The sequence below is a fragment of the Oncorhynchus mykiss genome, chromosome 15 (assembly GCF_057628025.1).
Source record: "Oncorhynchus mykiss isolate SJ-2025 chromosome 15, ASM5762802v1, whole genome shotgun sequence".
Lineage (NCBI taxonomy): Eukaryota > Metazoa > Chordata > Actinopteri > Salmoniformes > Salmonidae > Oncorhynchus > Oncorhynchus mykiss.
Genome location: NC_143036.1, coordinates 51566504 through 51710682, shown reverse-complemented (window position 1 = coordinate 51710682; position 144179 = coordinate 51566504). Strand labels below are relative to the sequence as shown.

At 44.3% G+C, this 144179-nt stretch overlaps 7 protein-coding genes and 2 long non-coding RNA genes across 9 annotated transcripts; 8 read left to right on the top strand and 1 right to left on the bottom strand.

The window, feature by feature from the left end:
* The first annotated feature begins 8204 nt into the window (after positions 1–8204).
* Positions 8205–10392, top strand: LOC149978095 (uncharacterized). Its single transcript, XM_090200276.1, has one exon. The coding sequence runs from the start codon at positions 9256–9258 to the stop codon at positions 10045–10047; it is 792 nt and encodes a 263-aa protein (XP_090056402.1). The 5' UTR covers positions 8205–9255; the 3' UTR covers positions 10048–10392.
* A 15969-nt stretch (positions 10393–26361) lies between these two features.
* On the top strand, positions 26362–28164 carry LOC149978094 (uncharacterized). Its single transcript, XM_090200275.1, has one exon. The coding sequence runs from the start codon at positions 27493–27495 to the stop codon at positions 28099–28101; it is 609 nt and encodes a 202-aa protein (XP_090056401.1). The 5' UTR covers positions 26362–27492; the 3' UTR covers positions 28102–28164.
* Positions 28165–38013: 9849 nt separating this feature from the next.
* LOC149978093 (uncharacterized) lies at positions 38014–43292 on the bottom strand. The gene has a single exon (XM_090199030.1). It carries the CDS (start codon positions 43290–43292, stop codon positions 39249–39251), a length of 4044 nt encoding a protein of 1347 aa, XP_090055156.1. The 3' UTR covers positions 38014–39248.
* Positions 43293–46412: 3120 nt separating this feature from the next.
* Positions 46413–48343, top strand: LOC149978092 (uncharacterized). The gene is made up of 3 exons (XR_016486732.1): positions 46413–46785; positions 47771–47842; positions 48047–48343. It is a non-coding gene; the product is annotated as an uncharacterized LOC149978092 (long non-coding RNA).
* A 367-nt stretch (positions 48344–48710) lies between these two features.
* Positions 48711–100808, top strand: LOC118938921 (uncharacterized). Its single transcript, XM_090199029.1, has 4 exons — positions 48711–49196; positions 97849–98709; positions 98855–98880; positions 100755–100808. Exons 1-4 carry the CDS (start codon positions 48761–48763, stop codon positions 100806–100808), a joined length of 1377 nt encoding a protein of 458 aa, XP_090055155.1. The 5' UTR covers positions 48711–48760.
* Positions 62057–63779, top strand: LOC149978091 (uncharacterized). The gene is made up of 3 exons (XR_016486733.1): positions 62057–62399; positions 63385–63456; positions 63661–63779. It is a non-coding gene; the product is annotated as an uncharacterized LOC149978091 (long non-coding RNA).
* LOC149978090 (uncharacterized) lies at positions 81857–83433 on the top strand. The gene is made up of 3 exons (XM_090200274.1): positions 81857–82335; positions 82612–83142; positions 83264–83433. The coding sequence occupies exons 1-3, from the start codon at positions 81900–81902 to the stop codon at positions 83431–83433; spliced, it is 1137 nt and encodes a 378-aa protein (XP_090056400.1). The 5' UTR covers positions 81857–81899.
* On the top strand, positions 89762–92275 carry LOC118938808 (uncharacterized). The gene is made up of 8 exons (XM_090200272.1): positions 89762–89887; positions 90092–90210; positions 90343–90388; positions 90520–90617; positions 90764–91245; positions 91414–91571; positions 91766–91922; positions 92044–92275. The coding sequence occupies exons 1-8, from the start codon at positions 89762–89764 to the stop codon at positions 92211–92213; spliced, it is 1356 nt and encodes a 451-aa protein (XP_090056398.1). The 3' UTR covers positions 92214–92275.
* Positions 100809–125175: 24367 nt separating the features above from the next.
* LOC118938804 (uncharacterized) lies at positions 125176–134129 on the top strand. Its single transcript, XM_090199028.1, has 6 exons — positions 125176–125246; positions 125389–125870; positions 125979–126731; positions 127656–127662; positions 132833–133314; positions 133423–134129. Exons 1-6 carry the CDS (start codon positions 125176–125178, stop codon positions 134127–134129), a joined length of 2502 nt encoding a protein of 833 aa, XP_090055154.1.
* Positions 134130–144179: the final 10050 nt, after the last annotated feature.

Here is a 144179-nt window from a genome sequence, read left to right as displayed (position 1 = left end):
TGCCACTGAGTTTCTTTAACTGATGGAACAACTGATTTTCAAATTCTCCCCCTTGGTCATGGTGGATGCGGGACGGGAACCCAAACTTCAGGGCAAAGTCATTGAAGATGAGATTTGCAGCAGTTTTACCTGACTTTGATGTGGTGGCGTAGGCTTGAGTGAAACGTGTAAAATGATCAACAATCACGAGGATGTACTCATATCCCCCTTTGCATCTGTCGAGATGAAGGAAGTCTATACATACCAGTTCAAATGGCTGTGTTGTCACAATGTTTGTCAGAGGAGCTCTTGTTTCATGGGCTGGCTTTTTCTGCTTGACACAGCTACAAGTTTTAGTCACATAGTGCTCGATGTCAGATTGCATATATGGCCAGAAGAAGCGGTCACGTACTAGTGATACAGTGCGGTCAGTACCTTGGTGTCCCATGTTATTGTGCAACTCTTCCATCACTTTACCTTTGTACTGCTCTGGTAGAACTAACTGCTTGCGGGCTGTAGTGATTCTGTACAGAATGCCATCACTGTCTATTGTCAATTTGTCTCATTCTCTGAATAGGCATTTTGTCTTGGGACTGAATTTCTTTTGCTCTTTAACTGGCGGTTTGGAACCAGACAGTTTGAAATTGAGCACAGGACGAATGACCGGATCAGATTCTTGTGCTTCTCTTATCCCATCTTTTGGGATCGAGCTGGTTGTTGCAGTGGTTGTCTCACCTTCAGCTGATACTGACATAGATGCAGCTGAAAGTGACCAAGGTACAACAGCCTCTTTCTGTACCTCAACTGCTTGTATCGTGGCGGCAATGGTGTCTGGTGGAAGCTCCTCAGAACATTCTCTCATCAGTGACTCTACATCCAGTGGTATCCTTGACAAAGCATCTGCATCACCGTTCTCTCTGCCTGGCCTGTACTTTATTGTAAAGTGGAAATCAGCCAAGTCTGCAACCCACCTGGAAGTGGTTGCGTTCAGTTTTGCAGTAGACAGAATGTAGCAGAGCGGGTTATTACCGCTGTATACAGTGAAGGTTGGAGCATAGTACAAATAATCATGGAACTTATCAGTAATTGCCCATTTTAGAGCTAGAAATTCTAGCTTGCTCGAGTGGTAGTGATAGTTCTTCTCCGCTGCTGTCAAGGTTCGAGAGCCATAAGCAATGACCCTAAGCTTCCCATCTTGCTTTTGATAAAGAACTGCTCCCAAGCCTTGGTGTGACGCATCAGTGTGTACAACAAATGGCTGAGTGAAATCAGGGAAATCTAAAACTGGTGGGTGAAGCAAACAATCAGCTGTTCCAGTGCCTGTTGATGCTGGTCAGTCCACAGGATTGGCTTGTTTGAGGGCACCACATGGCTTACTTTCTTTGTTTTTGTTTTCCGTGGGTGGTCAGGTATTTTCTCTGAATCTGCTTTCAGGAGGTCATACAGGCAGCTGGCACTCCTAGAAAAGTATTTGATGTACTGTCTGTAGTAAGTGAGTAAACCAAGCATCTTTCTGAGCTGGCCTACAGTCTCTGGTCTGATTTCTTTCAATGCTCTTACTGCTTCAAAATCGGCTGGGTCAAGTCGGCTGCCCTCTGCAGACACTATTCTGCCCAAATAACGGACCTGGGGTTTAAAGAGATCACACTTACTTTGTTTGAGTTTAATGCCATACTCTCTGAGACGCTGCAAAACTTTTCGCACATCATTCACATGGCTGTCGAATGTTTTACTGAAAACTAGCGTGTCGTCCAGATAAGGAATGCAGATGTTATCCCGGAGCCCTTCCAAACACTCCTCCATACACCGCTGAAAAGCTGCAGGAGCGTTCATGAGGCCAAATGGCATACGTATCCACTCACAGAGTCCCCAAGGTGTCACAAATGCTGTCAGTGGTCTGCTTTCTTCAGAGATGAATGCCTGGTGATACGCTTTTCCCTGATCTAAGAGGGAGAACCATGAATTACCACCTAAACTGTCCATGATGTCTTGGGCTGGCGGTCGGGATGTGTCTTTCTGTTCAGATCTCTGTAATCTATACACAACCGGAGGGTCCCGTCCTTCTTACGAACGCACACGACAAGTGAAGAATATGAAGAGTTTGACTTCCTAACCCAGCCCTGGACTATGAGGTCATAAATGTAACCCTTCATCTCCTGATACAGTGGCCTGGGCACTGACATGTATGTGCGCTTTACTGGTTCAGAGTCCTTTAGAGAAATAGTCATTTTCAATCGTTCAATGCAGCCAATGTCATTGTCTGATCTGGAGAAGGAGTGACACTCTTCTCTAAGCATTTGCCTAACAACCTCTCTCTGCTCTTCGGTTAGGTGAGTTAAACCTACTGGTGGATCCCACTGTTCAGTAGCAGTACATGGGGTTCGAACGCTGGTGTGATTCACTGTGGCTGGGGTGACAGTTTTTTCAAAGACTTGGGCAGGTAACACAGTCATAATGGTTTGTACTGTACCGATTATTGTGCGTCCTAGCAGGGCAATGTCGTGGTCAGTGGGGTTAGAGACATCAAGCAGGATAACTGGAAAAACACCTTTCCTGACTCTGACTAGTGTGTCAAAGAACTCAAGGTCATCTGGCCACTGCGGGTTCAGATCTGTCTGGAAAAGCATTGTCATGTCATCTTTGAAAGGCTGGGAAGCTACACGGCACTCAATCTGAATGCTACTGTGTTTTGGTACAGCAACCTTCTCTTTCTTGGTTTTCACTGCGTATTCATCTGTCTGTTCTGCGCTAACAGCCTGTATAAAAGCTCTCACCTTGTTTCTTTTGAGGCTTGGGAAAGCTGTTTTTACTGTACTGTATCGTTTAGTCTTTTCGGTCATTGTCAGGATGTGCTCGATAACATTGAAACCTATGATGGGATGAGATAGGTGACATCATTACCAGCACCGGGATGATCAGTTCCTTTGTTTGGTCAGTTTCAGAGGCTAGCCGAAAAGTTGTTTCAATCCATCCCAGGTACGGCATTTCAGTCCCATTTGCTGCAGTCAACCTTAGATCATCAGGTGAGTCCAAGATTTCTGAAACATCTCTCAGCCTTGCGTTTGGGAGAGATTCCTCTTTCCATCGTTCATCAATGACCGATACCTGAGATCCTGTGTCCCATAGAGCTTGGAGGTGGTGGCGATTCAGTTGACACTCAATAAGGCACTGTCGGCCGACTAGCGAAGTAACCTTACGGGGGTGGCAACCTTGAGCTAGGGATAGTAAGGAGTGGGCATTTTCCTCTGTGCAGGAAAAACTTTCACTGGTAGAGTCAATTTTCAGGTGAGTGCATTTTTCCTTATGTTTAGTCCAATGTTGGTTTTGACATACTTTGGAACAGTACAGTGTCTCTTTACATGATGAACATTGTTTCAGGTTCTCAAATGAATCTTCTCTGGCACAATTTGCACATTTCTGGGACTTTTTGGTAGCTACGGTTAACACTCGTCCCTCAGCGGTAACCCGTTTCCATTTAAAGAGGCCTCCCTTGATGGTCTTGCTCCCCGGATTTTACATCCAGCTTGAAAATTTTCTCCACTCCCATGTTCTCCACTCCCACATCTCCACTCCACTCCCACACATGCTCTGGACTAGAGCAGGGTCATACTTAAGCCCTGATTCTGACTCCTGGGATGCAAACAGTACTTTTTGCCTCAAATCTAAAACACGCATCAGGAAGCTTTGAGGGGTCTCCTTGCTATGCTGTGCTTCTGAAGCTAGCTGTTTATAAAGCTCTGTTGCACTCTTCTCTTGGAAGTGGGAACGCAGGATACATCTAAGTGTGGGAAGAGTTAGCTGGGGTTTACCTTCCAAGTAGCTGCCTAGCTGTGAGCCTGGAGAAATAGCCCTGACTACTGCGTCTACTATTTCTACCTCAGGATAGCCTCTGTTAAGTCCATTTTCAATCTGATGGGCAAGGCTGGAAAAAATCTGTTTTTCTTTCTGGCCCGGTTCACCTATCTGACCAGAAATTTTAAACTCTTTGCGCCAGTATGAGCTGGGCTGTGCATTTGGTGAGAGCGGCACGCTCCCCTGAAGATTAGCATGGGGTTGGGGCTGACGCAGAGAATCACTGGCTTTGGCTGCAGTAATCTGCTCAGTTCCCACCCCTTGTTGTGGGGTTACAGTTCTCAGTTCCTCTATCCTGTGATGTGTTCCGGCTGGTTCAATATCATGGTCAATTTGCCCTGTTTTGTTATCTATGCCACTGATCATCTCTGTCATTTTGTCTTTAAGTAGCAACAATTCCGACATGCCGCCATCTTCTAACTCTGCAACTTCCTCTCTTTCAAAGAACATCATAATGTGAGTCATCAATGATATGCGGGATTTGTTTTGAACATCTCTTCTCTGTTCGCCTGATATTTCAAGGAAATCACATATCTCTAGTAATTTGTCTTTAGTCAGGGTGTGCAATTCTCCTACTACCTCTTCCTGTAGTTCTTCCAAGGCGCTTGTCATGTTGACAGAACAGGAGGAACTTTTACTGTGCAGGAGTTGACTTTGAATTAGATGGTCCTTACTGTCTCTGATGGTCGATCAATGGCCTCAGTTGACACGTACTTAACCACTAACTTCCAGCTTCCCTCGAACAGCAACACTTTCCTCACTGCAGCCTGCCTGAGTTGTTATGTGGAGATTTAGCTGGCTCGGAATTCAGCCACCAGGATGTGGAAACTGGACATCTGAGCAGCAATCTCAGCGGAGCCTCCAAAAATGTTACGTGTTGTTTTCTCAATTCAACTTTTAGTTCAATCATTTCACAAAAGTAACACATTCCAAAACAACAGAAAATCCATTATACAAATAACACAGCAAAATATCTTATTAACAACGCACATGTTCATTCACAATCTAAATAAAATGGCAGCTACTCTCAGTACGATGCTATTCTCTGCTACAACCGAGCAGGGCTAATATTACTCTCTGCAAACTTAACTCTAACTTCCTCAAGATGTTACTAAGACACACCTTAAACACTCTTGACATGTTAGCGAGTTATAACATTTAAACATTTTTAAACAATTTTATCATCAATAAAGTACCTGAAAACAGGGGAGAAATAATCACGATAGTGATACGATGTTGTTTTCTCAATTCAATTTTTAGTTCAATGAGAAAAGACCGCGAGTTCCCCAGGAATATGGGTGGAGACCAGAGCAATCGATCTCAGGCTCATAGATTAAGAGCATTTCGTAGATCACATATTAACAATTTTAGGCGCCACAAAATAAAGTAATCAATATAACGTTTACACATTACTCACAATTCGTACCCATTGTACGCTTGACGGATTTTTAACTTTAACACAATTATATGAATGTTATCAATCTCTATCAACTAATACTGAATGCATCTTTTTAAACTTAGATGTTTTAAGATCCTCACATACTATGAACTTATTAATACCTTTTAATGTATAACAGGCTATGGATATTTCCTTTAACCTGTCACACAAGGACACTGCTGCTCATTCATATTCCACTGATCAAGACTTTTGTTTTTATCAACCCACCAACCAATCAGATGTCATATTTACCCGTTGTAGTAACATTGTCACACTACAGATGTAGGAGGAGGTAGGCCATGAAGGAGGAGACGAAAGACAGCTGGGATCCAGAAACAACGCCAACCTCATACTTCATCAGTAGACCTCCCAGGAATATCCCCACCGCACCCACAGGCAGATTCAATACACCAGGAGAAGTTATAATCACATCTAGTGTTACCAGTGTGCTGGAGTTTCATTTCCACTCATGTTCAACAAACCTACAGGGAATGGGAGAGAACCAAAAAGTTGTATTTAATGTAATTCAACATCAATGCTGACAGGAGGGAACATTTCAGTTGGAGCATGTCCAGGTTTCTATGGCTGTGTTTAGACAGCCCAATTCAGATATTTTTTTGAGTAATTCAGGGATGCAAACTGGTGAGGGCCCAAAAAGGTGAAACATTCTAAAGTATCCACAATAGGGGGAAGGCAGGTTTTAACTAATTAAACAACAAAGACTATGATCTACATTATCAGTGTGTTATCAGTGTGTCTCTGTGTGTAAAATAAAACCTGGTTAATGTGAATGTAAGTCTTGACGCCTCATTTTCACCCAATTCTCTCATTCTGAAAATGAACCACAACGTTACTGTAGAGGGAAACATTAGTTCATAGATGGTAAGTTCGTTAACATTTCACACAGATTGCCAGGGTCCAGTAAGCAACTACGTTAACAATATAACTTGAGGAACGGCAAGAAGTCGTATACCAGTTAATACTATAGCGAGTTGGTTCGTTTACCAACGTTAGCTTATACGATGTTGTAACGTTCCTGTTAGCTAGTTGTCTGACTTCATTACCCAGCTAATTCTCACACCATAAACTCAATTATTTGATCAGCTAAGTTGGATAATGTTGTTCAACATTTCTCTGGCTAGCTAACGCGGAGAATTCGATCCAACTAGCAAGATACTTGGTGCTGAAATACTTGGATATTTCAGCACCATGGACAACAGCGAAATCGGTAAAGCGAAATCTGTCATTCAGCACCACATGACAGTAGACAGCGGCCATCTCATGTGAAGTTGGCACTGGGGAAATCCCATCTAATGAGAAACGAGGCCTAGGAGGCAAAAAGACTGAAGGAAAAGACTCCCACAGGAATTCTATGCTAAACTGTTCTGCCACATTCATTTAAAATGTTACATCTTTCGATTTGTAAATAATAGGGAATCCATTTGCAAATAATTTAAACTGATTTATCAAACTACACTGTACAGCTTTAGTGTGTCTGTGCATCATACGTACAACTGTAAGCAATTCCGTTCTCAAATGTCTGTTTAATGTGAGAAACAAAATGAAAAACAACTGTTAGACTATTACAATGCGGACTGTCATGCATTTGTATATTACCAACAAGACAACGAAGTGATGGTCTTTACGCGCCATGGAGACATAACGGAGACTTCCCCCACACCAAAAGTTCCCCCGCTGAGCGATATTATTTACTACACTATTATGCATATAATCCAAGTCATACGTTTAGTGTCATTCCTACTCTTATTTTTAACCAATTAGCGTTGCAAGTGTACCTTATCTCAATTCAGAGCTCGGAAATATTGGAATAACGTGCTTGAGGACTGACACAACAGGATAACCCAACAACCACATTTTCAATTGACAATCATTGCTTTAAATAGTTACGGTTAATAGATTTGTATAGGCATATATAAACAATTAATTTCACTTGTAAACCAAGGTTGGATAAGTAGGTCTAAGCAACATGCAGCTGGATACTCCCGTCATGAATCGACACAGGTTCCAATCCTCATATATACACATTATGACTAAATAAAGAGCTTAATCTTTCAAGACATAAAGACATAGAAGCATACCCATTTATAAAAGGTTCTACACATTCCATTTCTCCATAGCAATAGAATGTAAACATTCTATTTCGTGCCAAACATTGCCTACAACTCAACTCTAAGTGCAGCATATTGGACGACTCCACAGTAATTGATCATTCGCGACTTTAACGTATCCCTGTTATCTCTAGAGCATCCCGTATATCTATAGCGCTGCGTTTCTACACCATTTTACCATGGATATAATTTGGTGCATTCCGGAGTTCACTTATGGTCCCACAAAGGTAATCTTTGGAGATATTCATTTTAGCATACTGTAAAAGCCTGTGCACAATGTGCATAACAAAGCATCATTATTGTCATTCTCTTCAAAGCAATTCTGCAGAAGCAGCCTTTATTTCCAGACTCTGCAGGCCTGCTGGGAGGAAACATATTACAATAAACAGGTAAGATTCATCCCCCAAAAAACATAAACAACAGAAAGAGAGTTGTATTTCAAGACAGTTTAGAGAAGATGGTCATAAGAGTTCTTAATAACACTCGCAAATTGTGATGCATGAACACTTGTGAAATGTTGTGAGAGGCCCTTCAGAATGCACATGATATGGTCTCACACCTTACCTCATCTTGCAGAAGAAGCTCATGGTCCACTATCTGCTGCTCCAGAGTCAAGGCCAGGTGCCACACCATGTCACCACGGAGCACATGAGCGGCTGGCTGGTGTCTCAGGGCAAAAAATCCCTTAGGGAGAGGTGAGTACCACGTCATCACTCACCTTCACTGCCATTCCCTGCCACCAGCAGCACTCCAAGAGGTGTGGGTAAAATAAACAACAGAAAAATCGGACGCCAGGAAAGTTGAATTGCTCTGTGTTTTATTTGAAGGGTGTGGAAGGAAACCCTGGAGGAGGGGAATGACCTCGCTCGGCTGGTAAGACAATGAGAGTTAGACACATATTACAAGTCAGTGAGCTCTTTACTAGCATTTCAACAACTAGTTAGTACAGCAGAATAGATATGTTGTGAAATTTCACTAATCGGACTTCCTGTTTCCTACGGCAGACCTGGGAAGTCAACACTTGCCTAAAAATGATAGACATAGAGCACGAGGCTGTCTGCAAGCTCCGCCGCTCCTTGCACTCCACCTCGCCAGCTGACATGTGAGTTCCATGTACTGCCCTGCATATGACTTGATCCATTTATCTACACATCTGTAACTATGCAGAAACAGACTAAGACAGTGTTCTCTGTGAGCACATTGCGCATCGTTTAGCTTTGTCTTCTCCTTTTTGTTGATTTCAGCGACCCTAAGGTCCACAGCATTGTGGAAAGAGCTGTAAGGAGCATTATGGGCGAGCTGTCCAATGAGCCCCGTAGCAACCTGCTCAGCCCATCCCAGGTGGTTGTGGAGGTGGTGCCCAGGCTCCTCCTGGCCCTGTGGCTTCAGCCAAAGGAAGGCCATTCAGGGCACCCAATCCTAATAAGCGGGATGGCCGTGGGCATGGTGGCGGCCGTAGTGGAGAAGCTCTCCAGCATGTTAAAGGCCCCTTATCCTCAAATCCCTTTCTCCCGCACTGCGGCTTTTGAATCTGTCTGGTCAATCCTCGGGAGAATCAGTCAGTCCTTCTCCACGGATGACCTCCAGAGCCCATTTTATGTCAGATCTGTCTGTGCCTTTGTGGCTGACGAGGTACAGAGCTGCTTCCAGCCCCCTGCAGCCACCTTACCAGTCCTCCCTGTCGTCGCCACGGCCATCTCCACCACACCTCCAGACATCCTAGCAGGTGAGTAGCAATGATAGAGAGCACTCTGACAGATGCCTGTTGTGATGACATCTCGGTGACTTGTAGTAGTAGAGCTCATCAGGATTGTTGTTGTCACTCCTAACACAGAGGCAGACCCGGCTTCTTCCGACATGGAGGTTGTGAATATCAACGCTAACACAGAGGCAGACCAGGATTCAGCCCACCTGGAGGTTGTGGACATCACCGCTAACATAGAGGCAGACCAGGCGTCTTCCCACTTGGAGGTTGTGGACATCACCTCTAGCATAGAGGCAGACCAGGCGTCTTCCCACCTGGAGGTTGTGGACATCACCACTAACATAGAGGCAGACTCTGCTTCTTCCCACCTTGAGGTTGTGGACATCACCCATAACACACAGGCAGACTCTGCTTCTTCCCACCTTGAGGTTGTGGACATCACCCATAACACACAGGCAGACACGGCATCTTCCAACCTGGTGGTTGTGGACATAACACGTAAGACAGAGGCAGACCCGGACAGTTCCCATCTGGAAGTTGCGGACATCGGCCCTAAAACAGAGGCAGACAGAGCTTGTTCCCACTTGAAGGTTGTGGAAATCACCCCTAACACAGAGGCAGACCCAGCTAATTCACACCTGGAAGTTGCGGACATCGGCCCAAAGACACAGCAAGATCCAGCTTCTTCCCACCTTGAGGTTGTGAACATCACCCTTAACAGAGAGGCAGATCCGGCATCTTTCCACCTGAATGTTGTGAACATCACCCGTAACAAAGAGGCAGATCCGGCTTCTTTCCACCTAAATGTTGTGGACATCACCCCTAATAGGGAGGCAGAGCCCATCTCTTCCCTCTTGGAGGTTGTGGATGTCACACCTGAAGAAAGGACTCTCAAGATGGCCGTCTTCGCCACTCTGCCAACTGACATCCAAGCAGGTGAGTAACACTGACAGGTGCCGTTTGTCATGACATCTTAGTAGAACCTTTCAACTGGCCAGTGTTTAGAACCTACGGTTTGCATTTGTTTACATTCTGTCCCTCTTTTCTCCCTTTCCAGAGGATGTTGCTGTGGTCATCCCAGATGTCACCCCACACGTCACCAAGGATGTGACACTGGATGTTCCATGCAGAGCTGCATGCAAAGGGAAAGTCCGGCGATTTTTTTTCAGGCTTTGGAGGGCAGTGTGCTGCTGCGCCTGTCACAAGGAAGAGGAGGAACAATATTAGTTATTCATCAGACCTTCAAAAATGGGATTGAACCATAGACCATTAAATTATTCACATTATAATAATTGGATTCAATTCTGCTTTTCCTGTTTACTACTTAATTTCAGAACATTTCTATAAACTTTCACTTTGCAAGTGTGGAGTAGGTTGTGTAAATAAGTGGGAAACATCCCAATTTTAATGCTTTTAATCATTTACTTACTACATGTAAAATAAAAAGTAGTATTTGACAACAACAAAAAACGGAGGGAGCTCAACCAACGTTGAGTTGAGGTGCAACCAAAACCTTTAATCATCATAGAAAAAGCGCAACTCTTGTGCACTACAAAAAATGCATTGTTTCATTCAACAAGGTTAAAAGATGAACATTTTGACCTAATCTATGACAATATGCAAGTTGTGTTTGCCCAGGAAAAGGGTGACCCAGACTCACCCTGGTTCTTGAGGGTTGCAGACAGTGAAAAGATATCATTAAGTAAATGGGACTTTTCAAATCTTGAATAAAAATCTTTAATGAACATGAATTTAAATACAACTGACTTGAAGATCAGAGCAGGCTGTTTGACTGGCTAGCCCTGAAAGCCCTCTGCCCCTACCACTGTGTGGTTCATCTCAGCCAAGAGGTTGTGTGGGTTGTCTTTCTCTCTGTGGGTGTGAATCACTATGACCTCTCCCTCAGCCTGCCAGTTGGCCTGATCAGAAGGCTTGTCATCTCTTTACTTGCTCACATGAGCAGGAAGAATGGCATCTGGGGTAACCTCCTCCTCTCCCACCTCTCCCTACTGTCTGTGTTCGACTGAGGTCACTCGTTCTCTCTCCCTGGGTGTCGGATAGTTCCTCCTCCACTGTGTCTTTGTGAGCTTGAAGGGAGTTATCCTGTTCTGGCTACCTCTTTAGGGGTGTGCACCTTAAATCTTTTTCGGTTTGTTGGGGGGTTCAGTTGTTTTGGGGAGAGTCTGAAATTCGATCTCTAGCAATGAGTGTGGGGGCTGTCCTGTGGGGGTGTCCCAATCACTCCTAAACTGTAATGACTGCGATGATGAAAAAGTAGGAGGAGCCACCGATACATGTGATGAGGGCAAGGAAGATCACTCTGCAACGACAGGATAGGACACATCACAACACTGCTGCTCATTCATATTCAAACCCACTATAGACTATGCATGGACTCATTGGCGCGCTCCCCCCCACACACACACAATGAACTTACCTGTACATATCAGAATCATACATTCAACGGCCACCTCTTTCACAACATTTCTTGATCCCCCACCTCAAACATGTTGAGTCAATACCAGATGCTGGAAAGGTGCTGGAATGCAGGTGCAGAAGGGCCTAGTATGTAATGATGTGATACCATGCGTACCCCATATCCTGTGTTTGTGTTGATGTTTTTGTATTGAACCTTTATTTAAACAGGGAGTCACATTGAGATTAAACATCTATTTTACAAGAGTGTCATATTGTCATATTGAACTACCAGAGAGACCCTTCTCTACATAGGAATTGTGTACAAAAATTTCCATACATCAAAAATAATACTTTGCCAATCAGATAAGGCCCACGTTAATGGTTGAAAGTAACTTATGTCAGTGCGAATGAGTAACACTGAGTGTATAAAACATTAAGAACACCTGCTCTTTCCATGACGACCAGGTGAATCCAGATGAAAGCTATAATCCCTTATAGACATCACTAGTTAAATCAGTGTAGATAGAGATAGTTTAAAAAATAAATATTGTAAGGCTTGAGACAATTGAGACATGGATTGTGTATGCGTGCCATTCAGAGGGTGAATAAGAAAGATAAAATATTTACGTGCCTTTCAACAGGGCATGGTAGTAGGTGCCAGGGGCACCAATTTGTGTCAAGAACTGACTGCAAAGCTGCTGATTTTTTATGCTCAACAGTTTCCAGTCTGTATTAAGAATGTGCACCACTCAAAAGACACAGCCAACTTGACACAACTGTGGGAAGCATTGGAGTCAACATGGGCCAGCATCCCTGTGAATGTTTTGTACACTCAGGACATTATTAATAATACGGTGTTCGTTCCGTATCCTGTAAAGCTGCAGCAGACTGCGAGGCAGGGGGTGGTGTAGGTGATGCCGTTGTCTGAGCACACAGGGTCCCACTCCCAAGCCAAGCAGGGGCAGTCTCGTTAAATTCCAGGGATCCTGGAGGACAGAGAAAATGGCTGGCAATAATGTTTAAATGATTGTTGCTGAACTATCATTGACATAGGCACAGTGACAAAACAGCCAGGAATCCTGGCTCAGTAACAACCATACTGTATATTCCCACAAGAGGCACAGTGACAATGGTAGGCACAATCCCATGTGTGTTTTGGTCTAACTCTAACTCAACCTGTTCAGTAGACCTCCCAGGAATATCTCCACCGCACCCACAGGCAGGTTCAATACACCAGGAGAAGTTATAATCACATCTAGTGTTACCAGTGTGCTGGAGTTTCATTTCCACTCATGTTCAACAAACCTACAGGGAATGGGAGATAACCAAAAAGTTGTATTTAATGTAATTCAACATCAATGCTGACAGGAGGGAACATTTCAGTTGGAGCATGTCCAGGTTTCTATGGCTGTGTTTAGACAGCCCAATTCAGATATTTTTTGGAGTAATTCAGGGATGCAAACTGGTGAGGGCCCAAAAAGGTGAAACATTCTAAAGTATCCACAATAGGGGGAAGGCAGGTTTTAACTAATTAAACAACAAAGACTATGATCTACATTATCAGTGTGTTATCAGTGTGTCTCTGTGTGTAAAATAAAACCTGGTTAATGTGAATGTAAGTCTTGACGCCTCATTTTCACCCAATTCTCTCATTCTGAAAATGAACCACAACGTTACTGTAGAGGGAAACATTAGTTCATAGATGGTAAGTTCGTTAACATTTCACACAGATTGCCAGGGTCCAGTAAGCAACTACGTTAACAATATAACTTGAGGAACGGCAAGAAGTCGTATACCAGTTAATACTATAGCGAGTTGGTTCGTTTACTAACGTTAGCTTATACGATGTTGTAACGTTCCTGTTAGCTAGTTGTCTGACTTCATTACCCAGCTAATTCTCACACCATAAACTCAATTATTTGATCAGCTAAGTTGGATAATGTTGTTCAACATTTCTCTGGCTAGCTAACGCGGAGAATTCGATCCAACTAGCAAGATACTTGGTGCTGAAATACTTGGATATTTCAGCACCATGGACAACAGCGAAATCGGTAAAGCGAAATCTGTCATTCAGCACCACATGACAGTAGACAGCGGCCATCTCATGTGAAGTTGGCACTGGGGAAATCCCATCTAATGAGAAACGAGGCCTAGGAGGCAAAAAGACTGAAGGAAAAGACTCCCACAGGAATTCTATGCTAAACTGTTCTGCCACATTCATTTAAAATGTTACATCTTTCGATTTGTAAATAATAGGGAATCCATTTGCAAATAATTTAAACTGATTTATCAAACTACACTGTACAGCTTTAGTGTGTCTGTGCATCATACGTACAACTGTAAGCAATTCCGTTCTCAAATGTCTGTTTAATGTGAGAAACAAAATGAAAAACAACTGTTAGACTATTACAATGCGGACTGTCATGCATTTGTATATTACCAACAAGACAACGAAGTGATGGTCTTTACGCGCCATGGAGACATAACGGAGACTTCCCCCACACCAAAAGTTCCCCCGCTGAGCGATATTATTTACTACACTATTATGCATATAATCCAAGTCATACGTTTAGTGTCATTCCTACTCTTATTTTTAACCAATTAGCGTTGCAAGTGTACCTTATCTCAATTCAGAGCTCGGAAATATTGGAATAACGTGCTTGAGGACTGACACAACAGGATAACCCAACAACCACATTTTCAATTGACAATCATTGCTTTAAATAGTTACGGTTAATAGATTTGTATAGGCATATATAAACAATTAATTTCACTTGTAAACCAAGGTTGGATAAGTAGGTCTAAGCAACATGCAGCTGGATACTCCCGTCATGAATCGACACAGGTTCCAATCCTCATATATACACATTATGACTAAATAAAGAGCTTAATCTTTCAAGACATAAAGACATAGAAGCATACCCATTTATAAAAGGTTCTACACATTCCATTTCTCCATAGCAATAGAATGTAAACATTCTATTTCGTGCCAAACATTGCCTACAACTCAACTCTAAGTGCAGCATATTGGACGACTCCACAGTAATTGATCATTCGCGACTTTAACGTATCCCTGTTATCTCTAGAGCATCCCGTATATCTATAGCGCTGCGTTTCTACCCCATTTTACCATGGATATGATTTGGTGCATTCCGGAGTTCACTTATGGTCCCACAAAGGTAATCTTTGGAGATATTCATTTTAGCATACTGTAAAAGCCTGTGCACAATGTGCATAACAAAGCATCATTATTGTCATTCTCTTCAAAGCAATTCTGCAGAAGCAGCCTTTATTTCCAGACTCTGCAGGCCTGCTGGGAGGAAACATATTACAATAAACAGGTAAGATTCATCCCCCAAAAAACATAAACAACAGAAAGAGAGTTGTATTTCAAGACAGTTTAGAGAAGATGGTCATAAGAGTTCTTAATAACACTCGCAAATTGTGATGCATGAACACTTGTGAAATGTTGTGAGAGGCCCTTCAGAATGCACATGATATGGTATTTCATGGCACTGTCTCACACCTTACCTCATCTTGCAGAAGAAGCTCATGGTCCACTATCTGCTGCTCCAGAGTCAAGGCCAGGTGCCACACCATGTCACCACAGAGCACATGAGCGGCTGGCTGGTGTCTCAGGGCAAAAAATCCCTTAGGGAGAGGTGAGTACCACGTCATCACTCACCTTCACTGCCATTCCCTGCCACCAGCAGCACTCCAAGAGGTGTGGGTAAAATAAACAACAGAAAAATCGGAAGCCAGGAAAGTTGAATTGCTCTGTGTTTTATTTGAAGGGTGTGGAAGGAAACCCTGGAGGAGGGGAATGACCTCGCTCGGCTGGTAAGACAATGAGAGTTAGACACATATTACAAGTCAGTGAGCTCTTTACTAGTATTTCAACAACTAGTTAGTACAGCAGAATAGATATGTTGTGAAATTTCACTAATCGGACTTCCTGTTTCCTACGGCAGACCTGGGAAGTCAACACTTGCCTAAAAATGATAGACATAGAGCACGAGGCTGTCTGCAAGCTCCGCCGCTCCTTGCACTCCACCTCGCCAGCTGACATGTGAGTTCCATGTACTGCCCTGCATATGACTTGATCCATTTATCTACACATCTGTAACTATGCAGAAACAGACTAAGACAGTGTTCTCTGTGAGCACATTGCGCATCGTTTAGCTTTGTCTTCTCCTTTTTGTTGATTTCAGCGACCCTAAGGTCCACAGCATTGTGGAAAGAGCAGTAAGGAGCATTATGGGCGAGCTGTCCAATGAGCCCCGTAGCAACCTGCTCAGCCCATCCCAGGTGGTTGTGGAGGTGGTTCCCAGGCTCCTCCTGGCCCTGTGGCTTCAGCCAAAGGAAGGCCATTCAGGGCACCCAATCCTAATAAGCGGGATGGCCGTGGGCATGGTGGCGGCCGTAGTGGAGAAGCTCTCCAACATGTTAAAGGCCCCTTCTCCTCAAATCCCTTTCTCCCGCGCTGCGGCTTTTGAATCTGTCTGGTCAATCCTCGGGAGAATCAGTCAGTCCTTCTCCACGGATGACCTCCAGAGCCCATTTTATGTGAGATCTGTCTGTGCCTTTGTGGCTGACGAGGTACAGAGCTGCTTCCAGCCCCCTGCAGCCACCTTACCAGTCCTCCCTGTCGTCGCCGCGGCCATCTCCACCACACCTCCAGACATCCTAGCAGGTGAGTAGCAATGATAGAGAGCACTCTGACAGATACCTGTTGTGATGACATCTCGGTGACTTGTAGTAGTAGAGCTCATCAGGATTGTTGTTGCCACTCCTAACAGAGGCAGACCCGGCTTCTTCCCACATGGAGGTTGTGGACATCACCGCTAACACAGAGGCAGACCCGGCTTCTTCCCACCTGGAGGTTGTGGACATCACCATTAACACAGATGCAGACTCGGCGTCTTCCCACCTTGAGGTTGTGGACATCACCTCTAGCATAGAGGCAGACCCGGCTTCTTCCCACCTGGAGGTTGTGGACATCACCCATAACACACAGGCAGACACGGCATATTCCAACCTGGAGGTTGTGGACATAACATGTAAGACAGATGCAGACCCGGCCTGTTCCCACCTGGAAGTTGCGGACATCGGCCCTAAAACAGAGGCAGACAGAGCTTGTTCCAAATTGGAGGTTGTGGAAATCCCCCCTAATTCACACCTGGAGGTTCAGGACATCACCCCTAAGACACAGCAAGATCCGGCTTCTTCCCACCTTGAGGTTGCGAACATCACCCGTAACAAAGAGGCAGATCCGGCTTCTTTCCACCTAAATGTTGTGGACATCACCCCTAATAGAGAGGCAGAGCCCATCTCTTCCCTCTTGGAGGTTGTGGATGTCACACCTGAAGAAAGGACTCTCAAGATGGCCGTCTTCGCCACTCTGCCAACTGACATCCAAGCAGGTGAGTAACACTGACAGGTGCCGTTTGTCATGACATCTTAGTAGAACCTTTCAACTGGCCAGTGTTTAGAACCTACGGTTTGCATTTGTTTACATTTTGTCCCTCTTTTCTCCCTTTCCAGAGGATGTTGCTGTGGTCATCCCAGATGTCACCCCACACGTCACCAAGGATGTGACACTGGATGTTCCATGCAGAGCTGCATGCAAAGGGAAAGTCCGCCGATTTTTTTTCAGGCTTTGGAGGGCAGTGTGCTGCTGCGCCTGCCACAAGGAAGAGGAGGAACAATATTAGTTATTCATCAGACCTTCAGAAATGGGATTGAACCATAGACCATTAAATTATTTGCATTATAATAATTGGATTCAATTCTGCTTTTCCTGTTTACTACTTAATTTCAGAACATTTCTATGAACTTTCACTTTGCAAGTGTGGAGTAGGTTGTGTAAATAAGTGGGAAACATCCCAATTTTAATGCTTTTAATAATTTACTTACTACATGTAAACAAAACAAAAAAAGTAGTGTTTGACAACAACAAAAAAACGGAGGGAGCTCAACCAACGTTGAGTTGAGGTGCAACCAAAACCTTTAATCATCATAGAAAAAGCGCAACTCTTGTGCACTACAAAAAATGCATTGTTTTATTCAAGCAAGGTTAAAAGATGAACATTTTGGCCTAGTCTATGACGATATGCAAGTTGTGTTTGCCCAGGAAAAGGGTGGCCCAGACTCACCCTGGTTCTTGAGGGTTGCAGACAGTGAAACTAAATCATTAAGTAAATGGGACTTTTCAAATCTTGAATAAAAATCTTTAATGAACATGAATTTAAATACAACTGACTTGAGGATCAGAGCAGGCTGTTTGACTGGCTAGCCCTGAAAGCCTTCTGCCTCTAACTCTGTGTGGTTCATCTCAGCCAAGAGGTTGTGTGGGTTGTCTTTCTCTCTGTGGGTGTGAATCACTATGACCTCTCCCTTGGCCTGCCTGTTGGCCTGATCAGAAGGCTTGTCATCTCTTTCCTTGCTCACATGAGAAGGAGGAATGGCATCTGGGGTAACCTCCTCCTCTCCCTACTGTCTGTGTTCGACTGAGGTCACTCGTTCTCTCGCCCTGGGTGTTGGATAATTCCTCCTCCACTGTGTTGGATAATTCCTCCTCCACTGTGTCTTTGTGAGCTTGAAGGGAGTTATCCTGTTCTGGCTACCTCTTTAGGGGTGTGTACCTTGAATCTCTTTCGGTTTGTTGGGGGGTTCAGTTGTTTTGGGGAGAGTCTGAAGTTCGATCTCTAGCAATGAGTGTGGGGGCTGTCCTGTGGGGGTGTCCCCCTCCCTTTTCAACCCTCACAGTAGTTCGTTCGTTAGCTAGTTAACATTTCACACAGATTGCCAGGGTCCAGTAAGCAACTACGTTAACAATATAACTTGAGGAACGGCAAGAAGTCGAATACCAGTTAATACTATAGCGAGCTGGTTCGTTTCCTAACGTTAGCTTATCCGATGTAACGTTCATGCTAGCTAGCCAGCCGGCTGACTTCATTATCCAGCTAATTTTCACACCATAACACAATTAGTTGATCAGCTAAGTTGGATAATGTTGCTCAACATTTCTCTGGCTAGCTAAAGCAGAGAATTCGATCCAGCTAGCAAGATACAATGCTAACAATTATTGTTCTACCACACTTGCTCCCTCACCTCAAGCTTTCCAAAAAGGCCATTGTTTTTCGGTTACAGGTCATGAAGTACGCTTCAACACCCTCTCACCCCAGTCTCCGTGGTCAGGCAGCCATCTCATGTGAAGTTGGCACTGGGAAAATCCCATGTGATGAGAAACGAGGCCGAGGCTGCAAAAGGACTGATGGAGAAGACTCCCACAGGAATTCTGTGCTAAACTGTTCTGCCACATTCAATTCAAATGTTACATCTTTTGATGTGTAAATAATAGGGAATACATCTGCAAACAATTTAAACTGATTTATCAAACTACACCGTACAGCTTTAGTGTGTGTGCAGCATAGGTACAACTGTAGGCAATTACGTTCTCAAATGTCTGTTACAAATCCCTTCGGCCCTGCAGTCTAGGGGGGTGGAAACGAGACCCGTAACATATCTCATGCACATTATAACAGTGAGAACTAATAACCACAGACAAATTAAATCAACCGCCAAACACTATTGGTTTATTTGTAAACACACGGTAAAGGGGGGTGGGAAAAGGGGCTGAGCTGGACCCAAGGAAAGAAACAAATATCCAAAAACACCCCGAAACTAGACTAGCCTGCTTCAATACAACTACCTAACCAATGAAATACAGCGGATGGTCCACCCAGTTATAACTAGGGTATTTAGACAAAGTATTCCTACGTGTAATGTAGGCCAATGGGCGACTTGTCTTGGTACCCCCTTTTCCCACCATCAAACTAACAGTCAAACGCCATTACAGAACAATACTCATAGGATAACGGACACAGTGACATGTAGTTGCAAAAACAAACGGCAGCTCTCTGCATACAAAGAGAGAGAGACCTGGGGGAAAACAACAGAATGGGGTTTTAAACCAAGGGAAAGGGGATGTGATTGGGTAATGGAAACAGGAGGTGTGTCTTCAGATTGATGACTGATTGGCGGCACCTGTGAATTTTTATTTTTATTTTTTTTATTTCACCTTTATTTAACCAGGTAGGCAAGTTGAGAACAAGTTCTCATTTACAACTGCGACCTGGCCAAGATAAAGTATAGCAGTGTGAATAGACAACACAGAGTTACACATGGAGTAAACAATTATCAAGTCAATAACACAGTAGAAATAAAAAGAGTCTATATACATTGTGTGCAAAAGGCATGAGGTAGGCGAATAATTACAATTTTGCAGATTAAGACTGGAGTGATAAATGATCAGATGGTCATGTACAGGTAGAGATACTGGTGTGCAAAAGAGCAGAAAAGTAAATAAATATAAACAGTATGGGGATGAGGTAGGTAAAATTGGGTGGGCTATTTACCGATAGACTATGTACAGCTGCAGCGATCGGTTAACTGCTCAGATAGCAGATGTTTGAAGTTGGTGAGGGAGATAAAAGTCTCCAACTTCAGAGATTTTTGCAATTCGTTCAAGTCACAGGCAGCAGAGAACTGGAACGAAAGGCGGCCAAATGAGGTGTTGGCTTTAGGGATGATCAGTGAGATACACCTGCTGGAGCGCGTGCTGCGGGTGGGTGTTGCCATCGTGACCAGTGAACTGAGATAAGGTGGAGCTTTACCTAGCATGGACTTGTAGATGACCTGGAGCCAGTGGGTCTGGCGACTAGAGCATACAGGTCGCAGTGGTGGGTGGTATAAGGTGCTTTAGTAACAAAACGGATGGCACTGTGATAAACTGCATCCAGTTTGCTGAGTAGAGTATTGGAAGCTATTTTGTAGATGACATTGAATAGGGTCGAAGGAAAGAAAATACACACGCAGAGGATACACACAGGATACCTGTATCCGTAATAGTCTGTTTAATGTGAGAAACAAAATGAAAAGCAACTGTTAGACTATTACAATGCGGACTGTCATGCATTTTTATATTACCAACAAGACAACGAAGTGATGGTCTTTACGCGACATGGAGACATAACAGAGACTTCCCCCACACCAAGAGTTCCCACGCTGAGCGATATTGTTTACTACACTATTATGGATACAATCCAAGACATACGTTTATTGGCATTCATACTCTTATTTTTAACCGATTAGCTTTGCAAAAGTGTACCTTATGTGTCCCGGTGACTTGTAGTTGTAGATCTCATCAGGATTGTTGTTGTCACCCCTAACACAGAGGCAGACCCGGCTTCTTCCCACATGGAAGTTGTGAATATCACAGCTAACACAGAGGCAGACCAGGCTTCTTCTTACCTGGAGGTTGTGGACATCACCGCTAACACAGATGCAGACTCGGCTTCTTCCATCTTGGAGATTGTTGACATCACCACTAACACAGAGGCAGACACGTCTTCGTCCCACCTGGAGGTAGTGGACATCACCTCTAACACACAGGCAGACATGGCATCTTCCCACCTGGTGGTTGTGGACATAACACGTAAGACAGAGGCAGACCCGACCTGTTCCCACCTGGAAGTTGCGGACATCGGCCCTAAAACAGAGGCAGACAGAGCTTGTTCCCACTTGAAGGTTGTGGAAATCACCTCTAAGACAGAGGCAGACCCGGCTAATTCCCACCTGGAGGTTCAGGACATCACCCCGAAGACACAAGATCCAGCTTCTTCCCACTTTGAGGCTGTGAACATCACCCTTAACAGAGAAGCAGATCCGGCTTCTTTCCACCTAAATGTTGTGGACATCACCCCGAATAGAGAGGCAGAGCCCATCTCTTCCCTCTTAGAGGTTGTCGATGTCACACCTGAAGAAAGGACTCTCAAGATGGCCGTCTTCGCCACTCTGCCAACTGACATCCAAGCAGGTGAGTAACACTGACAGGTGCCGTTTGTCATGACATCTTAGTAGAACCTTTCAACTGGCCAGTGTTTAGAACCTACGGTTTGCATTTGTTTACATTCTGTCCCTCTTTTCTCCCTTTCCAGAGGGTGTTGCTGTGGTCATCCCAAATGTCACCCCACACGTCACCAAGGATGTGACACTGGATGTTCCATGCAGAGCTGCATGCAAAGGGAAAGTCCGGTTTTTCAGGCTTTGGAGGGCAGTGTGCTGCTGCGCCTGCCACAAGGAAGAGGAGAAACAATATTAGTTATTCATCAGACCTTCAGAAATGGGATTGAACCATAGACCATTAAATTATTCACATTATAATAATTGGATTCAATTCTGCTTTTCCTGTTTGCTACATAATTTCAGAACATTTCTATAAACTTTCACTTTGCAAGTGTGGAGTAGGTTGTGTAAATAAGTGGGAAACATCCCAATTTTAATGCTTTTAATCATTTACTTACTACATGTAAACAAAAAAGTAGTATTTGACAACAACAAAAAACGGAGGGAGCTCAACCAACGTTGAGTTGAGGTGCAACCAAAACCTTTAATCATCATAGAAAAGGAAAAAGCGCAACTCTTGCGCACTATAAAAAATGCATTGTTTTATTCAAGCAAGTTTAAAAGATGAACATTTTGACCTAATCTATGATGATATGCATGTTGAGTTTTCCCAGGAAAAGGGTGACCCAGACTCACCCTGGTTCTTGAGGGTTGCAGACAGTGAAAATATATCATTAAGTAAATGGGCTTGTCATCTCTTTCCTTGCTCACATGAGCAGGAGGAATGGCATCTGGGGTAACCTCCTCCTCTCCCACCTCTCCCTACTGTCTGTGTTCGACTGAGGTCACTCGTTCTCTCTCCCTGGGTGTTGGATAATTCCTCCTCCACTGTGTCGGATAGTTCCTCCTCCACTGTGTCTTTGTGAGCTTGAAGGGAGTTATCCTGTTCTGGTTACCTCTTTAGGGGTGTGCACCTTAAATCTCTTTCGGTTTGTTGGGGGGTTCAGTTGTTTTGGGGAGAGTCTGAAGTTCGATCTCTAGCAATGAGTGTGGGGGCTGTCCTGTGGGGGTGTCCCCCTCCCTCCTAAACTGTAATGACTGCGATGATGAAAAAGTAGGAGGTGCCACCGAGACATGTGATGAGGGCAAGGAAGATCACTCTGCAAGGACAGGATAGGACACATCACAACACTGCTGCTCATTCATATTCAAACCAACTATAGACTATGCATGCACTCATTGGCGCGCTCCCCCCCACACACACACAATGAACTTACCTGTACATATCAGAATCATACATTCAACGGCCACCTCTTCCACAACATTTCTTGATCCCCCACCTCAAACATGTTGAGTCAATACCAGATGCTGGAAAGGTGCTGGAATGCAGGTGCAGAAGGGCCTAGTATGTAATGATGTGATACCATGCGTACCCCATATCCTGTGTTTGTGTTGATGTTTTTGTATTGAACCTTTATTTAAACAGGGAGTCACATTGAGATTAAACATCTATTTTACAAGAGTATCATATTGTCATATTGAACTACCAGAGAGACCCTTCTCTACATAGGAATTGTGTACAAAAATTTCCATACATCAAAAATAATACTTTGCCAATCAGATAAGGCCCCAACAAGGCCCACGTTAATGGTTGAAAGTAACTTATGTCAGTGCGAATGAGTAACACTGAGTGTATAAAACATTAAGAACACCTGCTCTTTCCATGACGACCAGGTGAATCCAGATGAAAGCTATAATCCCTTAGAGACGTCACTAGTTAAATCAGTGTAGATAGAGATAGTTTAAAAAATAAATACTGTAAGGCTTGAGACAATTGAGACATGGATTGTGTATGTGTGCCATTCAGAGGGTGAATAAGAAAGATAAAATATTTACGTGCCTTTCAACAGGGCATGGTAGTAGGTGCCAGGGGCACCAATTTGTGTCAAGAACTGACTGCAAAGCTGCTGATTTTTTATGCTCAACAGTTTCCAGTCTGTATTAAGAATGTGCACCACTCAAAAGACACAGCCAACTTGACACAACTGTGGGAAGCATTGGAGTCAACATGGGCCAGCATCCCTGTGAATGTTTTGTACACTCAGGACATTATTAATAATACGGTGTTCGTTCCGTATCCTGTAAAGCTGCAGCAGACTGCGAGGCAGGGGAAGGTGTTGGTGATGCCGTTGTCTGAGCACACAGGGTCCCACTCCCAAGCCAAGCAGGGGCAGTCTCGTTAAATTCCAGGGATCCTGGAGGACAGAGAAAATGGCTGGCAATAATGTTTAAATGATTGTTGCTGAACTATCATTGACATAGGCACAGTGACAAAACAGCCAGGAATCCTGGCTCAGTAACAACCATACTGTATATTCCCACAAGAGGCACAGTGACAATGGTAGGCACAATCCCATGTGTGTTTTGGTCTAACTCTAACTCAACCTCTTCAGTAGACCTCCCAGGAATATCTCCACCGCACCCACAGGCAGGTTCAATACACCAGGAGAAGTTATAATCACATCTAGTGTTACCAGTGTGCTGGAGTTTCATTTCCACTCATGTTCAACAAACCTACAGGGAATGGGAGAGAACCAAAAAGTTGTATTTAATGTAATTCAACATCAATGCTGACAGGAGGGAACATTTCAGTTGGAGCATGTCCAGGTTTCTATGGCTGTGTTTAGACAGCCCAATTCAGATCTTTTTTTGAGTAATTCAGGGATGCAAACTGGTGAGGGCCCAAAAAGGTGAAACATTCTAAAGTATCCACAATAGGGGGAAGGCAGGTTTTAACTAATTAAACAACAAAGACTATGATCTACATTATCAGTCTCTGTGTGTAAAATAAAACCTGGTTAATGTGAATGTAAGTCTTGACGCCTCATTTTCACCCAATTCTCTCATTCTGAAAATGAACCACAACGTTACTGTAGAGGGAAAACATTAGTTCATAGATGGTAAGTTCGTTAACATTTCACACAGATTGCCAGGGTCCAGTAAGCAACTACGTTAACAATATAACTTGAGGAACGGCAAGAAGTCGTATACCAGTTAATACTATAGCGAGTTGGTTCGTTTACTAACGTTAGCTTATACGATGTTGTAACGTTCCTGTTAGCTAGTTGTCTGACTTCATTACCCAGCTAATTCTCACACCATAAACTCAATTATTTGATCAGCTAAGTTGGATAATGTTGTTCAACATTTCTCTGGCTAGCTAACGCGGAGAATTCGATCCAACTAGCAAGATACTTGGTGCTGAAATTCTTGGATATTTCAGCACCATGGACAACAGCGAAATCGGTAAAGCGAAATCTGTCATTCAGCACCACATGACAGTAGACAGCGGCCATCTCATGTGAAGTTGGCACTGGGGAAATCCCATCTAATGAGAAACGAGGCCTAGGAGGCAAAAAGACTGAAGGAAAAGACTCCCACAGGAATTCTATGCTAAACTGTTCTGCCACATTCATTTAAAATGTTACATCTTTCGATTTGTAAATAATAGGGAATCCATTTGCAAATAATTTAAACTGATTTATCAAACTACACTGTACAGCTTTAGTGTGTCTGTGCATCATACGTACAACTGTAAGCAATTCCGTTCTCAAATGTCTGTTTAATGTGAGAAACAAAATGAAAAACAACTGTTAGACTATTACAATGCGGACTGTCATGCATTTGTATATTACCAACAAGACAACGAAGTGATGGTCTTTACGCGCCATGGAGACATAACGGAGACTTCCCCCACACCAAAAGTTCCCCCGCTGAGCGATATTATTTACTACACTATTATGCATATAATCCAAGTCATACGTTTAGTGTCATTCCTACTCTTATTTTTAACCAATTAGCGTTGCAAGTGTACCTTATCTCAATTCAGAGCTCGGAAATATTGGAATAACGTGCTTGAGGACTGACACAACAGGATAAGACAACAACCACATTTTCAATTGACAATCATTGCTTTAAATATATATGGTTAATAGATTTGTATAGGCATATATAAACAATTAATTTCACTTGTAAACCAAGGTTGGATAAGTAGGTCTAAGCAACATGCAGCTGGATACTCCCGTCATGAATCGACACAGGTTCCAATCCTCATATATACACATTATGACTAAATAAAGAGATTAATCTTTCAAGACATAAAGACATAGAAGCATACCCATTTATAAAAGGTTCTACACATTCCATTTCTCCATAGCAATAGAATGTAAACATTCTATTTCGTGCCAAACATTGCCTACAACTCAACTCTAAGTGCAGCATATTGGACGACTCCACAGTAATTGATCATTCGCGACTTTAACGTATCCCTGTTATCTCTAGAGCATCCCGTATATCTATAGCGCTGCGTTTCTACCCCATTTTACCATGGATATGATTTGGTGCATTCCGGAGTTCACTTATGGTCCCACAAAGGTAATCTTTGGAGATATTCATTTTAGCATACTGTAAAAGCCTGTGCACAATGTGCATAACAAAGCATCATTATTGTCATTCTCTTCAAAGCAATTCTGCAGAAGCAGCCTTTATTTCCAGACTCTGCAGGCCTGCTGGGAGGAAACATATTACAATAAACAGGTAAGATTCATCCCCCAAAAAACATAAACAACAGAAAGAGAGTTGTATTTCAAGACAGTTTAGAGAAGATGGTCATAAGAGTTCTTAATAACACTCGCAAATTGTGATGCATGAACAGTTGTGAAATGTTGTGAGAGGCCCTTCAGAATGCACATGATATGGTCTCACACCTTACCTCATCTTGCAGAAGAAGCTCATGGTCCACTATCTGCTGCTCCAGAGTCAAGGCCAGGTGCCACACCATGTCACCACGGAGCACATGAGCGGCTGGCTGGTGTCTCAGGGCAAAAAATCCCTTAGGGAGAGGTGAGTACCACGTCATCACTCACCTTCACTGCCATTCCCTGCCACCAGCAGCACTCCAAGAGGTGTGGGTAAAATAAACAACAGAAAAATCGGAAGCCAGGAAAGTTGAATTGCTCTGTGTTTTATTTGAAGGGTGTGGAAGGAAACCCTGGAGGAGGGGAATGACCTCGCTCGGCTGGTAAGACAATGAGAGTTAGACACATATTACAAGTCAGTGAGCTCTTTACTAGTATTTCAACAACTAGTTAGTACAGCAGAATAGATATGTTGTGAAATTTCACTAATCGGACTTCCTGTTTCCTACGGCAGACCTGGGAAGTCAACACTTGCCTAAAAATGATAGACATAGAGCACGAGGCTGTCTGCAAGCTCCGCCGCTCCTTGCACTCCACCTCGCCAGCTGACATGTGAGTTCCATGTACTGCCCTGCATATGACTTGATCCATTTATCTACACATCTGTAACTATGCAGAAACAGACTAAGACAGTGTTCTCTGTGAGCACATTGCGCATCGTTTAGCTTTGTCTTCTCCTTTTTGTTGATTTCAGCGACCCTAAGGTCCACAGCATTGTGGAAAGAGCAGTAAGGAGCATTATGGGCGAGCTGTCCAATGAGCCCCGTAGCAACCTGCTCAGCCCATCCCAGGTGGTTGTGGAGGTGGTGCCCAGGCTCCTCCTGGCCCTGTGGCTTCAGCCAAAGGAAGGCCATTCAGGGCACCCAATCCTAATAAGCGGGATGGCCGTGGGCATGGTGGCGGCCGTAGTGGAGAAGCTCTCCAGCATGTTAAAGGCCCCTTCTCCTCAAATCCCTTTCTCCCGCGCTGCGGCTTTTGAATCTGTCTGGTCAATCCTCGGGAGAATCAGTCAGTCCTTCTCCACGGATGACCTCCAGAGCCCATTTTATGTGAGATCTGTCTGTGCCTTTGTGGCTGACGAGGTACAGAGCTGCTTCCAGCCCCCTGCAGCCACCTTACCAGTCCTCCCTGTCGTCGCCGCGGCCATCTCCACCACACCTCCAGACATCCTAGCAGGTGAGTAGCAATGATAGAGAGCACTCTGACAGATACCTGTTGTGATGACATCTCGGTGACTTGTAGTAGTAGAGCTCATCAGGATTGTTGTTGCCACTCCTAACAGAGGCAGACCCGGCTTCTTCCCACATGGAGGTTGTGGACATCACCGCTAACACAGAGGCAGACCCGGCTTCTTCCCACCTGGAGGTTGTGGACATCACCATTAACACAGATGCAGACTCGGCGTCTTCCCACCTTGAGGTTGTGGACATCACCTCTAGCATAGAGGCAGACCCGGCTTCTTCCCACCTGGAGGTTGTGGACATCACCCATAACACACAGGCAGACACGGCATATTCCAACCTGGAGGTTGTGGACATAACATGTAAGACAGATGCAGACCCGGCCTGTTCCCACCTGGAAGTTGCGGACATCGGCCCTAAAACAGAGGCAGACAGAGCTTGTTCCAAATTGGAGGTTGTGGAAATCCCCCCTAATTCACACCTGGAGGTTCAGGACATCACCCCTAAGACACAGCAAGATCCGGCTTCTTCCCACCTTGAGGTTGCGAACATCACCCGTAACAAAGAGGCAGATCCGGCTTCTTTCCACCTAAATGTTGTGGACATCACCCCTAATAGAGAGGCAGAGCCCATCTCTTCCCTCTTGGAGGTTGTGGATGTCACACCTGAAGAAAGGACTCTCAAGATGGCCGTCTTCGCCACTCTGCCAACTGACATCCAAGCAGGTGAGTAACACTGACAGGTGCCGTTTGTCATGACATCTTAGTAGAACCTTTCAACTGGCCAGTGTTTAGAACCTACGGTTTGCATTTGTTTACATTTTGTCCCTCTTTTCTCCCTTTCCAGAGGATGTTGCTGTGGTCATCCCAGATGTCACCCCACACGTCACCAAGGATGTGACACTGGATGTTCCATGCAGAGCTGCATGCAAAGGGAAAGTCCGCCGATTTTTTTTCAGGCTTTGGAGGGCAGTGTGCTGCTGCGCCTGCCACAAGGAAGAGGAACAATATTAGTTATTCATCAGACCTTCAGAAATGGGATTGAACCATAGACCATTAAATGATTTGCATTATAATAATTGGATTCAATTCTGCTTTTCCTGTTTACTACTTAATTTCAGAACATTTCTATGAACTTTCACTTTGCAAGTGTGGAGTAGGTTGTGTAAATAAGTGGGAAACATCCCAATTTTAATGCTTTTAATAATTTACTTACTACATGTAAACAAAACAAAAAAAGTAGTGTTTGACAACAACAAAAAACGGAGGGAGCTCAACCAACGTTGAGTTGAGGTGCAACCAAAACCTTTAATCATCATAGAAAAAGCGCAACTCTTGTGCACTACAAAAAATGCATTGTTTTATTCAAGCAAGGTTAAAAGATGAACATTTTGGCCTAGTCTATGACGATATGCAAGTTGTGTTTGCCCAGGAAAAGGGTGACCCAGACTCACCCTGGTTCTTGAGGGTTGCAGACAGTGAAACTAAATCATTAAGTAAATGGGACTTTTCAAATCTTGAATAAAAATCTTTAATGAACATGAATTTAAATACAACTGACTTGAGGATCAGAGCAGGCTGTTTGACTGGCTAGCCCTGAAAGCCTTCTGCCTCTAACTCTGTGTGGTTCATCTCAGCCAAGAGGTTGTGTGGGTTGTCTTTCTCTCTGTGGGTGTGAATCACTATGACCTCTCCCTTGGCCTGCCTGTTGGCCTGATCAGAAGGCTTGTCATCTCTTTCCTTGCTCACATGAGCAGGAGGAATGGCATCTGGGGTAACCTCCTCCTCTCCCTGCTGTCTGTGTTCGACTGAGGTCACTCGTTCTCTCTCCCTGGGTGTTGGATAATTCCTCCTCCACTGTGTTGGATAATTCCTCCTCCACTGTGTCTTTGTGAGCTTGAAGGGAGTTATCCTGTTCTGGCTACCTCTTTAGGGGTGTGTACCTTGAATCTCTTTCGGTTTGTTGGGGGGTTCAGTTGTTTTGGGGAGAGTCTGAAGTTCGATCTCTAGCAATGAGTGTGGGGGCTGTCCTGTGGGGGTGTCCCCCTCCCTTTTCAACCCTCACAGTAGTTCGTTCGTTAGGTAGTTAACATTTCACACAGATTGCCAGGGTCCAGTAAGCAACTACGTTAACAATATAACTTGAGGAACGGCAAGAAGTCGTATACCAGTTAATACTATAGCGAGTTGGTTCGTTTACTAACGTTAGCTTATCCGATGTTGTAACGTTCCTGTTAGCTAGTTGTCTGACTTCATTACCCAGCTAACTCTCACACCATAAACTCAATTATTTGATCAGCTAAGTTGGATAGTGTTGCTCAACATTTCTCTGGCTAGCTAACGCGGAGAATTCGATCCAGCTAGCAAGTAACTTGGTAATGAAATACTTGGATATTTCAGCACCATGGACAACAGCGAAATCGTGAAAGCGAGATCTGTCATTCAGCACCACATGACAGTAGACAGCGGCCATCTCATGTGAAGTTGGCACTGGGGAAATCCCATCTAATGAGAAACGAGGCCTAGGAGGCAAAAAGACTGAAGGAAAAGATACCCACAGGAATTCTATGCTAAACTGTTCTGCCACATTCATTTCAAATGTTACATCTTTCGATTTGTAAATAATAGGGAATACATTTGCAAATAATTTAAATTGATTTATCAAACTACACTGTACAGCTTTAGTGTGTCTGTGCATCACAGATACAACTGTAAGCAATTACGTTCTCAAATGTCTGTTTAATGTGAGAAACAAAATGAAAAACAAATGTTAGACTATTACAATACGGACTGTCATGCATTTTTATATTACCAACAAGACAACGAAGTGATGGTCTATACGCGCCATGGAGACATTTATAGTATGCAAATGGAGGTAAGCAACATCAGCTTCATCATAAGAGCTGTTTATGATGTGCTACCATCACCAAAAAATCTACATCATTGGTATGGCGAGGACTCGACCTACCCCCTCTGCCCAGCTCTAGCGACTCTCAGGCATATAATGACAGGTTGCAACACCAGCCTCTCACAAGGCCGCTACACCTGGAGGCACAATCAGGCCCTCAAGAGCCTGGCTGCAGCACTCGAGAGCAAGAGGAGTGCAACCAATTCATTACCTCCAAAAACAAGCAATCTCGTCAAAACAACAACATTCATCCGGGAGGGACAGAAAAGGCCCAAGTATCCTCCTACAAAGCCAGAAACTGGACACCTAGCCATGGCCCGGGACTGGAAGATGCTTGTCGATATTGGCCAGCAACTAATTTTTCCACCTGAGATTGCTTCTACCAACCTTAGGCCAGACATGGTACTCTGGTCCCCTTCGCGAAAGGCTGTGTACATCATAGAGCTCACAGTCCTGTGGGAAAACTCTGTTGAAGAGGCCTACGAGCTTAAGACACTGCGTTACACAGAGTTGGCAGCAGACGCAACTCAGCGTGGCTGGAATGCAAAAGTCTGGCCAGTTGAAGTGGGATGCAGAGGATTCGTGGCTTCTTCCACCATCAGGTTGCTGAAAGAACTTGGAATCCATGGACAGGCTCTGCGGCAGACCGTCAGAGCAGTTTCTCAAGCAGCTGAAAGAGGCAGCCAGTGGATCTGGATTAAACGGAAGGACCCTTGCTGGGCTATAACTTCATGACCCCCCACCCCCACCTGAGAACCCAATTCAGATCCCTCCAACTTGAGGAGGGCATATGAGGTATGCGGTCAGCTGTAGGACTGGCTCAGGGAAGAGGACGCCCCTGCCTTGCATAGTCCCGTGGGACATCTTAATTGGGCATGGGACACAAGCTAAGGCTTGATCACCCTTTAGCTGGCCACCTTTGATGAGAGTGTTTAGTGATTAAAGGCCGAAACACCCACTGATTCGAAGGCACACTACTGAGGATGTGTCCCAAAATTGACATCTTAACCCAGTCTAAGAAATAAACCTCCCATGCCACTCTGTCAACATCACGGCAAATCTCATGCGAGTGCATTCCATCTATTGGCACAATGGACAGTTTTTAACATCTCGTCCCGTGTTTTATGATTCTTCCCAGCCAGCAAAATTTCCCACGATGAGCGATACTTTTTTACTAAACTATTATGCATATAATCCAAGTCATACGTTTAGTGTCATTCCTACTCTTATTTTAACCAATTAGCGTTGCAAGTGTACCTTATCTCAATTCAGAGCTCGGAAATATTGGAATAACGTGCTTAAGAGGACTGAAACAACAGGATAACACAACAACCACATTTTCAATTGACAATCATTGCTTTAAATAGTTACGGTTAATAGATTTGTATAGGCATTGGTAAACAATTAATTTCACTTGTAAACCAAGGTTGGATAAGTAGGTCTAAGCAACATGCAGCTGGATACTCCCGTCATGAATCGACACAGGTTCCAATCCTCATATATACACATTATGACAAAATAAAGAGCTTAATCTTCATGACATAAAGACATAGAAGCATACCCATTTATAAAGGTTCTACACATTCCATTTCTCCATAGCAATAGAATGTAAACATTCTATTTCGTGCCAAACATTGCCTACAACTCAATTCTAAGTGCAGCATATTGGACGACTCCACAGTAATTGATCATTCGCGACTTTAACTTATCCCTGTTATCTCCAGAGCATCTCGTATATCTATAGCGCTGCGTTTCTACCCCATCTTACCATGGATAGGGTTTGGTGCATTCCGGAGTTCAATTATGGTCCCACAAAGGTAATCTTTGGAGATATTCATTTTAGCATACTGTAAATACCTGTGCACAATGTGCATAACAAAGCATCATTATTGTCATTCTCTTCAAAGGAATTCTGCAGAAGCAGCCTTTATTTCCAGACTCTGCAGGCCTGCTGGGAGGAAACATATTACAATAAACAGGTAAGATTCATCAAAAAATAGTTGTATTTCAAGACAGTTTAGAGAAGATGGTCATAAGAGTTCTTAATAACACTCGCAAATTGTGATGCATGAACAGTTGTGAAATGTTGTGAGAGGCCCTTCAGAATGCACATGATATGGTATTTCGTGGCACTGTCTCACACCTTACCTCATCTTGCAGAAGAAGCTCATGGTCCACTATCTGCTGCTCCAGAGTCAAGGCCAGGTCCCGCACCATGTCACCACGGAGCACATGAGCGGCTGGCTGGTGTCTCAGGGCAAAAAATCCCTTAGGGAGAGGTGAGTACCACGTCATCACTCACCTTCACTGCCATTCCCTGCCACCAGCAGCACTCCAAGAGGTGTGGGTAAAATAAACAACAGAAAAATCGGAAGCCAGGAGAGTTGAATTGCTCTGTGTTTTATTTGAAGGGTGTGGAAGGAAACCCTGGAGGAGGGGAATGACCTCGCTCGGCTGGTAAGACAATGAGAGTTAGACACATACTACAAGTCAGTGAGCTCTTTACTAGCCTTTCAACAACTAGTTAGTACAGCAGAATCGATATGTTGTGAAACTTCACTAATCGGACTTCCTGTTTCCTACGGCAGACCTGGGAAGTCAACACTTGCCTAAAAATGATAGACATAGAGCACGAGGCTGTCTGCAAGCTTCGCCGCTCCTTGCACCCCACCTCGCCAGCTGACATGTGAGTTCCATGTACTGCCCTGCATATGACTTGATCCATTTATCTACACATCTGTAACTATGCAGAAACAGACTAAGACAGTGTTCTCTGTGAGCACATTGCGCATCGTTTAGCTTTGTCTTCTCCTTTTTGTTGATTTCAGCGACCCCAAGGTCCACAGCATTGTGGAAAGAGCTGTAAGGAGCATTATGGGCGAGCTGTCCAATGAGCCCCGTAGCAACCTGCTCAGCCCATCCCAGGTGGTTGTGGAGGTGGTGCCCAGGCTCCTCCTGGCCCTGTGGCTTCAGCCAAAGGAAGGCAAATCAGGGCACCCAATCCTAATAAGCGGGATGGCCGTGGGCATGGTGGCGGCCGTAGTGGAGAAGCTCTCCAGCATGTTAAAGGCCCCTTCTCCTCAAATCCCTTTCTCCCGCGCTGCGGCTTTTGAATCTGTGTGGTCAATCCTCAGGAGAATCAGTCAGTCCTTCTCCACGGATGACCTCCAGAGCCCATTTTATGTGAGATCTGTCTGTGCCTTTGTGGCTGACGAGGTACAGAGCTGCTTCCAGCCCCCTGCTGCCACCTTACTAGTCCTCCCTGTCGTCGCCGCGGCCATCTCCACCGCACCTCCAGACATCCTAGCAGGTGAGTAGCAATGATAGAGAGCACTCTGACAGATGCCTGTTGTGATGACATCTCGGTGACTTGTAGTAGTAGAGCTCATCAGGATTGTTGTTGTCACTCCTAACACAGAGGCAGACCAGGCGTCTTCCCACCTGGAGGTTGTGGACATCACCGCTAACATAGAGGCAGACCAGGCGTCTTCCCACTTGGAGGTTGTGGACATCACCGCTAACATAGAGGCAGACCAGGCGTCTTCCCACCTGGAGGTTGTGGACATCACCGCTAGCATAGAGGCAGACCAGGCGTCTTCCCACTTGGAGGTTGTGGACATCACCGCTAACATAGAGGCAAACTCTGCTTCTTCCCACCTTAAGGTTGTGGACATCACCCATAACACACAGGCAGACACGGCATCTTCCCACCTTGAGGTTGTGGACATCACCCATAACACACAGGCAGACTCTACTTCTTCCCACCTTGAGGTTGTGGACATCACCCATAACACACAGGCAGACACGGCATCTTCCCACCTGGAGGTTGTGGACATAACACGTAAGGCAGAGGCAGACCAGGCTTCTTCCCACCTGGAGGTTGTGGACATCACCGCTAACACAGATGCAGACTCGGCTTCTTCCCACTTGGAGATTGTTGACATCACCGCTAACACAGATGCAGACCAGATTTCTATCCTCCTGGAGGTTGTGGACATCACCACTAACATAGAGGCAGACCAGGCGTCTTCCCACCTGGAGGTTGTGGACATCACCGCTAACATAGAGGCAGACCAGGCGTCTTCCCACTTGGAGGTTGTGGACATCACCGCTAACATAGAGGCAGACCAGGCGTCTTCCCACTTGGAGGTTGTGAACATCACCGCTAGCATAGAGGCAGACCAGGCGTCTTCCCACCTGGAGGTTGTGGACATCACCGCTAACATAGAGACAGACTCTGCTTCTTCCCATCTTGAGGTAGTGGACATCACCCATAACACACAGGCAGACACGGCATCTTCCAACCTGGAGGTTGTGGACATAACACGTAAGGCAGAGGCAGACCCGGCCTGTTCCTATCTGGAAGTTGCGGACATCGGCCCTAAAACAGAGGCAGACAGAGCTTGTTCCCACTTGGAGGTTGTGGAAATCACCCCTAAGACAGAGGCAGACCCAGCTAATTCACACCTGGAGGTTCAGGACATCACCCCTAAGACACAGCAAGATCCAGCTTCTTCCCACCTTGAGGTTGTGAACATCACCCGTAACAAAGAGGCAGATCCGGCTTCTTTCCACCTAAATGTTGTGGACATCACCCCTAATAGAGAGGCAGAGCCCATCTCTTCCCTCTTGGAGGTTGTGGATGTCACACCTGAAGAAAGGACTCTCAAGATGGCCGTCTTCGCCACTCTGCCAACTGACATCCAAGCAGGTGAGTAACACTGACAGGTGCCGTTTGTCATGACATCTTAGTAGAACCTTTCAACTGGCCAGTGTTTAGAACCTACGGTTTGCATTTGTTTACATTCTGTCCCTCTTTTCTCCCTTTCCAGAGGGTGTTGCTGTGGTCATCCCAGATGTCACCCCACACGTCACCAAGGATGTGACACTGGATGTTCCATGCAGAGCTGCATGCAAAGGGAAAGTCCGGCGATTTTTTTTCAGGCTTTGGAGGGCAGTGTGCTGCTGCGCCTGCCACAAGGAAGAGGAGGAACAATATTAGTTATTCATCAGACCTTCAAAAATGGGATTGAACCATAGACCATTAAATTATTCACATTATAATAATTGGATTCAATTCTGCGTTTCCTGTTTACTACCTAATTTCAGAACATTTCTATAAACTTTCACTTTGCAAGTGTGGAGTAGGTTGTGTAAATAAGTGGGAAACATCCCAATTTTAATGCTTTTAATAATTTACTTACTACATGTAAAATAAAAAGTAGTATTTGACAACAACAAAAAACGGAGGGAGCTCAACCAACGTTGAGTTGAGGTGCAACCAAAACCTTTAATCATCATAGAAAAGGAAAAAGCGCAACTCTTGCGTACTATAAAAAATGCATTTTTAATTCAAGCAAGGTTAAAAGATCAACATTTTTACCTAATCTATGACGATATGCAAGTTGTGTTTGCCCAGTAAAAGGGTGACCCAGACTCACCCTGGTTCTTGAGGTTTGCAGACAGTGAAAAGATATCATTAAGTAAATGGGACTTTTCAAATCTTGAATAAAAATCTTTAATGAACATGAATTTAAATACAACTGACTTGAAGATCAGAGCAGGCTGTTTGACTGGCTAGCCCTGAAAGCCCTCTGCCTCTAACTCTGTGTGGTTCATCTCAGCCAAGAGGTTGTGTGGGTTGTCTTTCTCTCTGTGGGTGTGAATCACTATGACCTCTCCCTCAGCCTGCCAGTTGGCCTGATCAGAAGGCTTGTCATCTCTTTCCTTGCTCACATGAGCAGGAAGAATGGCATCTGGGGTAACCTCCTCCTCTCCCACCTCTCCCTACTGTCTGTGTTCGACTGAGGTCACTCGTTCTCTCTCCCTGGGTGTCGGATAGTTCCTCCTCCACTGTGTCTTTGTGAGCTTGAAGGGAGTTATCCTGTTCTGGCTACCTCTTTAGGGGTGTGCACCTTAAATCTTTTTCGGTTTGTTGGGGGGTTCAGTTGTTTTGGGGAGAGTCTGAAATTCGATCTCTAGCAATGAGTGTGGGGGCTGTCCTGTGGGGGTGTCCCAATCACTCCTAAACTGTAATGACTGCGATGATGAAAAAGTAGGAGGAGCCACCGATACATGTGATGAGGGCAAGGAAGATCACTCTGCAACGACAGGATAGGACACATCACAACACTGCTGCTCATTCATATTCAAACCCACTATAGACTATGCATGGACTCATTGGCGCGCTCCCCCCCACACACACACAATGAACTTACCTGTACATATCAGAATCATACATTCAACAGCCACCTCTTCCACAACATTTCTTGATCCCCCACCTCAAACATGTTGAGTAAATACCAGATGCTGGAAAGGTGCTGGAATGCAGGTGCAGAAGGGCCTAGTATGTAATGATGTGATACCATGCGTACCCCATATCCTGTGTTTGTGTTGATGTTTTTGTATTGAACCTTTATTTAAACAGGGAGTCACATTGAGATTAAACATTTATTTTACAAGAGTGTCATATTGAACTACCAGAGAGACCCTTCTCTACATAGGAATTGTGTACAAAAATGTCCATACATCAAAAATAATACTTTGCCAATCAGATAAGGCCCCAACAAGGCCCACGTTAATGGTTGAAAGTAACTTATGTCAGTGCGAATGAGTAACACTGAGTGTATAAAACATTAAGAACACCTGCTCTTTCCATGACGACCAGGTGAATCCAGATGAAAGCTATAATCCCTTATAGCATTGTAGTCAACATGGGCCAGCATCCCTGTGAATGTTTTGTACACTCAGGACATTATTAATAATACGGTGTTCGTTCTGTATCCTGTAAAGCTGCAGCAGACTGTGAGGCAGGGGGAGGTGTAGGTGATGCCGTTGTCTGAGCACACAGGGTCCCACTCCCAAGCCAAGCAGGGGCAGTCTCGTTAAATTCCAGGAATCCTGGAGGACAGAGAAAATGACTGGCAATAATGTTTAAATGATTGTTGCTGAACTATCATTGACATAGTCACAGTGACAAAACAGCCAGGAATCCTGGCTCAGTAACAACCATACTGTATATTCCCACAAGAGGGAGCCAAGGCACAATCCCATGTGTGTTTTGGTCTAACTCTAACTCAACCTCTTCAGTAGACCTCCCAGGAATATCCCCACCACAGGCAGGTTCAACACACCAGGAGAAGTTGTAGCGGTATTTATTAGAGAGGGGTAAAGAAAGCTTTTGTTTGGGCGCCAGGCAGGTATTAACCATGCCGAAAGGAAAAGAGTAGAATAGAGAGAACCACTACCAGACCCACACACATCAGCAGAAGAGACTGCCTAGAGTGTAGCCTGTTTACCAGATAGCCAGTGGAGAGAAAAGAGAATACACACCATATAAAACCCACATCACAGCACAGGGGTAACCCAAACAAGAATACCTCATACAATAATACTAATACTAATAATGGCAGAGCAATTCAACAGCAACTTCATACAAGAACGAACCCAGTCATCAACATAGGATTTGCAATAATCTGTATTATTTTCTAGTAGATGAGTGCAGAGGGTATGAATGTGGGGGGTGTTCATCGACACAACAAAGGCCTTAAAAATGTCCAGTCTTCTCAGCCACATGTCATTAGTACATCTCAATACAGTTCACATAACAATACACAATTGGCAAGCAACCTCCCTTTTAACTAAAATGTCCAAATACTTCAGGCAGGGCAATAATAGTCCAGCTCTAATGCACTTCAATGGGAAGTGCATTGGAAAAATAGAGAGTCTGTTTCAGGGTAAAGCACTGCGACGATAGAGGGAAGAGAAAAAGAGAAAGAGAACAAGAGAGGTCTTAGCTGTGGTCTTCAGGCGTGCAGGTGTACTGTCTGACTGTCCGATGGTTTGTATGTTAAAGCTTCGCAACAATGTTGCTACTAATCCATGCGATCCATAACGGGCGTGGTCCCAAACGAAAACAACCACGACCTAGAGCGATTACACCGATGATTGAGTTAAATACTCTATAAACTACACACGCTGAAAACAAACAAAACTTCTGCAGCACAGCACACACAATCAAACTGTCGCGCCACCAAAGAGCCCCTCCCCAAAGAGCTGAACGAGCTCTCTTTATGTTCTTCTTCCTTACTGCTCATGCGCTCTTAAAGTGGCAGTGCACGGTGAAGGCTCTGTGCAGATTTCGCCACACTCCTCCCCCCATGAAAAAACAATGCCTGTAGAAACAGAGAGGATGCAGGCTTTGACAGGTTCATGTTCCTGCTACACAAAACCAGGGAAGTCCTCCTCATCAGAGTCCTCCACGAAGAGGTCCTGCAGGTGTTGCTTTTGCCTGCGATCCAGCTCTTCTGCCGTAGGGTAGCAGGGCTTTAGGTCAACAACATGCACTGTCCTGACATCTTCCCCAGTGTCCTCCAAACAGACCAAGTAGTTCACTGGTCCCAACTGCTGCACTACACGGTATGGACCTTTCCATCTCGAAGCTAGCTTGGCAGTGAACTTCTTAGATGCCTTTGACAGATGATGTGAACGTACCCAGACACGAGACTGGGGTGGAAAACACACGTCTCGTCTATGTTTGTCATAGTTTCTCAGCTGTCGTTGTTTGGCTTTGGTTTTGCTGGCCTCCACTCTGGCTAGCAAGGTGTGGTGGTGTTGTACGGCATCAAACGCTGGGCAGTCAGGTGAAACATTCGAACTTTGCAAGACCCTGTCCATCGGTCCTTTTAGTGGTCTTCCCAGGTGGAGTTCGGCGGGAGTGACCCCAGAAGTCTCCTGCACGGCAGAGTTCAGTGCAAAGCGAAATTCTGGAAGATGCTGATCCCACCTTGTGTGCTGATCCCCCACGAATGAAGCAATCATCCCCTTCAGGGTTCGGTTTACCCTCTCGGTCAGGTTGGTCTGAGGATGGTAGGCTGTGGTCAACTTGGCAATTACACCCCAGTAGGTACAGAGCTCTTTGTATATTCCTGATATGAACTGCGGACCTCGGTCAGAGAGGATTTGGTCCGGAATTCAGAATCTGGTAAAAACCTCCCTTCGCAGAATTAGAGCAATGGCTGATGCAGTGGCTTTGCGGAGGGGAAACAACTCCACCCAGTGTGTGTAATAGTCCACTACCACCAATAGAAATTCATTCCGTGTCCCCTGGCTGGGAGGAAAAGGTCCCATGAGGTCAATTCCCAACATTTCATTTGGATGGTTCACCACGGTCTGCTGCATTTTCCCGGCAGGTCTGCCAATGTCTGGTTTGTATTTCTGGCAGACTTCACACTGCTGTACAAACTTCCGGGTATCAACCCACATGCCTGGCCAGTAAACCACATCTTGTAGTCTTCGATAAGTTTTAAAAACTCCAAGATGGCCACTCATGGGATTGGCATGATAAGCTTGGATTATCTGGTCACACAATGTAGAGGGAATGAAGACGCGATAATGGGTGCTGTGTATTCCATCCCCTCTTGGAGTTTTCCGATACACTTTATCCTGAATTATGCTATACTTATCATTGAAGCGACTCTTGGAGTCTTCTTCAGACAGACTCTTGTGGATCGCCATGATGGCAGCATCCTTCTGCTGTGCTCTCCATACACTCTCATCATCCAGAGGAAAGGAATCATCCAGACATTTAGCGGTAGTATAGGTACTGCACAAGGGAGGACAAACATTGGCAGTCTCTGTAATCCGAGAAAGGGCATCTGGTACAACATTCAGTTTTCCTTTGCGATACTCAATGATGAAGTCAAACTTCTGCAGTCTGATAGACCAGCGAATAAGACGGCTGTTGGTCTTGCCTGATGCCAGAACCCACTGCAGAGCAGCGTGGTCTGTGACAACGGTGAAGATCTTTGCCTCCAAGTAGTAGCTCCATTTCTCCAAAGCCCAGACCACAGCGAGGCATTCCCTTTCAGTCGTTGAATAATTCCTCTCGGCTGAATTAAGGGTGCGACTTGCATAGGCAAGAACTTCTTCTGTTCCAAGTCCTGTTTGTTGAGCCAAGACTGCTCCAAGTCCTGTTTGACTTGCATCCGTGTACACAATGAAATGAGCATTCAGGTTAGGATGTCCAAGCACTGGAGGAGTAATTAGACTGTTTTTGAGTGCTTCAAATGCACCTTGGCATGCAGGGGTCCATTGGAATTTCACACCTTTCTTCTTAAGGTGATTGAGGGGTTCGGCTACCTTTGAAAAGTCAGGCACAAACCTGTGGTACCATCCAGCCATACCCAGAAACCGCTGAACAGCCTTGAGGGATGTGGGAATTGGGAATTCCTGTACGGCTGCAACTTTGGCTGGATCTGCATGGATACCTTCAGCATTAACCACATGACCAAGGAACTTGAGTTCTGGCAGACAGAAACGACACTTCTTCAAGTTCAAGGTCAAACCTGCAGCCTTTAGTCTGTCGAAGACGGACTGAATGTCTTGCAGATGTTCCGCGACAGAGGAGGAGTAGATTATGATGTCATCCAGATACACAAGACAATTTCTACCCCTCAGATCTCCCAGGACAGTCTCCATCAACCTTTGGAAGGTTGCTGGAGCATTCTTCAAACCAAAAGGCATGACTTTGAAGGAGTACAAACCAGCAGGGGTGACAAAGGCAGTCTTGTCCTGACTAGCGGGATCCATTGACACCTGCCAATAGCCACTGTTCAGATCCAGATTACTAAAGATGGATGCTCCTGCCAGAGATTCCAGTATGTCATTTATGTTTGGTAGAGGGTAGGCATCACTTTCTGTTATGGCATTCGGCTTCCTGTAGTCCACACAGAATCGATATCCACCATCTTTCTTAGGAATCAGGACAACCGGAGAAGCCCATCCGGAAAAAGAAGGTTCCACAATTCCATTCTCCAACATGCTTTTGAGCTGTTCATTGAGAATGGCCAGTTTGGCGGGGGACAGCCTGTAGGGACGCTGCTTAATAGGGACCTCATGCCGGGTATAGATTTTGTGTTTGAAGACGGTTGTACGGCCGAGTGTAAGAGTACAGACCTCACTGTTCACGTCCAACATCTGGGATAGCTGCCACCTTTCATCATCCGACAGACATGCCTGTTGCACCGCTTGTTTGATGTAGAAATCAGCATCAGGTTTGCTTTTGCTCTCTGATAGAAGGGGGGGTACGGCGGTAATCAGGGTGATAGTTGGGTTCTCAGACTTCACTGATGGAACATGTTTTTGTCTTTGTCTCTTTATATTTTCTCTGTCTCTGACTTGACCTTGTCCGGACTCTGCATAATGTAGCAGGCTCCAACCTGAAATCAGTGCATTACCAGGTTGAAATGGATGAGGCTGAGAATAGTCAGAGTGCAGCCGATAGGAGGGTTCGGACATCGAGATGGTCAGTCCACTGAAGAACAGGAAGTCTAGGCCAAGGACTACAGCAAATGCAAGGCTTGAATCTGCAAGAATTGCCACAGGAAGGTTAATAGTCTCACCATGCAGTTGTATTATTATACTAATCCAGCCCAAGGGAGTGGTAGGTTCTCCATTGGCCAAGTACAATGGTCCCTCCTCCCATGTTCGTAGCTCCTCATGAGGTAATGCCATGTTCTGCCACAGGGCCTCTTGCATCAGGGTGTAAGATGCCCCTGTGTCGATTATGGCCTTCCCTCTCCAGTTCCTAACAGTCAGAGGAACCAATAGTTGTTGCGGAATAGGAATAAGACCGCTAGCTGTGCTGTCTAAAGGCTTCATGGTGGGCATTAAGGCTGACCCAATTGTATGCAAGCCACCACGCCTGTCTAGACTTTCAGTCTTCGGTCCTTTCCGACCTTTTCCTGAATCCTGACGCTGGACATAGAGCGGGCAAGAATCTGGAGGATGTTGGACTTTACACCTCCAACACATAACTGGACTTTTGTCCTGGATCTTGGGTACAAATATCTGAGACGGTTTAGCCCCAGGAGAGTTATTGGTATACTGGGATGAGGGAACCGGGTTTTTAGTTTGGAGGTGGCGCTTCCAGTCCTTCTCAAACTGAGTCCCAAGCCGCACCAGATCATCCACATTTTGCACACGTTCTCGAAGTTGACTAGCAAGGCGGGGAACCATGTTCTTAAGAAGGAGTTTGACCATCTCCTGCTCAGTAATGTCAGCCTTCCATCTTCTACATAGAACTCGATAGGAGAAGGCAAAGTCCCGTATTGGCTCTGCTTCACCCTGGACTCTGTTACGAACACGTTCCGCCAGTTCATCCCCATAGTCCTCTGAGAGGAAGGCTAAGAGGAATATTTTTTGAAACTCCTCCCAGGTTGACACATGTTTACGGGCTATCTCCCACCAGTCTCTTGCTGTACCATGGAGAACACTGCGGAGGGTGGCAAGAACCTCCAAGTCAGTAAGGGGCCGGATAGAAAGAAAATTACACTTAGATAAGAAAAACAGTGGATCAACATCATCTTCTGGGCTGCCAAAAGTGGGGAAAAGTAGTTTGATAGGGAGGGAGCGCTCTAGAGGAGGCATGACAGTGGCAGCGGGAGTTCTGTTGTTTAACAGTATCTTCAGAGGGGTTTTTGTAGTACTACCTGTTCCTATTACCTTACTGGCCAAGCCAGTGGCAGAGGTAAAACCTGAGGGCGGTGCAGAAGATTTGTCCAGAAGGGAAAAGCACTGCATTACCTCCTGGTGCAGCCCTTCCAGTTGAAGGTCTGTGGCCTTCTGTGCTTTTTCCATCTCATTAACAGTGTCCTTTTGAGTCTGTTCAATCAAAAATCGTAGTTCCCCTGTGAGAGAGTTCTTCATGTCCTCCATAACTTCCTTCAGATAAGAACACACTCCCTTCACAACAGAGGCTGACTCCTCTGCTCTCCGTTTTTGTTCGTCCTCAAGAAAGAGTATGACTTGATGATGGTTAGTTTCCATTTGTGTTTTGAACCGGTGCAGTTTTCCTTGAATATCCTGCTTCAGAGAATCTTGTAAATATTTCTGTCTCTGAACAATTTGTTGTTGGTTTTCCTCCATTTGACAGGGAAGGTAATCCAACCTCCGCTGCACATCTGTCTGATGAGCCTCCACACATTCACTGAGTTTGCGAATGGCATTCTCCTGCATTGTCAAACTATGATTGGTGTGTGTCCATTGATGTTCCAGTTGTCCAGTGATCACAGAGACACCTCTCCCAGTCTCTCTGGACAGGGTAACCGGAAGGGTTTGAGGGGAGGGTAATGGTGGAGATGTTATAGGTGAGCCAGAAACCTGGGGATTAGAGTCAGTGCTATCGCACTCCATTAGTTCATTAAGTCCTTCCACAATGAAAGAATCCCAAACATGATTACCATCAGGTGTGTCCACATTGACACAGTATGGGGTTCCAACAAAAGACATGATTCAACCTTGTGTGGATGGTGTCATGGGTGTTTCTCTTCAAGTCCCTGTTTGGGCGCCAATTCTGTAGCGGTATTTATTAGAGAGGGGTAAAGAAAGCTTTTGTTTGGGCGCCAGGCAGGTATTAACCATGCCGAAAGGAAAAGAGTAGAATAGAGAGAACCACTACCAGACCCACACACATCAGCAGAAGAGACTGCCTAGAGTGTAGCCTGTTTACCAGATAGCCAGTGGAGAGAAAAGAGAATACACACCATATAAAACCCACATCACAGCACAGGGGTAACCCAAACAAGAATACCTCATACAATAATACTAATACTAATAATGGCAGAGCAATTCAACAGCAACTTCATACAAGAACGAACCCAGTCATCAACATAGGATTTGCAATAATCTGTATTATTTTCTAGTAGATGAGTGCAGAGGGTATGAATGTGGGGGGTGTTCATCGACACAACAAAGGCCTTAAAAATGTCCAGTCTTCTCAGCCACATGTCATTAGTACATCTCAATACAGTTCACATAACAATACACAATTGGCAAGCAACCTCCCTTTTAACTAAAATGTCCAAATACTTCAGGCAGGGCAATAATAGTCCAGCTCTAATGCACTTCAATGGGAAGTGCATTGGAAAAATAGAGAGTCTGTTTCAGGGTAAAGCACTGCGACGATAGAGGGAAGAGAAAAAGAGAAAGAGAACAAGAGAGGTCTTAGCTGTGGTCTTCAGGCGTGCAGGTGTACTGTCTGACTGTCCGATGGTTTGTATGTTAAAGCTTCGCAACAATGTTGCTACTAATCCATGCGATCCATAACGGGCGTGGTCCCAAACGAAAACAACCACGACCTAGAGCGATTACACCGATGATTAAGTTAAATACTCTATAAACTACACACGCTGAAAACAAACAAAACTTCTGCAGCACAGCACACACAATCAAACTGTCGCGCCACCAAAGAGCCCCTCCCCAAAGAGCTGAACGAGCTCTCTTTATGTTCTTCTTCCTTACTGCTCATGCGCTCTTAAAGTGGCAGTGCACGGTGAAGGCTCTGTGCAGATTTCGCCACAAAGTTATAATCACATCTAGTGTTACCAGTGTGCTGGAGTTTCATTTCCACTCATGTTCAACAAACCTACAGGGAATGGGAGAGAACCAAAAAGTTGTATTTAATGTAATTCAACATCAATGCTGACAGGAGGGAACATTTCAGTTGGAGCATGTCCAGGTTTCTATGGCTGTGTTTAGACAGCCCAATTCAGATCTTTTTTTGAGTAATTCAGGGATGCAAACTGGTGAGGGCCCAAAAAGGTGAAACATTCTAAAGTATCCACAATAGGGGGAAGGCAGGTTTTAACTAATTAAACAACAAAGACTATGATCTACATTATCAGTCTCTGTGTGTAAAATAAAACCTGGTTAATGTGAATGTAAGTCTTGACGCCTCATTTTCACCCAATTCTCTCATTCTGAAAATGAACCACAACGTTACTGTAGAGGGAAAGCATTAGTTCATAGATAGTTAGTTCGTTAACATTTCACACAGATTGCCAGGGTCCAGTAAGCAACTACGTTAACAATATAACTTGAGGAACGGCAAGAAGTCGTATACCAGTTAATACTATAGCGAGTTGGTTCGTTTACTAACGTTAGCTTATCCGATGTTGTAACGTTCCTGTTAGCTAGTTGTCTGACTTCATTACCCAGCTAATTCTCACACCATAAACTCAAATATTTGATCAGCTAAATTAGATAGTGTTGCTCAACATTTCTCTGGCTAGCTAACGCGGAGAATTCTATCCAACTAGCAAGATACTTGGTGCTGAAATACTTGGATACTTCAGCACCATGGACAACAGCAAAATCGGCAAAGCGAGATCTGTCATTCAGCACCACATGACAGTAGACAGCGGCCATCTCATGTGAAGTTGGCACTGGGGAAATCCCATCTAATGAGAAACGAGGCCTAGGAGGCAAAAAGACTGAAGGAAAAGACTCCCACAGAAATTCTATGCTAAACTGTTTCTGCCACATTCATTTCAAATGTTACATCTTTCGATTTGTAAATAATAGGGAATACATTTGCAGATAAGTTAAACTGATTTATCAAACTACACTGTACAGCTTTAGTGTGTGTGCAGCATACGTACAACTGTAAGCAATTCCGTTCTCAAATGTCTGTTTAATGTGAGAAACAAAATGAAAAACAACTGTTAGACTATTACAATGCGGACTGTCATGCATTTTTATATTAGCAACAAGACAACGAAGTGATGGTCTATACGCGCCATGGAGACATTTATAGTATACTTCCCCCGCCCAGCAAAAGCTCCCACGCTGAGCGATACTTTTTTACTAAACTATTATGCATATAATCCAAGTCATACGGTTAGTGTCATTGATACTCTTATTTTTAACCAATTAGCATTGCAAGTGTACCTTGTCTCAATTCAGAGCTCGGTAATATTGGAATAACGTGCTAATAGCCTCTTAAAGATCAGGGTGCATTTTTTCAACTTTTTGATAAAAAGCGTGCAAAATGTCAACGTCCTGCTACTCATGCCAGGAATATAGCATATGCATATGATTAGTATGTGTGGATAGAAAACACTCTGAAGTTTATAAAACTGGTTAAATCATGTCTGTGACTATAACAGAACTTGTGTTGCAGGCAAAACCCCAAGGAAAAACTGTTCAGAAAAAGAAAAACAATCCCTCCGCCAGTTCCCTATATTGTCTACGTCAAGGGAAAATAGAGAGCGCCCAGTTTACAGTTCCTACAGCTTCCACACGATGTCGCCAGTGTTGGGAATTGGGTTGAAGTTAATCCTTGGTGAAATGAAGAATAGGCACTTCCTGTCAGTGGGTACACGCTGGATAGTTATGAAAGAGAGAAAATCGTCCATGCTTTGTTGACTTGCAGCTATTGAATACAGATCGCCCCATCATCAATTTGATCGATTATTAACGTTTACAAATACCTAACGTTGGATTACAAAAGTAGTTTGAAGTATTTTGGCAAAGTTTATAGGCAACTTTTACATTTTACATTTTACATTTTTTGTAATGACGTTGCGTTTTGGAAAGCTGTTTTTTTCTGGATCAGACAGGCTTTATAAATGGACATTTTGGGTATACATGGACGGATTTAATCGAAAAAAAGAACAAATTGTGATATTTATGGGACATATTGGAGTGCCAACAAAGAAGCTCGTCAAAGGTAATGCATGTTTTATATTTTATTTCTGCATTTTATGTAGCGCCGGCTATGCTGATTCTTTTGTTTACACCTCCTTCAGGTATTTTTTTTTTTGGGGGGGGGGAGGCATGCTATCAGATAATAGCTTCTCATGCTTTCCCCGAAAATCATTTTTAAAATCTGACATGTTGGCTAGATTCACAACGAGTGTAGCTTTAATTGAGTACCCTGCATGTGTGATTTAATGAAAGTTTGAGTTTTATCGAGTACTATTAGCATTTGGCGCTACGCATTTCCCCAGGCTATTGGTTAGGTGAGACGCTAGTGTCTCAGTGGCTGTAGAGTTGCAAGTGTACCTTATCTCAATTCAGAGCTCAGAAATATTGGAATAACGTGCTTAAGAGGACTGACACAACAGGATAACACAACAACCACATTTTCAATTGACAATCATTGCTTTAAATAGTTACGGTTAATAGATTTGTATAGGCATTGGTAAACAATTAATTTAACTTGTAAACCAAGGTTGGATTAGTAGGTCTAAGCAACATGTAGCTGGATACCCGCGTAATGAATCGAAACAGGTTCCAATCCTCATATATACACATTATGACAAAATAAAGAGCTTAATCTTCACGACATAAAGACATAGAAGCATACCCATTGATAAAGGCTCTACACATTCCATTTCTCCATAGCAATAGAATGTAAACATTCTATTTCGTGCCAAACATTGCCTACAACTCAATTCTCAGTGCAGCATATTGGACGACTCCACAGTAATTGATCATTCGCGACATTAACTTATCCCTGTTATCTCTAGAGCATCTCCAATATCTATAGCGCTGCGTTTCTACCCCATCTTACCATGGATATGGTTTGGTGCATTCCGGAGTTCACTTATGGTCCCACAAAGGTAATCTTTGGAGATATTAATTTTAGCATACTGTAAATACCTGTGCACAATGTGCATAACAAAGCATCATTATTGTCATTCTCTTCAAAGGAATTCTGTAGAAGCAGCCTTTATTTCCAGACTCTGCAGGCCTGCTGGGAGGAAACATATTACAATAAACAGGTAAGATTCACCCCCCTAAAAAACATAAACAACAGAAAGAGAGTTGTATTTCAAGACAGTTTAGAGAACATGGTCATAAGAGTTCTTAATAACACTCGCAAATTGTGATTGCATGAACAGTTGTGAAATGTTGTGAGAAGCCCTTCAGAATGCACATGATATGGTATTTCGTGGCACTGTCTCACTCCTTACCTCATCTTGCAGAAGAAGCTCATGGTCCACTATCTGCTGCTCCAGAGTCAAGGCCAGGTCCCGCACCATGTCACCTCGGAGCACATGAGCGACTGGCTGGTGTCTCAGGGCAAAAAATCCCTTAGGGAGAGGTGAGTACCACGTCATCACTCACCTTCACTGCCATTCCCTGCCACCAGCAGCACTCCAAGAGGTGTGGGTAAAATAAACAACAGAAAAATCAGAAGCCAGGAAAGTTGAATTGCTGTGTGTTTTATTTGAAGGGTGTGGAAGGAAACCCTGGAGGAGGGGAATGACCTCGCTCGGCTGGTAAGACAATGAGAGTTAGACACATACTACAAGTCAGTGAGCTCTTTACTAGCCTTTCAACAACTAGTTAGTACAGCAGAATCGATATGTTGTGAAATTTCACTAATCGGACTTCCTGTTTCCTACGGCAGACCTGGGAAGTCAACACTTGCCTAAAAATGATAGACATAGAGCACGAGGCTGTCTGCAAGCTTCGCCGCTCCTTGCACCCCACCTCGCCAGCTGACATGTGAGTTCCATGTACTGCCCTGCATATGACTTGATCCATTTATCTACACATCTGTAACTATGCAGAAACAGACTAAGACAGTGTTCTCTGTGAGCACATTGCGCATCGTTTAGCTTTGTCTTCTCCTTTTTGTTGATTTCAGCGACCCCAAGGTCCACAGCATTGTGGAAAGAGCTGTAAGGAGCATTATGGGCGAGCTGTCCAATGAGCCCCGTAGCAACCTGCTCAGCCCATCCCAGGTGGTTGTGGAGGTGGTGCCCAGGCTCCTCCTGGCCCTGTGGCTTCAGCCAAAGGAAGGCAAATCAGGGCACCCAATCCTAATAAGCGGGATGGCCGTGGGCATGGTGGCGGCCGTAGTGGAGAAGCTCTCCAGCATGTTAAAGGCCCCTTCTCCTCAAATCCCTTTCTCCCGCGCTGCGGCTTTTGAATCTGTGTGGTCAATCCTCAGGAGAATCAGTCAGTCCTTCTCCACGGATGACCTCCAGAGCCCATTTTATGTGAGATCTGTCTGTGCCTTTGTGGCTGACGAGGTACAGAGCTGCTTCCAGCCCCCTGCTGCCACCTTACTAGTCCTCCCTGTCGTCGCCGCGGCCATCTCCACCGCACCTCCAGACATCCTAGCAGGTGAGTAGCAATGATAGAGAGCACTCTGACAGATGCCTGTTGTGATGACATCTCGGTGACTTGTAGTAGTAGAGCTCATCAGGATTGTTGTTGTCACTCCTAACACAGAGGCAGACCAGGCGTCTTCCCACCTGGAGGTTGTGGACATCACCGCTAACATAGAGGCAGACCAGGCGTCTTCCCACTTGGAGGTTGTGGACATCACCGCTAACATAGAGGCAGACCAGGCGTCTTCCCACCTGGAGGTTGTGGACATCACCGCTAGCATAGAGGCAGACCAGGCGTCTTCCCACTTGGAGGTTGTGGACATCACCGCTAACATAGAGGCAAACTCTGCTTCTTCCCACCTTAAGGTTGTGGACATCACCCATAACACACAGGCAGACACGGCATCTTCCCACCTTGAGGTTGTGGACATCACCCATAACACACAGGCAGACTCTACTTCTTCCCACCTTGAGGTTGTGGACATCACCCATAACACACAGGCAGACACGGCATCTTCCCACCTGGAGGTTGTGGACATAACACGTAAGGCAGAGGCAGACCAGGCTTCTTCCCACCTGGAGGTTGTGGACATCACCGCTAACACAGATGCAGACTCGGCTTCTTCCCACTTGGAGATTGTTGACATCACCGCTAACACAGATGCAGACCAGATTTCTATCCTCCTGGAGGTTGTGGACATCACCACTAACATAGAGGCAGACCAGGCGTCTTCCCACCTGGAGGTTGTGGACATCACCGCTAACATAGAGGCAGACCAGGCGTCTTCCCACTTGGAGGTTGTGGACATCACCGCTAACATAGAGGCAGACCAGGCGTCTTCCCACTTGGAGGTTGTGAACATCACCGCTAGCATAGAGGCAGACCAGGCGTCTTCCCACCTGGAGGTTGTGGACATCACCGCTAACATAGAGACAGACTCTGCTTCTTCCCATCTTGAGGTAGTGGACATCACCCATAACACACAGGCAGACACGGCATCTTCCAACCTGGAGGTTGTGGACATAACACGTAAGGCAGAGGCAGACCCGGCCTGTTCCTATCTGGAAGTTGCGGACATCGGCCCTAAAACAGAGGCAGACAGAGCTTGTTCCCACTTGGAGGTTGTGGAAATCACCCCTAAGACAGAGGCAGACCCAGCTAATTCACACCTGGAGGTTCAGGACATCACCCCTAAGACACAGCAAGATCCAGCTTCTTCCCACCTTGAGGTTGTGAACATCACCCGTAACAAAGAGGCAGATCCGGCTTCTTTCCACCTAAATGTTGTGGACATCACCCCTAATAGAGAGGCAGAGCCCATCTCTTCCCTCTTGGAGGTTGTGGATGTCACACCTGAAGAAAGGACTCTCAAGATGGCCGTCTTCGCCACTCTGCCAACTGACATCCAAGCAGGTGAGTAACACTGACAGGTGCCGTTTGTCATGACATCTTAGTAGAACCTTTCAACTGGCCAGTGTTTAGAACCTACGGTTTGCATTTGTTTACATTCTGTCCCTCTTTTCTCCCTTTCCAGAGGGTGTTGCTGTGGTCATCCCAGATGTCACCCCACACGTCACCAAGGATGTGACACTGGATGTTCCATGCAGAGCTGCATGCAAAGGGAAAGTCCGGCGATTTTTTTTCAGGCTTTGGAGGGCAGTGTGCTGCTGCGCCTGCCACAAGGAAGAGGAGGAACAATATTAGTTATTCATCAGACCTTCAAAAATGGGATTGAACCATAGACCATTAAATTATTCACATTATAATAATTGGATTCAATTCTGCGTTTCCTGTTTACTACCTAATTTCAGAACATTTCTATAAACTTTCACTTTGCAAGTGTGGAGTAGGTTGTGTAAATAAGTGGGAAACATCCCAATTTTAATGCTTTTAATAATTTACTTACTACATGTAAAATAAAAAGTAGTATTTGACAACAACAAAAAACGGAGGGAGCTCAACCAACGTTGAGTTGAGGTGCAACCAAAACCTTTAATCATCATAGAAAAGGAAAAAGCGCAACTCTTGCGTACTATAAAAAATGCATTTTTAATTCAAGCAAGGTTAAAAGATCAACATTTTTACCTAATCTATGACGATATGCAAGTTGTGTTTGCCCAGTAAAAGGGTGACCCAGACTCACCCTGGTTCTTGAGGTTTGCAGACAGTGAAAAGATATCATTAAGTAAATGGGACTTTTCAAATCTTGAATAAAAATCTTTAATGAACATGAATTTAAATACAACTGACTTGAAGATCAGAGCAGGCTGTTTGACTGGCTAGCCCTGAAAGCCCTCTGCCTCTAACTCTGTGTGGTTCATCTCAGCCAAGAGGTTGTGTGGGTTGTCTTTCTCTCTGTGGGTGTGAATCACTATGACCTCTCCCTCAGCCTGCCAGTTGGCCTGATCAGAAGGCTTGTCATCTCTTTCCTTGCTCACATGAGCAGGAAGAATGGCATCTGGGGTAACCTCCTCCTCTCCCACCTCTCCCTACTGTCTGTGTTCGACTGAGGTCACTCGTTCTCTCTCCCTGGGTGTCGGATAGTTCCTCCTCCACTGTGTCTTTGTGAGCTTGAAGGGAGTTATCCTGTTCTGGCTACCTCTTTAGGGGTGTGCACCTTAAATCTTTTTCGGTTTGTTGGGGGGTTCAGTTGTTTTGGGGAGAGTCTGAAATTCGATCTCTAGCAATGAGTGTGGGGGCTGTCCTGTGGGGGTGTCCCAATCACTCCTAAACTGTAATGACTGCGATGATGAAAAAGTAGGAGGAGCCACCGATACATGTGATGAGGGCAAGGAAGATCACTCTGCAACGACAGGATAGGACACATCACAACACTGCTGCTCATTCATATTCAAACCCACTATAGACTATGCATGGACTCATTGGCGCGCTCCCCCCCACACACACACAATGAACTTACCTGTACATATCAGAATCATACATTCAACAGCCACCTCTTCCACAACATTTCTTGATCCCCCACCTCAAACATGTTGAGTAAATACCAGATGCTGGAAAGGTGCTGGAATGCAGGTGCAGAAGGGCCTAGTATGTAATGATGTGATACCATGCGTACCCCATATCCTGTGTTTGTGTTGATGTTTTTGTATTGAACCTTTATTTAAACAGGGAGTCACATTGAGATTAAACATTTATTTTACAAGAGTGTCATATTGAACTACCAGAGAGACCCTTCTCTACATAGGAATTGTGTACAAAAATGTCCATACATCAAAAATAATACTTTGCCAATCAGATAAGGCCCCAACAAGGCCCACGTTAATGGTTGAAAGTAACTTATGTCAGTGCGAATGAGTAACACTGAGTGTATAAAACATTAAGAACACCTGCTCTTTCCATGACGACCAGGTGAATCCAGATGAAAGCTATAATCCCTTATAGCATTGTAGTCAACATGGGCCAGCATCCCTGTGAATGTTTTGTACACTCAGGACATTATTAATAATACGGTGTTCGTTCTGTATCCTGTAAAGCTGCAGCAGACTGTGAGGCAGGGGGAGGTGTAGGTGATGCCGTTGTCTGAGCACACAGGGTCCCACTCCCAAGCCAAGCAGGGGCAGTCTCGTTAAATTCCAGGAATCCTGGAGGACAGAGAAAATGACTGGCAATAATGTTTAAATGATTGTTGCTGAACTATCATTGACATAGTCACAGTGACAAAACAGCCAGGAATCCTGGCTCAGTAACAACCATACTGTATATTCCCACAAGAGGGAGCCAAGGCACAATCCCATGTGTGTTTTGGTCTAACTCTAACTCAACCTCTTCAGTAGACCTCCCAGGAATATCCCCACCACAGGCAGGTTCAACACACCAGGAGAAGTTGTAGCGGTATTTATTAGAGAGGGGTAAAGAAAGCTTTTGTTTGGGCGCCAGGCAGGTATTAACCATGCCGAAAGGAAAAGAGTAGAATAGAGAGAACCACTACCAGACCCACACACATCAGCAGAAGAGACTGCCTAGAGTGTAGCCTGTTTACCAGATAGCCAGTGGAGAGAAAAGAGAATACACACCATATAAAACCCACATCACAGCACAGGGGTAACCCAAACAAGAATACCTCATACAATAATACTAATACTAATAATGGCAGAGCAATTCAACAGCAACTTCATACAAGAACGAACCCAGTCATCAACATAGGATTTGCAATAATCTGTATTATTTTCTAGTAGATGAGTGCAGAGGGTATGAATGTGGGGGGTGTTCATCGACACAACAAAGGCCTTAAAAATGTCCAGTCTTCTCAGCCACATGTCATTAGTACATCTCAATACAGTTCACATAACAATACACAATTGGCAAGCAACCTCCCTTTTAACTAAAATGTCCAAATACTTCAGGCAGGGCAATAATAGTCCAGCTCTAATGCACTTCAATGGGAAGTGCATTGGAAAAATAGAGAGTCTGTTTCAGGGTAAAGCACTGCGACGATAGAGGGAAGAGAAAAAGAGAAAGAGAACAAGAGAGGTCTTAGCTGTGGTCTTCAGGCGTGCAGGTGTACTGTCTGACTGTCCGATGGTTTGTATGTTAAAGCTTCGCAACAATGTTGCTACTAATCCATGCGATCCATAACGGGCGTGGTCCCAAACGAAAACAACCACGACCTAGAGCGATTACACCGATGATTGAGTTAAATACTCTATAAACTACACACGCTGAAAACAAACAAAACTTCTGCAGCACAGCACACACAATCAAACTGTCGCGCCACCAAAGAGCCCCTCCCCAAAGAGCTGAACGAGCTCTCTTTATGTTCTTCTTCCTTACTGCTCATGCGCTCTTAAAGTGGCAGTGCACGGTGAAGGCTCTGTGCAGATTTCGCCACACTCCTCCCCCCATGAAAAAACAATGCCTGTAGAAACAGAGAGGATGCAGGCTTTGACAGGTTCATGTTCCTGCTACACAAAACCAGGGAAGTCCTCCTCATCAGAGTCCTCCACGAAGAGGTCCTGCAGGTGTTGCTTTTGCCTGCGATCCAGCTCTTCTGCCGTAGGGTAGCAGGGCTTTAGGTCAACAACATGCACTGTCCTGACATCTTCCCCAGTGTCCTCCAAACAGACCAAGTAGTTCACTGGTCCCAACTGCTGCACTACACGGTATGGACCTTTCCATCTCGAAGCTAGCTTGGCAGTGAACTTCTTAGATGCCTTTGACAGATGATGTGAACGTACCCAGACACGAGACTGGGGTGGAAAACACACGTCTCGTCTATGTTTGTCATAGTTTCTCAGCTGTCGTTGTTTGGCTTTGGTTTTGCTGGCCTCCACTCTGGCTAGCAAGGTGTGGTGGTGTTGTACGGCATCAAACGCTGGGCAGTCAGGTGAAACATTCGAACTTTGCAAGACCCTGTCCATCGGTCCTTTTAGTGGTCTTCCCAGGTGGAGTTCGGCGGGAGTGACCCCAGAAGTCTCCTGCACGGCAGAGTTCAGTGCAAAGCGAAATTCTGGAAGATGCTGATCCCACCTTGTGTGCTGATCCCCCACGAATGAAGCAATCATCCCCTTCAGGGTTCGGTTTACCCTCTCGGTCAGGTTGGTCTGAGGATGGTAGGCTGTGGTCAACTTGGCAATTACACCCCAGTAGGTACAGAGCTCTTTGTATATTCCTGATATGAACTGCGGACCTCGGTCAGAGAGGATTTGGTCCGGAATTCAGAATCTGGTAAAAACCTCCCTTCGCAGAATTAGAGCAATGGCTGATGCAGTGGCTTTGCGGAGGGGAAACAACTCCACCCAGTGTGTGTAATAGTCCACTACCACCAATAGAAATTCATTCCGTGTCCCCTGGCTGGGAGGAAAAGGTCCCATGAGGTCAATTCCCAACATTTCATTTGGATGGTTCACCACGGTCTGCTGCATTTTCCCGGCAGGTCTGCCAATGTCTGGTTTGTATTTCTGGCAGACTTCACACTGCTGTACAAACTTCCGGGTATCAACCCACATGCCTGGCCAGTAAACCACATCTTGTAGTCTTCGATAAGTTTTAAAAACTCCAAGATGGCCACTCATGGGATTGGCATGATAAGCTTGGATTATCTGGTCACACAATGTAGAGGGAATGAAGACGCGATAATGGGTGCTGTGTATTTCATCCCCTCTTGGAGTTTTCCGATACACTTTATCCTGAATTATGCTATACTTATCATTGAAGCGACTCTTGGAGTCTTCTTCAGACAGACTCTTGTGGATCGCCATGATGGCAGCATCCTTCTGCTGTGCTCTCCATACACTCTCATCATCCAGAGGAAAGGAATCATCCAGACATTTAGCGGTAGTATAGGTACTGCACAAGGGAGGACAAACATTGGCAGTCTCTGTAATCCGAGAAAGGGCATCTGGTACAACATTCAGTTTTCCTTTGCGATACTCAATGATGAAGTCAAACTTCTGCAGTCTGATAGACCAGCGAATAAGACGGCTGTTGGTCTTGCCTGATGCCAGAACCCACTGCAGAGCAGCGTGGTCTGTGACAACGGTGAAGATCTTTGCCTCCAAGTAGTAGCTCCATTTCTCCAAAGCCCAGACCACAGCGAGGCATTCCCTTTCAGTCGTTGAATAATTCCTCTCGGCTGAATTAAGGGTGCGACTTGCATAGGCAAGAACTTCTTCTGTTCCAAGTCCTGTTTGTTGAGCCAAGACTGCTCCAAGTCCTGTTTGACTTGCATCCGTGTACACAATGAAATGAGCATTCAGGTTAGGATGTCCAAGCACTGGAGGAGTAATTAGACTGTTTTTGAGTGCTTCAAATGCACCTTGGCATGCAGGGGTCCATTGGAATTTCACACCTTTCTTCTTAAGGTGATTGAGGGGTTCGGCTACCTTTGAAAAGTCAGGCACAAACCTGTGGTACCATCCAGCCATACCCAGAAACCGCTGAACAGCCTTGAGGGATGTGGGAATTGGGAATTCCTGTACGGCTGCAACTTTGGCTGGATCTGCATGGATACCTTCAGCATTAACCACATGACCAAGGAACTTGAGTTCTGGCAGACAGAAACGACACTTCTTCAAGTTCAAGGTCAAACCTGCAGCCTTTAGTCTGTCGAAGACGGACTGAATGTCTTGCAGATGTTCCGCGACAGAGGAGGAGTAGATTATGATGTCATCCAGATACACAAGACAATTTCTACCCCTCAGATCTCCCAGGACAGTCTCCATCAACCTTTGGAAGGTTGCTGGAGCATTCTTCAAACCAAAAGGCATGACTTTGAAGGAGTACAAACCAGCAGGGGTGACAAAGGCAGTCTTGTCCTGACTAGCGGGATCCATTGACACCTGCCAATAGCCACTGTTCAGATCCAGATTACTAAAGATGGATGCTCCTGCCAGAGATTCCAGTATGTCATTTATGTTTGGTAGAGGGTAGGCATCACTTTCTGTTATGGCATTCGGCTTCCTGTAGTCCACACAGAATCGATATCCACCATCTTTCTTAGGAATCAGGACAACCGGAGAAGCCCATCCGGAAAAAGAAGGTTCCACAATTCCATTCTCCAACATGCTTTTGAGCTGTTCATTGAGAATGGCCAGTTTGGCGGGGGACAGCCTGTAGGGACGCTGCTTAATAGGGACCTCATGCCGGGTATAGATTTTGTGTTTGAAGACGGTTGTACGGCCGAGTGTAAGAGTACAGACCTCACTGTTCACGTCCAACATCTGGGATAGCTGCCACCTTTCATCATCCGACAGACATGCCTGTTGCACCGCTTGTTTGATGTAGAAATCAGCATCAGGTTTGCTTTTGCTCTCTGATAGAAGGGGGGGTACGGCGGTAATCAGGGTGATAGTTGGGTTCTCAGACTTCACTGATGGAACATGTTTTTGTCTTTGTCTCTTTATATTTTCTCTGTCTCTGACTTGACCTTGTCCGGACTCTGCATAATGTAGCAGGCTCCAACCTGAAATCAGTGCATTACCAGGTTGAAATGGATGAGGCTGAGAATAGTCAGAGTGCAGCCGATAGGAGGGTTCGGACATCGAGATGGTCAGTCCACTGAAGAACAGGAAGTCTAGGCCAAGGACTACAGCAAATGCAAGGCTTGAATCTGCAAGAATTGCCACAGGAAGGTTAATAGTCTCACCATGCAGTTGTATTATTATACTAATCCAGCCCAAGGGAGTGGTAGGTTCTCCATTGGCCAAGTACAATGGTCCCTCCTCCCATGTTCGTAGCTCCTCATGAGGTAATGCCATGTTCTGCCACAGGGCCTCTTGCATCAGGGTGTAAGATGCCCCTGTGTCGATTATGGCCTTCCCTCTCCAGTTCCTAACAGTCAGAGGAACCAATAGTTGTTGCGGAATAGGAATAAGACCGCTAGCTGTGCTGTCTAAAGGCTTCATGGTGGGCATTAAGGCTGACCCAATTGTATGCAAGCCACCACGCCTGTCTAGACTTTCAGTCTTCGGTCCTTTCCGACCTTTTCCTGAATCCTGACGCTGGACATAGAGCGGGCAAGAATCTGGAGGATGTTGGACTTTACACCTCCAACACATAACTGGACTTTTGTCCTGGATCTTGGGTACAAATATCTGAGACGGTTTAGCCCCAGGAGAGTTATTGGTATACTGGGATGAGGGAACCGGGTTTTTAGTTTGGAGGTGGCGCTTCCAGTCCTTCTCAAACTGAGTCCCAAGCCGCACCAGATCATCCACATTTTGCACACGTTCTCGAAGTTGACTAGCAAGGCGGGGAACCATGTTCTTAAGAAGGAGTTTGACCATCTCCTGCTCAGTAATGTCAGCCTTCCATCTTCTACATAGAACTCGATAGGAGAAGGCAAAGTCCCGTATTGGCTCTGCTTCACCCTGGACTCTGTTACGAACACGTTCCGCCAGTTCATCCCCATAGTCCTCTGAGAGGAAGGCTAAGAGGAATATTTTTTGAAACTCCTCCCAGGTTGACACATGTTTACGGGCTATCTCCCACCAGTCTCTTGCTGTACCATGGAGAACACTGCGGAGGGTGGCAAGAACCTCCAAGTCAGTAAGGGGCCGGATAGAAAGAAAATCATTACACTTAGATAAGAAAAACAGTGGATCAACATCATCTTCTGGGCTGCCAAAAGTGGGGAAAAGTAGTTTGATAGGGAGGGAGCGCTCTAGAGGAGGCATGACAGTGGCAGCGGGAGTTCTGTTGTTTAACAGTATCTTCAGAGGGGTTTTTGTAGTACTACCTGTTCCTATTACCTTACTGGCCAAGCCAGTGGCAGAGGTAAAACCTGAGGGCGGTGCAGAAGATTTGTCCAGAAGGGAAAAGCACTGCATTACCTCCTGGTGCAGCCCTTCCAGTTGAAGGTCTGTGGCCTTCTGTGCTTTTTCCATCTCATTAACAGTGTCCTTTTGAGTCTGTTCAATCAAAAATCGTAGTTCCCCTGTGAGAGAGTTCTTCATGTCCTCCATAACTTCCTTCAGATAAGAACACACTCCCTTCACAACAGAGGCTGACTCCTCTGCTCTCCGTTTTTGTTCGTCCTCAAGAAAGAGTATGACTTGATGATGGTTAGTTTCCATTTGTGTTTTGAACCGGTGCAGTTTTCCTTGAATATCCTGCTTCAGAGAATCTTGTAAATATTTCTGTCTCTGAACAATTTGTTGTTGGTTTTCCTCCATTTGACAGGGAAGGTAATCCAACCTCCGCTGCACATCTGTCTGATGAGCCTCCACACATTCACTGAGTTTGCGAATGGCATTCTCCTGCATTGTCAAACTATGATTGGTGTGTGTCCATTGATGTTCCAGTTGTCCAGTGATCACAGAGACACCTCTCCCAGTCTCTCTGGACAGGGTAACCGGAAGGGTTTGAGGGGAGGGTAATGGTGGAGATGTTATAGGTGAGCCAGAAACCTGGGGATTAGAGTCAGTGCTATCGCACTCCATTAGTTCATTAAGTCCTTCCACAATGAAAGAATCCCAAACATGATTACCATCAGGTGTGTCCACATTGACACAGTATGGGGTTCCAACAAAAGACATGATTCAACCTTGTGTGGATGGTGTCATGGGTGTTTCTCTTCAAGTCCCTGTTTGGGCGCCAATTCTGTAGCGGTATTTATTAGAGAGGGGTAAAGAAAGCTTTTGTTTGGGCGCCAGGCAGGTATTAACCATGCCGAAAGGAAAAGAGTAGAATAGAGAGAACCACTACCAGACCCACACACATCAGCAGAAGAGACTGCCTAGAGTGTAGCCTGTTTACCAGATAGCCAGTGGAGAGAAAAGAGAATACACACCATATAAAACCCACATCACAGCACAGGGGTAACCCAAACAAGAATACCTCATACAATAATACTAATACTAATAATGGCAGAGCAATTCAACAGCAACTTCATACAAGAACGAACCCAGTCATCAACATAGGATTTGCAATAATCTGTATTATTTTCTAGTAGATGAGTGCAGAGGGTATGAATGTGGGGGGTGTTCATCGACACAACAAAGGCCTTAAAAATGTCCAGTCTTCTCAGCCACATGTCATTAGTACATCTCAATACAGTTCACATAACAATACACAATTGGCAAGCAACCTCCCTTTTAACTAAAATGTCCAAATACTTCAGGCAGGGCAATAATAGTCCAGCTCTAATGCACTTCAATGGGAAGTGCATTGGAAAAATAGAGAGTCTGTTTCAGGGTAAAGCACTGCGACGATAGAGGGAAGAGAAAAAGAGAAAGAGAACAAGAGAGGTCTTAGCTGTGGTCTTCAGGCGTGCAGGTGTACTGTCTGACTGTCCGATGGTTTGTATGTTAAAGCTTCGCAACAATGTTGCTACTAATCCATGCGATCCATAACGGGCGTGGTCCCAAACGAAAACAACCACGACCTAGAGCGATTACACCGATGATTGAGTTAAATACTCTATAAACTACACACGCTGAAAACAAACAAAACTTCTGCAGCACAGCACACACAATCAAACTGTCGCGCCACCAAAGAGCCCCTCCCCAAAGAGCTGAACGAGCTCTCTTTATGTTCTTCTTCCTTACTGCTCATGCGCTCTTAAAGTGGCAGTGCACGGTGAAGGCTCTGTGCAGATTTCGCCACAAAGTTATAATCACATCTAGTGTTACCAGTGTGCTGGAGTTTCATTTCCACTCATGTTCAACAAACCTACAGGGAATGGGAGAGAACCAAAAAGTTGTATTTAATGTAATTCAACATCAATGCTGACAGGAGGGAACATTTCAGTTGGAGCATGTCCAGGTTTCTATGGCTGTGTTTAGACAGCCCAATTCAGATCTTTTTTTGAGTAATTCAGGGATGCAAACTGGTGAGGGCCCAAAAAGGTGAAACATTCTAAAGTATCCACAATAGGGGGAAGGCAGGTTTTAACTAATTAAACAACAAAGACTATGATCTACATTATCAGTCTCTGTGTGTAAAATAAAACCTGGTTAATGTGAATGTAAGTCTTGACGCCTCATTTTCACCCAATTCTCTCATTCTGAAAATGAACCACAACGTTACTGTAGAGGGAAAGCATTAGTTCATAGATAGTTAGTTCGTTAACATTTCACACAGATTGCCAGGGTCCAGTAAGCAACTACGTTAACAATATAACTTGAGGAACGGCAAGAAGTCGTATACCAGTTAATACTATAGCGAGTTGGTTCGTTTACTAACGTTAGCTTATCCGATGTTGTAACGTTCCTGTTAGCTAGTTGTCTGACTTCATTACCCAGCTAATTCTCACACCATAAACTCAAATATTTGATCAGCTAAATTAGATAGTGTTGCTCAACATTTCTCTGGCTAGCTAACGCGGAGAATTCTATCCAACTAGCAAGATACTTGGTGCTGAAATACTTGGATACTTCAGCACCATGGACAACAGCAAAATCGGCAAAGCGAGATCTGTCATTCAGCACCACATGACAGTAGACAGCGGCCATCTCATGTGAAGTTGGCACTGGGGAAATCCCATCTAATGAGAAACGAGGCCTAGGAGGCAAAAAGACTGAAGGAAAAGACTCCCACAGAAATTCTATGCTAAACTGTTTCTGCCACATTCATTTCAAATGTTACATCTTTCGATTTGTAAATAATAGGGAATACATTTGCAGATAAGTTAAACTGATTTATCAAACTACACTGTACAGCTTTAGTGTGTGTGCAGCATACGTACAACTGTAAGCAATTCCGTTCTCAAATGTCTGTTTAATGTGAGAAACAAAATGAAAAACAACTGTTAGACTATTACAATGCGGACTGTCATGCATTTTTATATTAGCAACAAGACAACGAAGTGATGGTCTATACGCGCCATGGAGACATTTATAGTATACTTCCCCCGCCCAGCAAAAGCTCCCACGCTGAGCGATACTTTTTTACTAAACTATTATGCATATAATCCAAGTCATACGGTTAGTGTCATTGATACTCTTATTTTTAACCAATTAGCATTGCAAGTGTACCTTGTCTCAATTCAGAGCTCGGTAATATTGGAATAACGTGCTAATAGCCTCTTAAAGATCAGGGTGCATTTTTTCAACTTTTTGATAAAAAGCGTGCAAAATGTCAACGTCCTGCTACTCATGCCAGGAATATAGCATATGCATATGATTAGTATGTGTGGATAGAAAACACTCTGAAGTTTATAAAACTGGTTAAATCATGTCTGTGACTATAACAGAACTTGTGTTGCAGGCAAAACCCCAAGGAAAAACTGTTCAGAAAAAGAAAAACAATCCCTCCGCCAGTTCCCTATATTGTCTACGTCAAGGGAAAATAGAGAGCGCCCAGTTTACAGTTCCTACAGCTTCCACACGATGTCGCCAGTGTTGGGAATTGGGTTGAAGTTAATCCTTGGTGAAATGAAGAATAGGCACTTCCTGTCAGTGGGTACACGCTGGATAGTTATGAAAGAGAGAAAATCGTCCATGCTTTGTTGACTTGCAGCTATTGAATACAGATCGCCCCATCATCAATTTGATCGATTATTAACGTTTACAAATACCTAACGTTGGATTACAAAAGTAGTTTGAAGTATTTTGGCAAAGTTTATAGGCAACTTTTACATTTTACATTTTACATTTTTTGTAATGACGTTGCGTTTTGGAAAGCTGTTTTTTTCTGGATCAGACAGGCTTTATAAATGGACATTTTGGGTATACATGGACGGATTTAATCGAAAAAAAGAACAAATTGTGATATTTATGGGACATATTGGAGTGCCAACAAAGAAGCTCGTCAAAGGTAATGCATGTTTTATATTTTATTTCTGCATTTTATGTAGCGCCGGCTATGCTGATTCTTTTGTTTACACCTCCTTCAGGTATTTTTTTTTTTGGGGGGGGGGAGGCATGCTATCAGATAATAGCTTCTCATGCTTTCCCCGAAAATCATTTTTAAAATCTGACATGTTGGCTAGATTCACAACGAGTGTAGCTTTAATTGAGTACCCTGCATGTGTGATTTAATGAAAGTTTGAGTTTTATCGAGTACTATTAGCATTTGGCGCTACGCATTTCCCCAGGCTATTGGTTAGGTGAGACGCTAGTGTCTCAGTGGCTGTAGAGTTGCAAGTGTACCTTATCTCAATTCAGAGCTCAGAAATATTGGAATAACGTGCTTAAGAGGACTGACACAACAGGATAACACAACAACCACATTTTCAATTGACAATCATTGCTTTAAATAGTTACGGTTAATAGATTTGTATAGGCATTGGTAAACAATTAATTTAACTTGTAAACCAAGGTTGGATTAGTAGGTCTAAGCAACATGTAGCTGGATACCCGCGTAATGAATCGAAACAGGTTCCAATCCTCATATATACACATTATGACAAAATAAAGAGCTTAATCTTCACGACATAAAGACATAGAAGCATACCCATTGATAAAGGCTCTACACATTCCATTTCTCCATAGCAATAGAATGTAAACATTCTATTTCGTGCCAAACATTGCCTACAACTCAATTCTCAGTGCAGCATATTGGACGACTCCACAGTAATTGATCATTCGCGACATTAACTTATCCCTGTTATCTCTAGAGCATCTCCAATATCTATAGCGCTGCGTTTCTACCCCATCTTACCATGGATATGGTTTGGTGCATTCCGGAGTTCACTTATGGTCCCACAAAGGTAATCTTTGGAGATATTAATTTTAGCATACTGTAAATACCTGTGCACAATGTGCATAACAAAGCATCATTATTGTCATTCTCTTCAAAGGAATTCTGTAGAAGCAGCCTTTATTTCCAGACTCTGCAGGCCTGCTGGGAGGAAACATATTACAATAAACAGGTAAGATTCACCCCCCTAAAAAACATAAACAACAGAAAGAGAGTTGTATTTCAAGACAGTTTAGAGAACATGGTCATAAGAGTTCTTAATAACACTCGCAAATTGTGATTGCATGAACAGTTGTGAAATGTTGTGAGAAGCCCTTCAGAATGCACATGATATGGTATTTCGTGGCACTGTCTCACTCCTTACCTCATCTTGCAGAAGAAGCTCATGGTCCACTATCTGCTGCTCCAGAGTCAAGGCCAGGTCCCGCACCATGTCACCTCGGAGCACATGAGCGACTGGCTGGTGTCTCAGGGCAAAAAATCCCTTAGGGAGAGGTGAGTACCACGTCATCACTCACCTTCACTGCCATTCCCTGCCACCAGCAGCACTCCAAGAGGTGTGGGTAAAATAAACAACAGAAAAATCAGAAGCCAGGAAAGTTGAATTGCTGTGTGTTTTATTTGAAGGGTGTGGAAGGAAACCCTGGAGGAGGGGAATGACCTCGCTCGGCTGGTAAGACAATGAGAGTTAGACACATACTACAAGTCAGTGAGCTCTTTACTAGCCTTTCAACAACTAGTTAGTACAGCAGAATCGATATGTTGTGAAATTTCACTAATCGGACTTCCTGTTTCCTACGGCAGACCTGGGAAGTCAACACTTGCCTAAAAATGATAGACATAGAGCACGAGGCTGTCTGCAAGCTCCGCCGCTCCTTGCACCCCACCTCGCCAGCTGACATGTGAGTTCCATGTACTGCCCTGCATATGACTTGATCCATTTATCTACACATCTGTAACTATGCAGAAACAGACTAAGACAGTGTTCTCTGTGAGCACATTGCACATCGTTTAGCTTTGTCTTCTCCTTTTTGTTGATTTCAGCGACCCTAAGGTCCACAGCCTCGTGGAAAGAGCAGTAAGGAGCATTATGGGCGGAATGTCCAATGAGCCCCGTAGCAACCTGCTCAGCCCATCCCAGGTGGTTGTGGAGGTGGTGCCCAGGCTCCTCCTGGCCCTGTGGCTTCAGCCAAAGGAAGGCCATTCAGGGCACCCAATCCTAATAAGCGGGATGGCCGTGGGCATGGTGGCGGCCGTAGTGGAGAAGCTCTCCAGCATGTTAAAGGCCCCTTCTCCTCAAATCCCTTTCTCCCGCGCTGCGGCTTTTGAATCTGTCTGGTCAATCCTCGGGAGAATCAGTCAGTCCTTCTCCACGGATGACCTCCAGAGCCCATTTTATGTCAGATCTGTCTGTGCCTTTGTGGCTGACGAGGTACAGAGCTGCTTCCAGCCCCCTGCAGCCACCTTACCAGTCCTCCCTGTCGTCGCTGCGGCCATCTCCACTGCACCTCAAGACATCCTAGCAGGTGAGTAGCAATGATAGAGAGCACTCTGACAGATGCCTGTTCTGATGACATCTCGGTGACATGTAGTAGTAGAGCTCATCAGGATTGTTGTTGTCACTCCTAACACAGAGGCAGACTCGGCATCTTCCCACCTGGAGATTGTTGACATCACTGCTAACATAGAGGCAGACCAGGCGTCTTCCCACGTGGAGATTGTTGACATCACCGTTAACATAGAAGCAGACCAGGCGTCTTTCCACCTGGAGATTGTTGACATCACCGCTAACATAGAGGCAGACCAGGCGTCTTCCCACCTGGAGATTGTTGACATCACCGCTAACATAGAGGCAGACCAGGCGTCTTCGCACCTGGAGATTGTTGACATCACCGCTAACATAGAGGCCGACCAGGCGTCTTCCCACCTGGAGGTTGTGGACATCATAGTCAACATAGAGGCAGACCCTGCTTCTTCCCACTTTGAGGTTGTGGACATCTCCCATAACACACAGGCAGACACGGAATCTTCCATCCTGGAGATTGTTGACATCACCACTAACACAGAGGCAGACACGTCTTCGTCCCACCTGGAGGTAGTGGACATCACCTCTAACACACAGGCAGACATGGCATCTTCCCACCTGGTGGTTGTGGACATAACACGTAAGACAGATGCAGACCCGGCCTGTTCCCACCTGGAAGTTGCGGACATCGGCCCTAAGACAGAGGCAGACAGAGCTTGTTCCCAATTGGAGGTTGTGGAAATCACCCCTAAGACACAGCAAGATCCAGCTTCTTCCCACCTTGAGGTTGTGAACATCACCCGTAACAAAGAGGCAGACCAGGCGTCTTCCCACCTGGAGATTGTTGACATCACCGCTAACATAGAGGCAGACCAGGCGTCTTCCCACTTGGAGATTGTTGACATCACCGCTAACATAGAGGGAGACCAGGCGTCTTCCCACCTGGAGGTTGTGGACATCACAGTCAACATAGAGGCAGACCCTGCTTCTTCCCACTTTGAGGTTGTGGACATCACCCATAACACACAGGCAGACACGGCATCTTCCAACCTGGAGGTTGTGGACATAACATGTAAGACAGATGCAGACCCGGCCTGTTCCCACCTGGAAGTTGCGGACATCGGCCCTAAAACAGAGGCAGACAGAGCTTGTTCCCAATTGGAGGTTGTGGAAATCACCCCTAAGACAGAGGCAGACCCGGCTAATTCACACCTGGAGGTTCAGGACATCACCCCTAAGACACAGCAAGTTCCAGCTTCTTCCCACCTTGAGGTTGTGGACATCACCCTTAACAGAGAGGCAGATCCGGCTTCTTTCCACCTAAATGTTGTGGACATCACCCCTAATAGGGAGGCAGAGCCCATCTCTTCCATCTTGGAGGTTGTGGATGTCACACCTGAAGAAAGGACTCTCAAGATGGCCGTCTTCGCCACTCTGCCAACTGACATCCAAGCAGGTGAGTAACACTGACAGGTGCCGTTTGTCATGACATCTTAGTAGAACCTTTCAACTGGCCAGTGTTTAGAACCTACGGTTTGCATTTGTTTACATTCTGTCCCTCTTTTCTCCCTTTCCAGAGGGTGTTGCTGTGGTCATCCCAGATGTCACCCCACATGTCACCAAGGATGTGACACTGGATGTTCCATGCAGAGCTGCATGCAAAGGGAAAGTCCGGCAATTTTTTTTCAGGCTTTGGAGGGCAGTGTGCTGCTGTGCCTGCCACAAGGAAGAGGAGGAACAATATTAGTTATTCATCAGACCTTCAGAAATGGGATTGAACCATAGACCATTAAATTATTTGGATTCAATTCTGCTTTTCCTGTTTACTACTTAATTTCAGAACATTTCTATGAACTTTCACTTTGCAAGTGTGGAGTAGGTTGTGTAAATAAGTGGGAAACATCCCAATTTTAATGCTTTTAATCATTTACTTACTACATGTAAAATAAAAAGTACAACAAACAACAAAAAACAGAGGGAGCTCAACCAACGTTGAGTTGAGGTGCAACCAAAACCTTTAATCATCATAGAAAAGGAAAAAGCGCAACTCTTGCGCACTATAAAAAATGCATTGTTTTATTCAAGCAAGTTTAAAAGATGAACATTTTTACCTAATCTATGACAATATGCAAGTTGAGTTAGCCCAGGAAAAGGGTGACCCAGACTCACCCTGGTTCTTGAGGGTTGCAGACAGTGAAAAGATATCATTAAGTAAATGGGACTTTTCAAATCTTGAATAAAAATCTTTAATGAACATGAATTTAAATACAACTGACTTGAGGATCAGAGCAGGCTGGCTGACTGGCTAGCCCTGAAAGCCCTCTGCCCCTACCACTGTGTGGTTCATCTCAGCCAAGAGGTTGCGTGGGTTGTCTTTCTCTGTGGGTGTGAATCAGTATGACTACTCCCTTGGCCTGCCCGTTGGCCTGATCAGAAGGCTTGTCATCTCTTTCCTTGCTCACATGAGCAGGAGGAATGGCATCTGGGGTAACCTCCTCCTCTCCCACCTCTCCCTACTGTCTGTGTTCGACTGAGGTCACTCGTTCTCTCTCCCTGGGTGTTGGATAATTCCTCCTCCACTGTGTTGGATAGTTCCTCATCCACTGTGTCTTTGTGAGCTTGAAGGGAGTTATCCTGTTCTGGTTACCTCTTTAGGGGTGTGCACCTTAAATCTCTTTCGGTTTGTTGGGGGGTTCAGTTGTTTTGGGGAGAGTCTGAAGTTCGATCTCTAGCAATGAGTGTGGGGGCTGTCCTGTGGGGGTGTCCCCCTCCCTTTTCAACCCTCACAGTAGTTTGTTCGTTAGCTAGTTAACATTTCACACAGATTGCCAGGGTCCAGTAAGCAACTACGTTAACAATATAACTTGAGGAACGGCAAGAAGTCGTATACCAGTTAATACTATAGCGAGCTGGTTCGTTTCCTAACGTTAGCTTATCCGATGTAACGTTCATGCTAGCTAGCCAGCCGGCTGACTTCATTATCCAGCTAATTTTCACACCATAACACAATTAGTTGATCAGCTAAGTTGGATAATGTTGCTCAACATTTCTCTGGCTAGCTAAAGCAGAGAATTCGATCCAGCTAGCAAGATACAATGCTAACAATTATTGTTCTACCACACTTGCTCCCTCACCTCAAGCTTTCCAAAAAGGCCATTGTTTTTCGGTTACAGGTCATGAAGTACGCTTCAACACCCTCTCACCCCAGTCTCCGTGGTCAGGCAGCCATCTCATGTGAAGTTGGCACTGGGAAAATCCCATGTGATGAGAAACGAGGCCGAGGCTGCAAAAGGACTGATGGAGAAGACTCCCACAGGAATTCTGTGCTAAACTGTTCTGCCACATTCAATTCAAATGTTACATCTTTTGATGTGTAAATAATAGGGAATACATCTGCAAACAATTTAAACTGATTTATCAAACTACACCGTACAGCTTTAGTGTGTGTGCAGCATAGGTACAACTGTAGGCAATTACGTTCTCAAATGTCTGTTACAAATCCCTTCGGCCCTGCAGTCTAGGGGGGTGGAAACGAGACCCGTAACATATCTCATGCAAATTATAACAGTGAGAACTAATAACCACAGACAAATTAAATCAACCGCCAAACACTATTGGTTTATTTGTAAACACACGGTAAAGGGGGGTGGGAAAAGGGGCTGAGCTGGACCCAAGGAAAGAAACAAATATCCAAAAACACCCCGAAACTAGACTAGCCTGCTTCAATACAACTACCTAACCAATAAAATACAGCGGATGGTCCACCCAGTTATAACTAGGGTATTTAGACAAAGTATTCCTACGTGTAATGTAGGCCAATGGGCGACTTGTCTTGGTACCCCCTTTTCCCACCATCAAACTAACAGTCAAACACCATTACAGAACAATACTCATAGGATAACGGACACAGTGACATGTAGTTGCAAAAACAAACGGCAGCTCTCTGCATACAAAGAGAGAGAGACCTGGGGGAAAACAACAGAATGGGGTTTTAAACCAAGGGAAAGGGGATGTGATTGGGTAATGGAAACAGGAGGTGTGTCTTCAGATTGATGACTGATTGGCGGCACCTGTGAATTTTTATTTTTATTTTTTGATTTCACCTTTATTTAACCAGGTAGGCTAGTTGAGAACAAGTTCTCATTTACAACTGCGACCTGGCCAAGATAAAGTATAGCAGTGTGAATAGACAACACAGAGTTACACATGGAGTAAACAATTAACAAGTCAATAACACAGTAGAAATAAAAGAGAGTCTATATACATTGTGTGCAAAAGGCATGAGGTAGGCGAATAATTACAATTTTGCAGATTAAGACTGGAGTGATAAATGATCAGATGGTCATGTACAGGTAGAGATACTGGTGTGCAAAAGAGCAGAAAAGTAAATAAATATAAACAGTATGGGGATGAGGTAGGTAAAATTGGGTGGGCTATTTACCGATAGACTATGTACAGCTGCAGCGATCGGTTAGCTGCTCAGATAGCAGATGTTTGAAGTTGGTGAGGAAGATAAAAGTCTCCAACTTCAGCGATTTTTGCAATTCGTTCCAGTCACAGGCAGCAGAGAACTGGAACGAAAGGCGGCCAAATGAGGTGTTGGCTTTAGGGATGATCAGTGAGATACACCTGCTGGAGCGCGTGCTACGGGTGGGTGTTGCCATCGTGACCAGTGAACTGAGATAAGGCGGAGCTTTACCTAGCATGGACTTGTAGATGACCTGGAGCCAGTGGGTCTGGCGACTAGAGCATACAGGTCGCAGTGGTGGGTGGTATAAAGTGCTTTAGTAACAAAACGGATGGCACTGTGATGAACTGCATCCAGTTTGCTGAGTAGAGTATTGGAAGCTATTTTGTAGATGACATTGAATAGGTTCGAAGGAAAGAAAATACACACGCAGAGGATACACACAGGATACCTGTATCCGTAATAGTCTGTTTAATGTGAGAAACAAAATGAAAAGCAACTGTTAGACTATTACAATGCGGACTGTCATGCATTTTTATATTACCAACAAGACAACGAAGTGATGGTCTTTACGCGACATGGAGACATAACAGAGACTTCCCCCACACCAAGAGTTCCCACGCTGAGCGATATTGTTTACTACACTATTATGGATACAATCCAAGACATACGTTTATTGGCATTCATACTCTTATTTTTAACCGATTAGCTTTGCAAAAGTGTAACTTATGTGTCCCGGTGACTTGTAGTTGTAGATCTCATCAGGATTGTTGTTGTCACCCCTAACACAGAGGCAGACCCGGCTTCTTCCCAAATGGAAGTTGTGAATATCACAGCTAACACAGAGGCAGACCAGGCTTCTTCTCACCTGGAGGTTGTGGACATCACCGCTAACACAGATGCAGACTCGGCTTCTTCCATCTTGGAGATTGTTGACATCACCACTAACACAGAGGCAGACACGTCTTCATCCCACCTGGAGGTAGTGGACATCACCTCTAACACACAGGCAGACATGGCATCTTCCCACCTGGTGGTTGTGGACATAACACGTAAGACAGAGGCAGACCCGACCTGTTCCCACCTGGAAGTTGCGGACATCGGCCCTAAAACAGAGGCAGACAGAGCTTGTTCCCACTTGAAGGTTGTGGAAATCACTCCTAAGACAGAGGCAGACCCGGCTAATTCCCACCTGGAGGTTCAGGACATCACCCCGAAGACACAAGATCCAGCTTCTTCCCACTTTGAGGCTGTGAACATCACCCTTAACAGAGAAGCAGATCCGGCTTCTTTCCACCTAAATGTTGTGGACATCACCCCTAATAGAGATGCAGAGCCCATCTCTTCCCTCTTAGAGGTTGTCGATGTCACACCTGAAGAAAGGACTCTCAAGATGGCCGTCTTCGCCACTCTGCCAACTGACATCCAAGCAGGTGAGTAACACTGACAGGTGACGTTTGTCATGACATCTTAGTAGAACCTTTCAACTGGCCAGTGTTTAGAACCTACGGTTTGCATTTGTTTACATTCTGTCCCTCTTTTCTCCCTTTCCAGAGGGTGTTGCTGTGGTCATCCCAGATGTCACCCCACATGTCACCAAGGATGTGACACTGGATGTTCCATGCAGAGCTGCATGCAAAGGGAAAGTCCGGTTTTTCAGGCTTTGGAGGGCAGTGTGCTGCTGCGCCTGCCACAAGGAAGAGGAGGAACAATATTAGTTATTCATCAGACCTTCAGAAATGGGATTGAACCATAGACCATTAAATTATTCACATTATAATAATTGGATTCAATTCTGCTTTTCCTGTTTGCTACATAATTTCAGAACATTTCTATAAACTTTCACTTTGCAAGTGTGGAGTAGGTTGTGTAAATAAGTGGGAAACATCCCAATTTTAATGCTTTTAATCATTTACTTACTACATGTAAACAAAAAAGTAGTATTTGACAACAACAAAAAACGGAGGGAGCTCAACCAACGTTGAGTTGAGGTGCAACCAAAACCTTTAATCATCATAGAAAAGGAAAAAGCGCAACTCTTGCGCACTATAAAAAATGCATTGTTTTATTCAACAAGGTTAAAAGATGAACATTTTGACCTAATCTATGACAATATGCATGTTGAGTTTTCCCAGGAAAAGGGTGACCCAGACTCACCCTGGTTCTTGAGGGTTGCAGACAGTGAAAAGATATCATTAAGTAAATGGGACTTTTCAAATCTTGAATAAAAATCTTTAATGAACATGAATTTAAATACAACTGACTTGAGGATCAGAGCAGGCTGGCTGACTGGCTAGCCCTGAAAGCCTTCTGCCTCTACCTCTGTGTGGTTCATCTCAGCCAAGAGGTTGTGTGGGTTGTCTTTCTCTCCGTGGGTGTGAATCACTATGACCTCTCCCTTGGCCTGCCCGTTGGCCTGATCAGAAGGCTTGTCATCTCTTTCCTTGCTCACATGAGCAGGAGGAATGGCATCTGGGGTAACCTCCTCCTCTCCCTCCTCTCCCTACTGTCTGTGTTCGACTGAGGTCACTCGTTCTCTCTCCCTGGGTGTTGGATAGTTCCTCCTCCACTGTGTCTTTGTGAGCTTGAAGGGAGTTATCCTGTTCTGGCTACCTCTTTAGGGGTGTGCACCTTACATCTTTTTCGGTTTGTTGGGGGGTTCAGTTGTTTTGGGGAGAGTCTGAAGTTCGATCTCTAACAATGAGTGTGGGGGCTGTCCTGTGGGGGTGTCCCCATCCCTCCTAAACTGTAATGACTGTGATGATGAAAAAGTAGGAAGAGCCACCGAGACATGCGATGAGGGCAAGGAAGATCACTCTGCAACGACAGGATAGGACACATCACAACACTGCTGCTCATTCATATTCAAACCCACTAAAGACTATGCATGCACTCATTGGCGCGCTCCCCCCCACACACACACAATGAACTTACCTGTACATATCAGAATCATACATTCAACGGCCACCTCTTCCACAACATTTCTTGATCCCCCACCTCAAACATGTTGAGTCAATACCAGATGCTGGAAAGGTGCTGGAATGCAGGTGCAGAAGGGCCTAGTATGTAATGATGTGATACCATGCGTACCCCATATCCTGTGTTTGTGTTGATGTTTTTGTATTGAACCTTTATTTAAACAGGGAGTCACATTGAGATTAAACATCTATTTTACAAGAGTGTCATATTGTCATATTGAACTACCAGAGAGAACCTTCTCTACATAGGAATTGTATAACATTTTTTCCATACATCAAAAATAATACTTTGCCAATCAGATAAGGCCCCAACAAGGCCCACGTTAATGGTTGAAAGTAACTTATGTCAGTGCGAATGAGTAACACTGAGTGTATAAAACATTAAGAACACCTGCTCTTTCCATGACGACCAGGTGAATCCAGATGAAAGCTATAATCCCTTATAGACATCACTAGTTAAATCAGTGTAGATAGAGATAGTTTAAAAAATAAATACTGTAAGGCTTGAGACAATTGAGACATGGATTGTGTATGTGTGCCATTCAGAGGGTGAATAAGAAAGATAAAATATTTACGTGCCTTTCAACAGGGCATGGTAGTAGGTGCCAGGGGCACCAATTTGTGTCAAGAACTGACTGCAAAGCTGCTGATTTTTTATGCTCAACAGTTTCCAGTCTGTATTAAGAATGTGCACCACTCAAAAGACACAGCCAACTTGACACAACTGTGGGAAGCATTGGAGTCAACATGGGCCAGCATCCCTGTGAATGTTTTGTACACTCAGGACATTATTAATAATACGGTGTTCGTTCCGTATCCTGTAAAGCTGCAGCAGACTGCGAGGCAGGGGGAGGTGTAGGTGATGCCGTTGTCTGAGCACACAGGGTCCCACTCCCAAGCCAAGCAGGGGCAGTCTCGTTAAATTCCAGGGATCCTGGAGGACAGAGAAAATGGCTGGCAATAATGTTTAAATGATTGTTGCTGAACTATCATTGACATAGGCCCAGTGACATAACAGCCAGGAATCCTGGCTCAGTAACAACCATACTGTATATTCTCACAAGAGGGAGCCAAGGCACAATCCCATGTGTGTTTTGGTCTAACTCTAACTCAACCTCTTCAGTAGACCTCCCAGGAATATCCCCACCGCACCCACAGGCAGGTTCAACACACCAGGAAAAGTTATAATCACATCTAGTGTTACCAGTGTGCTGGAGTTTCATTTCCACTCATGTTCAACAAACCTACAGGGAATGGGAGAGAACCAAAAAGTTGTATTTAATGTAATTCAACATCAATGCTGACAGGAGGGAACATTTCAGTTGGAGCATGTCCAGGTTTCTATGGCTGTGTTTAGACAGCCCAATTCAGATCTTTTTTTTAGTAATTCAGGGATGCAAACTGAAGAGGGCCCAAAAAGGTGAAACATTCTAAAGTATCCACAATAGGGGGAAGGCAGGTTTTAAATAATTAAACAACAAAGACTATGATCTACATTATCAGTCTCTGTGTGTAAAATAAAACGTGGTTAATGTGAACCTATCTCACTGCTAAAAAATGTGTAGAAAGCAATCCAACGTTATTTGTTGCCATGACTTTACTGCATATGACACTCAAGTCTTGACGCCTGATTTTCACCCAATTCTCTCATTCTGAAAATGAATCACAACGTTACTGTAGAGGGAAAACATTAGTTCATAGATAGTTAGTTCGTTAACATTTCACACAGATTGCCAAGGTCCAGTAAGCAACTACGTTAACAATATCACTTGAGGAACGGCAAGAAGTCGTATACCAGTTAATACTATAGCGAGTTGTTTCGTTTACTAACGTTAGCTTATCCGATGTTGTAACGTTCCTGTTAGCTAGTTGTCTGACTTCATTACCCAGCTAATTCTCACACCATCAACTCAATTATTTGATCAGCTAAATTGGATAGTGTTGCTCAACATTTCTCTGGCTAGCTAACGCGGAGAATTCAATCCAACTAGCAAGGTACTTGGTGCTGAAATACTTGGTAATTTCAGCACCAGGGACAACAGCGAAATCGGCAAAGCGAGATCTGTCATTCAGCACCACATGACAGTAGACAGCGGCCATCTCATGTGAAGTTGGCACTGGGGAAATCCCATGTAATGAGAAACGAGGCCTAGGAGGCAAAAAGACTGAAGGAAAAGACTCCCACAGAAATTCTATGCTAAACTGTTCTGCCACATTCATTTCAAATGTTACATCTTTCGATTTGTAAATAATAGCTGACAAATTTACGGTTTTTACTTTTTAATTACCGTTTATATTTTTGTTTTTTCCTACTCAACTTTTTCACTCCGGACGCTTTATCTGGACACGGTTCGTCAGGACCTCCAACAGCCGAAGCTAAGTAGTAACATTAACATGATGCCTTCTAATTGCAGTCGCTGTACTCGCCTTACGGCGAGGATAGCTGTGCTACAAGCCCAGCTTCAGACGCAATCGCTAGGCAAGGGTAATTTCAGTGTAGGAAAGGATGAAACAGCGTCTGTGCCACCAGTAAGTACAGATAGTAGTATAAATCCCCTGGCACAGTCCCCGCAGCCGGACAACTTTCTCACGGTTTCTGGAAGGAAATGCTGTAGGAACGCTCAACCGGTGTCGCTCATTCAGCCGACAGAAACTTTCAACCGGTTTTCCCCATTAAGCAGCGGGTCGGAGTCAGAGGCCGAGTCTTCTCTGGTCTCTACTCCTCCCGTTACGGGGTCTGAGACGCCGAAGCTTCCCACCATTAGCTCTGACAAATTGAAAACTCTAGTCATTGGCGACTCCATTACCCGCAGTATTAGACTTGAGAATCATCCAGCGATCATACACTGTTTACCGGGGGGCAGGGCTACCGACGTTAAGGCTAATCTGAAGATGGTGCTGGCTAAAGCTAAAACTGGCGAGTGTAGAGAGTATAGAGATATTGTTATCCACGTCGGCACCAACGATGTTAGGATGAAACAGTCAGAGATCACCAAGCGCAACATAGCTTCTGCGTGTAAATCAGCTAGAAAGATGTGTCGGCATCGAGTAATTGTCTCTGGCCCCCTCCCAGTTAGGGGGAGTGATGAGCTCTACAGCAGAGTCTCACAACTCAATCGCTGGTTGAAAACTGTTTTCTGCCCCTCCCAAAAGATAGAATTTGTAGATAATTGGCCCTCTTTCTGGGACTCACCCACAAACAGGACCAAGCCTGACCTGCTGAGGAGTGACGGACTCCATCCTAGCTGGAGGGGTGCTCTCATTTTATCTACCAACATAGACAGGGCTCTAACTCCTCTAGCTCCACAATGAAATAGGGTGCAGGCCAGGCAGCAGGCTGTTAGCCAGCCTGCCAGCATAGTGGAGTCTGCCACTAGCACAGTCAGTGTAGTCAGCTCAGCTATCACCATTGAGACCGTGTCTGTGCCTCGACCTAGGTTGGGCAAAACTAAACATGGCGGTGTTCGCTTTAGCAATCTCACTAGGATAAAGACCACCTCCATTCCTGTCATTATTGAAAGAGATCATGATACCTCACATCTCAAAATAGGGCTACTTAATGTTAGATCCCTTACTTCAAAGGCAATTATAGTCAATGAACTAATCACTGATCATAATCTTGATGTGATTGGCCTGACTGAAACATGGCTTAAGCCTGATGAATTTACTGTGTTAAATGAGGCCTCACCTCCTGGCTACACTAGTGACCATATCCCCCGTGCATCCCGCAAAGGCGGAGGTGTTGCTAACATTTACGATAGCAAATTTCAATTTACAAAAAAAAAAATGACGTTTTCGTCTTTTGAGCTTCTAGTCATGAAATCTATGCAGCCTACTCAATCACTTTTTATAGCTACTGTTTACAGGCCTCCTGGGCCATATACAGCGTTCCTCACTGAGTTCCCTGAATTCCTATCGGACCTTGTAGTCATAGCGGATAATATTCTAATTTTTGGTGACTTTAATATTCACATGGAAAAGTCCACAGACCCACTCCAAAAGGCTTTCGGAGCCATCATCGACTCAGTGGGTTTTGTCCAACATGTCTCTGGACCCACTCACTGTCACAGTCATACGCTGGACCTAGTTTTGTCCCATGGAATAAATGTTGTGGATCTTAATGTTTTTCCTCATAATCCTGGACTATCGGACCACCATTTTATTACGTTTGCAATTGCAACAAATAATCTGCTCAGACCCCAACCAAGGATCATCAAAAGTCGTGCTATAAATTCACAGACAACACAAAGATTCCTTGATGTCCTTCCAGATTCCCTCTGTCTACCCAAGGACGCCAGAGGACAAAAATCAGTTAACCACCTAACTGAGGAACTCAACTTAACCTTGCGCAATACCCTAGATGCAGTTGCACCCCTAAAAACTAAAAACATTTCTCATAAGAAACTAGCTCCCTGGTACACAGAAAATACCCGAGCTCTGAAGCAAGCTTCCAGAAAATTGGAACGGAAATGGCGACACACCAAACTGGAAGTCTTCCGACTAGATTGGAAAGACAGTACTGTGCAGTACCGAAGAGCCCTTACAGCTGCTCGATCATCCTATTTTTCTAACTTAATTGAGGAAAATAAGAACAATCCGAAATTCCTTTTTGATACTGTCGCAAAGCTAACTAAAAAGCAGCATTCCCCAAGAGAGGATGACTTTCACTTTAGCAGTGATAAATTCATGAACTTCTTTGAGGAAAAGATTATGATTATTAGAAAGCAAATTACGGACTCTTCCTTAAATCTGCGTATTCCTTCAAAGCTCAGTTGTCCTGAGTCTGCACAACTCTGCCAGGACCTAGGATCAAGAGAGACACTCAAGTGTTTTAGTACTATATCTCTTGACACAATGATGAAAATAATCATGGCCTCTAAACCTTCAAGCTGCATACTGGACCCTATTCCAACTAAACTACTGAAAGAGCTGCTTCCTGTGCTTGGCCCTCCTATGTTGAACATAATAAACGGCTCTCTATCCACCGGATGTGTACCAAACTCACTAAAAGTGGCAGTAATAAAGCCTCTCTTGAAAAAGCCAAACCTTGACCCAGAAAATATAAAAAACTATCGGCCTATATCGAATCTTCCATTCCTCTCAAAAATTTTAGAAAAGGCTGTTGCGCAACAACTCACTGCCTTCCTGAAGACAAACAATGTATACGAAATGCTTCAGTCTGGTTTTAGACCCCATCATAGCACTGAGACGGCACTTGTGAAGGTGGTAAATGACATTTTAATGGCATCGGACCGAGGCTCTGCATCTGTCCTCGTGCTCCTAGACCTTAGTGCTGCTTTTGATACCATCGATCACCACATTCTTTTGGAGAGATTGGAAACCCAAATTGGTCTACACGGACAAGTTCTGGCCTGGTTTAGATCTTATCTGTCGGAAAGATATCAGTTTGTCTCTGTGAATGGTCTGTCCTCTGACAAATCAACTGTAAATTTCGGTGTTCCTCAAGGTTCCGTTTTAGGACCACTATTGTTTTCACTATATATTTTACCTCTTGGGGATGTTATTCGAAAACATAATGTTAACTTTCACTGCTATGCGGATGACACACAGCTGTACATTTCAATTAAACATGGTGAAGCCCCAAAATTGCCCTTGCTAGAAGAATGTGTTTCAGACATAAGGAAGTGGATGGCTGCAAACTTTCTACTTTTAAACTCGGACAAAACAGAGATGCTTGTTCTAGGTCCCAAGAAACAAAGAGATCTTCTGTTGAATCTGACAATTAATCTTAATGGTTGTACAGTCGTCTCAAATAAAACTGTGAAGGACCTCGGCGTTACTCTGGACCCTGATCTCTCTTTTGAAGAACATATCAAGACCATTTCAAGGACAGCTTTTTTCCATCTACGTAACATTGCAAAAATCAGGAACTTTCTGTCCAAAAATGATGCAGAAAAATTAATCCATGCTTTTGTCACTTCCAGGTTAGACTACTGCAATGCTCTACTCTCCGGCTACCCGGATAAAGCACTAAATAAACTTCAGTTAGTGCTAAATACGGCTGCTAGAATCCTGACTAGAACCAAAAAATTTGATCATATTACTCCAGTGCTAGCCTCTCTACACTGGCTTCCTGTCAAAGCAAGGGCTGATTTCAAGGTTTTACTGCTAACCTACAAAGCATTACATGGGCTTGCTCCTATCTATCTCTGTGATTTGGTCCTGCCGTACATACCTACACGTACGCTACGGTCACAAGACGCAGGCCTCCTAATTGTCCCTAGAATTTTTAAGCAAACAGCTGGAGGCAGGGCTTTCTCCTATAGAGCTCCATTTTTATGGAACGGTCTGCCTACCCATGTCAGAGACGCAAACTCGGTCTCAACCTTTAAGTCTCTACTGAAGACTCATCTCTTCAGTGGGTCATATGATTGAGTGTAGTCTGGCCCAGGAGTGGGAGGGTGAACGGAAAGGCTCTGGAGCAACGAACCACCCTTGCTGTCTCTGCCTGGCCGGTTCCCCTCTTTCCACTGGGATTCTCTGCCTCTAACCCTATTACAGGGGCTGAGTCACTGGCTTTACTGGGGCTCTCTCATGCCGTCCCTGGAGGGGGTGCGTCACCTGAGTGGGTTGAGTCACTGATGTGGTCATCCTGTCTGGGTTGGCGCCCCCCCCCCCCCCCCTTAAGTTGTGCCGTGGCGGAGGTCTTTGTGGGCTATACTCAGCCTTGTCTCAGGATGGTATGTTGGTGGTTGAAGATATCCCTCTAGTGGTGTGGGGGCTGTGCTTTGGCAAAGTGGGTGGGGTTATATCCTTCCTGTTTGGCCCTGTCCGGGGGTGTCCTCGGAGTGGGCCACAGTGTCTCCTGACCCCTCCTGTCTCAGCCTCCAGTATTTATGCTGCAGTAGTTTATGTGTCGGGGGGCTAGGGTCAGTTTGTTATATCTGGAGTACTTCTCCTGTCCTATTCGGTGTCCTGTGTGAATCTAAGTGTGCGTTCTCTAATTCTCTCCTTCTCTCTTTCTCTCTCTCGGAGGACCTGAGCCCTAGGACCATGCCCCAGGACTACCTGACATGATGACTCCTTGCTGTCCCCAGTCCACCTGGCTGTGCTGCTGCTCCAGTTTCAACTGTTCTGCCTTATTATTATTCAACCATGCTGATCATTTATGAACATTTGAACATCTTGGCCATGTTCTGTTATAATCTCCACCCGGCACAGCCAGAAGAGGACTGGCCATCCCACATATGCTCTCTCTAATTCTCTCTTTCTTTCTCTCTCTCGGAGGACCTGAGCCCTAGGACCATGCCCCAGGAATACCTGACATGATGACTCTTTGCTGTCCCCAGTCCACCTGACTGTGCTGCTGCTCCAGTTTCAACTATTCTGCCTTATTATTATTCGACCATGCTGGTCATTTATGAACATTTGAACATCTTGACCATGTTTTGTTATAATCTCCACCCGGCACAGCCAGAAGAGGACTGGCCACCCCACATAGCCTGGTTCCTCTCTAGGTTTCTTCCTAGGTTTTGGCCTTTCTAGGGAGTTTTTCCTAGCCACCGTGCTTCTTCACCTGCATTGCTTGCTGTTTGGGGTTTTAGGCTGGGTTTCTGTACAGCACTTTGAGATATCAGCTGATGTACGAAGGGCTATATAAAATAAATTTGATTTGATTTGATTTGATTTGCAAATAAGTTAAACTGATTAATCAAACTACACTGTACAGCTTTAGTGTGTGTGTGCATCATAGGTACAACTGTAAGCAATTCCGTTCTCAAATGTCTGTTTAATGTGAGAAACAAAATGAAAAACAACTGTTAGACTATTACAATGCGGACTGTCATGCATTTTTATATTACCAACAAGACAACGAAGTGATGGTCTCTACGCACATGGAGACATTTATAGTATACTTCCCCCACCCAGCAAAAGTTCCCACGCTGAGCGATACTTTTTTACTAAGCAATTATGCATATAATCCAAGTCATACGTTTAGTGTCATTCCTACTCTTATTTTTAACCAATTAGCGTTGCAAGTGTACCTTGTCTCAATTCAGAGCTCGGAAATATTGGAATAACGTGCTTAAGAGGACTGACACAACAGGATAACACAACAACCACATTTTCAATTGACAATCATTGCTTTAAATAGTTACGGTTAATAGATTTGTATAGGCATTGGTAAACAATTAATTTCACTTGTAAACCAAGGTTTAATTAGTAGGTCTAAGCAACATGCAGCTGGATATTCGCGTCATGAATCGAAACAGGTTCCAATCCTCATGTATGCACATTATGACAAAATAAAGAGCTTAATCTTCACGACATAAAGACATAGAAGCATACCCATTTATAAAGGTTCTACACATTCCATTTCTCCATAGCAATAGAATGTAAACATTCTATTTCGTGCCAAACATTGCCTACAACTCAATTCTAAGTGCAGCATATTGGACGACTCCACAGTAATTGATCATTCGTGACTTTAACTTATCCCTGTTATCTCTAGAGCATCTCGTATATCTATAGCGCTGCGTTTCTACCCCATTTTACCATGGATAGGGTTTGCTGCATTCCGGAGTTCACTTATGGTCCCACAAAGGTAATCTTTGGAGATATTCATTTTAGCATACTGTAAATACCTGTGCACAATGTGCATAACAAAGCATCATTATTGTCATTCTCTTCAAAGGAATTCTGTAGAAGCAGCCTTTATTTTCAGACTCTGCAAGCCTGCTGGGAGGAAACATATTACAATAAACAGGTAAGATTCATCCAAAAAAAGCCATAAACAACAGAAAGAGAGTTGTATTTCAAGACAGTTTAGAGAAGATGGTCATAAGAGTTCTTAATAACACTTGCAAATTGTGATGCATGAACAGTTGTGAAATGTTGTGAGAGGCCCTTCAGAATGCACATGATATGGTATTTCGTGGCACTTGTTCACACCTTACCTCATCTTGCAGAAGAAGATCATGGTCCACTATCTGCTGCTCCAGAGTCAAGGCCAGGTGCCGCACCATGTCACCACGGAGCACATGAGCGGCTGGCTGGTGTCTCAGGGCAAAAAATCACTTAGGGAGAGGTGAGTACCACGTCATCACTCACCTTCACTGCCATTCCCTGCCACCAGCAGCACTCCAAGAGGTGTGGGTAAAATAAACAACAGAAAAATCGGAAGCCAGGAAAGTTGAATTGCTCTGTGTTTTATTTGAAGGGTGTGGAAGGAAACCCTGGAGGAGGGGAATGACCTCGCTCGGCTGGTAAGACAATGAGAGTTAGACACATACTACAAGGCAGTGAGCTCTTTACTAGCCTTTCAACAACTAGTTAGTACAGCAGAATCGATATGTTGTGAAATTTCACTAATCGGACTTCCTGTTTCCTACGGCAGACCTGGGAAGTCAACACTTGCCTAAAAATGATAGACATAGAGCACGAGGCTGTCTGCAAGCTCCGCCGCTCCTTGCACCCCACCTCGTCAGCTGACATGTGAGTTCCATGTACTGCCCTGCATATGACTTGATCCATTTATCTACACATCTGTAACTATGCAGAAACAGACTAAGACAGTGTTCTCTGTGAGCACATTGCGCATCGTTTAGCTTTGTCTTCTCCTTTTTGTTGATTTCAGCGACCCTAAGGTCCACAGCATTGTGGAAAGAGCTGTAAGGAGCATTATGGGCGAGCTGTCCAATGAGCCCCGTAGCAACCTGCTCAGCCCATCCCAGGTGGTTGTGGAGGTGGTGCCCAGGCTCCTCCTGGCCCTGTGGCTTCAGCCAGAGGAAGGCCATTCAGGGCACCCAATCCTAATAAGCGGGATGGCCGTGGGCATGGTGGCGGCCGTAGTGGAGAAGCTCTCCAGCATGTTAAAGGCCCCTTCTCCTCAAATCCCTTTCTCCCGCGCTGCGGCTTTTGAATCTGTCTGGTCAATCCTCGGGAGAATCAGTCAGTCCTTCTCCACGGATGACCTCCAGAGCCCATTTTATGTGAGATCTGTCTGTGCCTTTGTGGCTGACGAGGTACAGAGCTGCTTCCAGCCCCCTGCAGCCAACTTACCAGTCCTCCCTGTCGTCGCCGCGGCCATCTCCACCACACCTCCAGACATCCTAGCAGGTGAGTAGCAATGATAGAGAGCACTCTGACAGATGCCTGTTGTGATGACATCTCGGTGACTTGAAGTAGTAGAGCTCATCAGGATTGTTGTTGTCACTCCTAACACAGAGGCAGACCCGGCTTCTTCCCACATGGAGGTTGTGAATATCAACGCTAACACAGAGGCAGACCAGGATTCAGCCCACCTGGAGGTTGTGGACATCACCGCTAACATAGAGGCAGACCAGGCGTCTTCCCACTTGGAGGTAGTGGACATCACCTCTAGCATAGAGGCAGACCAGGCGTCTTCCCACCTGGAGGTTGTGGACATCACCGCTAACATAGAGGCAGACTCTGCTTCTTCCCACCTTGAGGTTGTGGACATCACCCATAACACACAGGCAGACTCTGCTTCTTCCCACCTTGAGGTTGTGGACATCACCCATAACACACAGGCAGACACGGCATCTTCCCACTTGGAGGTTGTGGACATAACACGTAAGGCAGAGGCAGACCCAGCTAATTCACACCTGGAGGTTCAGGACATCACCCCTAAGACACAGCAAGATCCAGCTTCTTCCCACCTTGAGGTTGTGAACATCACCCGTAACAAAGAGGCAGATCCGGCTTCTTTCCACCTAAATGTTGTGGACATCACCCTTAACAGAGAGGCAGATCCGGCTTCTTTCCACCTGAATGTTGTGGAAATCACCCCTAATAGAGAGGCAGAGCCCATCTCTTCCCTCTTGGAGGTTGTGGATGTCACACCTGAAGAAAGGACTCTCAAGATGGCCGTCTTCGCCACTCTGGCAACTGACATCCAAGCAGGTGAGTAACACTGACAGGTGCCGTTTGTCATGACATCTTAGTAGAACCTTTCAACTGGCCAGTGTTTAGAACCTACGGTTTGCACTTGTTTACATTCTGTCCCTCTTTTCTCCCTTTCCAGAGGATGTTGCTGTGGTCATCCCAGATGTCACCCCACACGTCACCAAGGATGTGACACTGGATGTTCCATGCAGAGCTGCATGCAAAGGGAAAGTCCGCCGATTTTTTTTCAGGCTTTGGAGGGCAGTGTGCTGCTGCGCCTTCCACAAGGAAGAGGAGGAACAACATTAGTTATTCATCAGACCTTCAGAAATGGGATTGAACCATAGACCATTAAATTATTTGGATTCAATTCTGCTTTTCCTGTTTACTACTTAATTTCAGAACATTTCTATAAACTTTCACTTTGCAAGTGTGGAGTAGGTTGTGTAAATAAGTGGGAATTTTTATGTTTTTAATAATGTACTTACTACATGTCAAGAAAAGAAGTAGTATTTGACAACAACAAAACGGAGGGAGCTCAACCAACGTTGAGTTGAGGTGCAACCAAAACCTTTAATCATCATAGAAAACGAAAAAGAGAAACTCTTGCGCACTATAAAAAATGCATTTTTAATTCAAGCAAGATTAAAAGATGAACATTTTGGCCTAGTCTATAACGATATGCCCAGTAAAAGGGTGACCCAGACTCACCCTGGTTCTTGAGGGTTGCAGACAGTGAAAAGATATCATTAAGTAAATGGGACTTTTCAAATCTTGAATAAAAATCTTTAATGAACATAAATGTAAATACAACTGACTTGAGGATCAGAGCAGGCTGGCTGACTGGCTAGCCCTGAAGGCCCTCTGCCTCTACCTCTGTGTGGTTCATCTCAGCCAAGAGGTTGTGTGGGTTGTCTTTCTCTGTGGGTGTGAATCACTGACCTCTCCTTCGTCCTGTCCGTTGGCCTGATCAGAAGGCTTGTCATCTCTTTCCTTGCTCACATGAGCAGGAGGAATGGCATCTGGGGTAACCTCCTCTATCTAACGCCTCTTCTTTCTGTCTGTGTTCGACTGAGGTCACTCGTTCGCTCTCCCTGGGTGTTTGATTGTTCCTCCTCCTGTGTCTTTGTGAGCTTGGAGGGAGATATCCTGTTCTGGCTACCTCTTTAGGGGTGTGCACCTTAAATCTCTTTCGGTTTGTTGTGGGGTTCGGTTGTTTTGGGGAGAGTCTGAAGTTCGATCTTTAGCAATGAGTGTGGGGGCTGTCCCCCTCCCTCCCAAAGTGTAATGACTGCGATGATGAAAAGTAGGAGGAGCCACCGAGACATGTGATGAGGGCAAGGAAGATCACTCTGCAAGGACGGGATAGGACACATCACAACACTGCTGCTCATTCATATTCAAACCCACCTCAGACTATGCACACAAACATGGATGCACACACTCATTGGCGCACGCCCCCACACACACACACAATGAACTTACCTAAACATATCACATCATGTCACCCACTTCTCCTCCATCCCACTACCTAGTCTCCAGTACCTAGTCCACACGCGCCACAACCCACTCGTCTGGTGAAAAGAGGTGAAATGAAGGTAGTAGGAAAAGGGAATTCCACAGTAGCTATGCTGAACAAAAATCTAAACGCAACATGTGAAGTGTTGGTCCCATGTTTCATGAGCAGAATTGAAAGATCCCAGAAGTTTTCCATACGCACAAAAAGCTTATTTCTCTCATGTTTTATGCAGAAATTTGTTTACATCCTTGTTAGCATTTCTCCTTTGCCAAGATAATCCATCCACCTGACAGGTGTGGCATATCAAGAAGATGATTAAACAGCATGATCATTACACAGGTGCACCTTGTGCTGGAGACAAAAAAAAGCCACTCTAAAATATGCAGTTTTGTCACACAACACAATGCCACAGATGCCGCTCAAGTTGAGGGAATGTGCAATTGGCATGCTGACTGCAGGAATGTCTACTAACAATTAGTGTTTTGCCAAATAAAGGTGTGTGAGGCTCTTTTTGATAAAATTGATTGACAGACATGACCACATCAGCTCTGTGCTGTCACCAAGTGGGGACTAATGTTCATTACAATAATAGTTAGAATCGTCATCACAATAATAATGCCAATACAGGAAAACAACAACACCAACTCCTTAAAACAACAGTTGTTGAGACAAATAACCTTTCACTTAGCAGATGGTTATTGTTAAAAGTAGTGCTGCACTCGACAAATGTCATTTGAGATGCCCCTATAATTTGAGATGCCCCTAAAATGGATAGAGCTGGGTCGACGAACTCGGAACACACCACAGGAACCACCGCAAGCCAATCACTATGGAGATGACCATGGAACTCTCCAGCAGTGTCCTCTTAGATGGAACATCTCCTGGGAATCTTGAGTAGTTCTTAAGTTCTAAACAGAGTGCAGCTGCAACCAAACTCACCAAGTCTGTTTTACCCTGCTTATAGAGCCCCATGGCTGGGTGTTTTTTAAGCTCCACACCCTCAGCTGACTCCTGGTCTCCCTGAAGCTTCCTTTTGATCATCAGGATGACAAGGCCCAGTAGCACGCAGGCACATGCATCCAGAGGCAGCACCACACCTAAGAGTGAAAGAGAGACTCCAATTGGACTCCAGACTCCAGCCTGGTCTCATTGACTAACATAGAAACAACAGTAACATAGAAAATGTAAATCTGGGTACCGAGACACTACGATTTCGTATTATATGTTATGTTTGGTATGGATATATAATAGTTACTTAAGACAAAAATGAAAGACGGGTGGTTCGTCAGGGTGGATGGGTTGGCATATAACACAAATGTCTAGCAACCCAAAGGTTGTGAGTTTGAATCTCATCACGGCCAACTTGAGAATTTTAGCTAACTAGAAACTTTTTAACTACTTATTAATTTGTAGCTATTTTTTCAAATACTTAGCATGTTAGCTAATCCCTTCCCCTAACACTAACCTTAACCCTTTTAGCTAATCCTTCCCCTAACCCTAACCTTTACCCTGTAACCTAACTCCTAAACATAACCCTACACCCTAACCTAACTAATGTTAGCTAACTAGCTAACATTAGCCACCTAGCTAGAATTCTTATCATACGTTTCGCAAATTTGTAATATATTGTACATTTAGCAAATTTATAACATACAGTATAATATGAATTGTAATTCGTAACATGTTATAAAAAATGGGTGATAGACATTCACAAATGAATACATACCATACACAACATATCATACTAAATGCGGTGTCTCTGATATACATACAGAATAATACGAAATGCTCTGAGACCAGGTTGCACTAGCACCTCCCCCGGCTGGTAAGAAGACAACCTCTGAGTTACATTCAATGATACATTATTGACACACACTAATGAAATGGACATGGAAAGGTAGTGGTTCAGTAACGGACAGAAAACAGGGGTGATGAATATACACAATAACTGATAGAACAAGTAGAGCAACAACACTGTTAACAAAGGAAGGATTGTATAAGTGGCATAGCTACCTGCAGAGTATTACACAACAAAGTAAACACAGAGAAGTAACTTACAATCGGCAATAGAAGTAACTATAAAGAACAACAAGCAAGAATGATACACATTTCACACACACTTTGTGCACGCACACTATACCACGAGTCCAGTTGATGGGCAGAGATAGAGAGGTTGATCTCTGTCTCTGCTTGAGGGAGACTGGGAGGAGAGGCAGGAGTTGGGGATCTGGGACACAAGCTGACTGCCTGTGATTTGCTGACCCCCTGGCGACCATGACTCCTAGCAACTAATCAGTGGACAGGCGTGAAGGGACAGTTTACGACACCGCTGGCCTGCTTAGCAACAAACAGATTTTTCCTGCAATCTAGAGCCGTAATCATTATGCTTAATTGATTTTTCTGACATGTCTGGTAAGTATGCAGGCCATTTCAGCTTTCAGGATTTCTGTACAGATCCTTGCAGGCTGTGGATTATCATGCTGAAACATGAGGTGATGGCGGCGGATGAGTGGCATGACAATTGTCCTCAGGGTCTCGTCACAGTATCTCTGTGCATTCAAATTGTCATTGATAAAATGCAATTGTGTTCCCTGTCCATGGCTTATGCCAGCCCATACCATAACCCAACTGCCACCATGGGGAATTCTATTCACAAAGTTGACATCAGCAAATCGCTTGTCCACACGTTGCCTTACATGCGGTCTGCAGTTGTTAGGCCAGTTGGACGTACTGCCAAATTCTCTAAAGCCGCCTCGGCTTATGGTAGAGAAATTAACATGAAATTATCTGGCAACAGTCATTTGCATTCTACCTCAAAACTTGAAACATCTGTGGCATTGTGTTGTGTGACAAAACTGCACATTTTAGAGAGGCCTTTAATTGTCCCCCAGCACAAGGTGCACCTATATAATGATCATGCTGTTTAAACAAATCAAAAATATATTTTATATTTGATATTCTTCAAAGTAGCCACCCTTTGCCTTGGTGACAGCTTTGCAGAGTCTTGGCATTCTCTCAACCAGCTTCATGAGGTAGTCACCTGGAATGAATTTCAATGTACAGGTGTGCTTTGTTAAAAGTTAATTTGTGGAATTTCTTTCCTTCTTAATGCATTTGTGTTGTGACAAGGTAGGGGTGGTATACAGAAGATAGCCCTATTTGGTAAAAGACCAAGTCCATATTTTGGCAAGAACAACTCAAATAAGCAACGAGAAACGGCCGTCCATCATTACTTTAACCTTTGTTTGGTTACTACATGATTACATATGTGTTATTTCATAGTTTCGATGTCTTCACTATTATTGTACAATGTTAAAAATAGTAAAAATAAAGAAAAACCCTTGAAAGAGTAGATGTGTCCAAACATTTGACTGGTTATGTATATATTGTATATTGCAAATATGGTACAATCCAAGTGTGCAACGCTCTTGGAGACTTACCCAGAAAGACTCAAAGCTTTAATTGCTGCCAAAGGTGATTCTAACATGTATTGTGAAAACATGTAAATTAGATATTTCTGTATTTCATTTTCAGTACATTTGCAAAAATGTCAAACATGTTTTCAATTTGTCATTATGGTGTATTGTGTGTAGCTGGAAAGGATAAACAATTATAATTTCATCCATTTTGAATTCAGGCTGTAAGAAAACAAAATGTGGAATAAGTTAAGCGGTATGAACACTTTCTGAAGGCACTGTATATCTACAAGGAAATGATAAATGAGTGACTCTTTGAAAGGGGGTCATATAAACATTGTCTTATTTTTTTCTTCTTCACAGCTATCATGCTATATTGGGCATTGTTTCTCAGACCAAATCTCCATTCTGGCTTAAACAAAGCAATCTGATCATGCTCCAGTCAAATTCACGCTATAGGGAATACCACAAAAGTTTGGCTGGTCATACATTTGCAAATAGCCGAGATTGGATATTTCAGCACCATGGACAGCAGGGAAATCGGAATAGCGAGATCTGCCATTCAGCACGACATGGCAGTAGACAGCGGCCATCTCATGTGAAGTTGGCACTGGGAAAATCCCATCTAATGGGAAACGAGGCTTAGGAGGCAAAAAGACTGAAGGAGAAAACTCCCACAGGAACCTTATGCTAAACTGTTCTGCCACATTCATTTAAAATGTTACATATTTCGATCTGCAAATAATATAAACTGACTTTTCAAACTACACTGTACAGCTTTAGTGTGTCTGTGCATCATAGGTACAACTGCACGAAACTCCCCTCTCAAATATCTGTTTGTGAGAAACAAAATGAAAAACAACTGTTAGACTATTACAATGCGGACTGTCATGCATTTTTATATTAGCAACAAGACAACGAAGTGATGGTCTATACCCGACATGGAGACATTTATAGTATACTTCCCCCACCCAGCAAAAGTTCCCACGCTGAGCGATATTGTTAACTACACCATTATGCATATAATTCAAGTCATACGTTTATTGTCATTCATACTTTTATTTTTAACCGATTAGCTTTGCAAAAGTGTACCTTATGTCAATTCAGAGCTCGGAAATATTGGAATAACGTGCTTAAGAGGACTCTGACACTTTAGGCGCACAACAAGAATACACAACAACCCTATTTTCAATTGACAATCATTGCTTTAAATATATATGGTTAATAGATTTGTATAGGCATATATAAACAATTAATTTCACTTGTAAACCAAGGTTGGATTAGTAGGTCTAAGCAACATGCAGCTGGATACTCCCGTCATGAATCGAAACAGGTTCCAATCCTCATATATACACATTATGACAAAATAAAGAGCTTAATCTTCACGACATGAAGACATAGAAGCATACCCATTTATAAAGGTTCTACACATTCCATTTCTCCATAGCAATAGAATGTAAACATTCTATTTCGTGCCAAACACTGCCTACAACTCAATTCTAAGAGGCAGCATATTGGACGACTCCACAGTAATTGATCATTCGTGACTTTAACTTATTCCTGTTATCTCTAGAGCATCTCGTATATCTATAGCGCTGCGTTTCTGCCCCATCTTACCATGGATAGGGTTTTGTGCATTCCGGAGTTCACTTATGGTCCCACAAAGGTAATCTTTGGAGATATTCATTTTAGCATACTGTAAATGCCTGTGCACAATGTGCATAACAAAGCATCATTATTGTCATTCTCTTCAAAGCAATTCTGCAGAAGCAGCCTTTATTTCCAGACTCTGCAGGCCTGCTGGGAGGAAACATATTACAATAAACAGGTAAGATTCATCCCCCCTAAAAAACATAAACAACAGAAAGAGAGTTGTATTTCAAGACAGTTTAGAGAAGATGGTCATAAGAGTTCTTAATAACACTCGCAAATTGTGATGCATGAACAGTTGTGAAATGTTGTGAGAGGCCCTTCAGAATGCACATGATATGGTATTTCGTGGCACTGTCTCACACCTTACCTCATCTTGCAGAAGAAGCTCATGGTCCACTATCTGCTGCTCCAGAGTCAAGGCCAGGTCCCGCACCATGTCACCACGGAGCACATGAGCGGCTGGCTGGTGTCTCAGGGCAAAAAATCCCTTAGGGAGAGGTGAGTACCACGTCATCACTCACCTTCACTGCCATTCCCTGCCACCAGCAGCACTCCAAGAGGTGTGGGTAAAATAAACAACAGATAAATCAGAAGCCAGGAAAGTTGAATTGCTGTGTGTTTTATTTGAAGGGTGTGGAAGGAAACCCTGGAGGAGGGGAATGACCTCGCTCGGCTGGTAAGACAATGAGAGTTAGACACATACTACAAGTCAGTGAGCTCTTTACTAGCCTTTCAACAACTAGTTAGTACAGCAGAATCGATATGTTGTGAAATTTCACTAATCGAACTTCCTGTTTCCTACGGCAGACCTGGGAAGTCAACACTTGCCTAAAAATGATAGACATAGAGCACGAGGCTGTCTGCAAGCTCCGCCGCTCCTTGCACCCCACCTCGCCAGCGGACATGTGAGTTCCATGTACTGCCCTGCATATGACTTGATCCATTGATCCATCTACACATCTGTAACTATGCAGAAACAGACTAAGACAGTGTTCTCTGTGAGCACATTGCACATCGTTTAGCTTTGTCTTCTCCTTTTTGTTGATTTCAGCGACCCTAAGGTCCACAGCCTCGTGGAAAGAGCTGTAAGGAGCATTATGGGCGGAATGTCCAATGAGCCCCGTAGCAACCTGCTCAGCCCATCCCAGGTGGTTGTGGAGGTGGTGCCCAGGCTCCTCCTGGCCCTGTGGCTTCAGCCAAAGGAAGGCCATTCAGGGCACCCAATCCTAATAAGCGGGATGGCCGTGGGCATGGTGGCGGCCGTAGTGGAGGAGCTCTCCAGCATGTTAAAGGCCCCTTCTCCTCAAATCCCTTTCTCCCGCGCTGCGGCTTTTGAATCTGTCTGGTCAATCCTCGGGAGAATCAGTCAGTCCTTCTCCACGGATGACCTCCAGAGCCCATTTTATGTGAGATCTGTCTGTGCCTTTGTGGCTGAGGAGGTACAGAGCTGCTTCCAGCCCCCAGCAGCCACCTTACCAGTCCTCCCTGTCGTCGCTGCGGCCGTCTCCACTGCACCTCCAGACATCCTAGCAGGTGAGTAGCAATGATAGAGAGCACTCTGACAGATGCCTGTTGTTATGACATCTCGGTGACATGTAGTAGTAGAGCTCATCAGGATTGTTGTTGTCACTCCTAACACAGAGGCAGACCTGGCTTCTTCCCACATGGAGGTTGTGGACATCACCGCTAACATAGAGGCAGACCCGGCTTCTTCCCACCTGGAGGTCGTGGACATCACCATTAACACAGATGCAGACTCGGCGTCTTCCCACCTTGAGATTGTGGACATCACCTGTAGCATAGAGGCAGACCCGGCTTCTTCCCACCTGGAGGTTGTGGACATCACCCATAACACACAGGCAGACCCGGCCTGTTCCCACCGGAAGTTGCGGACATCGGCCCTAAAACAGAGGCAGACAGAGCTTGTTCCAAATTGGAGGTTGTGGGAATCCCCCCTAATTCACACCTGGAGGTTCAGGACATCACCCCTAAGACACAGCAAGATCCGGCTTCTTCCCACCTTGAGGTTGCGAACATCACCCGTAACAAAGAGGCAGATCCGGCTTCTTTCCACCTAAATGTTGTGGACATCACCCCTAATAGAGAGGCAGAGCCCATCTCTTCCCTCTTGGAGGTTGTGGATGTCACACCTGAAGAAAGGACTCTCAAGATGGCCGTCTTCACCACTCTGCCAACTGACATCCAAGCAGGTGAGTAACACTGACAGGTGCCGTTTGTCATGACATCTTAGTAGAACCTTTCAACTGGCCAGTGTTTAGAACCTACGGTTTGCATTTGTTTACATTTTGTCCCTCTTTTCTCCCTTTCCAGAGGATGTTGCTGTGGTCATCCCAGATGTCACCCCACACGTCACCAAGGATGTGACACTGGATGTTCCATGCAGAGCTGCATGCAAAGGGAAAGTCCGCCAATTTTTTTTCAGGCTTTGGAGGGCAGTGTGCTGCTGTGCCTGCCACAAGGAAGAGGAGGAACAATATTAGTTATTCATCAGACCTTCAGAAATGGGATTGAACCATAGACCATTAAATTATTCGCATTATAATAATTGGAATCAATTCTGCTTTTCCTGTTTACTACTTAATTTCAGAACATTTCTATGAACTTTCACTCTGCAAGTGTGGAGTAGGTTGTGTAAATAATTTGGAAACATCCCAATTTTAATGCTTTTAATAATTTACTTACTACATGTAAACAAAACAAAAAAAGTAGTATTTGACAACAACAAAAAACGGAGGGAGCTCAACCAACGTTGAGTTGAGGTGCAACCAAAACCTTTAATCATCATAGAAAAAGCGCAACTCTTGTGCACTACAAAAAATGCATTGTTTTATTCAAGCAAGGTTAAAAGATGAACATTTTGGCCTAGTCTATGACGATATGCAAGTTGTGTTTGCCCAGGAAAAGGGTGACCCAGACTCACCCTGGTTCTTGAGGGTTGCAGACAGTGAAAAGATATCATTAAGTAAATGGGACTTTTCAAATCTTGAATAAAAATCTTTAATGAACATGAATTTAAATACAACTGACTTGAGGATCAGAGCAGGCTGTTTGACTGGCTAGCCCTGAAAGCCCTCTGCCTCTAACTCTGTGTGGTTCATCTCAGCCAAGAGGTTGTGTGGGTTGTCTTTCTCTCTGTGGGTGTGAATCACTATGACCTCTCCCTTGGCCTGCCTGTTGGCCTGATCAGAAGGCTTGTCATCTCTTTCCTTGCTCACATGAGCAGGAGGAATGGCATCTGGGGTAACCTCCTCCTCTCCCTACTGTCTGTGTTCGACTGAGGTCACTCGTTCTCTCTCCCTGGGTGTTGGATAATTCCTCCTCCACTGTGTCTTTGTGAGCTTGAAGGGAGTTATCCTGTTCTGGCTACCTCTTTAGGGGTGTGTACCTTAAATCTCTTTCGGTTTGTTGGGAGGTTCAGTTGTTTTGGGGAGAGTCTGAAGTTCGATCTCTAGCAATGAGTGTGGGGGCTGTCCTGTGGGGGTGTCCCCCTCCCTTTTCAACCCTCACAGTAGTTCGTTCGTTAGCTAGTTAACATTTCACACAGATTGCCAGGGTCCAGTAAGCAACTACGTTAACAATATAACTTGAGCAACGGCAAGAAGTCGTATACCAGTTAATACTATAGCGAGCTGGTTCGTTTCCTAACGTTAGCTTATCCGATGTAACGTTCATGCTAGCTAGCCAGCCGGCTGACTTCATTATCCAGCTAATTTTCACACCATAACACAATTAGTTGATCAGCTAAGTTGGATAATGTTGCTCAACATTTCTCTGGCTAGCTAAAGCAGAGAATTCGATCCAGCTAGCAAGATACAATGCTAACAATTATTGTTCTACCACACTTGCTCCCTCATCTCAAGCTTTCCAAAAAGGCCATTGTTTTTCGGTTACAGGTCATGAAGTACGCTTCAACACCCTCTCACCCCAGTCTCCGTGGTCAGGCAGCCATCTCATGTGAAGTTGGCACTGGGAAAATCCCATGTGATGAGAAACGAGGCCGAGGCTGCAAAAGGACTGAAGGAAAAGACTCCCACAGGAATTCTATGCTAAACTGTTCTGCCACATTCAATTCAAATGTTACATCTTTTGATGTGTAAATAATAGGGAATACATCTGCAAATAATTTAAACTGATTTATCAAACTACACTGTACAGCTTTAGTGTGTGTGCAGCATAGGTACAACTGTAGGCAATTACGTTCTCAAATGTCTGTTACAAATCCCTTCGGCCCTGCAGTCTAGGGGGGTGGAAACCAGACCCGTAACATATCTCATGCACATTATAACAGTGAGAACTAATAACCACAGACAAATTAAATCAACCGCCAAACACTATTGGTTTATTTGTAAACACACGGTAAAGGGGGGGTGGGAAAAGGGGCTGAGCTGGACCCAAGGAAAGAAACAAATATCCAAAAACACCCCTAAACTAGACTAGCCTGCTTCAATACAACTACCTAACCAATAAAATACAGCGGATGGTCCACCCAGTTATAACTAGGGTATTTAGACAAAGTATTCCTACGTGTAATGTAGGCCAATGGGCGACTTGTCTTGGTACCCCCTTTTCCCACCATCAAACTAACAGTCAAACACCATTACAGAACAATACTCATAGGATAACGGACACAGTGACATGTAGTTGCAAAAACAAACGGCAGCTCTCTGCATACAAAGAGAGAGAGACCTGGTGGAAAACAACAGAATGGGGTTTTAAACCAAGGGAAAGGGGATGTGATTGGGTAATGGAAACAGGAGGTGTGTCTTCAGATTGATGACTGATTGGCGGCACCTGTGAATTTTTATTTTTTTGATTTCACCTTTATTTAACCAGGTAGGCTAGTTGAGAACAAGTTCTCATTTACAACTGCGACCTGGCCAAGATAAAGTATAGCAGTGTGAATAGACAACACAGAGTTACACATGGAGTAAACAATTAACAAGTCAATAACACAGTAGAAATAAAAGAGAGTCTATATACATTGTGTGCAAAAGGCATGAGGTAGGCGAATAATTACAATTTTGCAGATTAAGACTGGAGTGATAAATGATCAGATGGTCATGTACAGGTAGAGATACTGGTGTGCAAAAGAGCAGAAAAGTAAATAAATATAAACAGTATGGGGATGAGGTAGGTAAAATTGGGTGGGCTATTTACCGATAGACTATGTACAGCTGCAGCGATCGGTTAGCTGCTCAGATAGCAGATGTTTGAAGTTGGTGAGGGAGATAAAAGTCTCCAACTTCAGCGATTTTTGCAATTCGTTCCAGTCACAGGCAGCAGAGAACTGGAACGAAAGGCGGCCAAATGAGGTGTTGGCTTTAGGGATGATCAGTGAGATACACCTGCTGGAGCGCGTGCTACGGGTGGGTGTTGCCATCGTGACCAGTGAACTGAGATAAGGCGGAGCTTTACCTAGCATGGACTTGTAGATGACCTGGAGCCAGTGGGTCTGGCGAATAGAGCATACAGGTCGCAGTGGTGGGTGGTATAAGGTGCTTTAGTAACAAAACGGATGGCACTGTGATAAACTGCATCCAGTTTGCTGAGTAAAGTATTGGAAGCTATTTTGTAGATGACATTGAATAGGTTCGAAGGAAAGAAAATACACACGCAGAGGATACACACAGGATACCTGTATCCGTAATAGTCTGTTTAATGTGAGAAACAAAATGAAAAGCAACTGTTAGACTATTACAATGCGGACTGTCATGCATTTTTATATTACCAACAAGACAACGAAGTGATGGTCTTTACGCGACATGGAGACATAACAGAGACTTCCCCCACACCAAGAGTTCCCACGCTGAGCGATATTGTTTACTACACTATTATGGATACAATCCAAGACATACGTTTATTGGCATTCAAACTCTTATTTTTAACCGATTAGCTTTGCAAAAGTGTACCTTATGTCAATTCATAGCTCAGAAATATTGGAATAACGTGCTTAAGAGGACTCTGACACTCTAGTCGCACAACAAGATAACACAACAACCACATTTTTAACTGACAACCATTGCTTTAAATAGACATGGTTTATAGATTTGTATAGGCATATATAAACAATTAATTTCACTTGTAAACCAAGGTTTAATTAGTAGGTCTAAGCAACATGCAGCTGGATATTCGCGTCATGAATCGAAACAGGTTCCAATCCTCATATATACACATTATGACAAAATAAAGAGCTTAATCCTCACGACATGAAGACATAGAAGCATACCCATTTATAAAGGTTCTACACATTCCATTTCTCCATAGCATTTCTCCATAGCAATAGAATGTAAACATTCTATTTTGTGCCAAACATTGCCTACAACTCAATTCTAAGTGCAGCATATTGGACGACTCCACAGTAATTGATCATTCGGGACTTTAACTTATTCCTGTTATCTCTAGAGCATCTCGTATATCTATAGCGCTGCGTTTCTACCCCATTTTACCATGGATAGGGTTTGGTGCATTCCGGAGTTCACTTATGGTCCCACAAAGGTAATCTTTGGAGATATTCATTTTAGCATACTGTAAATACCTGTGCACACTGTGTATAACAAAGCATCATTATTGTCATTCTCTTCAAAGCAATTCTGCAGAAGCAGCCTTTATTTCCAGACTCTGCAGGCCTGCTGGGAGGAAACATATTACAATAAACAGGTAAGATTCATCCCAAAAAACATAAACAACAGAAAGAGAGTTGTATTTCAAGACAGTTTAGAGAAGATGGTCATAAGAGTTCTTAATAACACTTGCAAATTGTGATGCATGAACAGTTGTGAAATGTTGTGAGAGGCCCTTCAGAATGCACATGATATGGTATTTCGTGGCACTGTCTCACACCTTACCTCATCTTGCAGAAGAAGATCATGGTCCACTATCTGCTGCTCCAGAGTCAAGGCCAGGTGCCGCACCATGTCACCACGGAGCACATGAGCGGCTGGCTGGTGTCTCAGGGCAAAAAATCCCTTAGGGAGAGGTGAGTACCACGTCATCACTCACCTTCACTGCCATTCCCTGCCACCAGCAGCACTCCAAGAGGTGTGGGTAAAATAAACAACAGAAAAATCGGAAGCCAGGAAAGTTGAATTGCTCTGTGTTTTATTTTAAGGGTGTGGAAGGAAACCCTGGAGGAGGGGAATGACCTCGCTCGGCTGGTAAGACAATGAGAGTTAGACACATATTACAAGTCAGTGAGCTCTTTACTAGCCTTTCAACAACTAGTTAGTACAGCAGAATAGATATGTTGTGAAATTTCACTAATCGGACTTCCTGTTTCCTACGGCAGACCTGGGAAGTCAACACTTGCCTAAAAATGATAGACATAGAGCACGAGGCTGTCTGCAAGCTCCGCCGCTCCTTGCACTCTACCTCGCCAGCTGACATGTGAGTTCCATGTACTGCCCTGCATATGACTTGATCCATTTATCTACACATCTGTAACTATGCAGGAACAGACTAAGACAGTGTTCTCTGTGAGCACATTGCGCATCGTTTAGCTTTGTCTTCTCCTTTTTGTTGATTTCAGCGACCCTAAGGTCCACAGCATTGTGGAAAGAGCTGTAAGGAGCATTATGGGCGAGCTGTCCAATGAGCCCCGTAGCAACCTGCTCAGCCCATCCCAGGTGGTTGTGGAGGTGGTGCCCAGGCTCCTCCTGGCCCTGTGGCTTCAGCCAAAGGAAGGCAATTCAGGGCACCCAATCCTAATAAGCGGGATGGCCCTGGGCATGGTGGCGGCCGTAGTGGAAAAGCTCTCCAGCATGTTAAAGGCCCCTTCCCCTCAAATCCCTTTCTCTCGCGCTGCGGCTTTTGAATCTGTGTGGTCAATCCTCGGGAGAATCAGTCAGTCCTTCTCCACGGATGACCTCCAGAGCCCATTTTATGTGAGATCTGTCTGTGCCTTCGTGGCTGACGAGGTACAGAGCTGCTTCCAGCCCCCTGCAGCCACCTTACCAGTCCTCCCTGTCGTCGCTGCGGCCGTCTCCACCGCACCTCCAGACATCCTAGCAGGTGAGTAGCAATGATAGAGAGCCCTCTGACAGATGCCTGTTGTGATGACATCTCGGTGACTTGTAGTAGTAGAGCTCATCAGGATTGCTGTTGTCACTCCTAACACAGAGACAGACCCGGCTTCTTCCTACATGGAGGTTGAGAATATCAACACTAACACAGAGGCAGACCAGGCTTCTTCCCACCTGGAGGTTGCGGACATCACCGCTAACACAGAGGCAGACCCGGCTTCTTCCTACATGGAGGTTGTGATTATCAACGCTAACACAGAGGCAGACCAGGCGTCTTCCCACCTGGAGGTTGTGGACATCACCGCTAACATAGAGGCAGACCAGGCGTCTTCCCACCTAGAGGTTGTGGACATCACCGCTAACATAGAGGCAGACCAGGCGTCTTCCCACTTGGAGGTTGTGGACATCACCTCTAGCATAGAGGCAGACCAGGCGTCTTCCCACCTGGAGGTTGTGGACATCACCGCTAACATAGAGGTAGACTCTGCTTCTTCCCATCTTGAGGTTGTGGACATCACCCATAACACACAGGCAGACACGGCATCTTCCAACCTGGAGGTTGTGGACATAACACGTAAGACAGAGGCAGACCCGGCCTGTTCCCACTTGGAGGTTGTGGAAATCACTCCTAAGACAGAGGCAGACCCGGCCTGTTCCCACCTGGAAGTTGCGGACATCACCCCTAAGACACAGCAAGATCCAGCTTCTTCCCACCTTGAGGTTGTGAACATCACCCGTAACAAAGAGGCAGATCCGGCTTCTTTCCACCTGAATGTTGTGGAAATCACCCTTAACAGAGAGGCAGATCCGGCTTCTTTCCACCTAAATGTTGTGGACATCACCCCTAATAGGGAGGCAGAGCCCATCTCTTCCCTCTTGGAGGTTGTGGATGTCACACCTGAAGAAAGGACTCTCAAGATGGCCGTCTTAGCCACTCTGCCAACTGACATCCAAGCAGGTGAGTAACACTGACAGGTGACGTTTGTCATGACATCTTAGTAGAACCTTTCAACTGGCCAGTGTTTAGAACCTACGGTTTGCATTTGTTTACATTCTGTCCCTCTTTTCTCCCTTTCCAGAGGATGTTGCTGTGGTCATCCCAGATGTCACCCCACACGTCACCAAGGATGTAACACTGGATGTTCCATGCAGAGCTGCATGCAAAGGGAAAGTCCGCCAATTTTTTTTCAGGCTTTGGAGGGCAGTGTGCTGCTGCGCCTGCCACGAGGAAGAGGAGGAACAATATTAGTTATTCATCAGACCTTCAGAAATGGGATTGAACCATAGACCATTAAATTATTTGGATTCAATTCTGCTTTTCCTGTTTACTACTTAATTTCAGAACATTTCTATGAACTTTCACTTTGCAAGTGTGGAGTAGGTTGTGTAAATAATTTGGAAACATCCCAATTTTAATGCTTCTAATAATTTACTTACATGTAAAAAAAGAAAAGTTGTATTTGACAACAAAAAAAACAGAGGGAGCTCAACCAACGTTGAGTTGAGGTGCAACCAAAACCTTTAATCATCATAGAAAAGGAAAAAGCGCAACTCTTGCGCACTATAAAAAATGCATTTTTTATTCAACAAGGTTAAAAGATGAACATTTTGACCTAGTCTATGACGATATGCAAATTGTGTTTGCCCAGTAAAAGGGTGACCCAGACTCACCCTGGTTCTTGAGGGTTGCAGACAGTGAAAAGATATCATTAAGTAAATGGGACTTTTCAAATCTTGAATAAAAATCTTTAATGAACATACATGTAAATACAACTGACTTGAGGATCAGAGCAGGCTGGCTGACTGGCTAGCCCTGAAGGCCCTCTTTCTCTACCTCTGTGTGGTTCATCTCAGCCAAGAGGTTGTGTGGGTTGTCTTTCTCTGTGGGTGTGAATCACTATGACCTCCCCCCCAGCCTGCTCGTTGGCCTGATCAGAAGGCTTGTCATCTCTTTCCTTGCTCACATGAGCAGGAGGAATGGCATCTGGGGTAACCTCCTCTATCTAACGCCTCTTCTTTCTGTCTGTGTTCGACTGAGGTTACTCGTTCTGGGTGTTTGATTGTTCCTCCTCCTGTGTCTTTGTGAGCTTGGAGGGAGATATCCTGTTCTGGCTACCTCTTTAGGGGTGTGCACCTTAAATCTCTTTCGGTTTGTTGTGGGGTTCGGTTGTTTTGGGGAGAGTCTGAAGTTCGATCTTTAGCAATGAGTGTGGGGGCTGTCCCCCTCCCGAAGTGTAATGACTGTGATGATGAAAAGTAGGAGGAGCCACCGAGACATGTGATGAGGGAAAGGAAGATCACTCTGCAAGGACGGGATAGGACACATCACAACACTGCTGCTCATTCATATTCAAACCCACCTCAGACTATGCACACAAACATGGATGCACACACTCATTGGCGCACGCCCCCCCACACACACACAATGAACTTACCTGTACATATCACATCATGTCACCCACTTCTCCTCCATCCCACTACCTAGTCTCCAGTACCTAGTCCACATGCGCCACAACCCACTCGTCTGGTGAAAAGAGGTGAAATGAAGTTAGTAGGAAAAGGGAATTCCACAGTAGCTACACTGAACAAAAATGTAAACGCAACATGTGAAGTGTTGGTCCCATGTTTCATGAGCTGAATTGAAAGATCCCAGAAGTTTTCCATACGCACAAAAAGCTTATTTCTCTCATGTTTTATGCAGAAATTTGTTTACATCCTTGTTAGCATTTCTCCTTTGCCAAGATAATCCATCCACCTGACAGGTGGGGCATATCAAGAAGATGATTAAACAGCATGATCATTACACAGGTGCACCTTGTGCTGGAGACAAAAAAAGCCACTCTAAAATATGCAGTTTTGTCACACAACACAATACCACAGATGTCCCTCAAGTTTTGAGGGAATGTGCAATTGGCATGCTGACTGCAGGAATGTCTACCAGAGCTGTTGCCAGAGAATGTAATGTTAATTTTTCTAACATAAGCCTCCCACAATGTTTGACAGTACATCCAACCAGCCTCACAACCGGGGACCAAGTGTAACCACTCCAGCCAATGACCTCCACATCCGGCTTCTTCACCAGCAGGGTCGTCTGAGACCAGCCACCCGGACAGCTGATGAAACTGAGGAGTATTTCTGTCTGTAATAAAACCCTTTTGTGGGGAAAAACTAATTCTGATTGGCTGGGCCTGGCTCCCCAGTATGTGCGTCTATGCCCTCCCAGGCCCACCTGTGGCTGCACCCCTGCCCAGTCATGTGAAATCCATAGATTAGGGCCTATTGAATTCATTTAATTGACTGATTTCCTTATTTGAACTGTAACTCAGTAAAACCATTGAAATTGTTGAATGTTGCATTTATATTTTTGTTCAGTATAGTTCAAGTCAAACTCCATGGAAGTTGCTAGCATGACTGGCTCTGAGGTCGTTTGCGCTCAGATACACCCTGATTACCGAGAGTCCTCTCCTTAGAGACTCTGCCTACACCACCACCGACAGGCCCCATAGGGGGCCTGCAGACAGAGACTTACAAAGAAAGGCTCCTACAGTCGTTAAGTGAAGAGTTTTACCCATAGGCCTGAGTTAGGGGAGACGTGACTGACACCCACCTGTGGTTTAGCTAGGCCTGCTGGATGCAGGATTCTCCCCCAGCCTCCCCAGTGATCCTCAACACACACTCACCCCATTTATGGAAGCGATTGACCCAAATGTCAGAGTTCTACCATGATATACTTCATTTAATTCCAAAGTTGCATGAGATAATTTGATTCCTCTCTCAGACAATTTTACATTAGATACAGTACCAGTGTTTGGACACACCTACTAATTCCAGGGTTTTTCTTTATGCCAAGAGCATTCAAAGCTATCATCAAGTCAAAGGGTGGCTACTTTGAAGAATCTAAAATATATTTGGATTTGTTTAAAACTTTTTTGGTTACTACATGATTCCATGTATTATTTCATCATTTTAATGTCTTCACTATTATTCTACAATGTAGAAAATAGTAAAAAAATAAAGAAAAACCCTTTAAACTTTTGGCTGGTACTGTATGTTTTATTATAAGATAATACATCATGGTTATAGTGTTTCTTATGCCTCATAGATTAAAATGAGACTGTTGAGTGTTACTGACGATCTGGGGAATTGAGAGACAGTGAAATGGTGGGTTAATTAAGGAGATTGGATAAGGAGAGAAAATGGAGATGAAGGAGTCTGGGATGTGAACGAGTGGGAGGTGGAGAGACAATGATGACAGAGCGAAGAGGAAAAATGCTTGTATTGTATAATTTCATGAGTCTATCAAAAGTTGTGATGAGCTAACAATATGGCGTTCATACTTAGTTCTTGAAACAAGAACTGAGGAAAGAGACAGGCTTGCAAACATGAACAAGGACACCAGGCACATTCTGAATGTCTCATGTAACAATTAGTCTTTTGCCAAATAAAGGTGTGTGAGGCTCTTTTTGATAAAATCGCTTGACAGACATGACCACATCAGCTCTGTGCTGTCACCAAGTGGGGACTAATGTTCATTACAATAATAGTTAGAATCGTCATCACAATAATAATGCCAATACAGGAAAACAACAACACCAACTCCTTAAAACAACAGTTGTTGAGACAAATAACCTTTCACTTAGCAGATGGTTATTGTTAAAAGTAGTGCTGCAATCGACAAATGTCATTTGAGATGCCCCTAAAATGGATAGAGCTGGGTCGACGAACTCGGAACGCACCACAGGAACCACCGCAAGCCAATCACTATGGAGATGACCATGGAACTCTCCAGCAGTGTCCTCTTAGATGGAACATCTCCTGGGAATCTTGAGTAGTTCTTAAGTTCTAAACAGAGTGCAGCTGCAACCAAACTCACCAAGTCTGTTTTACCCTGCTTATAGAGCCCCATGGCTGGGTGTTTTTTAAGCTCCACACCCTCAGCTGACTCCTGGTCTCCCTGAAGCTTCCTCTTGATCAGCAGGACGACAAGGCCCAGTAGCACGTAGGCACATGCATCCAGAGCCAGCACCACACCTAAGAGTGAAAGAGAGACTCCAATTGGACTCCAGACTCCAGCCTGGTCTCATTGACTAGATGTAACATAGAAAATGTAAATCTGGGGACCGAGACACTACGATTTCGTATTATATGTTATGTTTGGTATGGATATATAATAGTTACTTAAGATAAAAATGAAAGACGGGTGGTTCGTCAGGGTGGATGGGTTGGCATATAACACGAATGTCTAGCAACCCAAAGGTTGCGAGTTTGAATCTCATCATGGCCAACTTGAGAATTTTAGCTAACTAGAAACTTTTTAACTACTTATTAATTTGTAGCTATTTTTTCAAATACTTAGCATGTTAGCTAATCCCTTCCCCTTCACCTAACCTTAACCCTTTTAGCTAATCCTTCCCCTAACCCTAACCTTTACCCTGTAACCTAACTCCTAAACATAACCCTACACCCTAACCTAACTAATGTTAGCTAACTAGCTAACATTAGCCACCTAGCTAGAATTCTTATCATACGTTTCGCAAATGTGTAACATATTGTACATTTAGCAAATTCATAACATACAGTATAATATGAATTGTAATTCGTAACATATTATAGAAAATGGGTGATAGACATTCACAAATGAATACATACCATACATAACATATCATACTAAATGCGGTGTCTCTGATATACATACAGAATAATACGAAATGCTCTGAGACCAGGTTGCACTAGCACCTCCCCCGGCTGGTAAGAAGACAACCTCTGAGTTACATTCAATGATACATTATTGACACACACTAATGAAATGGACATGGAAAGGTAGTGGTTCAGTAACGGACAGAAAACAGGGGTGATGAATATACACAATAACTGATAGCAAGTAGAGCAACAACACTGTTAACAAAGGAAGGATTGTATAAGTGGCATAGCTACCTGCAGAGTATTACACAACAAAGTAAACACAGAGAAGTAACTTACAATAGGCAATAGAAGTAACTATAAAGAACAACAAGCAAGAATGATACACATTTCACACACACTTTGTGCATGCACACTATACCACGAGTCCAGTTGATGGGCAGAGATAGAGAGGTTGATCTCTGTCTCTGCTTGAGGGAGACTGGGAGGAGAGGCAGGAGTTGGGGATCTGCGACACAAGCTGACTGCCTGTGATTTGCTGACCCCCTGGCGACCATGACTCCTAGCAACTAATCAGTGGACAGGCGTGAAGGGACAGTTTACGACACCGCTGGCCTGCTTAGCAACAAACTGATTTTTCCTGCAATCTAGAGCCGTAATCATCATGCTTAATTGATTTTTCTGACATGTCTGGTAAGTATGCAGGCCATTTCCGCTTTCAGGATTTCTGTACAGATCCTTGCAGGCCGTGGATTATCATGCTGAAACATGAGGTGATGGCGGCGGATGAGTGGCATGACAATTGTCCTCAGGGTCTCGTCACAGTATCTCTGTGCATTCAAATTGTCATTGATAAAATGCAATTGTGTTCCCTGTCCATGGCTTATGCCAGCCCATACCATAACCCAACTGCCACCATGGGGCATTCTATTCACAAAGTTGACATCAGCAAATCGCTCGTCCACACGTTGCCTTACATGTGGTCTGCAGTTGTGAGGCCAGTTGGACGTACTGCCAAATTCTCTAAAGCCGCCTCGGCTTATGGTAGAGAAATTAACATGAAATTATCTGGCAACAGTCATTTGCATTCTACCTCAAAACTTGAAACATCTGTGGCATTGTGTTGTGTGACAAAACTGCACATTTTAGAGAGGCCTTTTATTGTCCCCCAGCACAAGGTGCACCTATGTAATGATCATGCTGTTTAAACAAATCAAAAATATATTTTATATTTGATATTCTTCAAAGTAGCCACCCTTTGCCTTGGTGACAGCTTTGCACAGTCTTGGCATTCTCTTAACCAGCTTCTCTTAACCAGCTTCAAGTCACCTGGAATGAATTTCAATGTACAGGTGTGCTTTGTTAAAAGTTAATTTGTGGAATTTCTTTCCTTCTTAATGCGTTTGAGCAAATCAGTTGTGTTGTGGCAAGGTAGGGGTGGTATACAGAAGATAGCCCTATTTGGTAAAAATATTTTGGCAAGAACAACTCAAATAAGCAACGAGAAACGGCCGTCCATCATTACTTTAACCTTTGTTTGGTTACTACATGACTCCATATGTGTTATTTCATAGTTTTGATGTCTTCACTATTATTGTACAATGTTAAAAATAGTAAAAATAAAGAATAACCCTTGAAAGAGTAGATGTGTCCAAACATTTGACTGGTTATGTATATATTGTATATTGCAAATATGGTACAATCCAAGTGTGCAAAGCTCTTGGAGACTTACCCAGAAAGACTCAAAGCTTTAATTGCTGCCAAAGGTGATTCTAACATGTATTGTGAAAACATGTAAATTAGATATTTCTGTATTTCATTTTCAGTACATTTGCAAAAATGTCAAACATGTTTTCAATTTGTCATTATGGTGTATTGTGTGTAGCTGGAAAGGATAAACAATTATAATTTCATCCATTTTGAATTAAGGCTGTAAGAAAACAAAATGTGGAATAAGTTAAGTGGTATGAACACTTTCTGAAGGCACTGTATATCTACAAGGAAATGATAAATGAGTGACTCTTTGAAAGGGGGTCATATAAACATTGTCTTATTTTTTTCTTCTTCACAGCTATCATGCTATATTGGGCATCGTTTCTCAGACCAAATCTCCACTCTGGCTTAAACAAAGCAATCTGATCATGCTCCAGTCAAATTCACGCTATAGGGAATGCCACAAAAGTTTGGCTGGTCATACATTTGCAAATAGCCGAGATTGGATATTTCAACACCATGGACAGCAGGGAAATCGGAATAGCGAGATCTGTCATTCAGCACCACATGGCAGTAGACAGCGGCCATCTCATGTGAAGTTGGCACTGGGAAAATCCCACGTAATGGGAAACGAGGCTTAGGAGGCAAAAAGACTGAAGGAGAAGACTCCCACAGGAACCTTATGCTAAACTGTTCTGCCACATTCATTTCAAATGTTACATATTTCGATCTGCAAATAATATAAACTGACTTTTCAAACTACACTGTACAGCTTTAGTGTGTCTGTGCATCATAGGTACAACTGCACGAAACTCCCCTCTCAAATATCTGTTTGTGAGAAACAAAATGAAAAACAACTGTTAGACTATTACAATGCGGACTGTCATGCATTTTTATATTAGCAACAAGACAACGAAGTGATGGTCTATACGCGCCATGGAGACATTTATAGTATACTTCCCCCACACAGCAAAAGTTCCCACGCTGAGCGATATTGTTAACTACACCATTATGCATATAATTCAAGTCATACGTTTATTGTCATTCATACTTTTATTTTTAACCGATTAGCTTTGCAAAAGTGTACCTTATGTCAATTCAGAGCTCAGAAATATTGGAATAACGTGCTTAAGAGGACTCTGACACTTTAGGCGCACAACAAGAATACACAACAACCATATTTTCAATTGACAATCATTGCTTTAAATATATATGGTTAATAGATTTGTATAGGCATATATAAACAATTAATTTCACTTGTAAACCAAGGTTGGATTAGTAGGTCTAAGCAACATGCAGCTGGATACTCCCGTCATGAATCGAAACAGGTTCCAATCCTCATATATACACATTATGACTAAATAAAGAGCTTAATCTTTCACGACATGAAGACATAGAAGCATACCCATTTATAAAAGGTTCTACACATTCCATTTCTCCATAGCAATAGAATGTAAACATTCTATTTCGTGCCAAACACTGCCTACAACTCAATTCTAAGAGGCAGCATATTGGACGACTCCACAGTAATTGATCATTCGTGACTTTAACTTATTCCTGTTATCTCTAGAGCATCTCGTATATCTATAGCGCTGCGTTTCTACCCCATCTTACCATGGATAGGGTTTTGTGCATTCCGGAGTTCACTTATGGTCCCACAAAGGTAATCTTTGGAGATATTCATTTTAGCATACTGTAAATGCCTGTGCACAATGTGCATAACAAAGCATCATTATTGTCATTCTCTTCAAAGCAATTCTGCAGAAGCAGCCTTTATTTCCAGACACTGCAGGCCTGCTGGGAGGAAACATATTACAATAAACAGGTAAGATTCACCCCCCTAAAAAACATAAACAACAGAAAGAGAGTTGTATTTCAAGACAGTTTAGAGAAGATGGTCATAAGAGTTCTTAATAACACTCACAAATTGTGATGCATGAACAGTTGTGAAATGTTGTGAGAGGCCCTTCAGAATGCACATGATATGGTATTTCGTGGCACTGTCTCACACCTTACCTCATCTTGCAGAAGAAGCTCATGGTCCACTATCTGCTGCTCCAGAGTCAAGGCCAGGTCCCGCACCATGTCACCACGGAGCACATGAGCGGCTGGCTGGTGTCTCAGGGCAAAAAATCCCTTAGGGAGAGGTGAGTACCACGTCATCACTCACCTTCACTGCCATTCCCTGCCACCAGCAGCACTCCAAGAGGTGTGGGTAAAATAAACAACAGATAAATCAGAAGCCAGGAAAGTTGAATTGCTGTGTGTTTTATTTGAAGGGTGTGGAAGGAAACCCTGGAGGAGGGGAATGACCTCGCTCGGCTGGTAAGACAATGAGAGTTAGACACATACTACAAGTCAGTGAGCTCTTTACTAGCCTTTCAACAACTAGTTAGTACAGCAGAATCGATATGTTGTGAAATTTCACTAATCGAACTTCCTGTTTCCTACGGCAGACCTGGGAAGTCAACACTTGCCTAAAAATGATAGACATAGAGCACGAGGCTGTCTGCAAGCTCCGCCGCTCCTTGCACCCCACCTCGCCAGCTGACATGTGAGTTCCATGTACTGCCCTGCATATGACTTGATCCATTTATCTACACATCTGTAACTATGCAGAAACAGACTAAGACAGTGTTCTCTGTGAGCACATTGCACATCGTTTAGCTTTGTCTTCTCCTTTTTGTTGATTTCAGCGACCCTAAGGTCCACAGCCTCGTGGAAAGAGCAGTAAGGAGCATTATGGGCGGAATGTCCAATGAGCCCCGTAGCAACCTGCTCAGCCCATCCCAGGTGGTTGTGGAGGTGGTGCCCAGGCTCCTCCTGGCCCTGTGGCTTCAGCCAAAGGAAGGCCATTCAGGGCACCCAATCCTAATAAGCGGGATGGCCGTGGGCATGGTGGCGGCCGTAGTGGAGAAGCTCTCCAGCATGTTAAAGGCCCCTTCTCCTCAAATCCCTTTCTCCCGCGCTGCGGCTTTTGAATCTGTCTGGTCAATCCTCGGGAGAATCAGTCAGTCCTTCTCCACGGATGACCTCCAGAGCCCATTTTATGTCAGATCTGTCTGTGCCTTTGTGGCTGACGAGGTACAGAGCTGCTTCCAGCCCCCTGCAGCCACCTTACCAGTCCTCCCTGTCGTCGCTGCGGCCATCTCCACTGCACCTCAAGACATCCTAGCAGGTGAGTAGCAATGATAGAGAGCACTCTGACAGATGCCTGTTCTGATGACATCTCGGTGACATGTAGTAGTAGAGCTCATCAGGATTGTTGTTGTCACTCCTAACACAGAGGCAGACTCGGCATCTTCCCACCTGGAGATTGTTGACATCACTGCTAACATAGAGGCAGACCAGGCGTCTTCCCACGTGGAGATTGTTGACATCACCGTTAACATAGAAGCAGACCAGGCGTCTTTCCACCTGGAGATTGTTGACATCACCGCTAACATAGAGGCAGACCAGGCGTCTTCCCACCTGGAGATTGTTGACATCACCGCTAACATAGAGGCAGACCAGGCGTCTTCGCACCTGGAGATTGTTGACATCACCGCTAACATAGAGGCCGACCAGGCGTCTTCCCACCTGGAGGTTGTGGACATCATAGTCAACATAGAGGCAGACCCTGCTTCTTCCCACTTTGAGGTTGTGGACATCTCCCATAACACACAGGCAGACACGGAATCTTCCATCCTGGAGATTGTTGACATCACCACTAACACAGAGGCAGACACGTCTTCGTCCCACCTGGAGGTAGTGGACATCACCTCTAACACACAGGCAGACATGGCATCTTCCCACCTGGTGGTTGTGGACATAACACGTAAGACAGATGCAGACCCGGCCTGTTCCCACCTGGAAGTTGCGGACATCGGCCCTAAGACAGAGGCAGACAGAGCTTGTTCCCAATTGGAGGTTGTGGAAATCACCCCTAAGACAGAGGCAAGCCCGGCTAATTCACACCTGGAGGTTCAGGACATCACCCCTAAGACACAGCAAGATCCAGCTTCTTCCCACCTTGAGGTTGTGAACATCACCCGTAACAAAGAGGCAGACCAGGCGTCTTCCCACCTGGAGATTGTTGACATCACCGCTAACATAGAGGCAGACCAGGCGTCTTCCCACTTGGAGATTGTTGACATCACCGCTAACATAGAGGGAGACCAGGCGTCTTCCCACCTGGAGGTTGTGGACATCACAGTCAACATAGAGGCAGACCCTGCTTCTTCCCACTTTGAGGTTGTGGACATCACCCATAACACACAGGCAGACACGGCATCTTCCAACCTGGAGGTTGTGGACATAACATGTAAGACAGATGCAGACCCGGCCTGTTCCCACCTGGAAATTGCGGACATCGGCCCTAAAACAGAGGCAGACAGAGCTTGTTCCCAATTGGAGGTTGTGGAAATCACCCCTAAGACAGAGGCAGACCCGGCTAATTCACACCTGGAGGTTCAGGACATCACCCCTAAGACACAGCAAGTTCCAGCTTCTTCCCACCTTGAGGTTGTGGACATCACCCTTAACAGAGAGGCAGATCCGGCTTCTTTCCACCTAAATGTTGTGGACATCACCCCTAATAGGGAGGCAGAGCCCATCTCTTCCATCTTGGAGGTTGTGGATGTCACACCTGAAGAAAGGACTCTCAAGATGGCCGTCTTCGCCACTCTGCCAACTGACATCCAAGCAGGTGAGTAACACTGACAGGTGCCGTTTGTCATGACATCTTAGTAGAACCTTTCAACTGGCCAGTGTTTAGAACCTACGGTTTGCATTTGTTTACATTCTGTCCCTCTTTTCTCCCTTTCCAGAGGGTGTTGCTGTGGTCATCCCAGATGTCACCCCACATGTCACCAAGGATGTGACACTGGATGTTCCATGCAGAGCTGCATGCAAAGGGAAAGTCCGGCAATTTTTTTTCAGGCTTTGGAGGGCAGTGTGCTGCTGTGCCTGCCACAAGGAAGAGGAGGAACAATATTAGTTATTCATCAGACCTTCAGAAATGGGATTGAACCATAGACCATTAAATTATTTGGATTCAATTCTGCTTTTCCTGTTTACTACTTAATTTCAGAACATTTCTATGAACTTTCACTTTGCAAGTGTGGAGTAGGTTGTGTAAATAAGTGGGAAACATCCCAATTTTAATGCTTTTAATCATTTACTTACTACATGTAAACAAAACAAAAAAAGTAGTATTTGACAACAACAAAAAACGGAGGGAGCTCAACCAACGTTGAGTTGAGGTGCAACCAAAACCTTTAATCATCATAGAAAAGGAAAAAGCGCAACTCTTGCGCACTATAAAAAATGCATTGTTTTATTCAAGCAAGTTTAAAAGATGAACATTTTTACCTAATCTATGACAATATGCAAGTTGAGTTAGCCCAGGAAAAGGGTGACCCAGACTCACCCTGGTTCTTGAGGGTTGCAGACAGTGAAAAGATATCATTAAGTAAATGGGACTTTTCAAATCTTGAATAAAAATCTTTAATGAACATGAATTTAAATACAACTGACTTGAGGATCAGAGCAGGCTGGCTGACTGGCTAGCCCTGAAAGCCCTCTGCCCCTACCACTGTGTGGTTCATCTCAGCCAAGAGGTTGCGTGGGTTGTCTTTCTCTGTGGGTGTGAATCAGTATGACTACTCCCTTGGCCTGCCCGTTGGCCTGATCAGAAGGCTTGTCATCTCTTTCCTTGCTCACATGAGCAGGAGGAATGGCATCTGGGGTAACCTCCTCCTCTCCCACCTCTCCCTACTGTCTGTGTTCGACTGAGGTCACTCGTTCTCTCTCCCTGGGTGTTGGATAATTCCTCCTCCACTGTGTTGGATAGTTCCTCATCCACTGTGTCTTTGTGAGCTTGAAGGGAGTTATCCTGTTCTGGTTACCTCTTTAGGGGTGTGCACCTTAAATCTCTTTCGGTTTGTTGGGGGGTTCAGTTGTTTTGGGGAGAGTCTGAAGTTCGATCTCTAGCAATGAGTGTGGGGGCTGTCCTGTGGGGGTGTCCCCCTCCCTTTTCAACCCTCACAGTAGTTTGTTCGTTAGCTAGTTAACATTTCACACAGATTGCCAGGGTCCAGTAAGCAACTACGTTAACAATATAACTTGAGGAACGGCAAGAAGTCGTATACCAGTTAATACTATAGCGAGCTGGTTCGTTTCCTAACGTTAGCTTATCCGATGTAACGTTCATGCTAGCTAGCCAGCCGGCTGACTTCATTATCCAGCTAATTTTCACACCATAACACAATTAGTTGATCAGCTAAGTTGGATAATGTTGCTCAACATTTCTCTGGCTAGCTAAAGCAGAGAATTCGATCCAGCTAGCAAGATACAATGCTAACAATTATTGTTCTACCACACTTGCTCCCTCACCTCAAGCTTTCCAAAAAGGCCATTGTTTTTCGGTTACAGGTCATGAAGTACGCTTCAACACCCTCTCACCCCAGTCTCCGTGGTCAGGCAGCCATCTCATGTGAAGTTGGCACTGGGAAAATCCCATGTGATGAGAAACGAGGCCGAGGCTGCAAAAGGACTGATGGAGAAGACTCCCACAGGAATTCTGTGCTAAACTGTTCTGCCACATTCAATTCAAATGTTACATCTTTTGATGTGTAAATAATAGGGAATACATCTGCAAACAATTTAAACTGATTTATCAAACTACACCGTACAGCTTTAGTGTGTGTGCAGCATAGGTACAACTGTAGGCAATTACGTTCTCAAATGTCTGTTACAAATCCCTTCGGCCCTGCAGTCTAGGGGGGTGGAAACGAGACCCGTAACATATCTCATGCAAATTATAACAGTGAGAACTAATAACCACAGACAAATTAAATCAACCGCCAAACACTATTGGTTTATTTGTAAACACACGGTAAAGGGGGGTGGGAAAAGGGGCTGAGCTGGACCCAAGGAAAGAAACAAATATCCAAAAACACCCCGAAACTAGACTAGCCTGCTTCAATACAACTACCTAACCAATAAAATACAGCGGATGGTCCACCCAGTTATAACTAGGGTATTTAGACAAAGTATTCCTACGTGTAATGTAGGCCAATGGGCGACTTGTCTTGGTACCCCCTTTTCCCACCATCAAACTAACAGTCAAACACCATTACAGAACAATACTCATAGGATAACGGACACAGTGACATGTAGTTGCAAAAACAAACGGCAGCTCTCTGCATACAAAGAGAGAGAGACCTGGGGGAAAACAACAGAATGGGGTTTTAAACCAAGGGAAAGGGGATGTGATTGGGTAATGGAAACAGGAGGTGTGTCTTCAGATTGATGACTGATTGGCGGCACCTGTGAATTTTTATTTTTATTTTTTGATTTCACCTTTATTTAACCAGGTAGGCTAGTTGAGAACAAGTTCTCATTTACAACTGCGACCTGGCCAAGATAAAGTATAGCAGTGTGAATAGACAACACAGAGTTACACATGGAGTAAACAATTAACAAGTCAATAACACAGTAGAAATAAAAGAGAGTCTATATACATTGTGTGCAAAAGGCATGAGGTAGGCGAATAATTACAATTTTGCAGATTAAGACTGGAGTGATAAATGATCAGATGGTCATGTACAGGTAGAGATACTGGTGTGCAAAAGAGCAGAAAAGTAAATAAATATAAACAGTATGGGGATGAGGTAGGTAAAATTGGGTGGGCTATTTACCGATAGACTATGTACAGCTGCAGCGATCGGTTAGCTGCTCAGATAGCAGATGTTTGAAGTTGGTGAGGAAGATAAAAGTCTCCAACTTCAGCGATTTTTGCAATTCGTTCCAGTCACAGGCAGCAGAGAACTGGAACGAAAGGCGGCCAAATGAGGTGTTGGCTTTAGGGATGATCAGTGAGATACACCTGCTGGAGCGCGTGCTACGGGTGGGTGTTGCCATCGTGACCAGTGAACTGAGATAAGGCGGAGCTTTACCTAGCATGGACTTGTAGATGACCTGGAGCCAGTGGGTCTGGCGACTAGAGCATACAGGTCGCAGTGGTGGGTGGTATAAGGTGCTTTAGTAACAAAACGGATGGCACTGTGATAAACTGCATCCAGTTTGCTGAGTAGAGTATTGGAAGCTATTTTGTAGATGACATTGAATAGGGTCGAAGGAAAGAAAATACACACGCAGAGGATACACACAGGATACCTGTATCCGTAATAGTCTGTTTAATGTGAGAAACAAAATGAAAAGCAACTGTTAGACTATTACAATGCGGACTGTCATGCATTTTTATATTACCAACAAGACAACGAAGTGATGGTCTTTACGCGACATGGAGACATAACAGAGACTTCCCCCACACCAAGAGTTCCCACGCTGAGCGATATTGTTTACTACACTATTATGGATACAATCCAAGACATACGTTTATTGGCATTCATACTCTTATTTTTAACCGATTAGCTTTGCAAAAGTGTAACTTATGTGTCCCGGTGACTTGTAGTTGTAGATCTCATCAGGATTGTTGTTGTCACCCCTAACACAGAGGCAGACCCGGCTTCTTCCCACATGGAAGTTGTGAATATCACAGCTAACACAGAGGCAGACCAGGCTTCTTCTCACCTGGAGGTTGTGGACATCACCGCTAACACAGATGCAGACTCGGCTTCTTCCATCTTGGAGATTGTTGACATCACCACTAACACAGAGGCAGACACGTCTTCATCCCACCTGGAGGTAGTGGACATCACCTCTAACACACAGGCAGACATGGCATCTTCCCACCTGGTGGTTGTGGACATAACACGTAAGACAGAGGCAGACCCGACCTGTTCCCACCTGGAAGTTGCGGACATCGGCCCTAAAACAGAGGCAGACAGAGCTTGTTCCCACTTGAAGGTTGTGGAAATCACCCCTAACACACAGGCAGACCCGGCAAATTCCCACCTGGAGGTTCAGGACATCACCCCGAAGACACAAGATCCAGCTTCTTCCCACTTTGAGGCTGTGAACATCACCCTTAACAGAGAAGCAGATCCGGCTTCTTTCCACCTAAATGTTGTGGACATCACCCCTAATAGAGAGGCAGAGCCCATCTCTTCCCTCTTAGAGGTTGTCGATGTCACACCTGAAGAAAGGACTCTCAAGATGGCCGTCTTCGCCACTCTGCCAACTGACATCCAAGCAGGTGAGTAACACTGACAGGTGACGTTTGTCATGACATCTTAGTAGAACCTTTCAACTGGCCAGTGTTTAGAACCTACGGTTTGCATTTGTTTACATTCTGTCCCTCTTTTCTCCCTTTCCAGAGGGTGTTGCTGTGGTCATCCCAGATGTCACCCCACACGTCACCAAGGATGTGACACTGGATGTTCCATGCAGAGCTGCATGCAAAGGGAAAGTCCGGTTTTTCAGGCTTTGGAGGGCAGTGTGCTGCTGCGCCTGCCACAAGGAAGAGGAGGAACAATATTAGTTATTCATCAGACCTTCAGAAATGGGATTGAACCATAGACCATTAAATTATTCACATTATAATAATTGGATTCAATTCTGCTTTTCCTGTTTGCTACATAATTTCAGAACATTTCTATAAACTTTCACTTTGCAAGTGTGGAGTAGGTTGTGTAAATAAGTGGGAAACATCCCAATTTTAATGCTTTTAATCATTTACTTACTACATGTAAACAAAAAAGTAGTATTTGACAACAACAAAAAACGGAGGGAGCTCAACCAACGTTGAGTTGAGGTGCAACCAAAACCTTTAATCATCATAGAAAAGGAAAAAGCGCAACTCTTGCGCACTATAAAAAATGCATTGTTTTATTCAACAAGGTTAAAAGATGAACATTTTGACCTAATCTATGACAATATGCATGTTGAGTTTTCCCAGGAAAAGGGTGACCCAGACTCACCCTGGTTCTTGAGGGTTGCAGACAGTGAAAAGATATCATTAAGTAAATGGGACTTTTCAAATCTTGAATAAAAATCTTTAATGAACATGAATTTAAATACAACTGACTTGAGGATCAGAGCAGGCTGGCTGACTGGCTAGCCCTGAAAGCCTTCTGCCTCTACCTCTGTGTGGTTCATCTCAGCCAAGAGGTTGTGTGGGTTGTCTTTCTCTCCGTGGGTGTGAATCACTATGACCTCTCCCTTGGCCTGCCCGTTGGCCTGATCAGAAGGCTTGTCATCTCTTTCCTTGCTCACATGAGCAGGAGGAATGGCATCTGGGGTAACCTCCTCCTCTCCCTCCTCTCCCTACTGTCTGTGTTCGACTGAGGTCACTCGTTCTCTCTCCCTGGGTGTTGGATAGTTCCTCCTCCACTGTGTCTTTGTGAGCTTGAAGGGAGTTATCCTGTTCTGGCTACCTCTTTAGGGGTGTGCACCTTACATCTTTTTCGGTTTGTTGGGGGGTTCAGTTGTTTTGGGGAGAGTCTGAAGTTCGATCTCTAGCAATGAGTGTGGGGGCTGTCCTGTGGGGGTGTCCCCATCCCTCCTAAACTGTAATGACTGTGATGATGAAAAAGTAGGAAGAGCCACCGAGACATGCGATGAGGGCAAGGAAGATCACTCTGCAACGACAGGATAGGACACATCACAACACTGCTGCTCATTCATATTCAAACCCACTAAAGACTATGCATGCACTCATTGGCGCGCTCCCCCCCACACACACACAATGAACTTACCTGTACATATCAGAATCATACATTCAACGGCCACCTCTTCCACAACATTTCTTGATCCCCCACCTCAAACATGTTGAGTCAATACCAGATGCTGGAAAGGTGCTGGAATGCAGGTGCAGAAGGGCCTAGTATGTAATGATGTGATACCATGCGTACCCCATATCCTGTGTTTGTGTTGATGTTTTTGTATTGAACCTTTATTTAAACAGGGAGTCACATTGAGATTAAACATCTATTTTACAAGAGTGTCATATTGTCATATTGAACTACCAGAGAGAACCTTCTCTACATAGGAATTGTATAACATTTTTTCCATACATTAAAAATAATACTTTGCCAATCAGATAAGGCCCCAACAAGGCCCACATTAATGGTTGAAAGTAACTTATGTCAGTGCGAATGAGTAACACTGAGTGTATAAAACATTAAGAACACCTGCTCTTTCCATGACGACCAGGTGAATCCAGATGAAAGCTATAATCCCTTATAGACATCACTAGTTAAATCAGTGTAGATAGAGATAGTTTAAAAAATAAATACTGTAAGGCTTGAGACAATTGAGACATGGATTGTGTATGTGTGCCATTCAGAGGGTGAATAAGAAAGATAAAATATTTACGTGCCTTTCAACAGGGCATGGTAGTAGGTGCCAGGGGCACCAATTTGTGTCAAGAACTGACTGCAAAGCTGCTGATTTTTTATGCTCAACAGTTTCCAGTCTGTATTAAGAATGTGCACCACTCAAAAGACACAGCCAACTTGACACAACTGTGGGAAGCATTGGAGTCAACATGGGCCAGCATCCCTGTGAATGTTTTGTACACTCAGGACATTATTAATAATACGGTGTTCGTTCCGTATCCTGTAAAGCTGCAGCAGACTGCGAGGCAGGGGGAGGTGTAGGTGATGCCGTTGTCTGAGCACACAGGGTCCCACTCCCAAGCCAAGCAGGGGCAGTCTCGTTAAATTCCAGGGATCCTGGAGGACAGAGAAAATGGCTGGCAATAATGTTTAAATGATTGTTGCTGAACTATCATTGACATAGGCCCAGTGACATAACAGCCAGGAATCCTGGCTCAGTAACAACCATACTGTATATTCTCACAAGAGGGAGCCAAGGCACAATCCCATGTGTGTTTTGGTCTAACTCTAACTCAACCTCTTCAGTAGACCTCCCAGGAATATCCCCACCGCACCCACAGGCAGGTTCAACACACCAGGAAAAGTTATAATCACATCTAGTGTTACCAGTGTGCTGGAGTTTCATTTCCACTCATGTTCAACAAACCTACAGGGAATGGGAGAGAACCAAAAAGTTGTATTTAATGTAATTCAACATCAATGCTGACAGGAGGGAACATTTCAGTTGGAGCATGTCCAGGTTTCTATGGCTGTGTTTAGACAGCCCAATTCAGATCTTTTTTTTAGTAATTCAGGGATGCAAACTGATGAGGGCCCAAAAAGGTGAAACATTCTAAAGTATCCACAATAGGGGGAAGGCAGGTTTTAAATAATTAAACAACAAAGACTATGATCTACATTATCAGTCTCTGTGTGTAAAATAAAACGTGGTTAATGTGAACCTATCTCACTGCTAAAAAATGTGTAGAAAGCAATCCAATGTTATTTGTTGCCATGACTTTACTGCATATGACACTCAAGTCTTGACGCCTGATTTTCACCCAATTCTCTCATTCTGAAAATGAATCACAACGTTACTGTAGAGGGAAAACATTAGTTCATAGATAGTTAGTTCGTTAACATTTCACACAGATTGCCAAGGTCCAGTAAGCAACTACGTTAACAATATCACTTGAGGAACGGCAAGAAGTCGTATACCAGTTAATACTATAGCGAGTTGTTTCGTTTACTAACGTTAGCTTATCCGATGTTGTAACGTTCCTGTTAGCTAGTTGTCTGACTTCATTACCCAGCTAATTCTCACACCATCAACTCAATTATTTGATCAGCTAAATTGGATAGTGTTGCTCAACATTTCTCTGGCTAGCTAACGCGGAGAATTCAATCCAACTAGCAAGGTACTTGGTGCTGAAATACTTGGTAATTTCAGCACCAGGGACAACAGCGAAATCGGCAAAGCGAGATCTGTCATTCAGCACCACATGACAGTAGACAGCGGCCATCTCATGTGAAGTTGGCACTGGGGAAATCCCATGTAATGAGAAACGAGGCCTAAGAGGCAAAAAGACTGAAGGAAAAGACTCCCACAGAAATTCTATGCTAAACTGTTCTGCCACATTCATTTCAAATGTTACATCTTTCGATTTGTAAATAATAGCTGACAAATTTACGGTTTTTACTTTTTAATTACCGTTTATATTTTTGTTTTTTCCTACTCAACTTTTTCACTCCGGACGCTTTATCTGGACACGGTTCGTCAGGACCTCCAACAGCCGAAGCTAAGTAGTAACATTAACATGATGCCTTCTAATTGCAGTCGCTGTACTCGCCTTACGGCGAGGATAGCTGTGCTACAAGCCCAGCTTCAGACGCAATCGCTAGGCAAGGGTAATTTCAGTGTAGGAAAGGATGAAACAGCGTCTGTGCCACCAGTAAGTACAGATAGTAGTATAAATCGCCTGGCACAGTCCCCGCAGCCGGACAACTTTCTCACGGTTTCTGGAAGGAAATGCTGTAGGAACGCTCAACCGGTGTCGCTCATTCAGCCGACAGAAACTTTCAACCGGTTTTCCCCATTAAGCAGCGGGTCGGAGTCAGAGGCCGAGTCTTCTCTGGTCTCTACTCCTCCCGTTACGGGGTCTGAGACGCCGAAGCTTCCCACCATTAGCTCTGACAAATTGAAAACTCTAGTCATTGGCGACTCCATTACCCGCAGTATTAGACTTGAGAATCATCCAGCGATCATACACTGTTTACCGGGGGGCAGGGCTACCGACGTTAAGGCTAATCTGAAGATGGTGCTGGCTAAAGCTAAAACTGGCGAGTGTAGAGAGTATAGAGATATTGTTATCCACGTCGGCACCAACGATGTTAGGATGAAACAGTCAGAGATCACCAAGCGCAACATAGCTTCTGCGTGTAAATCAGCTAGAAAGATGTGTCGGCATCGAGTAATTGTCTCTGGCCCCCTCCCAGTTAGGGGGAGTGATGAGCTCTACAGCAGAGTCTCACAACTCAATCGCTGGTTGAAAACTGTTTTCTGCCCCTCCCAAAAGATAGAATTTGTAGATAATTGGCCCTCTTTCTGGGACTCACCCACAAACAGGACCAAGCCTGACCTGCTGAGGAGTGACGGACTCCATCCTAGCTGGAGGGGTGCTCTCATTTTATCTACCAACATAGACAGGGCTCTAACTCCTCTAGCTCCACAATGAAATAGGGTGCAGGCCAGGCAGCAGGCTGTTAGCCAGCCTGCCAGCATAGTGGAGTCTGCCACTAGCACAGTCAGTGTAGTCAGCTCAGCTATCACCATTGAGACCGTGTCTGTGCCTCGACCTAGGTTGGGCAAAACTAAACATGGCGGTGTTCGCTTTAGCAATCTCACTAGGATAAAGACCACCTCCATTCCTGTCATTATTGAAAGAGATCATGATACCTCACATCTCAAAATAGGGCTACTTAATGTTAGATCCCTTACTTCAAAGGCAATTATAGTCAATGAACTAATCACTGATCATAATCTTGATGTGATTGGCCTGACTGAAACATGGCTTAAGCCTGATGAATTTACTGTGTTAAATGAGGCCTCACCTCCTGGCTACACTAGTGACCATATCCCCCGTGCATCCCGCAAAGGCGGAGGTGTTGCTAACATTTACGATAGCAAATTTCAATTTACAAAAAAAAAAATGACGTTTTCGTCTTTTGAGCTTCTAGTCATGAAATCTATGCAGCCTACTCAATCACTTTTTATAGCTACTGTTTACAGGCCTCCTGGGCCATATACAGCGTTCCTCACTGAGTTCCCTGAATTCCTATCGGACCTTGTAGTCATAGCGGATAATATTCTAATTTTTGGTGACTTTAATATTCACATGGAAAAGTCCACAGACCCACTCCAAAAGGCTTTCGGAGCCATCATCGACTCAGTGGGTTTTGTCCAACATGTCTCTGGACCCACTCACTGTCACAGTCATACGCTGGACCTAGTTTTGTCCCATTGAATAAATGTTGTGGATCTTAATGTTTTTCCTCATAATCCTGGACTATCGGACCACCATTTTATTACGTTTGCAATTGCAACAAATAATCTGCTCAGACCCCAACCAAGGATCATCAAAAGTCGTGCTATAAATTCACAGACAACACAAAGATTCCTTGATGTCCTTCCAGATTCCCTCTGTCTACCCAAGGACGCCAGAGGACAAAAATCAGTTAACCACCTAACTGAGGAACTCAACTTAACCTTGCGCAATACCCTAGATGCAGTTGCACCCCTAAAAACTAAAAACATTTCTCATAAGAAACTAGCTCCCTGGTACACAGAAAATACCCGAGTTCTGAAGCAAGCTTCCAGAAAATTGGAACGGAAATGGCGACACACCAAACTGGAAGTCTTCCGACTAGATTGGAAAGACAGTACTGTGCAGTACCGAAGAGCCCTTACTGCTGCTCGATCATCCTATTTTTCTAACTTAATTGAGGAAAATAAGAACAATCCGAAATTCCTTTTTGATACTGTCGCAAAGCTAACTAAAAAGCAGCATTCCCCAAGAGAGGATGACTTTCACTTTAGCAGTGATAAATTCATGAACTTCTTTGAGGAAAAGATTATGATTATTAGAAAGCAAATTACGGACTCTTCCTTAAATCTGCGTATTCCTTCAAAGCTCAGTTGTCCTGAGTCTGCACAACTCTGCCAGGACCTAGGATCAAGAGAGACACTCAAGTGTTTTAGTACTATATCTCTTGACACAATGATGAAAATAATCATGGCCTCTAAACCTTCAAGCTGCATACTGGACCCTATTCCAACTAAACTACTGAAAGAGCTGCTTCCTGTGCTTGGCCCTCCTATGTTGAACATAATAAACGGCTCTCTATCCACCGGATGTGTACCAAACTCACTAAAAGTGGCAGTAATAAAGCCTCTCTTGAAAAAGCCAAACCTTGACCCAGAAAATATAAAAAACTATCGGCCTATATCGAATCTTCCATTCCTCTCAAAATTTTTAGAAAAGGCTGTTGCGCAACAACTCACTGCCTTCCTGAAGACAAACAATGTATACGAAATGCTTCAGTCTGGTTTTAGACCCCATCATAGCACTGAGACGGCACTTGTGAAGGTGGTAAATGACATTTTAATGGCATCGGACCGAGGCTCTGCATCTGTCCTCGTGCTCCTAGACCTTAGTGCTGCTTTTGATACCATCGATCACCACATTCTTTTGGAGAGATTGGAAACCCAAATTGGTCTACACGGACAAGTTCTGGCCTGGTTTAGATCTTATCTGTCGGAAAGATATCAGTTTGTCTCTGTGAATGGTCTGTCCTCTGACAAATCAACTGTAAATTTCGGTGTTCCTCAAGGTTCCGTTTTAGGACCACTATTGTTTTCACTATATATTTTACCTCTTGGGGATGTTATTCGAAAACATAATGTTAACTTTTACTGCTATGCGGATGACACACAGCTGTACATTTCAATTAAACATGGTGAAGCCCCAAAATTGCCCTTGCTAGAAGAATGTGTTTCAGACATAAGGAAGTGGATGGCTGCAAACTTTCTACTTTTAAACTCGGACAAAACAGAGATGCTTGTTCTAGGTCCCAAGAAACAAAGAGATCTTCTGTTGAATCTGACAATTAATCTTAATGGTTGTACAGTCGTCTCAAATAAAACTGTGAAGGACCTCGGCGTTACTCTGGACCCTGATCTCTCTTTTGAAGAACATATCAAGACCATTTCAAGGACAGCTTTTTTCCATCTACGTAACATTGCAAAAATCAGGAACTTTCTGTCCAAAAATGATGCAGAAAAATTAATCCATGCTTTTGTCACTTCCAGGTTAGACTACTGCAATGCTCTACTCTCCGGCTACCCGGATAAAGCACTAAATAAACTTCAGTTAGTGCTAAATACGGCTGCTAGAATCCTGACTAGAACCAAAAAATTTGATCATATTACTCCAGTGCTAGCCTCTCTACACTGGCTTCCTGTCAAAGCAAGGGCTGATTTCAAGGTTTTACTGCTAACCTACAAAGCATTACATGGGCTTGCTCCTATCTATCTCTGTGATTTGGTCCTGCCGTACATACCTACACGTACGCTACGGTCACAAGACGCAGGCCTCCTAATTGTCCCTAGAATTTTTAAGCAAACAGCTGGAGGCAGGGCTTTCTCCTATAGAGCTCCATTTTTATGGAACGGTCTGCCTACCCATGTCAGAGACGCAAACTCGGTCTCAACCTTTAAGTCTCTACTGAAGACTCATCTCTTCAGTGGGTCATATGATTGAGTGTAGTCTGGCCCAGGAGTGGGAGGGTGAACGGAAAGGCTCTGGAGCAACGAACCACCCTTGCTGTCTCTGCCTGGCCGGTTCCCCTCTTTCCACTGGGATTCTCTGCCTCTAACCCTATTACAGGGGCTGAGTCACTGGCTTTACTGGGGCTCTCTCATGCCGTCCCTGGAGGGGGTGCGTCACCTGAGTGGGTTGAGTCACTGATGTGGTCATCCTGTCTGGGTTGGCGCCCCCCCCCCCCCCCTTAAGTTGTGCCGTGGCGGAGGTCTTTGTGGGCTATACTCAGCCTTGTCTCAGGATGGTATGTTGGTGGTTGAAGATATCCCTCTAGTGGTGTGGGGGCTGTGCTTTGGCAAAGTGGGTGGGGTTATATCCTTCCTGTTTGGCCCTGTCCGGGGGTGTCCTCGGAGTGGGCCACAGTGTCTCCTGACCCCTCCTGTCTCAGCCTCCAGTATTTATGCTGCAGTAGTTTATGTGTCGGGGGGCTAGGGTCAGTTTGTTATATCTGGAGTACTTCTCCTGTCCTATTCGGTGTCCTGTGTGAATCTAAGTGTGTGTTCTCTAATTCTCTCCTTCTCTCTTTCTCTCTCTCGGAGGACCTGAGCCCTAGGACCATGCCCCAGGACTACCTGACATGATGACTCCTTGCTGTCCCCAGTCCACCTGGCTGTGCTGCTGCTCCAGTTTCAACTGTTCTGCCTTATTATTATTCAACCATGCTGATCATTTATGAACATTTGAACATCTTGGCCATGTTCTGTTATAATCTCCACCCGGCACAGCCAGAAGAGGACTGGCCATCCCACATATGCTCTCTCTAATTCTCTCTTTCTTTCTCTCTCTCGGAGGACCTGAGCCCTAGGACCATGCCCCAGGAATACCTGACATGATGACTCTTTGCTGTCCCCAGTCCACCTGACTGTGCTGCTGCTCCAGTTTCAACTATTCTGCCTTATTATTATTCGACCATGCTGGTCATTTATGAACATTTGAACATCTTGACCATGTTTTGTTATAATCTCCACCCGGCACAGCCAGAAGAGGACTGGCCACCCCACATAGCCTGGTTCCTCTCTAGGTTTCTTCCTAGGTTTTGGCCTTTCTAGGGAGTTTTTCCTAGCCACCGTGCTTCTTCACCTGCATTGCTTGCTGTTTGGGGTTTTAGGCTGGGTTTCTGTACAGCACTTTGAGATATCAGCTGATGTACGAAGGGCTATATAAAATAAATTTGATTTGATTTGATTTGATTTGCAAATAAGTTAAACTGATTAATCAAACTACACTGTACAGCTTTAGTGTGTGTGTGCATCATAGGTACAACTGTAAGCAATTCCGTTCTCAAATGTCTGTTTAATGTGAGAAACAAAATGAAAAACAACTGTTAGACTATTACAATGCGGACTGTCATGCATTTTTATATTACCAACAAGACAACGAAGTGATGGTCTCTACGCACATGGAGACATTTATAGTATACTTCCCCCACCCAGCAAAAGTTCCCACGCTGAGCGATACTTTTTTACTAAGCAATTATGCATATAATCCAAGTCATACGTTTAGTGTCATTCCTACTCTTATTTTTAACCAATTAGCGTTGCAAGTGTACCTTGTCTCAATTCAGAGCTCGGAAATATTGGAATAACGTGCTTAAGAGGACTGACACAACAGGATAACACAACAACCACATTTTCAATTGACAATCATTGCTTTAAATAGTTACGGTTAATAGATTTGTATAGGCATTGGTAAACAATTAATTTCACTTGTAAACCAAGGTTTAATTAGTAGGTCTAAGCAACATGCAGCTGGATATTCGCGTCATGAATCGAAACAGGTTCCAATCCTCATATATGCACATTATGACAAAATAAAGAGCTTAATCTTCACGACATAAAGACATAGAAGCATACCCATTTATAAAGGTTCTACACATTCCATTTCTCCATAGCAATAGAATGTAAACATTCTATTTCGTGCCAAACATTGCCTACAACTCAATTCTAAGTGCAGCATATTGGACGACTCCACAGTAATTGATCATTCGTGACTTTAACTTATCCCTGTTATCTCTAGAGCATCTCGTATATCTATAGCGCTGCGTTTCTACCCCATTTTACCATGGATAGGGTTTGCTGCATTCCGGAGTTCACTTATGGTCCCACAAAGGTAATCTTTGGAGATATTCATTTTAGCATACTGTAAATACCTGTGCACAATGTGCATAACAAAGCATCATTATTGTCATTCTCTTCAAAGGAATTCTGTAGAAGCAGCCTTTATTTTCAGACTCTGCAAGCCTGCTGGGAGGAAACATATTACAATAAACAGGTAAGATTCATCCAAAAAAAGCCATAAACAACAGAAAGAGAGTTGTATTTCAAGACAGTTTAGAGAAGATGGTCATAAGAGTTCTTAATAACACTTGCAAATTGTGATGCATGAACAGTTGTGAAATGTTGTGAGAGGCCCTTCAGAATGCACATGATATGGTATTTCGTGGCACTTGTTCACACCTTACCTCATCTTGCAGAAGAAGATCATGGTCCACTATCTGCTGCTCCAGAGTCAAGGCCAGGTGCCGCACCATGTCACCACGGAGCACATGAGCGGCTGGCTGGTGTCTCAGGGCAAAAAATCACTTAGGGAGAGGTGAGTACCACGTCATCACTCACCTTCACTGCCATTCCCTGCCACCAGCAGCACTCCAAGAGGTGTGGGTAAAATAAACAACAGAAAAATCGGAAGCCAGGAAAGTTGAATTGCTCTGTGTTTTATTTGAAGGGTGTGGAAGGAAACCCTGGAGGAGGGGAATGACCTCGCTCGGCTGGTAAGACAATGAGAGTTAGACACATACTACAAGTCAGTGAGCTCTTTACTAGCCTTTCAACAACTAGTTAGTACAGCAGAATCGATATGTTGTGAAATTTCACTAATCGGACTTCCTGTTTCCTACGGCAGACCTGGGAAGTCAACACTTGCCTAAAAATGATAGACATAGAGCACGAGGCTGTCTGCAAGCTCCGCCGCTCCTTGCACCCCACCTCGTCAGCTGACATGTGAGTTCCATGTACTGCCCTGCATATGACTTGATCCATTTATCTACACATCTGTAACTATGCAGAAACAGACTAAGACAGTGTTCTCTGTGAGCACATTGCGCATCGTTTAGCTTTGTCTTCTCCTTTTTGTTGATTTCAGCGACCCTAAGGTCCACAGCATTGTGGAAAGAGCTGTAAGGAGCATTATGGGCGAGCTGTCCAATGAGCCCCGTAGCAACCTGCTCAGCCCATCCCAGGTGGTTGTGGAGGTGGTGCCCAGGCTCCTCCTGGCCCTGTGGCTTCAGCCAGAGGAAGGCCATTCAGGGCACCCAATCCTAATAAGCGGGATGGCCGTGGGCATGGTGGCGGCCGTAGTGGAGAAGCTCTCCAGCATGTTAAAGGCCCCTTCTCCTCAAATCCCTTTCTCCCGCGCTGCGGCTTTTGAATCTGTCTGGTCAATCCTCGGGAGAATCAGTCAGTCCTTCTCCACGGATGACCTCCAGAGCCCATTTTATGTGAGATCTGTCTGTGCCTTTGTGGCTGACGAGGTACAGAGCTGCTTCCAGCCCCCTGCAGCCAACTTACCAGTCCTCCCTGTCGTCGCCGCGGCCATCTCCACCACACCTCCAGACATCCTAGCAGGTGAGTAGCAATGATAGAGAGCACTCTGACAGATGCCTGTTGTGATGACATCTCGGTGACTTGAAGTAGTAGAGCTCATCAGGATTGTTGTTGTCACTCCTAACACAGAGGCAGACCCGGCTTCTTCCCACATGGAGGTTGTGAATATCAACGCTAACACAGAGGCAGACCAGGATTCAGCCCACCTGGAGGTTGTGGACATCACCGCTAACATAGAGGCAGACCAGGCGTCTTCCCACTTGGAGGTAGTGGACATCACCTCTAGCATAGAGGCAGACCAGGCGTCTTCCCACCTGGAGGTTGTGGACATCACCGCTAACATAGAGGCAGACTCTGCTTCTTCCCACCTTGAGGTTGTGGACATCACCCATAACACACAGGCAGACTCTGCTTCTTCCCACCTTGAGGTTGTGGACATCACCCATAACACACAGGCAGACACGGCATCTTCCCACTTGGAGGTTGTGGACATAACACGTAAGGCAGAGGCAGACCCGGCCTGTTCCTATCTGGAAGTTGCGGACATCGGCCCTAAAACAGAGGCAGACAGAGCTTGTTCCCACTTGGAGGTTGTGGAAATCACCCCTAACACAGAGGCAGACCCAGCTAATTCACACCTGGAGGTTCAGGACATCACCCCTAAGACACAGCAAGATCCAGCTTCTTCCCACCTTGAGGTTGTGAACATCACCCGTAACAAAGAGGCAGATCCGGCTTCTTTCCACCTAAATGTTGTGGACATCACCCCTAATAGGGAGGCAGAGCCCATCTCTTCCCTCTTGGAGGTTGTGGATGTCACACCTGAAGAAAGGACTCTCAAGATGGCCGTCTTCACCACTCTGCCAACTGACATCCAAGCAGGTGAGTAACACTGACACGTGCCGTTTGTCATGACATCTTAGTAGAACCTTTCAACTGGCCAGTGTTTAGAACCTACGGTTTGCATTTGTTTACATTCTGTCCCTCTTTTCTCCCTTTCCAGAGGATGTTGCTGTGGTCATCCCAGATGTCACCCCACACGTCACCAAGGATGTGACACTGGATGTTCCATGCAGAGCTGCATGCAAAGGGAAAGTCCGCCGATTTTTTTTCAGGCTTTGGAGGGCAGTGTGCTGCTGCGCCTGCCACAAGGAAGAGGAGGAACAATATTAGTTATTCATCAGACCTTCAGAAATGGGATTGAACCATAGACCATTAAATTATTTGCATTATAATAATTGGATTCAATTCTGCTTTTCCTGTTTACTACTTAATTTCAGAACATTTCTATAAACTTTCACTTTGAAAGTGTGGAGTAGGTTGTGTAAATAAGTGGGAAACATCCCAATTTTAATGCTTTTAATCATTTACTTACTACATGTAAACAAAACAAAAAAAGTAGTATTTGACAACAACAAAAAACGGAGGGAGCTCAACCAACGTTGAGTTGAGGTGCAACCAAAACCTTTAATCATCATAGAAAAGGAAAAGGCGCAACTCTTGCGCACTATAAAAAATGCATTGTTTTATTCAAGCAAGATTAAAAGAAGAACATTTTGGCCTAGTCTATGACGATATGCAAGTTGTGTTTGCCCAGTAAAAGGGTGACCCAGACTCACCCTGGTTCTTGAGGTTTGCAGACAGTTAAAAGATATCATTAAGTAAATGGGACTTTTCAAATCTTGAATAAAAATCTTTAATGAACATGAATTTAAATACAACTGACTTGAGGATCAGAGCAGGCTGTCTGACTGACTGGCTAGCCCTGTAAACCCTCTGCCTCTAACTCTGTGTGGTTAATCTCAGCCAAGAGGTTGTGTGGGTTGTCTTTCTCTCTGTGGGTGTGAATCACTATGACCTCTCCCTCAGCCTGCCCGTTGGCCTGATCAGAAGGCTTGCCATCTCTTTCCTTGCTCACATGAGCAGGAAGAATGGCATCTGGGGTAACCTCCTCCTCTCCCACCTCTCCCTACTGTCTGTGTTCGACTGAGGTCACTCGTTCTCTCTCCCTGGGTGTTGGATAATTCCTCCTCCACTGTGTTGGATAGTTCCTCCTCCACTGTGTCTTTGTGAGCTTGAAGGGAGTTATCCTGTTCTGGCTACCTCTTTAGGGGTGTGCACCTTAAATCTTTTTCGGTTTGTTGGGGGGTTCAGTTGTTTTGGGGAGAGTCTGAAATTCGATCTCTAGCAATGAGTGTGGGGGCTGTCCTGTGGGGGTGTCCCAATCACTCCTAAACTGTAATGACTGCGATGATGAAAAAGTAGGAGGAGCCACCGATACATGTAATGAGGGCAAGAAAGATCACTCTGCAAGGACAGGATAGGACACATATCAGAAACATACATTCAACGGCCACCTCTTCCACAACATTTCTTGATCCCCCCCCTCAAACATGTTGAGTCAATACCAGATGCTGGAAAGGTGCTGGAATGCAGGTGCAGAAGGTATGTAATGATGTGATACCATGCGTACCCCATATCCTGTGTTTGTGTTGATGTTTTTGTATTGAACCTTTATTTAAACAGGGAGTCACATTGAGATTAAACATCTATTTTACAAGAGTGTCATATTGTCATATTGAACTACCAGAGAGAACCTTCTCTACATAGGAAAGGTATAACATTTTGTCCATACATCAAAAATAATACTTCAGCAATCATATTAGGCCCCAACAAGGCCAACGTTAATGGTTGAAAGTAACTTATGTCAGTGCGAATGAGTAACACTGAGTGTATAAAACATTAAGAACACCTGCTCTTTCCATGACGACCAGGTGAATCCAGATGAAAGCTATAATCCCTTATAGACGTCACTAGTTAAATCAGTGTAGATAGAGATAGTTTAAAAAATAAATACTGTAAGGCTTGAGACAATTGAGACATGGATTGTGTATGTGTGCCATTCAGAGGGTGAATAAGAAAGAGAACATATTTACGTGCCTTTCAACAGGGCATGGTAGTAGGTGCCAGGGACACCAATTTGTGTCAAGAACTGACTGCAAAGCTGCTGATTTTTTATGCTCAACAGTTTCCAGTCTGTATTAAGAATGTCCACCACTCAAAAGACACAGCCAACTTGACACAACTGTGGGAAGCATTGGAGTCAACATGGGCCAGCATCCCTGTGAATGTTTTGTACACTCAGGACATTATTAATAATACGGTGTTCGTTCCGTATCCTGTAAAGCTGCAGCAGACTGCGAGGCAGGGGGAGGTGTAGGTGATGCCGTTGTCTGAGCACACAGAGTCCCACTCCCAAGCCAAGCAGGGGCAGTCTCGTTAAATTCCAGGGATCCTGGAGGACAGAGAAAATGGCTGGCAATAATGTTTAAATGATTGTTGCTGAACTATCATTGACATAGGCCCAGTGACATAACAGCCAGGAATCCTGGCTCAGTAACAACCATACTGTATATTCTCACAAGAGGGAGCCAAGGCACAATCCCATGTGTGTTTTGGTCTAACTCTAACTCAACCTCTTCAGTAGACCTCCCAGGAATATCCCCACCGCACCCACAGGCAGGTTCAACACACCAGGAAAAGTTATAATCACATCTAGTGTTACCAGTGTGCTGGAGTTTCATTTCCACTCATGTTCAACAAACCTACAGGGAATGGGAGAGAACCAAAAAGTTGTATTTAATGTAATTCAACATCAATGCTGACAGGAGGGAACATTTCAGTTGGAGCATGTCCACGTTTCTATGGCTGTGTTTAGACAGCCCAATTCAGATATTTTTTTGAGTAATTCAGGGATGCAAACTGGTGAGGGCCCAAAAAGGTGAAACATTCTAAAGTATCCACAATAGGGAGAAGGCAGGTTTTAACTAATTAAACAACAAAGACTATGATGTACATGTAACGGTTTTCTGTATGAGAAGGAGAGTCGGACCAAAATGCAGCGTGTAGATTGCGATCCATGTTTATTCAACAAACGAAACACGAATCTAAATACAAACACTACAAAACAATTAACGATAACCGAAACAGCCTATACTAGTGTAAACTAACACAGAATAAGGACATCAAGACACTAAGGACAATCACCCACGACAAACTCAAAGAATATGGCTGCCTAAATATGGTTCCCAATCAGAGACAACGATAAACACCTGCCTCTGATTGAGAACCACTTCAGACAGCCATAGACTTAGCTAGAACACCCCACTAGCTACAATCCCCATACATACACACCACATTCAAAAACCCATGCCACACCCTGGCCTGATCAAATAAATAAAGATAAACATAAAATACTTCGACCAGGGCGTGACAGTACATTATCAGTCTCTGTGTGTAAAATAAAACGTGGTTAATGTGAACCTATCTCACTGCTAAAAAATGTGTAGAAAGCAATCCAATGTTATTTGTTGCCAAGACTTTACTGCATAAGACACTCAAGTCTTGACGCCTCATTTTCACCCAATTCTCTCATTCTAAAAATGAATCACAACGTTACTGTAGAGGGAAAACATTAGTTCATAGATAGTTAGTTCGTTAACATTTCACACAGATTGCCAGGGTCCAGTAAGAAACTACGTTAACAATATCACTTGAGGAACGGCAAGAAGTCGTATACCAGTTAATACTATAGCGAGTTGGTTCGTTTACTAACGTTAGCTTATCCGATGTTGTAACGTTCCTGTTAGCTAGTTGTCTGACTTCATTACCCAGCTAATTCTCAAACCATCAACTCAATTATTTGATCAGCTAAATTGGATAGTGTTGCTCAACATTTCTCTGGCTAGCTAACGCGGAGAATTCAATCCAACTAGCAAGACACTTGGTGCTGAAATACTTGGTAATTTCAGCACCATGGACAACAGCGAAATCGGCAAAGCGAGATCTGTAATTCAGCACCACATGACAGTAGACAGCGGCCATCTCATGTGAAGTTGGCACTGGAGAAATCCCATGTAATGAGAAACGAGGCCTAGGAGGCAAAAAGACTGAAGGAAAAAACTCCCACAGAAATTCTATGCTAAACTGTTCTGCCACATTCATTTCAAATGTTACATCTTTCGATTTGTAAATAATAGGGAATACATTTGCAAATAATTTAAACTGATTAATCAAACTACACTGTACAGCTTTAGTGTGTCTGTGCATCATACGTACAACTGTAAGCAATTCCGTTCTCAAATGTCTGTTTAATGTGAGAAACAAAATGAAAAACAACTGTTAGACTATTACAATGCGGACTGTCATGCATTTTTATATTACCAACAAGACAACGAAGTGATGGTCTATACGCGCCATGGAGACATTTCTAGTATACTTCCCAGCCAGCAAAAGTTCCCACGCTGAGCGATACTTTTTTACTAAACTATTATGCATATAATCCAAGTCATACGTTTAGTGTCATTGATACTCTTATTTTTAACCAATTAGCGTTGCAAGTGTACCTTGTCTCAATTCAGAGCTCGGAAATATTGGAATAACGTGCTTAAGAGGACTGACACAACAGGATAACACAACAACCACACTTTCAATTGACAATCATTGCTTTAAATAGTTACGGTTAATAGATTTGTATAGGCATTGGTAAACAATTAATTTAACTTGTAAACCAAGGTTGGATTAGTAGGTCTAAGCAACATGCAGCTGGATACTCCCGTCATGAATCGAAACAGGTTCCAATCCTCATATATACACATTATGACTAAATAAAGAGCTTAATCTTCACGACATAAAGACATAGAAGCATACCCATTTATAAAGGTTCTACACATTCCATTTCTCCATAGCAATAGAATGTAAACATTCTGCTTCGTGCCAAACATTGCCTCCAAATCAACTCTAAGTGCAGCATATTGGACGACTCCACAGTAACTGATCATTCGTGACTTTAACTTATCCCTGTTATCTCCAGAGCATCCCGTATATCTATAGCGCTGCGTTTCTACCCCATTTTACCATGGATAGGGTTTGGTGCATTCCGGAGTTCACTTATGGTCCCACAAAGGTAATCTTTGGAGATATTCATTTTAGCATACTGTAAATACCTGTGCACAATGTGCATAACAAAGCATCATTATTGTCATTCTCTTCAAAGGAATTCTGTAGAAGCAGCCTTTATTTCCAGACTCTGCAGGCCTGCTGGGAGGAAACATATTACAATAAACAGGTAAGATTCATCCCCCAAAAAACATAAACAACAGAAAGAGAGTTGTATTTCAAGACAGTTTAGAGAAGATGGTCATAAGAGTTCTTAATAACACTCGCAAATTGTGATGCATGAACAGTTGTGAAATGTTGTGAGAGGCCCTTCAGAATGCACATGATATGGTATTTCGTGGCACTGTCTCACACCTTACCTCATCTTGCAGAAGAAGCTCATGGTCCACTATCTGCTGCTCCAGAGTCAAGGCCAGGTTCCGCACCATGTCACCACGGAGCACATGAGCGACTGGCTGGTGTCTCAGGGCAAAAAATCCCTTAGGGAGAGGTGAGTACCACGTCATCACTCACCTTCACTGCCATTCCCTGCCACCAGCAGCACTCCAAGAGGTGTGGGTAAAATAAACAACAGAAAAATCGGAAGCCAGGAGAGTTGAATTGCTCTGTGTTTTATTTGAAGGGTGTGGAAGGAAACTCTGGAGGAGGGGAATGACCTCGCTCGGCTGGTAAGACAATGAGAGTTAGACACATTACAAGTCAGTGAGCTCTTTACTAGCCTTTCAACAAGTAGTTAGTACAGCAGAATAGATCGGACTAATCGGACTTCCTGTTTCCTACGGCAGACCTGGGAAGTCAACACTTGCCTAAAAATGATAGACATAGAGCACGAGGCTGTCTGCAAGCTCCGCCGCTCCTTGCACCCCACCTCGCCAGCGGACATGTGAGTTCCATGTACTGCCCTGCATATGACTTGATCCATTTATCTGCACATCTGTAACTATGCAGAAACAGACTAAGACAGTGTACTCTGTGAGCACATTGCACATCGTTTAGCTTTGTCTTCTCCTTTTTGTTGATTTCAGCGACCCTAAGGTCCACAGCCTCGTGGAAAGAGCAGTAAGGAGCATTATGGGCGAGCTGTCCAATGAGCCCCGTAGCAACCTGCTCAGCCCATCCCAGGTGGTTGTGGAGGTGGTGCCCAGGCTCCTCCTGGCCCTGTGGCTTCAGCCAAAGGAAGGCCATTCAGGGCACCCAATCCTAATAAGCGGGATGGCCGTGGGCATGGTGGCGGCCGTAGTGGAGAAGCTCTCCAGCATGTTAAAGGCCCCTTCCCCTCAAATCCCTTTCTCCCGCGCTGCGGCTTTTGAATCTGTCTGGTCAATCCTCGGGAGAATCAGTCAGTCCTTCTCCACGGATGACCTCCAGAGCCCATTTTATGTGAGATCTGTCTGTGCCTTTGTGGCTGACGAGGTACAGAGCTGCTTCCAGCCCCCTGCAGCCACCTTACCAGTCCTCCCTGTCGTCACCGCGGCCATCTCCACCGCACCTCCAGACATCCTAGCAGGTGAGTAGCAATGATAGAGAGCACTCTGACAGATGCCTGTTGTGATGACATCTCGGTGACATGTAGTAGTAGAGCTTATCAGGATTGTTGTTGTCACTCCTAACACAGAGGCAGACCCGGCTTCTTCCCACTTGGAGGTTGTGGACATCACCGCTAACATAAAGGCAGACCAGGCGTCTTCCCACCTGGAGATTGTTGACATCACCGCTAACATAGAGGCAGACCAGGCGTCTTCCCACCTGGAGGTTGTGGACATCACCGCCAACATAGAGGCAGACCCTGCTTCTTCCCACCTTGAGGTTGTGGACATCACCCATAACACACAGGCAGACACGGCATCTTCCAACCTGGAGGTTGTGGACATAACATGTAAGACAGATGCAGACCCGGCCTGTTCCCACCTGGAAGTTGCGGACATCGGCCCTAAAACAGAGGCAGACGGAGCTTGTTCCCAATTGGAGGTTGTGGAAATCTCCCCTAAGACAGAGGAAAACCCGGCTAATTCACACCTGGAGGTTCAGAACATCACCCCTAAGACACAGCAAGATCCAGCTTCTTCCCACCTTGAGGTTGTGAACATCGCCCGTAACAAAGAGGCAGATCCGGCTTCTTTCCACCTGAATGTTGTGGACATCACCCTTAACAGAGATGCAGATCCGGCTTCTTTCCACCTAAATGTTGTGGACATCACCCCTAATAGAGAGGCAGAGCCCATCTCTTCCCTCTTGGAGGTTGTGGATGTCACACCTGAAGAAAGGACTCTCAAGATGGCCGTCTTCGCCACTCTGCCAACTGACATCCAAGCAGGTGAGTAACACTGACAGGTGACGTTTGTCATGACATCTTAGTAGAATCTTTCAACTGGCCAGTGTTTAGAACCTACGGTTTGCATTTGTTTACATTCTGTCCCTCTTTTCTCCCTTTCCAGAGGATGTTGCTGTGGTCATCCCAAATGTCACCCCACAAGTCACCAAGGAGGTGACACTGGATGTTCCATGCAGAGCTGCATGCAAAGGCAAAGTCTGGCGATTTTTTTTCAGGCTTTGGAGGGCAGTGTGCTGCTGCGCCTGCCACAAGGAAGAGGAGGAACATATTAGTTATTCATCAGACCTTCAGAAATGGGATTGAACCATAGACCATTAAATTATTTGGATTCAATTCTGCTTTTCCTGTTTACTACTTAATTTCAGAACATTTCTATAAACTTTAACTTTGCAAGTGTGGAGTAGGTTGTGTAAATAATTTGGAAACATCCCAATTTTAATGCTTTTAATAATTTACTTACTACATGTAAAGAAAATAAGTAGTATTTGACAACAACAAAACGGAGGGAGCTCAACCAACGTTGAGTTGAGGTGCAACCAAAACCTTTAATCATCATAGAAAACAAAAAAGAGAAACTCTTGCGCACTATAAAAAATGCATTTTTAATTCAAGCAAGTTCAAATTCAAACATTTTGGCCTAGTCTATAACGATATGCCCAGTAAAAGGGTGACCCAGACTCACCCTGGTTCTTGAGACAGACAGACAGGCAGACAGTGAAAAGATATCATTAAGTAAATGGGACTTTTCAAATCTTGAATAAAAATCTTTAATGAACATACATGTAAATACAACTGACTTGAGGATCAGAGCAGGCTGGCTGACTGGCTAGCCCTGAAGGCCCTCTGCCTCTACCTCTGTGTGGTTCATCTCAGCCAAGAGGTTGTGTGGGTTGTCTTTCTCTGTGGGTGTGAATCACTGACCTCTCCTTCGTCCTTTCCGTTGGCCTGATCAGAAGGCTTGTCATCTCTTTCCTTGCTCACATGAGCAGGAGGAATGGCATCTGGGGTAACCTCCTCTATCTAACGCCTCTTCTTTCTGTCTGTGTTCGACTGAGGTCACTCGTTCGCTCTCCCTGGGTGTTTGATTGTTCCTCCTCCTGTGTCTTTGTGAGCTTGGAGGGAGATATCCTGTTCTGGCTACCTCTTTAGGGGTGTGCACCTTAAATCTCTTTCGGTTTGTTGTGGGGTTCGGTTGTTTTGGGGAGAGTCTGAAGTTCGATCTTTAGCAATGAGTGTGGGGGCTGTCCCCCTCCCTCGCAAAATGTAATGACTGCGATGATGAAAAGTAGGAGGTGCCACCGAGACATGTGATGAGGGCAAGGAAGATCACTCTGCAAGGACGGGATAGGACACATCACAACACTGCTGCTCATTCATATTCAAACCCACCTCAGACTGTGCACACAAACATGGATGCACACACTCATTGGTGCACGCCCCCCCACACACACACAATGAACTTACCTAAACATATCACATCATGTGACCCACTTCTCCTCCATCCCACTACCTAGTCTCCAGTACCTAGTCCACACGCGCCACAACCCACTCGTCTGGTGAAAAGAGGTGAAATGAAGGTAGTAGGATAAGGGAATTCCACAGTAGCTACGCTGAACAAAAATGTAAACGCAACATGTGAAGTGTTGGTCCCATGTTTCATGAGCTGAATTGAAAGATCCCAGAAGTTTTCCATACGCACAAAAAGCTTATTTCTCTCATGTTTTATGCAGAAATTTGTTTACATCCTTGTTAGCATTTCTCCTTTGCCAAGATAATCCATCCACCTGACAGGTGTGGCATATCAAGAAGATGATTAAACAGCATGATCATTACACAGGTGCACCTTGTGCTGGAGACAAAAAAAAGCCACTCTAAAATATGCAGTTTTGTCACACAACACAATGCCACAGATGCCCCTCAAGTTTTGAGGGAATGTGCAATTGGCATGCTGACTGCAGGAATGTCTACCAGAGCTGTTGCCAGAGAATTTAATGTAAATTTTTCTAACATAAGCCTCCCACAACGTTTGACAGTACATCCAACCGGCCTCACAACCGGAGACCAAGTGTAACCACTCCAGCCGATGACCTCCACATCCGGCTTCTTCACCAGCAGGGTTGTCTGAGACCAGCCACCCGGACAATTGATGAAACTGAGGAGTATTTCTGTCTGTAATAAAACCCTTTCGTGGGGAAAAACTAATTCCGATTGGCTGGGCCTGGCTCCCCAGTGTGTGCACCTATGCCTTCCCAGGCCCACCTGTGGCTGCACCCCTGCCCAGTCATGTGAAATCCATAGATTAGGGCCTATTGAATTAATTTAATTGACTGATTTCCTTATTTGAACTGTAACTCAGTAAAACCATTGAAATTGTTGAATGTTGCATTTATATTTTTGTTCAGTATAGTTCAAGTCAAACTCCATGGAAGTTGCTAGCATGACTGGCTCTGAGGTCGTTCGCGCTCAGATACTACCTGATTAGCGAGAGTCCTCTCCTTAGAGACTCTGCCTACACCACCACCGACAGGCCCCATAGGGTGCCTGCAGACAGAGACTTACAAAGAAAGGCTCCTACAGTTGTTAAGTGAAGATTTTTACCCATAGGCCTGAGTTAGGGGAGACGTGACTGACACCCACCTGTGGTTTAGCTAGGCCTGCTGGATGCAGGATTCTCCCCCAGCCTCCCCAGTGATCCTCAACACACACTCACCCCATTTATGGAAGCGATTGACCCAAATGTCAGAGTTCTACCATGATATACTTCATATAATTCTAAAGTTGCATGAGATAATTTGATTCCTCTCTCAGACAATTTTACATTAGATACAGTACCAGTGTTTGGACACACCTACTAATTCCAGGGTTTTTCTTTATGCCAAGAGCATTCAAAGCTATCATCAAGGCAAAGGGTGGCTACTTTGAAGAATCTAAAATCTAAAATATATTTGGATTTGTTTAAAACTTTTTTGGTTACTACATGATTCCATGTGTTATTTCATCATTTTAATGTATTCACTATTATTCTACAATGTAGAAAATAGTAAAAAAATAAAGAAAAACCCTTTAAACTTTTGGCTGGTACTGTATGTTTTATTATAAGATAATACATCATGGTTATAGTGTTTCTTATGCCTCATAGATTAAAATGAGACTGTTGAGTGTTACTGACGATCTGGGGAATTGAGAGACAGTGAAATGGTGGGTTAAGGAGATTGGATAAGGAGAGAAAATGGAGATGAAGGAGTCTGGGATGTGAACGAGTGGGAGGTGGAGAGACAACGATGACAGAGCGAAGAGGAAAAATGCTTGTATTGTATAATTTCATGAGTCTATCAAAAGTTGTGATGAGCTAACAATATGGCGTTCATACTTAGTTCTTGAAACAAGAACTGAGGAAAGAGACAGGCTTGCAAACATGAAAAAGGACACCAGGCACATTCTGAATGTCTCATGTAACAATTAGTCTTTTGCCAAATAAAGATGTGTGAGGCTCTTTTTGATAAAATCGCTTGACAGACATGACCACATCAGCTCTGTGCTGTCACCAAGTGGGGACTAATGTTCATTACAATAATAGTTAGAATCGTCATCACAATAATAATGCCAATACAGGAAAACAACAACACCAACTCCTTAAAACAACAGTTGTTGAGACAAATAACCTTTCACTTAGCAGATGGTTATTGTTAAAAGTAGTGCTGCAATCGACAAATGTCATTTGAGATGCCCCTAAAATGGATAGAGCTGGGTCGACGAACTCGGAACGCACCACAGGAACCACCGCAAGCCAATCACTATGGAGATGACCATGGAACTCTCCAGCAGTGTCCTCTTAGATGGAACATCTCCTGGGAATCTTGAGTAGTTCTTAAGTTCTAAACAGAGTGCAGCTGCAACCAAACTCACCAAGTCTGTTTTACCCTGCTTATAGAGCCCCATGGCTGGGTGTTTTTTAAGCTCCACACCCTCAGCTGACTCCTGGTCTCCCTGAAGCTTCCTCTTGATCAGCAGGACGACAAGGCCCAGTAGCACGTAGGCACATGCATCCAGAGCCAGCACCACACCTAAGAGTGAAAGAGAGACTCCAATTGGACTCCAGACTCCAGCCTGGTCTCATTGACTAGATGTAACATAGAAAATGTAAATCTGGGGACCGAGACACTACGATTTCGTATTATATGTTATATTTGGTATGGATATATAATAGTTACTTAAGACAAAAATGAAAGACGGGTGGTTCGTCAGGGTGGATGGGTTGGCATATAACACGAATGTCTAGCAACTTGAGAATTTTAGCTAACTAGAAACTTTTTAACTACTTGGCATATAAGACATATATAAGGCATATAAGACGAATGTCTAGCAACCCAAAGGTTGCGAGTTTGAATCTCATCACGGCCAACTTGAGAATTTTAGCTAACTAGAAACTTTTTAACTACTTACTAATTTGTAGCTATTTTTTCAAATACTTAGCATGTTAGCTAATCCCTTCACCTAACACTAACCTTAACCCTTTTAGCTAATCCTTCCCCTAACCCTAACCTTTACCCTGTAACCTAACTCCTAAACATAACCCTACACCCTAACCTAACTAATGTTAGCTAACTAGCTAACATTAGCCACCTAGCTAGAATTCTTATCATACGTTTCGCAAATTTGTAACTTATTGTACATTTAGCAAATTCATAACATACAGTATAATATGAATTGTAATTCGTAACATGTTATAAAAAATGGGTGATAGACATTCACAAATGAATACATACCAAACACAACATATCATACTAAATGCGGTGTCTCTGATATACATACAGAATAATACGAAATGCTCTGAGACCAGGTTGCACTAGCACCTCCCCCGGCTGGTAAGAAGACAACCTCTGAGTTACATTCAATGATACATTATTGACACACACTAATGAAATGGACATGGAAAGGTAGTGGTTCAGTAATGGACAGAAAACAGGGGTGATGAATAAACACAATAACTGATAGCACAAGTAGAGCAACAACACTGTTAACAAAGGAAGGATTGTATAAGTGGCATAGCTACCTGCAGAGTATTACACAACAAAGTAAACACAGAGAAGTAACTTACAATAGGCAATAGAAGTAACTATAAAGAACAACAAGCAAGAATGATACACATTTCACACACACTTTGTGCACGCACACTATACCACGAGTCCAGTTGATGGGCAGAGATAGAGAGGTTGATCTCTGTCTCTGCTTGAGGGAGACTGGGAGGAGAGGCAGGAGTTGGGGATCTGGGACACAAGCTGACTGCCTGTGATTTGCTGACCCCCTGGCGACCATGACTCCTAGCAACTAATCAGTGGACAGGCGTGAAGGGACAGTTTACGACACCGCTGGCCTGCTTAGCAACAAACAGATTTTTCCTGCAATCTAGAGCCGTAATCATTATGCTTAATTGATTTTTCTGACATGTCTGGTAAGTATGCAGGCCATTTCAGCTTTCAGGATTTCTGTACAGATCCTTGCAGGCCGTGGATTATCATGCTGAAACATGAGGTGATGGCGGCGGATGAGTGGCATGACAATTGACATGACTCGTCACAGTATCTCTGTGCATTCAAATTGTCATTGATAAAATGCAATTGTGTTCCCTGTCCATGGCTTATGCCAGCCCATACCATAACCCAACTGCCACCATGGGGCATTCTATTCACAAAGTTGACATCAGCAAATCGCTCGTCCACACGTTGCCTTACATGTGGTCTGCAGTTGTGAGGCCAGTTGGACGTCCTGCCAAATTCTCTAAAGCCGCCTCGGCTTATGGTAGAGAAATTAACATGAAATTATCTGGCAACAGTCATTTGCATTCTACCTCAAAACTTGAAACATCTGTGGCATTGTGTTGTGTGACAAAACTGCACATTTTAGAGAGGCCTTTTATTGTCCCCCAGCACAAGGTGCACCTATGTAATGATCATGCTGTTTAAACAAATCAAAAATATATTTTATATTTGATATTCTTCAAAGTAGCCACCCTTTGCCTTGGTGACAGCTTTGCACAGTCTTGGCATTCTCTTAACCAGCTTCTCTTAACCAGCTTCAAGTCACCTGGAATGAATTTCAATGTACAGGTGTGCTTTGTTAAAAGTTCATTTGTGGAATTTCTTTTCTTCTTAATGCGTTTGAGCCAATCAGTTGTGTTGTGACAAGGTAGGGGTGGTATACAGAAGATAGCCCTATTTGGTAAAAGACCAAGTCCATATTTTGGCAAGAACAACTCAAATAAGCAACGAGAAACGGCCGTCCATCATTACTTTAACCTTTGTTTGGTTACTACATGATTCCATATGTGTTATTTCATAGTTTTGATGTCTTCACTATTATTGTACAATGTTAAAAATAGTAAAAATAAAGAAAAACCCTTGAAAGAGTAGATGTGTCCAAACATTTGACTGGTTATGTATATATTGTATATTGCAAATATGGTACAATCCAAGTGTGCAAAGCTCTTGGAGACTTACTTAGAAAGGCTCAAAGCCAAAGGTGATTCTAACATGTATTGTGAAAACATGTAAATTAGATATTTCTGTATTTCATTTTCAGTACATTTGCAAAAATGTCAAACATGTTTTCAATTTGTCATTATGGTGTATTGTGTGTAGCTGGAAAGGATAAACAATTATAATTTCATCCATTTTGAATTCAGGCTGTAAGAAAACAAAATGTGGAATAAGTTAAGCGGTATGAACACTTTCTGAAGGCACTGTATATCTACAAGGAAATGATAAATGAGTGACTCTTTGAAAGGGGGTCATATAAACATTGTCTTATTTTTTTCTTCTTCACAGCTATCATGCTATATTGGGCATTGTTTCTCAGACCAAATCTCCATTCTGGCTTAAACAAAGCAATCTGATCATGCTCCAGTCAAATTCACGCTATAGGGAATGCCACAAAAGTTTGGCTGGTCATACATTTGCAAATAGCCGAGATTGGATATTTCAGCACCATGGACAGCAGGGAAATCGGAATAGCGAGATCTGTCATTCAGCACCACATGGCAGTAGACAGCGGCCATCTCATGTGAAGTTGGCACTGGGAAAATCCCATCTAATGGGAAACGAGGCTTAGGAGGCAAAAAGACTGAAGGAGAAAACTCCCACAGGAACCTTATGCTAAACTGTTCTGCCACATTCATTTCAAATGTTACATATTTCGATCTGCAAATAATATAAACTGACTTTTCAAACTACACTGTACAGCTTAAGTGTGTCTGTGCATCATAGGTACAACTGCACGAAACTCCCCTCTCAAATATCTGTTTGTGAGAAACAAAATGAAAAACAACTGTTAGACTATTACAATGCGGACTGTCATGCATTTTTATATTAGCAACAAGACAACGAAGTGATGGTCTATACCCGACATGGAGACATTTATAGTATACTTCCCCCACCCAGCAAAAGTTCCCACGCTGAGCGATATTGTTAACTACACCATTATGCATATAATTCAAGTCATACGTTTATTGTCATTCATACTTTTATTTTTAACCGATTAGCTTTGCAAAAGTGTACCTTATGTCAATTCAGAGCTCGGAAATATTGGAATAACGTGCTTAAGAGGACTCTGACACTTTAGGCGCACAACAAGAATACACAACAACCCTATTTTCAATTGACAATCATTGCTTTAAATAGTTACGGTTAATAGATTTGTGTAGGCATTGGTAAACAATTAATTTCACTTGTAAACCAAGGTTGGATTAGTAGGTCTAAGCAACATGTAGCTGGATACCCGCGTCATGAATCGAAACAGGTTCCAATCCTCATATATACACATTATGACAAAATAAAGAGCTTAATCTTCACGACATGAAGACATAGAAGCATACCCATTGATAAAGGTTCTACACATTCCATTTCTCCATAGCAATAGAGTGTAAACATTCTATTTCGTGCCAAACATTGCCTACAACTCAATTCTAAGAGGCAGCATATTGGACGACTCCACAGTAATTGATCATTCGTGACTTTAACTTATTCCTGTTATCTCTAGAGCATCTCGTATATCTATAGCGCTGCGTTTCTACCCCATTTTACCATGGATAGGGTTTGGTGCATTCCGGAGTTCACTTATGGTCCCACAAAGGTAATCTTTGGAGATATTCATTTTAGCATACTGTAAAAGCCTGTGCACAATGTGCATAACAAAGCATCATTATTGTCATTCTCTTCAAAGGAATTCTGCAGAAGCAGCCTTTATTTCCAGACTCTGCAGGCCTGCTGGGAGGAAACATATTACAATAAACAGGTAAGATTCACCCCCCTAAAAAACATAAACAACAGAAAGAGAGTTGTATTTCAAGACAGTTTAGAGAAGATGGTCGTAAGAGTTCTTAATAACACTCACAAATTGTGATGCATGAACAGTTGTGAAATGTTGTGAGAGGCCCTTCAGAATGCACATGATATGGTATTTCGTGGCACTGTCTCACACCTTACCTCATCTTGCAGAAGAAGCTCATGGTCCACTATCTGCTGCTCCAGAGTCAAGGCCAGGTCCCGCACCATGTCACCACGGAGCACATGAGCGACTGGCTGGTGTCTCAGGGCAAAAAATCCCTTAGGGAGAGGTGAGTACCACGTCATCACTCACCTTCACTGCCATTCCCTGCCACCAGCAGCACTCCAAGAGGTGTGGGTAAAATAAACAACAGAAAAATCGGAAGCCAGGAAAGTTGAATTGCTGTGTGTTTTATTTGAAGGGTGTGGAAGGAAACCCTGGAGGAGGGGAATGACCTCGCTCGGTTGGTAAGACAATGAGAGTTAGACACATACTACAAGTCAGTGAGCTCTTTACTAGCCTTTCAACAACTAGTTAGTACAGCAGAATCGATATGTTGTGAAATTTCACTAATCGAACTTCCTGTTTCCTACGGCAGACCTGGGAAGTCAACACTTGCCTAAAAATGATAGACATAGAGCACGAGGCTGTCTGCAAGCTCCGCCGCTCCTTGCACCCCACCTCGCCAGCTGACATGTGAGTTCCATGTACTGGCCTGCATTTGACTTGATCCATTTATCTACACATCTGTAACTATGCAGAATCAGACTAAGACAGTGTTCTCTGTGAGCACATTGCACATCGTTTAGCTTTGTCTTCTCCTTTTTGTTGATTTCAGCGACCCTAAGGTCCACAGCCTCGTGGAAAGAGCAGTAAGGAGCATTATGGGCGGAATGTCCAATGAGCCCCGTAGCAACCTGCTCAGCCCATCCCAGGTGGTTGTGGAGGTGGTGCCCAGGCTCCTCCTGGCCCTGTGGCTTCAGCCAAAGGAAGGCCATTCAGGGCACCCAATCCTAATAAGCGGGATGGCCGTGGGCATGGTGGCGGCCGTAGTGGAGAAGCTCTCCAGCATGTTAAAGGCCCCTTCCCCTCAAATCCCTTTCTCCCGCGCTGCGGCTTTTGAATCTGTCTGGTCAATCCTCGGGAGAATCCGTCAGTCCTTCTCCACGGATGACCTCGAGAGCCCATTTTATGTGAGATCTGTCTGTGCCTTTGTGGCTGACGAGGTACAGAGCTGCTTCCAGCCCCCTGCAGCCACCTTACCAGTCCTCCCTGTCGTCGCTGCGGCCATCTCCACTGCACCTCAAGACATCCTAGGAGGTGAGTAGCAATGATAGAGAGCACTCTGACAGATGCCTGTTCTGATGACATCTCGGTGACATGTAGTAGTAGAGCTCATCAGGATTGTTGTTGTCACTCCTAACACAGAGGCAGACTCGGCATCTTCCCACCTGGAGATTGTTGACATCACCGCTAACATAGAGGCAGACCAGGCGTCTTCCCACCTGGAGATTGTTGACATCACCGCTAACATAGAGGCAGACCAGGCGTCTTTCCACCTGGAGATTGTTGACATCACCGCTAACATAGAGGCAGACCAGGCGTCTTCCCACCTGGAGATTGTTGACATCACCGCTAACATAGAGGCAGACCAGGCGTCTTCGCACCTGGAGATTGTTGACATCACCGCTAACATAGAGGCCGACCAGGAGTCTTCC

Coding starts and splice junctions, on each gene's coding strand:
- LOC149978095 (XM_090200276.1), top strand. CDS start 9,256: ATGGAGGTTGTGAATATCAACGCTAACACAGAGGCAGACCAGGATTCA.
- LOC149978094 (XM_090200275.1), top strand. CDS start 27,493: ATGGAGGTTGTGGACATCACCGCTAACACAGAGGCAGACCCGGCTTCT.
- LOC149978093 (XM_090199030.1), bottom strand. CDS start 43,292: ATGCAGGAGAATGCCATTCGCAAACTCAGTGAATGTGTGGAGGCTCAT.
- LOC118938921 (XM_090199029.1), top strand. CDS start 48,761: ATGGGCGAGCTGTCCAATGAGCCCCGTAGCAACCTGCTCAGCCCATCC. Junction 49,197..97,848: donor ACCTCCAGACATCCTAGCAG/GTGAGTAGCAAT, acceptor CTCCTAACACAG/AGACAGACCCGGCTTCTTCC. Junction 98,881..100,754: donor CCCCACACGTCACCAAGGAT/GTAACACTGGAT, acceptor AATGTTTGACAG/TACATCCAACCAGCCTCACA.
- LOC149978090 (XM_090200274.1), top strand. CDS start 81,900: ATGGGCGAGCTGTCCAATGAGCCCCGTAGCAACCTGCTCAGCCCATCC. Junction 82,336..82,611: donor ACCTCCAGACATCCTAGCAG/GTGAGTAGCAAT, acceptor GCATAGAGGCAG/ACCAGGCGTCTTCCCACCTG. Junction 83,143..83,263: donor GGCAACTGACATCCAAGCAG/GTGAGTAACACT, acceptor CTCCCTTTCCAG/AGGATGTTGCTGTGGTCATC.
- LOC118938808 (XM_090200272.1), top strand. CDS start 89,762: ATGCCTGTGCACAATGTGCATAACAAAGCATCATTATTGTCATTCTCT. Junction 89,888..90,091: donor AAACATATTACAATAAACAG/GTAAGATTCATC, acceptor CTCATCTTGCAG/AAGAAGCTCATGGTCCACTA. Junction 91,572..91,765: donor ACATCACCCATAACACACAG/GCAGACCCGGCC, acceptor CGTAACAAAGAG/GCAGATCCGGCTTCTTTCCA.
- LOC118938804 (XM_090199028.1), top strand. CDS start 125,176: ATGATAGACATAGAGCACGAGGCTGTCTGCAAGCTCCGCCGCTCCTTG. Junction 125,247..125,388: donor CCCACCTCGTCAGCTGACAT/GTGAGTTCCATG, acceptor TGTTGATTTCAG/CGACCCTAAGGTCCACAGCA. Junction 125,871..125,978: donor ACCTCCAGACATCCTAGCAG/GTGAGTAGCAAT, acceptor CTCCTAACACAG/AGGCAGACCCGGCTTCTTCC.